Source organism: Aricia agestis, chromosome 4 (genome assembly GCF_905147365.1).
Source record: "Aricia agestis chromosome 4, ilAriAges1.1, whole genome shotgun sequence".
NCBI lineage: Eukaryota > Metazoa > Arthropoda > Insecta > Lepidoptera > Lycaenidae > Aricia > Aricia agestis.
Window position 1 is genome coordinate 13,164,240 of NC_056409.1, and position 144,179 is coordinate 13,308,418.

Sequence of the window (144,179 nt, forward strand, 5' to 3'; positions counted from 1 at the left end):
CGGGATGGCAGCTGCGGTGGCGCGGGAGCGGCGCGTTCCAAATGTATAAATTTATAGGAACTGCCCCCTACAATGAGCTCTTATACCATTATTACTTTAATATTACTTTCAGATTTGGCAAAAACAAAATACATAGTTTTGTTTATATAAATAGAGATCATGTTATCATGTATAAGAAATCCAAAAGTAATATTCTTACAGTTATTCCATTGTTATCACGGTCGGATTCGATCACTTGGGTCTTGAAAGTAATACTGCTATAAGAGCTCATGGAGCGGCGAGCGGCACGCGGCGTACTAGACGGCTTCCCGCGCCCGCGCCGCCGCCACCGCTCCCGCCCCGCTGCCCGCTGATTTCGAGACTGAAGCCATAGTTAAGCAGACCTATCAGATTGAACGTCGTACCTGGACAGCCAGTCTGGGTGGTCTCTCAAACCAGTCGCGCTGGCCCTCGATAATGGGCAGTTTGCCGAACACGACGAAACCGGTGGCGATGAGCTGGCCGGAGTGCACCAGCGGGAACCACGGGTACATGGTGCTGGCCGTGCAGGTGGTCTCCGCAGACATGTTGTAGTAGAAGTGACGACCTGCAAGAAGATCAATCATTTGTTAATTGTTTCAATATTCTTAGTACTCAAGTCTTACGCTTTTTGATCACAAGCTGTGATTTTAACTTCGAGTTCCTTATTTAGAAAGTACAAACCTAGTCGTTCGGATTTTCGTCTACATCTACCAGAGTAGTGATTTAGTGAAACTAGCCCTGCGAGAAGAGCCGGCGGAAGAACCCCTCAACATGCAAACAGTATTTTAATGCTCGTTCATTTCAAAACATCTTTTATTTGGTGAAAAAAAATCAGAGTTTGATGATTTTGTAAGTTTTATTTATCTGATGATCAAGCTCACCCATCCAAGGTAAGCAGGCCTGCCTGGTGTAGACGCTGTTCTCGATGTCGGTACGGCTGGTGGATATGCGGTCGATGGCGCGGTTGATGCCGGTCACCCACACCGCGTCCTCCTGCAGCAGCACGCCCTCCTTCCGCATCGCTTCACGGTCTGCTGCGCTTTGTAGGAGATATGCTGGGAGTTTTCAAGATATGTGATTAGTATGAACTTATATTATGATTGCTAAAGTGTCTGTTATGTGGCTAAACCGATTTTGATGGGTGCAGAGTTACATAGAGTCCCGGGAAATAATATGTTCAAAGGTTTTTTTTACCCTTTAGATCTAAGATTTTAGGCTTCGCTCCATAAGACAATGTCAACCACATAATTTTAAAGTTCCAAATGTACCTTCGGAAACGAAGTACTGTTGGATGGTCCAGTATTTCTTGATTTCCCCAGTGGGGGTGGCGGGCACCCACTCCGTGAACCCTTGTGTCTCCCAGTCGAAGATGGCATCAGTAAACTCGTCTTGGGCCAACTATAAATATGGAGAGCAACTGATTAGTGATTTCACAGAAATATACCGTGTAGTTTTAAAGGACCTAGGTAATAGGTATTAGCTCCGTGGTATGGCCCAATGAAAATTGAAATATTTTAAAATAAAGTTTTGTAAACCACCTTGTGGTTCAGCAATTATTATGGTTTGTTTACTAGAATTAACTAAGACTTTTATCAATTTGTATTTTTTTCCAGGAAATTGATTAAGTAAATAAACTTTGTATTGATGTAAGTGATAAATTGTATTTGTTGCATCCGGTCAAAAACTGAAACGGCACTTAAGTGCGCCATCTTTATGAAACTAGTAGCGCGCTTTGACAGAGACCCGGCGTGTCGGAGTGGGAGAGATGGAGAGGGAAACGTACCCTCCTGCACGGTCGCCACAAAGGGAGATCAGTCTCGTTTGGGCTTCCAACTAGCCAACACGTCCCAGAATTGTTCCTAGTTTCGTTTAATTGCTATTTGTGAGTAAAGTAATTAAAGTGTGTTCTGAAGTATTTGGTGAAAGTGTAAAGTGTTCCTGTGCGGTTTCATTGTAAAAGTGTTTGATGAAATGACTATGTTTGGCAGACGCCATAGTTTCAATTGGAAATTATTACGAATAATTGTCGTTGTTTCATAATCTCTATAAATAGTAGATACTCAATAAGAATTATAATAGACAGATTATAAGGTGGTATTGTTTAGTTCTATTCTCTCCTCGCCCGTCGTCCCACGCCACTGTCTTGAACCAGCACTTTACGATGAAGACCTATCTTGATAATAGCGAAGTTCCTTTATATTTATAATTATCATTTTATCAATTACATCGATAAAAAAATTATTTGATACAAATCGCTATATTATAAAATAGATACTTAATAAGCGAGTCTATAAATTATATAATAATCAACATGTGTTTTATGATTCACCGTTATTATTTAGATAGAATAACCCCATTCCACTGTATCTTTTGACACATTAAGTAAAAAAGATTTTTTAAATTTGAAACTGGAACTCACAGCAATTTGCAGTCCAGCGATATAGCCGAGGTCGTCAAAGTACGCGCAGAGGTCTCTGTCAGCCGGGCAGTATAGGACCAGCGAGGGGTAGGGCGCGGTGTTGATGCGTTGGGTCAGGGACCATCCCTCAGAGATGGCGGCGTCGACGGTCTTCGGTACGTCGAAGAAGAAGTCCGTGCCTGGGCGCAACCCGACGTTGAATTTAACTGAAAAGTATATTAGTCCGGTTAAGTAAGTCAAAGGAAGGAATAGAGTGCGTGAGCGGGAACCTAAGCGATTTCTGCTGGAACTTATTCAGGGTGATTAGGGACAAAACATACTAAAAGTCCTGACGTCTAGGAGGTGAGCCGGAGGGGGAAGGAGGGAGTCAAAGGTCTTGTACATACGGTACATGCCAAAATAGCACTTTTTACAATATTTGTCTGTATGTCTGTCTGTTTGTTCCGGCTAATCTTTGACACGGCTGGGGCGATTTTGACAGGACTTTTTTGGCAGATAGCCAATGAAATAAGGAGTAACTTAGGCAACTTTCTAACCGGATAACTTCGCCGTTTGTGGACCGATTTCCGATTTTTTTATTGTTGTATAGGATATAGTCCAAATTTGGTAATATGTTCACAAAAGTGGTAATCTGATAATGCAATCATTCTCATGATCCTTTACATGAAAACGGGGGCCTTTGATTATTACTATTCTACCGTTTGTTGACTGATTTCCAAAATTTTTTTGTTGTTGTATAGGATATAAATCGAATTTGGTACCACGCTTACGTTAATTGAGGGAATTCCTTGGTTTTTTTGGGACACACATAGTGATTATGAGTTATGACGTTATTGGTACACACATACAACGACGCAGCGGTGATTTAAAGTTATTTGCTAAGAAGTAGGGTAAAATGTTATTACATTTTACTTAAATGCATAATAAAACAAAACTAATTACGTACCTAAGCCTCCCGGAAGAATCATTATATCGATTGGTGAAAACTGCATGAAAATCCGTGCAGTGAATTTTGAGTTTACCGCGAACAGACTAATTATAGACGTGGCCGGGGACTTTGTTTTATACAGTGTGTAACAAAAACTAGTGATAATACTTTAGGGTGTGTACATGTTCCTTGTAGAGAGTTCACTGTTAAAGTAGCGTCTCTGAAAGACGAACATTTTTTTTCACTTTTGTATGGGCAAGGGCCCGAGCGTCACGAGTTTCCCCATACAAAAGTGAAAAAAAATTTTGGTCTTTCAGCGCTGCTACTTTCACAGTGAACTCTCTACCAGGAACACGTACACACCCTAAAGTATTATCACTTGTTTTTGTTACACCCTGTATAGTGATAATATGTAGTGGTTATTAAAGTATAATACACTAGCAACCCGCCCCGGCGTCGCACGGGCATAAAATATATAGCCACTGAAAAAATCGATAGTCTATGATTCTATAACATAAAAATTGCTTAGTTCGCGAGATAAACCCTTTCAAATAATTCCACATTTCCACCGTTTTTTCAACATTTTCCTCTATTTCTTTGCTACTATTAGTCTTAGCATGATAAAATATAGCCTATAGGCTTCCTCGATAAATGGGCTATCTAACACTGAAAGAATTATCAAAATCCGTTGCGTAGTTTTAAAGATTAAAGGGACATGAGGGAAAAAAGCGACTTTGTCTTATAATATTATATTGTATAGATTTGAGTATTTTGTGGTCATATTATCAATCGCCTACCTGTTACCATTATTGGTTTCGAGCAAAAAGGGCCAAAGTAATCGCGTTTTTGTATGGGAGCCCCCCTTAAATATTTGCTTTATTTTGTTTTTAGTCTTTGTTGTTATAGCGGCAACAGAAATACTTACATATTTTGTAATTTCAACTGTCTAGCAAGTGCGGTTCTTGAGATCTAACAGCTTGCAGACAAACTATTATATTGCCGCGAACGAAGTCGCTGGTAACAGCTAGTATTAAAATAATAAAATAAAAAATAAGGGGGGCTGCCATACAAAAAACACAATTTTTTGCCTAATTTTGCTCTAAAGGTACGGAACCCATTTTTCGTCAAAAGGGATCCATATTAATTGGAATCTCATGGATAATTGGATTTTCATGAAATTTAGTATATAGGGGGTTTCGGGGGCGATAAATCGATCTAGCTAGGAATCATTTTTAGAAAATGACATTTAATTCGTATTTTATGGAATACCGAGCAAAGCTCGGTCAAATAGCTAGTACTGTAGATACCTAATGGTTACGGCTTGGTTGTCCGATTTCTTTAACTAATTTGATAATTAATCAGCATTGATCAAAATTCGCACGCTACTTCTTATCTAAAATTAGAAGCGTGCGAATATTGATCGGTGCTGATTTTATTTGATACAAAACAAAATGATAAATTTTAGGGTGTGTATGTGTCTCTTTAAATATAGTTCATTGTGAAAGTAGCAGCGCAAAAAGAGCAAATATTTATTGTGATTTGTATGGTCAAGCAGAGTCAAGCACCCAAGCGCGTTGTTACTTTTACAGTGAACTCAGGCATACACATTACACACCCTAAATATATGAATATAAGTACTTAGTCAAATTGAGAAAAAATTGTTTTGAAAGTCGGTTAAAGATGCCTTAGGGCTAATGGTGTACGCTGTAAAAATAAGTTTGAAAAGTCATGGGTTCGAGCAATAATTGGAATTGTATCTGCCCCCGTAGACAAGTGGCAAAATGCTAGCGCTAACGCTAACGCTAGCGCTACAAAATGTATGGATTTGACATTGGTATTCGCTAGCGAAGCGATGACTTATGTCAAATCGCATACATTTTGTAGCGCTTGCGTTAGCGTTAGCGCTTTGCCACTTGTCTACAGGCCCTGACAAACAACGAAAATATTTATTTACTCACTCCTTAGGCCCGGCTCCCATGCTGCAGCTGAAAACAGAATTTTAATAAATAGTTTATTCGTAAGACATAATTCATATATATAATAATCAATCGTGTAATACCACGCGAATTTATGTTAATTCAAAGTTCATTTCTATGAATAAGTATTTGAACACACATTTACACAACAAAAACTCTTACAAAAATTTTCAATGGGAAGCGTACGTTCATTAAAGGATCAAATTCATCTTGGCTTTAAAATAGATTTTAATTTTAATATTTTGAGTGTTTTTTTTTTATTAATGAAAATAGTAAAAAACAGAATAATTAATATCTCGAAAACATATTGTACGAGACAAGTCAGAAGTCACAAATCTCTACTATCGATAATTACCTACTGATAACAATTGATAGTCATAATTGGCGACTCATGTTAAAAATAAATTATTATTATTAAATTATCTATTTCTTAAAATATCACGTTCTAAAAAAAGCTTACCGGAAACGGCTATGATAGACAACAAGACTATAAACTGCTTCATGGCTGTGGTGCTGTGCTCTGAATGTGGACGTTCCAGCTGTAACACTTATTATATACTCCTCGTAATTTACCGCCGAATAACAAACTCCAGTGACTAAACAAAAAACATTATCTAATTATCAATAGATAGAAGATTAATTATAAAATTGGAAAATCGCAGTAAAGCGTGTTGTACATCGTAGAGTGTAGAGTGTAGACGGAAAAATATTATTTTTTGCTATATGGCTTCTATGGTTTTATGTCATTAATTTTAATATACTTGCTGCCACACTCAGAGACAAATTAAATTCTCTATACAATAGTTAATAATATTGTTAATAGAGATTTAAAAAAAATCATTGTTTATATCTTTTTACGGTTCCGTATTTTATCTTAGCAAAAATAGACAAAAAATTGTGTTTTCCCCCTTCAACATTTACTTTATTTTAATTTACTAGACGTGTGATTGAATGGCGTTGTTCAGTCAAAGGGCTAGCTGTTTGATTGAACGGCTATTTAAACCAGTCGGCTGCGACATATACGTCCTCTTAGTCTTAGCGTGATAAAATATAGCCTTTCTCGATAAATGGGCTATCTAACACTGAAAGAATTTTTCAAATCGGATCAGTAGTTCCTGAGATTAGCGCGTTCGAACAAACAAACAAACAAACTCTTTCCAATTATAATATAATTATAATTATAATATTATAGTATAGATAATCATAGAGCTCGACAAGGCTATAAACGCACGTGGCGAAAAAGGAGCTAACGCTGTCATCATACAAAAACGCCATTTTTGACAGTTCTCCTTTACCAGCAGCGCCCCCGCCCACGTTCTTATCAAGAATTGTCAGACCAGCAACGTTTTCTGTCAAATTCTGTGGTCAAAATTAAGGTTAAAGTTAAATTAGTCTTAACTGTAACCATAACTTTGACCATAACTTTAACCATGCCTCTGGTGCAACCCAACCTTAGTTGTCTATGACTATCTATGACTTAATACTGTTTTATAGAAAGTATTCTTGAATTAAAAGACAAAATTTTGTAATAATAAGAAAGTGTAATATAGTGTATTGAATGCGACAAACATTATTGACAAATTGAGAACCCCTTGCCTTTTACAATAGAACAAAAATTTTGAAAATCGGTTCACAAACGGCGGAGTAATCGTTGAACATACATTATATAATATCCACAGCCGAGCATATTAATATTACCTCCGGCGCCGGATAATAAATTGGCGTGAAACAGCGCTTCCGCTGTGTTTCGCCGAGTGAGTGAGTTTACCGGAGGCCCAATCTCCTACCCTTTTCCCTTCCCTACCCTCCCCTATTTCCTTCCGTACCCTCCCCTATTCCCTTCTGTACCCTCCCCTATTCCCTTCCCTACCCTCCCCTATTACCCCTTAAAAGGCCGGCAACGCACCTGCAGCTCTTCTGATGCTGCAAGTGTCCATGGGCGACGGAAGTTGCTTTCCATCAGGTGACCCGTTAGCTCGATTGCCCCATTGAAAGGAGAAGTTTTTTTTTTTTTTATGAAATAAGTCATAAAAAAAAACTTCTCCTTTTTCGAAGTTGGTTAAAAATAGGTACTTTCATGATATACAGTGATAACAACGGAATCTGTAGAGCTTATTTGTACTGAGATTTGTACAGGGAAAGGTACAGCCTATACTTTTTCTCAGGTTGGGGCTGTGAAAGCTCGTAGAGTTTGTAATGCAAACATAATGTATCCATTATTTTGTTCCATTATTAAAAATGTTATTCAATGAGAAGTCATATAATTGTGTAACATGCCTTAAATGTCTTTAGTTTTTAATTCCTATAATATGTCATAAGTAGCAATGATAACAGTTACTAATCATTTTAAAATGGAACTATCTTTTTTGGATATCCCAGTCATGAATAATGATAAACTAGCTATTTGACCGAACTTTCCTCTTTCTAAAAATTATTCCTAGCTAGATCGATTTATCGCCCCCGAAACCCCCTATATACTAAATGTCATGAAAATCGTTGGAGCCGATTCCGAGATTCCAACTATAGTGACATTACTTATATTATACGCAGTCAGTTGTAGATCATTTTGTCTTTGTGTATATAACTACCACAAAAGTTAACTGTAGGTACCTAGGTGGATTTCAAAAAGTTACAAATTATCTAGGTATTTTTAAAAATGTGGGATTTTTTTCCATATCTACGATAATGTAAGCGAGATAGTAGTAGATACCTGCTTGCAATTATCTGCCACTATCTAATCAAAGCGATCATCAAATTTTTAAACTTATGTCTTTAAAGGCTCAGGAGTTGTGTTCAGTGCCTTTGGATTAAGGACCCACCTTCGTAGGGAATTCCACTTAGTGGTAAAATATTATGCTTGAGTTATTTGAAATAACGATTAACGTCCCAATTATTACTATACGTGTGTTCCATTAAATTTCATATCCCTTGATCGATTGCTATCGATCATGGATATGAAAATTATTATGACCTTCAGAAACATTACATCAAATTATTATTCATCACATCCTTTACAACAACAATATATTTATAATTTTCAAAATCAAATAAGAAACGGCGCGCCGGGCGGGATAATAATCAAAGTCGTCCGTTTTTATGTAAAAAACGACGAATACGAGGGCTGCTATTTATGTATCCGGAATTAAAAAAAGAAACAAACATATATCATTTAATATGGTTTTATTGCTTTTCAAAATATTCGCCGCGATGATCGACACACTTTTGCATACGCTGGAACCAATTTTCATAGCACTTTTTCCATTCTGATTGAGGTGTCTCCAAAACGTGCATTTTGAACGCATCAACAGCCTCTTCGCGGAGGTTCAATTACGTGGTTAACGTTTTTCCTCGAAAAACGTTAACCACGTAATTTGTTCTTCGCGTATGGAAATAAAAAGAAATCGTTAGGTGCCAAATCAGGGATGTACGGCGGATGACCAGTCAATTCGATCTTTTGACCCTCCAAAAACTGAGTTGTTTCAGGTGAGGTGTGGCAGCTAGCATTGTCGTGATGTAATATGACTCTCCGTTGTCGGTTGTCCTTTCTTATTTCTTCAAAGACTTCTGGTAAACAAATGGTCGTATACCATTTAGAATTAACCGTTTTACGATTCTCTAATGGCACTGTAGCCACATGTCCATTAATTCCAAAAAAACAGGCGACCATTTGCTTCAAAGTACTTTTTGCACGAGTAACTTTTGTTGGTTTCGGCTCATCTTGGAACACCCACACCGTTGACTGTTGTTTAGTTTCGGGGTCGTATGCGTAGATCCAAGATTCATCACCTGTGTAGATATTATAAACGGCTTTTGACGTACCACGGTTGTATTTTTTTATCATTTTTTTGCACCAATCGACACGAGCCCGTTTTTGATCGATTGTCAAGTTGTGCGGAATCCAACGCGAACATATTTTTTTACAGCCAAATGTTCGTGTAATATCTTATGTATGCTCGTCATACTTATGCCTAAGGACGCCTCTATCTCGCGATATGTAACATGACGATCACGCATTATTAGTTCCCGCACAGCATCTATATTTTGTGGGACAACAGCTGTTTTTGGGCGACCTTCTTTATTTTCATCCGTGAGCATAGACCGCCCACGATTAAACTCACTGTACCAGTGATAAACAGTGGTTTTTGATGGTGCTTCATCTCCAAAAGTTGCGGTGAGTTGAATAAAGCACTGTTGTTGATTTAGCCCACGCCGAAAATCGTAGTAAATCATTGCACGAAAATGTTCACGCGTTAAATCCATGGCAAATGAAGACACGCAATTTTCAAAATGACGCCACAATGGAAAAATAATTGACAGTCACATGAAACAAAATGTATTCTTCAACCAAAGAGTTCTATTTTCAAATGTTGTAATTACTTTTTAAATATTGTTCTTGTAAGTGGGCAGTTCCGGATACATAAATAGCAGCCCTCGTAAAGTACCAATAATAGGGTCATAATGTGATGGTGCGTGGCATAAATAAATAAATAAATAAAATAAAAATAAAAAATTATGGCGAATGTATTGGCATAATATGCTTAAATTAGTTGTTTAAATAACGCCGAAATCTCTGAATCTATAAGGATTCAAGAGTTCTATAATACAGCACCTTCGGAACCAGGGTCCAGGGTAATACCATTGTATCACCAATGTGCAAAATATTACTTTCTGGTAGCATAATATACTTGAAATCCTTCAGGAAAAGTCATAATCAGTATATGTTTCCATATAAATTTTAAGGAGTTCCCTCGATCCCTCATGGATCGCATCATAATATCACCACTTTTATGAAAGTGGTACCAAACTCCGACTATATCCATTACATAATATTATGATATTGATTACTAGATGTCCCGCGCGGCTTCACCCGCGTAAATTAGGAGTTTTATGGAAACCGTACATTTTCCCCTAAAAAATAGCTTATGTCCCTACTCCCTTCACTTGGTCTACTCTATATCTGTGCTTAATATTGCCATAAAAATTGCTCCAGTAGTTCGTAATTTCTAATATTTCCCCCGTTTTTCCCACATTTTTCTGAGTTTCTTCGGTCGTATTAGTCTTGGCGTGATAATATATGGATGCTGTTAAGCATTGGTGTGTCATCCCACATCGGACTAGTTTTGAGTAATCGGCGTTTTAAGTTTTTTTGGATAATCTTTATTCTCTGCTTATTTTAAAGGAAAAAAATGTTATTGTGCGGTATCATTTTTTTTTGTTGAAATGAGTAGATTATGATTATGAAAAAACAAATTAATTTTACATTCGGTTTTAAGAGAAAAAGTATAAAAATGGTTAATGCTATATTGCTATAGGTCTTATTACCTATAACATTAATATCCTATTATATAAAATTACCTCGTCACGCCCACACCGCTGAACCGATTTTTCCGAAATTTGGTATGGAGATACTTTGAGTCCCTGAAAAGGATATAGTATCCTTTTTATTCCGAAAAAATGCACGGTTCCCAGGCATTCAATAAAAATGATTTCTGCTTATACCGCTACATGCATTTCAATGATATTTGGTATGTAGGTACGTTATGTGTCGGGAAAGGACATAGGATACTTTACATCCGGTAAAAAGGTACGGTACCCGTATGATAAACAAAAATGATTTGCGCCTAAACCGCTGAACCGATTTTGATGAAAATTGGTGTGCAAATACTTTGACTCTCGTGAATGGACATAAGATAATTATTGTCTTGAAAAATGTACGGTTACCGCGTTATGGTTACCGCGTTAAAAAGTTTCCTATTTTGCGCCTAAGCCGCTGAACAGATTTTGATGAAACTTGGTATGGAGATACTTTAAGTCCCGGAAAAGGCCATAGGATCCTTTTTATCTCGGAAAAATGTACGGTTCCCAGGCGATAAATAAAATGATTTCTGCTTATACCGCTACAATGGATTTTGATCATTTGTTATGCAGATATACGTTATGTCTCGGGAAAAGACAGAGTTCCCGCTTCTTCTTCCCTTCCCGCACTTCCCGCAGATTGCTCTTATGTATTGCGCACACACTTGGACACTATGATATTACTCCTGCGTAACTGGCCTGGTTTTATTGAAACCGGCCACCGCCACCGAAACCGGTGTGGGAGTTTTTAGGGTTCCGTAGCCAAATAGCAAAAAACGAAACCCTTATAGATTCGCCATGTCTGTCTGTCACAGCGACTTTTATCCGAAACTATAAGAGCTATACTATTGAAACTTGATAAGTAGATGTAGTCTGTGAACTGCATTAAGATTTTTATACAAAAATTAAAAAATGATCAAAAATTTTAGGGATTCCCCTAGATACAACTGAAACAATTTTTTTTGTCTAACCTATTAGTGTGGTGTATCTATGGATAGGTCTTCAAAAATCATATTCAAGTTTCTAATATAATTTCTTTGTAACCTGAATAGTTTGCGAGAGAGACTATTCCAAAGTGGTAAAATGTGTGTCCCTCCCCCCTCTAACTTCTAAAAAAATATATTATGTATATTACTATAAAAACTACCAACGAAAATTGGGTTGAACGCGATCTAGCAAGTAGTTTTTTTTTTATAGATCATAAATGGTAAACCTTAATTTACCTTTCATTAAATCAACTGAACAAAAATAAATCAAAAACCTTTTTATTTCATAGAAATTAAGCTTATTGCTGCTGCGGAACCCTTCATGGGCGAGTCCAACTCGCACTTGGCCGGTTTTTTATTTATTATAATTACCAGCAGTGGACAAAATTAGAATACATTTTATACATATTATTAATTAATTAACTTACGGGTAATTTCAGATGCACAACAATTACTTCATCAATCGGATTAATTTGTGATCTGATTAAAATTACTAATTACTTTTTGCCCAACTCTGCACGTGATAAACTAATTATTTCTACATTACCTAAATTTAATCAAAATCGGTTCAGCAGTTTAAACGCAAATTAATAAAGTTTATTGCGTGAAAACCAAACATTTTCCATGGTAAAAAATATTATCCTATGTCCTTCTCCAAAACCTTACGTAATATCTACATGTACTCTATATCGATATCATAAGCCAAATTAATTTTTGTTGACTGCGTTTTATTGACCGTACATTTTCCGGAAAAAAGTAGATATGTCATTTTAGAAACATAGTACATAAATGCTATATACAAAACATCACTTACAGGAATAAGCATTAACAATTTTTGTACTCTAGAATATGCTACAGTTGGTTTTCAAAAAAATGGATTTCCTTATGTTATAAAGAACAAAACTGCATTATTAACTCAAAACCCGATTGTATGTGGGATGAAACACCAATGCTTAACAGCAGCCATATAGCCTTACTCGATTATATAGTCTTACTCGATAAATGAGCTATCTAACACTGAAATAAGTTTTTAAATCGGACCTGTAGTTCCTAAGATTAATGCGTTCAAGCAAACATACTCTTCAGATTTATTATATTAGGTAGGTATAGATTTTTTATCGCGATTAATTATCGCTTGACAAACTCGAGTCTCAATTGGTAGTGATGATGATGATGAATGTAATTTGCATAGTAGCATATGCTTTCCGTTCTTAAAACAACGCCGAAACTCCCAAACTTGTATCTACAGAGAATCAGGAGTTCTCTTCTTGTTGTTCTTCTCTCTTCTTATCTATCTTACTTGTTGTTAGCATATGCTTAGAATACTTTTTACGAAACCACGTGTTTCATTATAAATTTTGAGGAGTTCCCTCGATTACTTATGGATCCTTCATCAGATCACCACTTTTGTGAATATAATTACCAAATTGAGATGATACCCTATATACCAAAAGAAAAATTTTGAAAATCGGTTACCAAACGGCGAAGTAATCGTTGAACATAAGAAAACGAACATAACACCACTCCCATTTTGAAAGTCGGTTAAAATTGTAGCCTATGTGTTATTCTGATGTATAAGCTATATTATTGTAAAGTTTCATTAAAATTGTGATTTACGAACCTCTGCGTAATTACCTTGACTCGGAAAAAGCGGCAATGTTACTATTTATTAAATATAATGCTTCTATTTTTAACTTCGAGTAATAATAAAAAAGTTCGTGAAGTTAAAAACAGGGGGATTAATTTAATTTAATTTTCATTTACAAATAATTATAAGTAAGAGTAACACATATAAATAAAACTGATAGACATACTTTTTCATTGTATTAATTAGTGATCGAAGTATTAGTGCTTCATTTATCTTCACTACATAATATATAAAACAAAGTCGCTTTTTTCCCTTATGTCCCTTTGTTCCCTTTAATCTTTAAAACTACGCAACGGATTTTGATGCGGTTTTCTTTAATAGAAAGAGTGAATAAAGAGGAAGGTTCATAAGTATAATAACATTCATTAAATAGTGGAGAAATACTGTTGATTTTGGGGTTTCTAATATGATGTCGTAAATAATTACATTTTTTCCGTTTACATTGCAACCGCAGCCTAAGACACCTATCAAAATAATGTACTAAGTGGCTGAACCCTACGACATTTATCAAAATAATGTACTAAGTATAATTATTGTACACTATGAAAAGGTCTACAGAAAACTCCGCGATGGTAAGTATAATATGTCTATCTCTTATGGATATCCCACAATAATATTTTTTGTCATTTACTTCAAATAATAGCTACTTTTCGAAGCGATTTTAACCAATACGGCAGTAATCCTTATTCAATTAAATACTTTAAATACATTATTGATTTAATATAGATCTATAACTAATGTTTTGATTTTAATCATTTTTTCTGTGAGTTATATAGGTTATACTTAATATATTTTATACCCGTACGAAGCCGGGGCGGGTCGCTAGTAATATATATAAAAATCTTCTGTACGTGTGTTTGTAATTAACTCTTGCTAAACGGCTGGACCGATTCTGATGAAATTTTTTTGTTTTAAATAATAGGTTCGAGAATGTTTTAGATTCACAATACGGTTTAAAAAAATCGTGGATAATTAGGAAAAATAAGAATTCTTTACGTCGGGCCAGCTAGTATAGTATATTTATATAGGATCCGAAACATCCGCATCCGCATCCGCGGATGTGAGCCCATTAATATCCGCACCCCATTCACATCCGCGGATGTGAAAAAATCATTTCTTTTTTCTCACTCCCACATACACAAAACGTATCTCATCTCGCTCGCACGTATCCTATTTCACAATGATATTCTATGTTACTAACGTAACTAGATTGGAAGTTTACGGTAGCAACGCGTTGCCACTTCGAAGATGCCTGCAGGCATATCTCACATATATAATGACATAACGAATATATGACTTGACATTGTCTTTTGAACAAAAAAGTGGTTACGCATTTCTGAGAATCTTTTGTAAGACATTGCTACTCTAGTATTTTAGAAACTCATTGCTATTTCAAACAAGGACACATAACAAAAGAGCGGAATTTTTGCTACCTGCGTAGCTAGCACGGGGTTTCCCAGTCGATTCTTCGGAAGAAAGTAATGGCAGTTTCTTTCCCATGTCTACATATCTTATTCCCGAGTATGGCACCACCCATCGACTTGAGTTTCAGTGGACAAAGACAAGAAACTCTTTCCATAGCAACCATTAAAGCAACGGCAATTATTTTTTTTGACATTTAGTTTCTTGGTTCTTTTTTTAAATTATGGCACCTCGGCTATAAAACCATGGCCAGTGTCGAGTAAATGGCGGCAAATTCAAAAAATCGACGTGTAGCAACCTTGTCTATAGCCGGAATTATAGTTTTGATCTACGAAATGCGAATAATAAAAACTGAGGAAATTTATTATTCGTAGTTTGTAGATCAAAACTATAATTCCGGCTATAGACAGGGTTGCTATACATCGATTTTTTGAATTTGCCGCCATTTACTCGACACTGGCCATGGTTTTATAGCCAAGTGCCATAATAAAAATAAAAACAGATTCAAGAAACTAAATGTCAAAAGCGGATCGTCATGCTTGACATAAAGATTTCAAAAGCGAAAGATATCGAGATACGAAAGAAACTTTTACTCCAATGTTTTTCCGGTAAAACTGTCAAAATTTAGTTTCTTTCGTTTGTCTACGTGCTTGTGCTAGCTATGCTGGGGGCCTTATAACCATAGACTTAATATAATATACTGTCGTACATCTGTCGTATAACTAAGTTTTTTTTTAATGAGGTTTTGATGTTACCCTATAAGTCGTTATGTCTATTGTGCCTTTAATGTTAATATACTTTTTTGAATAGCTGACAAAATAGAGACGTTTTTTTGATGTTTTTTAAGTATCGCTTAAAGAAAGACACAATATCTTAGGTTCTATTTTTGTTTGATTTTTCACTTTTTACCATCTTTTACGACTCATTTTATTCTGAAATTGTATATTTTTTAATGTTATGGATAGAGCAATTCATCTTCTAAAAATGGACAGCGGGGCTAAAATGGTAACATTTGGCAATTCCTCTCAATCAATTCAGCAAATGAATTGTCAAAACTGTCAAACTGACAAATGTCAAATCAGTACAAAAATACAGAAATGAATTGCAAGCAGAGTTGCATTTTGCGATTTTAGAAAAAAAAAATCATATTATGATTCATATCATGATTCTTCAAAGCGACCATTTTAGCCCCGCTGTTCATGAAAAATACTTAAAATTAGATTATCTCGAAAACCATTGGATTTGGGATAGGGTGTTTCATAGTCAAATCAGTCAGAAATTATCTTAACTATAGCCCCTTAAAGGATGGTTGACTTACGAGGTAACCCTGTATACAATGTTTTGCTTTTTTCGGCCCATTTTTACTCCAAAACAATAATTACTATTATTTTTATTATTTCTCTATGCATTAAACTCCTAAAAATAAGTAAGCTCAAATCTCGCAAAAAAAAAAACTGGTGCTCGAAAGTCTGGTTGGGCTGCGAATGAGATTTGGTGCATGACGCATACCGCATACCTGATACCAGAAAATATCGTTATATTTACCGATATTTTTATGCTTATGTTACTAGATATCGATAAAAAATACCGTTATCTGGCTACCATTATGAAAATGCCGGTACGTAACGAAATTTTTTCGGGTATTCGATAACGTTATGAAGCCCTGCTGACTGGCCATGGTTATAGGCGAAGTGCCGTTATAAAAAGAAAAAAAAAGAAGAAAAATGTCAGTGTCTAATGCCAATGTCAGACTTGACAGTTTACTTGACATTATGAGAAGACTGGGTTTAACATAGAGTAAACATTATAGCAAGCATTATAGCTTGCTAATGTATACTCTCAAGGGGTTTAACTTTAACTGCAAAACAAAATGTCAAATCTTTAGTTAAAGTTAAAAATGGACGCCATCAAGACGCCATATTTAACCATAACCATAGAGCTCGACAAATTTAAATGCATGTGGCGAAAAAAGGAACTAACACTGTCATCATACAAAAACCGCCATTTTGACAGTTCTCCTTTACCAGCAGCGCCCCCGCCTACGCGCATTTATAACCTTGTTGGATCAGCTGTTATCTGGCAAAGTTAAGGATAAAGTTAAAGTTAAATTTATCTTAACTATAACCATAACTTTAAATTTAACTTTATCCACGCCTCTGGTGCAACCCAGTCTAAATAAAGTCTCCCCAAAATCACTCTGACATTAGCAACTCACTGAGGCCGCCATAATAAAAAGAGGAAGGAGTTTTTGAAAGAATGTGAAAGAGTGATGTTGTGTTTTTATATTATTTTCCTAAAATTGTGTTATCTGGGTTTTTAATGTGTGATATTGGTAGGATATTAACCATTAAATTCGTTATCGTGCACAAGTGTAGGAGAGTGACGGAATGACCAGAAACGTGCTCTTTTGTGTTCCCTCCAAAACTCCATCAAAAGTTTCAGTAAAGCGTCCTACCACTTTACTGAATCGACCAACTTGACTTCTTGACTGTATTGACTTTATACTTAGACTTTGACTAGACTCTAGACCTGACGATAATATAGAAAAAATTGTATAAAGAATATTATTTTCCCGCTATAATATTATACTCTACACTGGCCATGGTTATAGCCGAAGTGCCATTATATGAAAAAAAAAAAGAGGAAGAAGTTTGTTTTTCGTATAGGTACTTTTTGATTTTTTTGTCTGCCTAACCTAGAAATTTATCGAAACTATTTTTTTAATATACTGACCAAATTTAGTACTCTAAATCTTTTTCGTTCATTCAATTTGAGGACAAACTTTAAAACCAGTCTAGATCTCTATTCAATTTGAGGACAAACTTTAAAACCAGTTTAAATAGGATGAGTACTGGTGAAGTCTCTAGTGATCACGAAGATGATGAACGTGTAAGTATAAATTGTAACTTTAACTTTGGTTAAAAATGTTCTACATTTATAATTTGTATAAAAATATACTTCAATATTAATTTTTACACTTATTCAGCTTGCTATTAAAAGTGAGATATCTTCGTTATCATTTGAAGACCTTCAAAAACTGAAAGAGAAAATAGGTGCAAAAGTCTACAAGGAAGTGGTATTTGGAAAGAACTATAGTTCGCCTAAAGTAAAGACATTTAAAAGAGAAAATAAAAATAGACCTCGAGAAATGAGTTCAAAAAAACCAGTACCTTTCATGCGTGATGTACTACCAGCTATCAAAAGGAAAGAAATTCGTGATCCAAGGTTTGATACTGTTCTATTTTATGTTAGTACTTAACACCTCAATGGACCCACCATTGTGGGTATCGCAGACACAATAGATTTTCAATAATTATTGTTATGCAGCAGCCGGCTGGCGTTTGGGATTGATGGGTTGAGCATAGGGTTGCCATCCGTCCGGATTTCCCCAGATTTGTCCTAGTTTGTAAGGCGTCCGGCCGGGTTTCTGAAAAGTGTCCGGGTGAAATCCAGACACTTTTGATGAGAGAAATTTAACTTTTAAGTCATTCAGCAATAAACTAAAGATAAAAACTTGCTAAGCATACACACGGTTTCTTGCATAGACTTGAGTTAGTCAGATTTTCACAAATTCTTGTTGGAAAAGCAAAGATTGGCAAGACATTATCGTAAATACTGTTTAAGAGGTGGCCGGGGAAATAACTACATTTCGGCCAAATGTCCGGGAATTTTGTCGTGCCTGACTGGCGAAGGCAATTTGGGTGATGGCAGCCCTAGTTAAACAAATATTTAATGATCTACCTGATTTATAATATAAACATATGTTACGCTCAAAGACCAAAAACGCTCAGTGAGCGAAAAAACGGCTCACAACGCGTTGTGGTAATAGTGAAACCGCCACGACGCGTTCTGGTAATCACAGAAATACCACAAAGCGAAATTCGTGTCGTGGCTGACGTGCTATTTGACCACAACGCGTTGTGGTAATCGAGTAAAACCATGACGCGTTCTGAGCATTTAAAAACAGCCACGACGCGAATTCGTGTTGTGGCCCTAATGAAAACTGCCACGACGCGTTCTGAAACCAGGCCGTTACGCAGGAGTAATTTTATAGCGCCCAAGTGTGTGCGTAATACACAAGAGCACTCTGGTTTCAATGGCTATTTGACCACAACGCGTTGTGGTAATCGAGTAAAACCATGACGCGTTCTGAGCATTTAAAAACAGCCACGACGCGAATTCGTGTTGTGGCCCTAATGAAAACTGCCACGACGCGTTCTGAAACCAGGTCAGTTACGCAGGGGTAATTTTTATAGTGCCCAAGTGTGTGCGCAATACACAAGAGCACGTTACGCTGGAGTATTTTATAGTGCCTAAGTGTGTGCGCAATACACAAGAGTACTCTGGTTTCAAATGAAACCAGGCCAGTTACGCAGGAGTAATTTTATAGTGCCCAAGTGTGTGCGCAATACACAAGAGCATTCTGATGTAACCAGGCCAGTTACGCAGAAGTCATTTTATAGTACCCACGTGTTACTAATAATTATTATCAATGTAGATTTATACTTGAAATTTAGTACATACCTTTTTTTCTAGGTTTGACCCATTATGTGGCTCATTTGATAAAAAGGAATTCACAGAAAACTATAATTTCTTGTCTGAAATACGGTCTAATGATGTGAAAGCTATTAAAGCCGAATTGAAGGAGACTACAGATCCTGAGAAACAGCAAAAGTTGAAGAGATTATTACAAAGATTAAAGGAACAACAGAGAACTACAACTAAAGAAAAAATTGAGACTGATAAGAAAAGTAGCTATAGACACAGTGTAGAAGAAACTTATTCTCAAGGAAAACAACCACATTTCAAAAATAAATGTAAGTGTAATAAAGTTTTTGTTTTGTTTCGCATGAGTCCATATTTTTTAAGATATAAATTTTCATTAATACTTATCGGGTTTTAAGAAAAGTAACATTTTTTATTATCTATCACATTAACAAATTGTGTTCTTAACCCGTCGATCGTGAAAAAACGAGACACAATAGAATTTCTATTGTGTTAATTCATCAAGCCTCATGCGGTCACCGGTGAATTGAGTATTAAGTTTTTGTATAAGAAATTAATAATTGCAATAATTTCAGCTGAACGACGTGTGGAATCCTTGGTAGAGCAATATGAACAATTAAAAAAGGAAGGAACAGGACGAATTCAGAGACATTTAAAGAGGCGTCAACAAAAAATAAAAAAACGTTCTCAAAAAGCACCTACAGCCTTGTAATAAAATGAACTTTGCCATTACTAACCTCTTACTCCCCAAGCGGTCGCATGCGACCGCGCCAAATGTCAAAAGCTATGTTTGTTTTTTTAATATTTATTATGAAAATTTTGTTTTGTTGATCAAACAGTATACTTCATGCTCTTCATACACTTACATGCTCAGACCAAACTTATATGTATCAATATTCGAGAGCATCAAGCATCGAGATTCAAGGTGCTAAATTATATTTTACACTAGCTTGCAGTGTTGCCAAGTTTTTTTTTTTTTTTAAACCGCTAAAACCTAAATCGCCTCTCAAACCACCAGAATTCCACTAAATAACGTAAAGACAAAAACAACCTATCTGAATACAATTTGAAAATAATACAATATTATTATGAAACTAGCTGTTGCCCGCGACTTCGTCCGCGTCATAGTAGGTATAATAACAAAGATGGATAGTCTGCTAACAAATATGAAAAAAGTAAAATATAACCTCCTCCTTTTTGGAAGTCGGTTATAAAGTACCCTAAGTTACACCTTACTACATCAGCTATCTACCAAAAAGTCCCGGCAAAATAGCTCCAGCCGTTTCAGAGATTAGCCGGAACAAACAGACAGACATACAAAAATTGTAAAAAATGTTTTGGTGTATGTACCCTATATACATTCATATGCATGTTCGGCCTCATATTATGGAATATTGTTCTCATCTCTGGGCAGGGGCGCCAAAATACCAACTGCTCCCTCTGGATCGTATCCAACGAAGGGCTGCTCGAATTGTTGACTGCCATAGTGTTTCAAACAGCTTGGACCCCCTGGAATTACGCCGAGATGTAGCTTCACTCTGCATCCTCTATCGGTTGTATCACGGGGAGTGCTCTGAGGAATTGTTCGGAATCATACCACCTGCAACTTTTCGCTATCGTCCCACGCGAAAAACATACCATCCTCATCACCTTCCAAGAGGCAGTCTTCCACAGTGCGTTTTTCGCGTAACTTTCTGCCGCGCACTGTAAAACTCTGGAATGAACTGTCACCAGCAGTATTTCCGGACCGATACGACCTGCAAACCTTCAAGAAAAGAGCGTATTCCCTCTTAAAAGGCCGGCAACGCACCTGCAGCTCTTCTGATGTTGCGAGTGTCCATGGGCGACGGTAGTTGCTTACCATCAGGTGACCCGTTTGCTCGTTTGCCCCCTTATTTAATAAAAAAAATATGTAAAAAACGGTTCTTTCAATATTACAAACAGACACTCTAATTTTATTTATAATGTACTAGATGTCCCGCGCGGCTTCGCCCGCGTAAATTAGGAATTTTACGGAAACCGTACATTTTCCCATAAAAATAGCTCTTATGTCCCTACTCCCTTCACTTGGTCTACTCTATATCTGTGCCAAATATTGCCATAAAAATTGCTCCAGTAGTTCGTAATTTCTAATATTTCCCCCGTTTTTCCCACATTTTCCTGAGTTTCTTCGGTCGTATTAGTCTTAGCCTATAGTCTTAGTTCTTACTCGATAAATGAGCTATCTAACACTGAAATAAGTTTTTAAATCGGATCTGTAGTTCCTCCGATTCCGTTCAAGCAAACATACTCTTCAGGTTTATCATATTAGGTAGGTATAGATTTTTTTAAATTATCGCTTGACAAACTCGAGTCTCGATCTAAAAGACTATGAAAAGTACTTACCAATAACATGGTATAATATGGTAGTGATGATGATGACGATGTTGATGATGAATGTAATTTGCATAGAAGCATATGCTTTCCGTTCTTAAAACAACGCCGAAACTCCCAAACTTGTATCTATAAAGAATCAGGAGTTCTCTCAGCACCTTCCGAACCACGGTATACCAGGTATACCTCGGTTCAAAATCTTACTTGTTGGTAGCATATGCTTAGAATACTTCTCACGAAACCGAAGTCACCACATATTTCCCTATAATTTTTGAGGAGTTCCCTCGTTTACTTATGGATCCTTCATCAGATCACCACTTTTGTGAATATAATACCGAATTGGGATGATACCCTATATTTATGATGATACCCAAAAGAAAAATTTTGAAAATCGGTTAACAAACGACGGAGTAATCGTTGAACATAAGAAAACGAACATAACACCTCCCCCATTTTGAAAGTCGGTTAAAATTGTAGCCTATGTGTTATTATGATGTTTAAGCTATATTATTGTAAAGTTTCATTAAAATCCGTTCAGTAGTTTTTGCGTGAAAGAGTAACAAACATCCATACATCTTAATATATATATTTCTTGTGTGCGTGTGTATGTGACTGAACTCCTCCTAAACGACTGGACCAATTTTGATGAAATTTTTTGTGTGTGTTCGTGGAGATTCGAGAATGGTTTAGATTTACAGTTTGGTCTACTGGAAAATGTTTTTTCAATTAATTTCTTATTTATAAGGAGTTGTTGATTTTGGAATGTTTTACATTAGATCCGGCGGACGGCGCTATCATCGCATTCAATATTATTCTATTTCAATTTTAGTTTGTCCTGACAGATGGTGCTACGATTAATTTGAAAAAAATTTTGTTATTCAATTCATGTGCTGATTAAAATATTAAATAAATAACACATAGGCTACAATTTTAACCGACTTTCAAAATGGGGGAGGTGTTATGTTCGTTTTCTTATATTCAAAGATTACTCCGCCGTTTGTTAACCGATTTTCAAAATTTTTCTTTTGGTATATAGGGTATCATCCCAATTTGGTATTATATTCAGAAAAGTGGTGATCTGATGAAGGATCCATAAGTAATCGAGGGAACTCCTCAAAACTTATAGGGAAACATATGGTGACTTCGGTTTCGTGAGAAGTATTCTAAGCATATGCTACCAACAAGTAAGATTTTGCACCGAGATATACCTGGTATACCGTGGTTCGGAAGGTGCTGAGAGAATTCCTGATTCTTTATAGATACAAGTTTGGGAGTTTCGGCGTTGTTTTAAGAACAGAAAGCATATGCTACTATGCAAATTACATTCTTCATCATCATCATCATCATCATCATCATCATCATCATCATCATCATCATCACTACCATATTATACCATTTCATAGTCTTTTAGATAGAGACTCGAGTTTGTCAAGCGATAATTAAAAAACATCTATATCTACCTAATATTATAAACCTGAAGAGTATGTTTGCTTGAACGCGTCAATCTCAGAAACTACAGGTCCGATTTAAAAACTTATCTCAGTGTTAGATAGATCATTTATCGAGTAAGACTCATCATTTATCGAGAAGGTTATATTATATTATTACTCTAAGACTAATACGACAGAAGAAACTCAGGAAAATGTGGGGAAAAAGGGGGATATATTTTTTATGGGAAAATGTACCTACGGATTCTGTAAAATTTCTAATTTACGCGGGCGAAGCCGCGCGGGACATCTAGTCTACATATACATCCATGCATCTATACATCTGTGGGATAATGCGTGGCGACGCTAAAGGAAGATCTTCCGACCGAGCGAGGTGTTATGCTCGGTCAGGCCGAAGCCCACGTGATACATTTCAGCTGTCGTATATATACCGACGCGCTCAGAAAACTTCGATAGCGCGATGCAGGAATATTAGGCGATTTGTGGGTACCGCCACACATCCAAAATTTTTCTCACCTTTTAAACCTTCCCTAGACCTCCACGAATAATTCAAGACCAAGATAAGATAAATCCGTTCAGCCGTTCTCGAGTTTTAGCGAGACTAACGAACAGCAATTGATTTTTATATATATAGATGTATGTATAGATAATTATTTTTGTTACTACAAAAAATCGAGGAAGTTGATTCCTATGTAATTGACAGACCAAATTTATTTGGTCGAATATGTCAATTCAATGTTAATTGTCAGCTGGGTTTGACGTGGTCGTTTACTTATTCAGTTTGTGAAGAATAAATTTCTTTAGTTCTAATTTTTGTAATACGGTATTTGGTATTATGTTGTTATTACAGCATTTGCCTTCGCGTGCTAACCTTGCAGTTTGCACGAAAGAAAGGCGATCAAACTTCATCCGGTTTCTCTGTTAAGTCTTGACAACATTCATCATGCTAAACAATCGCTCCATAACAGCGTTAGAATGCGGCAAAACGAATAAAGATAATAATATAAAAATTAAGTTTCCAGTGTGCGTCTTCAAGGGTTAGAAACATAATAAAAAAAACTAGTGGTTTAACGTCGAAGCTACCACTAACCTAAGCCGAAATATTGTCCGAGATTTTGTTGTGTGCCGTGTGGCGACGCATTGATACTATGGCGCACATATACAAGCCGCGCGCGGTGCCTTTGTATGAAGATAACTTACTTCTCCTATTTTTACTATGCCATTAACTTTATGCTCTACACTGACCATGGTTAAATAGCCGAAGTGCCATATAAGAAAAAAAAAATAGAATTTGACAGTTTGAGCTGACATTTGACAGCTGTTGTCAAATCTTAATGTCATTTCAAAATAATCAAAAAATAATTTAGAGGTTTATTTTTCTCTGTTTTACAGCGCCAATCTAATTAAAATAAAACAAATGCAAATTAAATAAAAAATAAAGGAATCACAGTAATAAAATGGAGACTAAAAATAATTGTGACACGATTTTCACCAAACTAATTATTAATGAAAAACCGGTTTTCATTAAAGTCTTATGGGAAGACAGTGAGACCATTATGTTTTCTATTCAATTTTTTACTGAAGACAATAGCTGGCAAGGAAAATATACCACTGAAGCAGCTGCAAAGTTTATGCAAAGATTCAAACAAACAAAAGAAGAGTATGCTATGGATGTAAAAAGCTTTTTATTAAAAATGAATCCTATGTTTAAATACGATTTTAGAGATAATAATGAAAAAGCTACATTTTCATGGAAAAAGAAATTTGAAGGTTCTGCTGTTATTCTTCATGGATCATTAGAGATGGAACAAAGTACTGACACAAAGAGCTTACTTATAGACAGCCTAATAGAAGATAATCAGACTTTGAGAAATAATCTAGATATAAGTAGAAGTGAAATTAAACACGCTGAAACTGACTTAAAAAGATATCAAGATAAATTAGAGAAGTTAAATAATATAAATTCTTCATTAGAGGAAACCCTGTTAGGCAAATTTGTTCAATTATTAAACTCCAAGAAAAAAAGAATACAACTATTGGAAGATGCTTTAAATAATACTGATAACTAAGTCAGTTAAAATTTGTAAATCATAATACAGTAAGCAAATTATTTAAATGGCAAAGTTCATGAAGTGAAGTATTACTTTCAAAAATACTAATAAATTACATATTATTTTTAAATTTTTGTATTATTTTTAAATTAAAGGGGTATTCAAATCCATACTAATATTATAGATGTGAAAGTGTGTCTGTCTGTTTCTAACCTCTTCATGCCCAAACCGCTGAAATTTGCCATGGAGGTATTTTGAGTCCCCTGGAAAGAACATAGGATATCTACTTTTTATCCCAGAAAATGTATGGTTCCCGTGCAATAATCGTTTTTTTTTTTTAACACAAATGATGCTTCTTATTATTTTAATCTCTCAAATTCAGTTCAATATGTTTTGAAAACTCTTCCACATTAATTATGATTTTCTATTTATTCCGATAAAAATTATAGTTTCAGAAATCTGTTGTTTCATAATAAAATTATGATAATCAAATAAATTTTAATTGAAAAAAAAGCACATATAAATAAAATTTTATTTTACATAAAAAAGTTTGACTTATAAAAACAATTTTAATAACTTCTGCCAAACAAAGTAATAAACTTGGGTTTATCTTTGCATCCTGGATGGATACATTTGTCGTCCGCAGCAAGCTGTCTGGGTGGAACGAACGGAACACACAGTGACTTGGCTCCCATAGCAGGCCCTTTAACTTCATTTGTTGGATCATCTTCAGTTCTTTCGGAAAAAAAAAGTTAGTAACATAAAACTTGAAAGTGTTTATAATAGTCTATATAATATTACATAATAGGTTGTTAATGCTCCATATTCCTCTCACTAATAAAAATATTTAAACTGTATAAGCTAGACCAGGGCTTCCCAAACTGTGCGCCTGGGGTGTCGCGACATAGTCCCAGGGGCGTCGCATTTTAACACAATCAAATATTTAATATCATTTATACATCCCGGGCAGTCTATATCCCCGGTTTCTGATGCTATGCTTAGAAAAGCAAGCGCATCCTTCACATTAGCCAGTCTTGCTGGCTTTAATATCTTTCATAAATATTTATTTTAATTTTTATGCTTGTTTTGATTAGGTCACTATTTCCTAATAAAAATATAAGTGTCCAAAACAATGATGAAATACTCAAAGCAGATATGTTACTACCGCGCGCGTTGTGAAGATTCAAATACGGCCCAATTGGGCCGTCTGTTGTTTATAGTCTGCATCGAGCGCAGTCACGAACGTGCCGCGTCTTGTCTTACCTAAATAAATTGAAAATGACATCGTGCGCGTTTCGAAAATGTACCAATTATGACTCAAAAAAAAACAAAACACATAGAATCTCTTACCACATGTCTTGATTGCAATAAATACCTCGATTATTTACATTTTCAATTTGTTTCACTTATCTGTCAAATTTGTCAATGTTTGCAATTTAGAATTTGAAAATTGTTCGGAAGAGATTTAAGCCGGAAAATAGTATGGACGTAACAGATCTGTATAATGCCGGCTCTTGATATAGGCGAACGCGTTGGCCAACGCGTCTGCAGACGCGTTGGCAGTGCGCTTGCAACGGCGTTTGTGAGTAATCCACACATAGGAAGGTCGTTCAGTATGCTTTGGATCGCGCCAATGTGCGGACGGATTCAAAATGGATGTTTAGTCGCTAACAGCTGCAGCTGTTTATTTATTCACAGCTTATAATTACTTTGTAAATGTGGACAAGAAAAAGTTTTTAAAGAGTATTCTGGAAATAAATAAATAAAAGGCGAGAAAACGTAACAAACAAAGAAATAAACTCACTTTTACATAATATTTTATAATATTAAAATAATATAAGTAATTATTTTATTACCTACTTATTATTTATTAAATTATTACATACAAAAATTATTACATATTATAATAATTATCATAATTATAACTCCGGGCAAACTGATCGCGCGGCCTATGTGTGGATGGAGCGCGAAGCTTGCGACAAATGTCCTTTGATCTTTTGCCGACATTTCCGACCCGCGCGGCAAGCTCGCAGATGCGTCGGCCAACGTCTAAATACCTACGGCCAACGCGCGAACGCCCGTTCTACACATTGGGCCAACGCGTCTGCAGACGCGTTGGCCAACGCGTTCGCCTATATCAAGAGCCGGCATAAGTAGAATATCATTGGTCCAAATAGTGTTTTTATGATATTACCTATGCAATGTAGGCTGGTTCTAAAATTTGAAAGTATTTTTGGGGGCTGGGTTGACGGGCGTCGTAAAGAAATGGCAGTCTCAAGAGCATCACAGTACAAATAAGCTTGAGAAGCCCTAAGCTAGACAATGTTTTGTGCTTGTCTATTACAGTAAAAAAAATATTGATAAACAGGTACAAAATATTGTGTAGCGTGTTCATTGTGCAATTATTACTTTTATTAGAAAGAAGGTACCAATACTATTCAAATTGGCCTAGTGGGTTAATTGTAATTGACCAATCTTTGCTCCTGGCTTAGGGGGGGTATTATATTATCATTTATATTGGATCATTTCTATGATCATATATAGGATCCAATATGTATGATCATTTGATCATATCTGCATATTACATTATCATATTTCATTGATCCTATTTTACGTCATATGTGGTTTCAATAGCCAATGGAGAGCGCTAACGCTGACAGGTATTGCCGTCAGGGTTACTAGATCTCAGAGAATTCGATCTGTCAAAAGACATCGTCATTTTTAATATGGCTTGTTTTTTGTTATTTCAGCAAGATTATCCAAGTATATAATTAGAAAAATAATTACATTACATTATTTGAAACATATTAACGAACAAGAAATTAAAAACTCTTTTTTATATTAAATAACTGGCAACACCTATTTCTATGACTGTATTGGATCCAATCTCTCAGCAAATGTCAAAAATCTATGATCAAGGAAGAAATGAATCATATGTCTATATTACATAATATCCCCCTAAGGGGGATATTAGAATATCATATATATTGGATCCGAGATCATTGAGTCAATGATATTGGATCATAGAAATGATCATAATATATAAATGATAATGTAATACCCCCCTAATTTTTTTACTTGTAGGTAAGTATAAAATATATAACCAATAAAAACAAACCTTGCACTGTCATTCTTAATGTTGTCTTCACAGGGGATATTTCCACAGAAAGGCGCCATCAATATGTGTTTCCTCTCGAGAGCCTCTGTGAAGTCTTCCCATTTTGTGACCACCGACAGTCTCTCGTCACGCTCTTTGACTGCCCTATAAATATAAAGTTTCTTAAATGCAGGCCTAATATAAGACATAGTATGTAGAGTATGGCATTTGTGGTATTTTTGAATATAAAAACGGAAATTGTCGTGCACAATAAAGGCAAATGGATACAAACACGGAAGTGATTAAAAGATAAAGTGTGAGTAAATATTTGTTAAAGATAATGATTTTTCCCTTTTTGCTTTTCTTTCAGGCTGTCTGAGATTTGGATGTAACAAAGTGTAATTTTAGCGTCATAGTGATTGGACTCCGCTCTCTATACAATTATCCTTACCCTGAATGTCACGGTAATGACCCTTAGAACCATGAAATAAATCTAATCATGTATGTATATAGCAATTAACTCCACTAAAAATGTCCATAAAAAATACTACAAACTTGTTGAACATTTCTGTGTGTATCTCATCCAGCAGCGCGACGAGGCGGGCGGGCGCGGCGGTCCGCGCCAGCGTCAGCTTGTCTCCCGTCACTCGCTTCACCGCCACCACCTGGCCCTTCGCTATGTCCTTCGGCCCCAATTCCACGCGAATCGGTACACCCTGTTAAATTACAATTGATTAGCATTTAGCCGCAGCTGTCAGCTATAATACTGCTAATTGAAGTAAATAAGGGTGGAAAAACTATTCACAATCATTAGGTGCAAAAAATATAACAATTATTTATTTATATATTTAAGTATATTACGGACCCCAATTAATATTGACTCTACATAATATCTCATAAGGTAGGTCCGCAATGAACGAAGAATGGCCGATCTTAGGGGGGTATTACATTATCATTTATATATGATCATTTCTATGATCATATATAGGATCCAATATATATGATCATTTGATCATATCTGCATATTTCATTATCATATTTCATTGATCCTATTTTACGTCATATGTGGTTTCAATATCCAATGGAGAGCGCTAACGCTGACAGGTATTGACGTCAGGGTTACTAGATCTTAGAGAATTCAATTTGTCAAAAGACATCGTCATTTTTAATATGCCTTGTTTTTTGTTATTTCAGCAAGATTATCCAAGTATATAATTAGAAAAATAATTACATTACATTATTTGAAACATATTAAATGAACAAGAAATTAAAAACTCTTTTTTATATTAAATAACTGGCAACACCTATTTCTATGACCGTATTGGATCCAATCTCTCAGCAAATGTCAAAAATCTATGATCAAGGAAGAAATGAATCATATGTCTATATTACATTATCCAATATCATTGACTCAATGATCTCGGATCCAATATACAGGGTGTCAAAAGACCGCTTCCGATAACTTCGTGGGGTTATTATAGGGCATGAGATATATCCATTGGTGCAAGAAATTTTCATGTAATCGCCAGTTTTTAAAATAGTCAAAATTTTCAACACGCAATGTATAATGCGTACAGTTAATGCGCGATAATATCGCCCGCCGCCGATGAATGAAACCCCGGGCCGAGCCGGCCCCCCCGCGCCGCCCGCGCCGAATACCGCGCGCGCGGCTCTGCGCTAGTCATGAGTTAAGACAAAACAGCTGATCGTGGTGTGCCCTATACCCTAGCCCGTAGGTAGTGAATAAACCACCAATATTGTAATGATAAATTACAATAGTTTACACGATTTAACAAAATGTTACAATTTATTAATTACCGTTTCTCAGGTTTTTACTCAAAAATACTCAGTTTTTACTTCCGGCCAAAAAGGAAAAGAAATCATAATTCACATCCGATCATCATCCGATTTACACATCTGTAAAAATACATACACAGTTACCTACTGCACCTATCAATACCTATCAATGGAAAACATACGTGATAACATGTTCACTGACCTGTGATCAGCTGTCTGCTTTTATGAAATGCAGTTCGAACTGTGCTCCATGATCCATCTAACTCGATGTAGATTGCAGAGTTATTCAACACTTAACAAAAGTAATTACAGGAGACATTCCAATTCTTTAAACACTTTTTATTGCACTGTTTAAACCGCACTATCGTCTATCGACGACGATGTTCACCTGTTTCACATTCATCGGACGTATCTTGTCACGGCCCGTTATTAATTACAAACATAAAAAAAATAGTTAACAATACACAAAACAAGCAATAATATGACAACATCTAAACGTAAAATTACAAAACTTAAACAAAAACGTCACAGTACCTACACCAGCACGGCGCGTGTTAGACAGCCGACTGAACAAAATTGAAGAAAAAACTTTGTAAAATAATAGGGATGTATCCCTGTGCAATGTGAATATTTTGAGTAATCGATAATTTTTTTATCGATAAATCGTATTAATTGTTTTACATACGAGTACGTATTGATTACTGTCAAACTAAAAATAAACAAATACCTACTCAATATTAAGAAAAGCGACAATAATTAAAAGTTATTTAATTAATTAGGTATTAAAGTATTTTAGACGCGCATAACGCGTACCACGGTATAACAATCACTTTATCACGGTAATGTAGGTATCGAATTTAAAAAAATGAGATGAGATCTACTAAATAATAGTTATAATTTTTATTATTTAATGGTAATTTAAATATCGACTAAATAGTATTGAATTTATAGGGTACAACACTTAGATTGTCCTTGAAATGGATTAGCGACACGTGCGTCGGGCACCTGCACAGCGGCGCGCTTTGTCGGCGCCGCGATCAAAGCAAGCCGCCGCGTTCGGTGTCCTTTGACTACTTCCGAAAGTCGATACACGACGAACATTATTTCAAAAATTAAAATAGATTTTTTAATTTAGTAGCCATTTGAGCATTGAGGTAATAGGTTGTTAGAGTCGTTAGGAGATAAGTTTGATTTTTTAACAATTACTTCAAGTATCAAAACGTGGTAGTATTGTGTAAAGTGTTAATAATTGATTATTATTTCAGTTGTAATAAAATACTTTGTGGTGTGATACATTTCGTTAACGAGAAGTTTTTTTGACGTTCTTGGTGGTGACTGGTCTTATTGCTTGGTGTTAAGGACTATTTTCAAAATGCATAAAGAAGTAAGAACACTTGAACTCAACATTTTTCACGTAAGTTAATTGCCAGTTTTATGTATGAGGTTTTTTCGTGTATCATCTGTTATTTCGATTGATAAGTGACGATTGCGGATAAACAGTTCATCCGCATAGGTTTCGTTACTTACGATGAACTTTTTAACTAGTCTAATAATCTTAGAAGTTTACCATACTGTCGTAAGTTGTTACACATGCACAGACAGTTACTTACAGTTTTCTACATGAGCTACCATTAAACTCTTAACACTGCAAGTAGCTTAGATGAGAGGTCAGAGGTCAGAGTTCTAAGTTCCACGTCATGGTGACCTTCATGGGTTTGAAATTGAAAAGACATACATTAGGGTTTCTGTGTGTTCTGTCGTAAGTCGTAACTCGTAGTGTATCGTCATTCGTCGCATACGACCTTTCGACTTAGCGTGCGTAGGGCGGAGCTAACAGCTGATTAAGGCGCAGACAGCTGCCAATTTGACATCTTTGTGCAGTTTTCTAGACGTATGTATTTCATTGATTGGCACAAAAAAAATATATGTGATTTTTGATTATATTTGGAAAAGCTTCTCCGATTTAAATAATAAAATAATTTACTCCTACTGGATGAAAAAAAATACCAAAGTCACATCTTTCGGGAACTTTAAACAGTTCTAACTAAAGTAAGAATACAATCTATGCTTTAAAAATTTGTTTATTTGATACCTTTTACAAAAATCCAAAGATTGCCCGATTTAATTTTCGGCTCTGACATCTAGATTTCCCACAATATTTATTTTTCCTCTAACAAACGAAAAATATATCCACGCTTCTGAGTGAACATTTCACATCTCTCTCTCTCGCATGAAAACCGACAGTGTTCGCTGAGGCGCGGTGCTATGTGGACGTGTGACGGATTTCGCTCTGCCGATATTGTGATTTTAGTGTAATTGAAGCGTTTAGTTCTTAAAATTTGTATATAGGTATTTCTCATTGTTTTATAGTATATTAAGTTTATTCTGTAAATATTTTTCTGTAAATATTTGAAATTATATTGCGCGTCTGTAAAAATGGGTGACAAGAAAAAGAAAAGACGTCCAGCAAAAAAGCGACAGCTTCGTGAAAGCCACAAATACATGATGGAAGTAAAAGTAAGTTCAATTTTATCTACTTTCTAGTTGCGTACGTCTTTATTAAAAAAAAAACGAACAATTACGACCGCGAATCAAAATATTTCGTCACTCTCAATGTGTTTTAGGATAGCCAGGATCGTTGTGTCAAATAAAACATAAAAAAAACTGTATTACGATTGATTACGATTTACGAAAATCCTCTAAGATTCGAACCATAGACCTTGGAAATTGACATAATAATATTATCACAATCGTTGTGATAACATTATATCAATTTCCAATAGGCCTATGGTTCGAATCTTAGAGGATTTTCGTAAATTGTAATACAGTTTTTTATGTTTTATTTTATCACTGATAATAATTTTGCTTTGTATCTGAACATTTATGTTGGAGTTTTGCACTCCAAAATAAATGTTCAAAAAGTTAAAAAATCACCACTCATAAAGTTGATTATTTCGTTAGCCTAAATAAGTTTTAGCGTCGCGCGTCGGGGATCGCTCTGATAAATCAATATTCAATCGGTCTATGGATCGAGTTTCAGAGAATTTTCGTAATACTTTTTATGGTTTTTTTTAATCACTATTAGCACAGAATAAATAATAGTACAAGTACTATAATTAGGTACTATAAGTTCATTTTGCTTTGAATCTGAAGTTTTATTTAGGCCTTTATTATTTAAATTTTTATTTCAGGCGGCGGAAAACCATGGATAGTGCAATTATTGATAACCCAAACGAATCACCAAATTCCAATTCAGATCCAGCGGCAGGTAGTATGTTGGAAAGGTAATAGGTATAAGTTTATTTATCTACTTATTATAAGTTGTAACCAAACGTCCTTCACGACTACGAAACACAGCGCAAGGGCTGTTTCACGCCGGCTTTCCTGTGAGTCCGTGGTATTTCTCTGGTCGAGTCGGCCCATTCGTGCCAAAGCATGGCTCATTCATTGTATTTTTTATGATCCAGTTTATCTATTACAAGCTATTTTAGCCTTTTTATGATATTATTATGATTTAATTTTTTTCCAGTCGACCGAAAACGATGGAATTAGATAATAACACAGTGGAAAATGTAGCAAATGCCGATCGCAATATAACGACGGGTAGTATTTTAAAAAGGCAAGTATATTTTTACAATTACGATAGGCTAGGTAAATATAGATATAGGTAATAAATTTATTACTATTTGAGCGCGATGCGATTGCGCGATTCTTTCAGCTCTATTCAAGGACATGCTCCGTAAGGGCCGGGACACAAAATCACGGCACGACGACGCGACGTCGTACGGCGCCGGACCGTGTTTTTGTGCCCCGGCCCTATTAGGGTGCGGCTTCACTGCGGAGTAGGGGTGAGCGTTATTTCACGTCACTATAGTTACAATAACTAGCTACATACAGTAACCGAATAACTAGTTTCGAGTCGTATTTATATAGTAGAGTAGTGATTTTTGTAACGTTTTTATTGCATTGGGTGGTATGAAGTACCGTCGAGCGATCGTCGCGTTGTTTCGTTTGGAGTCGCAGCTAGCGCCCGCCGCCTACTGCACCGGTCGACCTAGCGAGCGACAGCGAGTTTGCTATAGTCCGCGCGGAACTAGTTGGCCGCGCCGCCGGTATGTGAGCATACCGGCGGCGCGGCCAACTAGTTCCGCGCAGATTACCTAGCAAAAATATTAATTAGTTTATATCAATACTAATATTATAATTGGGAAGAGTTTGTTTGTTTGTTTGAACGCGCTAATCTCAGGAACTACTGGTCCGATTTGAAAAAAGGCTATAGGCTATAGGCCCGCGCGCGCGCCTCATCCCGGCGTCACCCCCTTTCATTCCCCCGCGCCGCGAGTGACCTTTCTGCAACGATTTTAAATGGGATAAAATATTGTCATTTAAAAAAAAATAACACCCATTTTTTTGGTTAAATGGGCTCTCCTAATGAAACCTAAGCCGTGCGGGGCTAAAATGGTGATATTTAGCAATTCCTCTCAATCAATTCAGCAAATGTATTGTCAAAAGTGACAAATGTCAAATCAGTGCAAAAATACAAAAATGAATTGCAAGCAGAGTTGCATTTTGCGATATTAGAGAAATGAATCATATTATGATTCGTCTCATGATTCAACAAAGCGACCATTTTAGCCCCGCTGGAATAATTGGGCAGGAAGGTTTAATTGAGAATGTTACTAGGTATGCCAAATTGCTTGAAATTTTCTCACAGTAAAGCCTGTATGTATACAAATACACTAGTTTTTGTTGCAGTCAAAAATACCTTGTAGTTTTGATTTTATAGGCATTCAAAGTTTCGAAAAATATCGATTCCCGCTAACAGTCCCGCGACCGCTTGTGACGTCATATCACAATTTTTCCGCGCGGGTCCTATACAATAAACGTGATTTTTTGCTCTATCTCAATAACGGCAACAGGTAGGCACTTGAAATTTTCACCGAGGCCTTAATTATATGTGTACTTTAATAATTAATAATAATATTATATTATGTTACTAATCGGACTCACTTATGAATACACATACCGTTATAGTGCAAAATAGGCCAAAATTTGTGATTTTTGTATAGGAGCCCCCCTTAATTTTTTATTTTATTATAATATTATTATTGATTATTAAATTACATATATAATTTAGGCCTTGATGAAAATTTCAAGTGCCTACCTGTTGCAGTTATTGAGATAGAGAAAAAAATCACGTTTATTGTATGGGGCCCGCGCGGCGAAATTGTGATATGACGTCACACCGTTACCGGGCGCCCGCGTCGTACAGTTACAACTTGTTTCGTCGGTTAAAAATCACATAACGACCCACCCCTACTGCGGAGTGCAGCGTATTAACCTAATAAATTTTTTAGTATACCTTTTTAATGAAATTAGAAGGCAAACGAGCAAAAGGCTTTTTTAAATATTGAGTTCTGTATAATTTTATCCTAATTCCCATTTCCCAATAATCGAAAAGTTTAGTAACATAATATAATATTATTATTAATTATTAAAGTACATATATCATTAAGGCCTTGATGAAAATTTCAAGTGCCTACCTGTTGCAGTTATTGAGATAGAGCAAAAAATCACGTTTATTGTATGGGGCCCGCGCGGCGAAATTGTGATATGACGTCACACCGTTACCGGGCGCCCGCGTCGTACAGTTACAACTTGTTTCGTCGGTTAAAAATCACATAACGACCCACCCCTACTGCGGAGTGCAGCGTATTAGCCTAATAAAATTTTTAGTATACCTTTTTAATGAAATTAGAAGGCAAACGAGCAAAAGGCTTTTTTAAATATTGAGTTCTGTATAATTTTATCCTAATTCCTATTTCCCAATAATCTAAAAGTTAATCATTTTAATTTATGAAATTTTGTGGTGATCCAGTTTTTAAACTGTTGTTAAATGTCGATGTCTCAAAGTATAAACTTACTTACAGGCTGGAAGAAAAAAGTACCCATGACACTGGACTATGTAGTTTGGAGGCTGAATGTGATGCTGAAAAGCTTATTGTTGAAACTGCACTTCCTCAGAAGAAACCTGATGTCGGAAGAAGAATTATAAGTGTTTCATATTTTTATAAGAGGTTGCAAGAAATTTCTCATCATGGTCCTCTTGGATGTGATTTAACTGACATAGAACTAGTAGGTGAAAAGCAAGATGGCCTCAATTCAAAATTCACATTTCTATGCATACTTTGCAATCTAATATTGATAATTGATAGTGACTCAAATGAAGACCATTACATGCCTATCAATAATAATAAGGCAATATTCGTAACCTGAAATATGGAGCTGCCCTTGCACCTTATAAAACCAGGAGTGATTTTTGTCTATATTTAATTTGCCCTGTTTATCTATTTTCCAAAATGTAACTTTTTGTTGTGTTATAGCAGCGTCTACTCCAGTGTTATATGCTGTGATGGGACATTTAATTTCTAAAATAGTTTTGTCATCGCAAATTCCATCGGGCGTTGCTCCTAAAAATGGCAAGTCTGTATCTATAAATAGCCCGCAAGGCTTTACTTTAATTCCTTCTTGTAATTCTAAATCTCTTATTGCTTGTTTTTAATTTTCTTGGCCATGTTTGATAGAAGAAACGAAGCTTATTTTTTTTTAATATAAAATGTCTTTTACTAGGTTAGCACTTGCAGTGTTGGGTCTTCTTTTTATCACCCGGCCAAAGTTTTCTAATAATTTTGTAATAACTTCATCATGATCACGCTTTGGGTCAAATTTGTGTCTTTGATGGGATATTTCGTATCAGTTTGTAAATTTTTAGCCTATTACAGAAGTTCCGAAGTAGGTGATTTCGGCATTCAATTTTCTCGACACAGGGTTTGTACGTGTTCCTTGTTGAGAGTTCACTGTAAAAGTAGCAGCGCTGAAAGACCTAATTTTTTTTTCTTTTGTATGGGGAAACTCGTGACACTTGCCCTTGCTCATATATATATATATATATATATATATATATATATATATATATATACATAGCTGGGCATTAACTCGTTAATCCGTTAATCGTTAATTAACGAAGTTAACATTTTAATTAACGGATTAACTTTTAAGTTAACTTTTAAAAATATTAACGGACTGGTTAACTTCCGTTAATATGCAGAAGTCCGTTATTCGTTATTCCAATGCCTACTATTTACCGCACGGCACCGCGGCGCCGCGCGAAAACAGGTTCAGACGAAACAAAAATAATACTAGATATACATTTTCAGGCGCATGCGAGTGAGAAGATATTTGTTTCGTTTTATCATTTCATTATGTTGATAAAGAAGAGTGCAGTATAATTTAGTTACCTAACTAAATTATACTGCACTCTTCTTTATCAACATGCAAATTATTTATAATAACAATAAACTATATCTATAATAATTATTGTATTGTAATTTCTACCTAGAATACAATAATTATAGAAGTATTTTGTTTTGTCCCTAACCTGTTAACTTCCAAAACCTTAAACCAACAGGTTTTGTATGTACACTAAAGCAATGATATAAGTTACAACAAGGCCATATTACACATATTAACGGATTAACGATTAACGTTAACTTGCGCTTATTCGTCCGCAGTGTAACGCTTTAACGTTTAACGAAGCTAACATTTTTTTTAACGGATTAACGACGGCGACCATTAAGTTTGTGCGACGGGATAGCGATCAACGTTGCCATGGTGACATACTTACCTATTTACGGCCGTTCCCAATATTTGATCTATCTCTGGTTTTGCCCTACTAGAGATAGGAATAGCTCACAATTGACAAAATATATGTCTCTAATGTCTAATGTGAGCTATTCATATCTCTAGTAGGGCAAAACCAGAGATAGATCATATATTGGGAACGGCCGTTAGTCACTTAATTAAAATAATAATATTATCGTAAATATAATATTATAGCAAAGCAACGTTTGCCGGGACAGTATAAAACGATTCCTGAATTTTGTTTTATTTCTTGCTGTACTTATGTAATTGTAATTTTAATGTAAATTGTAATGTAACAGAAAAAATGTTTATGAAAAAAATTGAATGTTTTTACGCAGTTGGGTTTTGTCATTATTTTATAATATAATAGGTATATTATAAAAGAATAACTGTGTTTTATTTACCATAAGTAAGCCTTACACGTCTACCGGGGACGGGAGAGATCCACCTGTACAGCACGCAGGTATGCCTGCACATGTATACCGGTATGTGTGTGGGACCTGGTCGCCTGCGCAGGTCCAAAAAACTGCACAGGTATATTCCCTCACACATTCCGGTCTACCTGCGTAACGTGTATGGCTTACATTACTACCACAATAGACATAACGAATCAGTATAATATCGACTTCAAACTTTTAAAGATTCCCGCGTATCCTCGAGGACAAACGTGCATTTTTTGTAAGGTTCAAGCATTTATGCACTTTAGTTTAATGATTATAAAGTTTATTTTCAAGTGCGTTAATATTACCTCTCCGCTGTGCTCCGTTCTATCTGCATTCTGCACTAATCTTCCGCACTCTTATAGTTCGCTCACGGAAGTATAGTACATAGTATTTATTTATTACGCGCCATCTATTGAAATCTCTATGCGACAGCTCAATATTAATCAAACCTATCTTTTAGAAGTTCCCGGTTTAGCCGCTAGCAAAGCTGGCGCTGTCTTATCGGACAATTAGGGGGCGTGGCTTAGAAATGCGAATCCTCAAGGTCATTGGCAGTTGTCAGCGTCTTAACGCGGTCAACGTTCTCGGGTATGTACTCGGAACACGAGAACGTTGACCGCGCGCTTGCAAATGCTTATGGGGGTAAAAATAATAAAATTTAAAAAAATATTTTAAAATATTTTTCTATGTGGTTTATTATCATGTTTAAAGGGTTTTAATTATAAAAAAATAAAGAATAAAAAATTAAAAAAAATAAAAAAAAAATTAAAAAAAAATACATATTCGTAATCAGAAAATGTAGTATAATCATACCCCAAAGTTATCGGAAGTGGTCTTATTACACCCTGTATATGATAATCTATAATAAGCTACTAAGATGATGCGAATTAAGGGGGCTTAATTCGCATCATCTTAGTAGCTTATCAATAATTTTATTTTTATTTTATTTTCATTTATAATAGGGATGATGACAAGGTCAAAGATTAGAAAATTTTGTTAGTAATATAAAGAAATCACGGTAAAAAATAAGTGTTCCCAAAATTTCAGCTTGATAGCATTTGTTTTTTTTGTTAAGCGCCTTCAAAGTTGGAATTCAAGTCGATTTTTTTTTCTATTATTTAATATACCTATCGAACAAAATCCTGATACAAACTACGAAAGAGTGACGTCATACTTTCGTAGCACTTTGTATGGAGCGTTTCGGGCAGGTTTATTTTATGAGATATTTGAATTGTCATATCTTGGTGAAATTTAAGCTATCAGAGTCATTCTTTCAGCGACGTTTCTATTTTTTAAGGGTCTTTCAATTGCCAATAAGAAAAAAAAATAGTCATCATGCCTATTGTATTATTAATACTTTATAATATGCAATCACTAACATATCATTTTTCGTACCTTAAGCTCCCAGTGGTTGAACTTCCACCCGGGCGAGTAGTTTTCGCGGTAGTCGCCGTCCGCTCGTATTCCCGCCGCGAGCAGCTCGCCGACAAGCTGCTGGCACGCTTCCATCAAGCTCTTGCGCTCCTCGGGCGAGCTGGACGCTGTTATGCCACACGGAACCACGATCACCTGGATGTCTGCTACCCGCGGCGGCAGGACTAAGCCCTTGTTGTCGCCGTGCACGAGTACCATTACACCTAAAATTGATGATTAATTACTAATTTTTATAAATAGGTCTATAGTAGACAAAAAATATGATGTCATAAATGCGACCTACAGGCAAAACTTGATCAAAATAATATTTATAGCCTCGGATGGTATACAGCAGCCGAGGTTTCATATTATATATTTTGCGATTTTAAGGATACATCATGATAGCAACACGCTGAAACTGGAGGGTGATTAACAGGATGTAGGTCGTATATGATATTTTTTAACACTCAATATATTCTCATTTCGATGAACATTTTACGAACCACATTTTATCATTTTGCAATAAAAAAGTACGCGTGTGGTTTTAATAAAACCATAAAGTTTAATATACCTAGCGGAATAGAGCAACAATCCCGAGCTGTTAAACGAAACCGAAATTGGTTTCAGCTGTGTGTAAAAATATGTGTACGTATACACTATACACGTACACAAGCATGATTGAACATGAATTCTATGAGATTAAATTGTCAACGTGCGGCACGTGCCGACTGGACGTCAAAAAAAGAGTGCTACTGTCATGTATCACACGTCTCATTTTACCACGCTATGTTACTGATAGTGACATCTCGCTTGCTCAGGCCTTTGTTTCTCTATTCCGCTAGGTATATTAACTTTATGGGTTGACTTAACGCGACCAAATTATAGGTCCGCCATCTGTCTATTAAACTTAACTGATAGTACCATCGAGGAAATTGATTCCTAGGCAGTCGACAGACTAACGTCATTTGGTTGGATCATGTCAATTGAATGTTAATTATGATCTGTCGGCTGGGTTTGACTTAACGCTACCAAATTACTTAGGTCAGCCATCTGCCTAGAAATCAACTTCTCTGATAGTACATAATTAAATAAAAGCCAATATACCAATGGTCCTGGTGGTGAGTCCCCATGAGTTCTGGTAGACGTAGGCCTTCTCGTGCGTGTCGGGGTCGTCGTACACTATCTCGAACATCCGCGAGAAGTTCTGGCCGAGGTGGTGACTAGTCGCCCCCTGTTAAAAAATATAAGATTTTAATTCTAAATACCTGTGTCCCTAAAGGAAATGAATCCCTACTTCCCAGGTTCAGGCACCTGCGGGATTTTGTTTTGTACTAAAACGGGAACAACATGTAAAATAATAAAAGTACACACACACACACTTTATCATTCGATTTTTATAACTTGTGCGATATTATCCGGGCTACAAACAAAGATTATCCTATGTCCTTTCGCGTCTCTCAAAATATCTTCATCTTCATCCAAAATTTAATCTAAACCAGCATTTACATTAACAGTATTTAAAAAATACCTGTATTCCTCTGCCACTGGCCGGTATGAACGCCTCCACTGTGGTGGTGTAGTTGCCTCCCGCGAACTTCTCTTTCTCGGTCTTGCGGCCCTTGATCACGGGTATCGCCAGCAGCTCCTCGTAAACTCTCGCGTACAACTCTGACAAAATAAATTACATTTTAAATTGTTACTCGGTAAAGTCCCTGACAAACGCTATCAATTAAATTGATTCATAGACAAGCGGTCACGTAATGTGGTCGGTTTTTCTACACCACTGTGACATCGTAAAATAACTATTATTGTAAACATTATTGCGACACTTTAGGCGGCAAAAAACAGCAAAAAATGTGGATATACCTAATATCTGCAAAACCTCTTCGGCCGCTTCCTCGATAGTTCGGAAGGCGCTGTGGCCCTCCTGCCACAGGAACTCGCGGGTTCTCAAGAAGGGCTGCGGCTGTTTGAACTCCCATCTCTAAAATAATAAAATTATTACTGAAAAAAACTGTTATAAAATTTATTGATATCTAGAAAAATTCTCGATATCAATAAATGTTTCATGTTATGGTACTTTTGATTCGCTTTGGCCATTTTTTGGCTGATAAGAAAGTTGACCCCATGCGCCAGATGCATGTAAAAAGTCGGACCTGCGCTAATCTCTCGCCAGTCGTGTCGGTTATTCGTCTCACTGGGTTATGCGAACAAACTTAGGCACTATGAAAAACCGATTTCCGTCACCGAAATCGCTTTGGGAGGCATAAAACTCACCACGACGTTGTTCCACTGGTTGAGTTTGAGCGGCAGATCCCTGTGCGACTGTATCCAGCGCGCGTACGCGGGGTACATGACGGTCTCGGAGGTGGGCCGCACGGCGATGTGCTCGGCCAGCTCGCTGCTGCCGGAGTGCGTCACCCACGCCACCTCCGGCGCGAAGTCCGCTATGTGCTCCTTCTCGCGCTCCAGGGCCGCCTGGTCACAACGATTAATATTAATCATAAGAAATTTAAAAACAAGCTCCGATTCAAAACTCGTATAAATGTCAGGATTTTGGAATCATAATTAATATTGAACAGATCAAATAACTGGAAGTTGCTTACAACCCTTCATGAAATACCCCAATTTTTCAGCACACATCAAGGTCTGAGATAAACCTGATTAAACCTTGATTTTAATGCTACACGCTGAACGCTCGTTATCGTCATTAACTTCAAACTGTCAAAAAAATTATATAAATGCTTAAGCTGTCAATATATAAATACCTTAGAAACGAATATGGGGAAGTATCCGTCCTTGACGCCGAGCTTCTTGAACTCTGTGCTGAGGAAGTTGCGGATGACCTCCCAGATGCTGTACGACCACGGCCGCAGAATGTAGCACCCAGATATGTCGTAGTAGTCGATCATTTCCGCTGTAATTACATTTTAAATTGAAAATGTATACGCCGCGTGCAATTTTTTTAAAGATCGCTCAGGAAAAATGAAAGGCGTAGGCGCAATGTTTGAATTTTGGGTTTCTTTGGTAGGTAGAGGAGCGCTATGTTAGTTAACCGATTCCGTGCGGATGTCGCCGCAGAGGCACCATGGGTATCTTTTCTGTATGGCGTGTGACGCCCGAGAGGTGATAAAATGTTTACCTGTAAAACTATGATGAAATTACATTTTTCAGAGGTTTCCCCTCAATGAAAGTGGTTTTATTTGTCACGTATTTTACGTGTACAGTGTTAGTTTTAGGATATTGCATAAAAACTTACACTTCAGGAGTCTTAAACATTTTCAATTGGTGATTAATATGGCGGACGAATTATTTTATAAATATATAACGCCAACACCAGCAAAATCTCACATTTATTCTTATAATTAACTAGCAGCCCGCCCCTGCTTCACATCGGTATGAAAGAAACATATTTCATTCAAAAACGACAACTTACGCAATGTTTATTTGTTTATAAAATGCTATAAAAAGTAGATATACATTTTTTGGCGTTATACATGACTAGCAAGTAGCATGTAATAACCCGTTCTACAATAAAACGAAAATAAATTGATTAATATAGCCAAAGGTTTACAACACCTGATAAAAATAAGTCACTTACCGCCCATTTCTGTTTGTACACGTAAATAATCACTTCTGAATACTTGAAACGAACTATTAATCCGTTTACGTTCGCTTATGGGTCGCTACTAAAAGAAAAACAATTGGAAACAGACGAAACAGCGATAAATTACAATTCATGGCGGGTGGCGCTCTAGAGGAGCCATCAAAGTTCCTGGCACTAGGCGCCTCAGAGGATCCACGAAATATTTGTTAGCAGCCAGACGCAAAATATTGCAAAAAATGACACCGCACTGTATCGGTTAACCATCGGCTTCTGAAAGGCTAAGCCCCAATATCACCAACGACTGTTAAAGTTAACGCTAGAGTTAGTATCACGTTACCTCTTTCGTTTTTCTTATGAATGAAACAGAAGACACGATATTTTAACAAGCTGTTGACATGTACATACGTCGGTGACATTGGGGCTTATTGTTTTTCATAGAACGGGGGTAAGTTTATGACTCACATTTAGTAATAACTTGCGAGTACCACTCGGGCAGGTCGGTCTCCTTGCTGGCCTCCATACCCAGCCGCGTCACTTTCTTCACGCCGGAAGACGACTCCTCTTGACTGGGCTTGGGAGACTGCAATGAATTTATTTATTAAAGAGCGAGATAAAAGATAAATAGAGCTTGATGATAGTGTGAGATGCATCATAACCAATGAACAGTGCCGGATTTATATTTTTTATGAGTATATGCCACTTCATTTCCGCCGCCAAATGTACGAAATCTACCGACCCCCTATGGACGCTGCCGCCCCTAGGCCCCGGTCTATTTATTAGACCGGGACTGCCAAGTGCCAATGAACGTTTGACGTGAGAAACAAATCTCTGTTATGACTGGCAGCGTTAGTGTGTTAACGACATGTTCCCCGCGTTCCATTTAGCGTTAAAAACGATCAAAACGCTCAAAGTGCCTCCTATTTTGAGCGTTTTTAACGCTACGTGGAACGCGGGGAAAGATAGCGTCCGCGTCATTGGGATATATTACGTAAATTACGTCTGTTTGCATCAAACAGTAACATCTCAAGTCAAATAGACTATAAGTAGAGGACCATTATCTACGTACAGACTGGCAACAATTAATAGAGATATGTTTTTATTAATAGATATAATATATTTTACGAAGCGTATAACTTCAAGTTTCGCTGCCCAACTGTCTTTGTAATAATTATGTCATGTGACTTTTCAAATAATATGCCAGACCAAGACAACAAGACCTTATACAGTTGTTCGCTTTAGTAGTAGTGAAGTAATATTATAAGGGGGTCAGAGTGTATCTCACCTGCTCCTTCGGTTTCTGTTCCTTTTTCGGTTTAGGTGCCTCCTTGGGTTTGTCCTTCTTCTCCTTGGCGGCGCGGGGCGCGGCGGCCGGCGCTGCGTACGCCGTTCCTGTCTCCGCCTGGTATTTTGCCTTCAAGTCTAGAAGCTTCTTCACTTCCGCGTCTATCGTTGTCTGAAATCAAGTATCACTTTAGAGGACTCTTACCAAAAAAGGAAGTTTTTATTTAAACGCAAGTGTTAGACATACTGCTACAACGCGACGGCCTAAATGTCTCCTTAGGCCGTCGCGTTGTAGCTGCAGTATGTCTGACTCTTACTGTCGTTCGTATTACAAATGAAAGTTTGTCTCCTTAGGCCGTTGTAGCAGTATGTCTGACATCCATACTAATATTATACAAGTAACAAACAAAATCTTTCTTACTGTCTGTCTGTTACCTCTTCGTGTCCGAACCGCTGAACCGAATTTAATGAAATAAAGAGATACTTTGAGTTCCGGGAAAGGACATAGGAATCATAGGATACTTTAAAATCCCGAAAATATTTACGTTTTCCGCGCGATAAACGAATGTCTGCGTCTGTCATCTAGTTAACGATCCCCGAGTTCCATTTATAGTTAAAAACGATCAAAACGTTCAAAATGTCTCCTATTTTGAGCGTTTTGATCGTTTTTAACGCTAAGTGGAACGGGGGAAAATCGTACCTTATCAGCTTTCTTCCCTTTGAGTTCTCGCACCAAGTCGCCCTGGCGGGCCACCTCGGCCGCGAGCGCCGCCGCGTCGCCGCTAGCGCCGTTCATTGTGCTCTTAAATGTAGTAAATAATAATGTAAGTAATGTAGTAAATAACTAACTACCATATTATATTAATAATTTTATTAACAGTGCATGGAACGAATAGACAAATAATGAGTGTAAATACTTATACAAATGTGCGTTCGACATTTCTATAACGAATTAGCAGGCAAAATATATGGATTTTACAAAACGCGTCGCTACGCTATAATTTTTTACTTCGCTGTCGAAACTAGTAAATGCAATAGTTAGAGCTGGCTGATGAGTCCATACTCAAAAACCACAACTACAATAATAACCTGAATGAAATTAACTGAGCTAATAAACATTACATATTATTAGGGTTTTTTTTCTTTTTTATTTTTAGGGTTTCCCACAGTAATCTACATTAGATAATATTTCGTTAATTCTTATGATAACATTGGAAATTCTCAATATACCTGTGACGCTGTAGCTTGAGGAGTTGCCGCAGCAGTTGCTACAGGCGCAGCCGCCTTCGGTGTCCACTCGCTGCCCGTCAGAGCCTTGTACTGGGCTTTCAGGTTCAGCAGATTCTTGACCTGTAACAAACATTTTATTGAATGTTATTTTATGTAATGAATTCAAATTCAAACCAAAATTTCCAAAATTAGCCGTTAATGAATTCAAATTCATTTATTTTTGCGTATGTGTGTTGATGAATAACTAGTAAGTTCTTTAACAAAATTTGTATTAAAATTGTTGTATTATACAATAATATTCTCATGCTTTATTGATTTTAAATCATAATTAATTTTAAATTGTTACAAAACCGGACGTGAAAACCGATATTACTGTGAAAAATTTGGGTGTTAAAAAATGCGTTTAACTTTTTAGTCGCATGAAACTTGCCCTAGGTTTAAGAAATCAAATCGGTCAATTTATGTAACAAACAGTATATCAATTTAATTTATACTCAACACAACTATCACTTACCTCAACGTCAATAGTCGCTTTATCCGCCTTGTCCCCTTTGAGTTTTCTCACTTTGTCGCCCTGAGCGGCGATCTGCGACAACACTTTAGCGACGTCGTCGTTGCTTTGCGTCGTCGGCGCAGCTGCTGCAGGCGCCGCTCCGGGCTTCCACTCCTAAAGCAGAAAAACTTATTTGAATTCATATAGACGTGAGTGTTAAAAAATTGTCGAGTCGTATATTTATCGGAATAGCTGTCTCACGTCGCGTCGCGTTTAGGTACTTTTGTAGCGGAAAATATTTAAACTGAGATTCAAATATTCGCTCAAAAACTTAATTCTTACCCTCCTTTTAATGATAAAAAGATCCACAATGTTTTGGTCCTTGTCTGTCCAACCACTTTTCTAACGTATTGGATATGGACTATTTCCTCACCAGTGAAGTAATTACTTCATACAGCGAATTCGCTGTGTAAGTGTTTTATTAGTAAGGGGAAATATAACTTAAAACCTAAACACAGTGTGGATTATTTTATTTCTGACCAATTAAATTGGTAGCATAATAAAATTTCTAAATAACCAACAAACCTGTCCAGTAGCCGCCTTGTATTTGGCCTTCAACTCCAACAGTATCTTCACGGCTTCGTCCACCTTCGCCTTCTCAGCTTTAGCGGATTTGAGGGAGCGCACTAGATCTCCTTGTTTCGTGATCTCCTGGTTCAGACTGTCCGCATTTCCTGTCTCCTTCTTAGCGGCCGGCGCGGCGGGAGTTGCGCCTGGCTTCCAATCCTGATGACGAGGAAATAAAATAGAGTGTGCTACTAATAGTTTTACTAATAAATAAAGGTTATAATCTATACGATGTTTTGTCTTTGAATTTTGAGCGACTACGCCAATATAAAGAACAAATCATTGTTATAGCATATTAACCATTTTATGATAATATTACAGAGCTCTTACGAGCAAATAATCACAAAACCGTCATATCAATGTTGTTATAAAACATTATCTTAGAATAATTATTGCTTTATGGCTTTATGAGTTATTTTTGTCGTAGGATATGTACCATCGAGGAAGTTGATTCCTATGCAATTGACAGACCAACGTTATTTAGTCGAATATGTCAATTCAATGTTAATTGTGATCTGTCAGCTGGGTTTGACGTAACGCGACCAAACTACTTAGGCACAGTATAGCAATATATATGTCATATTGCTATACTGTGACTTAGGTCCCCGATTTGCATAGGAATCAACTTCTCTGATAGTACCATAGATATTTTGGATTCTTTAGCCTTTTCTTATTAAACTGACAACTATTATATAGAGTACACACCATGCCGAAGTTAGTCGACCGACTGGTGAATTTACTACACCAGTTAGTCGACCGAAGTTTCGCATACAATACGCGACGTAATTTATACGTGGGAGAGCCATGCTTCGGCACGAATGGGCCGGCTCGACCGGAGAATACTACGTTCTCACAGAAAACCGGCGTAAACAGCGCTTGCGCTGTGTTTCGCCGAGTGAGTGAGTTTACCGGAGGCCCAATCCCCTCCCCTATTCCCTTCCCATCCCTACCCTTTATTATCCTATTCCCTCTTAAAAGGCCGGCAACGCACCTGCAGCTCTTCTGATGCTGCGAGTGTCCATGGGCGACGGAAGTTGCTTTACATCAGGTGACCCGTTTGCTCGTTTCCCAACTTATTTCATTAAAAAAATCGGCGTGGTGTGTCATCGGTAATTTAAAATACGTTGCAATTTGCAGGCGTAATCATGCGAAACTTCGGCCGCATTTTCCCCTCCTAGTGTGTTTAGACACTAAATTATCGATTTAAATATCAACTTGACGTAGATACTTAACATAACATACCTGTCCTGTTTCAGCCTTATATTTGGCCTTCAAATCCAGCAACGTCTTAACCGCTTCGTCGATTTTTGCTTTCTCGGCCTTCGCTGCTTTGAGAGAACGAACAAGGTCTCCTTGTTTGGTGATCTCCTGGTTTAGACCTTCCGCTGAATTCGCCGACTCTTTCTTGGCGGCCGGCGCGGCTGGTGCGGCGCCCGGTTTCCAATCCTGATCGAAATTTAAAATAGAAATTTATATTTTTTAAAAAGACAAGTGAATGAAGAGACAGATGTGCAAATTAGTTAAGTGCCATTAATTAGAAACTCGTGACGCTCGGGCCCTTGCCCATACAAGGTTTTGTTTACGTGGTAGATCATCGACCGGAGAATACTACGTTCTCACAGAAAACCGGCGTAAACAGCGCTTGCGCTGTGTTTCGCCGAGTGAGTGAGTTTACCGGAGGCCCAATCCCCTCCCCTATTCCCTTCCCATCCCTACTCTTCTCAATTATCCTATTCCCTCTTAAAAGGCCGGCAACGCACCTGCAGCTCTTCTGATGCTGCGAGTGTCCATGGGCGACGGCAGTTGCTTACCATCAGGTGACCCGTTTGCTCGTTTGCCCCCTTATTTCATTAAAAAAAAATACAAAAGTGAAAAAAAAAATTGGTCTTTCAGCGCCGCCACTTTCACATTGAAATCAACTCTCTACAAGGAACACGTACACACCCTGAAGTATTATCACTTATTTTTGTTACACCCTGTATAGATGGCGGATCAACCTGACTCAGAATCAATTTATCTGATAGTACCATCGAAGATTCATAGACAGTCAACGTTCCTACGACGTTTGGTCGGATTATGTAAATTCAATGATAGATGTGATCTGTCGGATGAATTTGACACAACGCGACCAATTTACGTTGGTTAGCCATCTGCCTATGAATCAATTTTACTGACAGTACATACCTGTCCTGTGGCAGCTTTGTATTTGTTCTTCAGTTCTAGCAACACCTTTACGGCTTCGTCGACCTTGGCCTTCTCGGCCTTGGCAGCTTTGAGAGATCGCACCAGATCCCCGTGTTTCGTTATATCAGCGTTCAGCTTGTCAGCGTCATTGGACGTTGCCTTCTGCTTCGCTGGGGCAGCTTGAGTAGTAGGTTTGGGCTGAAAAAAAAAATACATTTTTAATTTTGTCTCGCTAAAACTCGAGAACGGCTGAACCGATTTGGCTGATTTGGGTCTTGAAATATTTGTCAAGGGTTGAAAGGAAGGTTGATATGTATTAGAAAATAAGTGACACGAAGTTCAGCGGGTAATGGTATTATAATGATTTCAGTTTGCGCGAATAGCTATGGTTCATAGTTTAATTAAGTCCCGCACCCGAGACAGGTTGACCGTGGAATGTAGCCGAAACGTCGGAAGAAAAGTGCTGTTCTATAAAACGCGTAAATGCTTTAATAGATTGTATATGTATAACATAACCGTGAAATGCAAATGTTTATACTTAAAATAACGTCATAACCATAATGTGGCCTTTTATAGCTTAATGTTGTAGAAAACCACAATATAGCTATCTTATCTTGGTGTACTTCTCGCGTTTTTCGAAAATCGTAATTATTTAGCAAGTAACTATAAAAGTGGTACATAGCATCGGTTGCTGTACAATGAAGTATTGGTTGGTGCTACTGCCTACTGCTATATTCATATTATTATAAGAAACTACCATATGCTTAAGGACTCCTTTTATTGTGACAAATCATTATAATTTACTTTCACTATCTTTTCAGACATAATCAACTATGTATTAGGTATTGTACACTTTTTATCACATTTTTACTCTCATACATACTTACTATAATATGCAATTAATTAGGTAATTATAAAATAATTTAGTTCAAAACTTTTTTATTAAGAACAACACGTGTGCCATGGTGTAAAGAAATGGTATACTGAATCATAGTGATTATATTCTCTTTGTACTGAATCTGATAATGTGACGTAGTTCGCCTTTCACTTTCGCTATACAAATTGTAAATTGCGGATGACGTTATATTATGTGAAGACAGACGAATTAAGGAAGTTCATCATACCGAGTGTCGGTAGCAGGAATCCAGCTTCGCCGTTGGAAGAAAAGGAAACTTATTTATCAAAAATCTACTGATCCTCTTTTAGTTCTTATCATAATCGCGAGCTCGCAAATCTTTGCAACATTTGCCGCTATCTCCTATAATTACGGGTTTTCCTACCATAACTTTTTTAACATTCATAACTCCAATTCTTAATTCAACCTGTATAGTTAGTTTATTCCCACAGCCGGCTTAGAATTTCCGGACTACTGGCCACCTTTCCTTCTATAAGGTAAAGGCTAAAGCTCAATTTTTTTATCTTCTTTAACTTCGGGATAACTGTAGAAATCTCGTATCCCACTGCCGGCAATTTGTGACAAGTTGTTTCCGACTGCCAGACCTCCTAAAGTGTCGAAAGTATTAAATGCCGCCGAAAGACTTTGAGGTGGTCTGGCAGTGAGAAGCAACTGTCATAATATATAAATGTCCGGCAGTGGGAGATGAGATTTCTAAAGTTATCAGAGCTTCTTATTTTATTTCAGAACTGGGTACCTTCTAAACTCTAAAGTAACCGCGGCCGAAACTCAATACTTGCTGCTCCATACCTACTAGGGGTCATAACTCATATTATGTAGGATAACTTTCAGCTTTTATAAAATGACGAAAGTCGAGCTGTGGCTGGCTCTTGGGCCTTAAACAAAGATCAATCATCAAAATAATTCGCTATTAAAGTGTTATTTAAGTAAATATAATTTTTCGTAAAATATTTAATTTGAGCAAACGGTATTTAATTATGAAAAACGGTCGAATTCCGAAAGTAGGTAAGTACAATACATAGTAACGTTACTGCGATATCAATATCAAATTACAATCATTGAAAGAAAGGAATTGAGCAGTCAGCATATTATTTTGACACCTTACTCCTCCTTAACTCATATTATAACATTTATTATTATTAATAAAGGTAAGTAGATAGGTACTGTTAGCAAACTCGTGTTTCTTTTAAAATAGGAAGCAATAATTAATGTGGCCTACTAGTCCTACTAGATATTATGGGTCCATAATTGCCCATAAACATCCGACAAGAATAGAGGACAAGGAATCACATAATATGTGATTCCTTGTCCTCTATTCTTGCATATTATGCGTTGTGAGTTGTGACCTCATGTGACCATGTTGTGACTTTGTGAGTTGTGACTTGTCATTTGAGAATACATGAAATAAATAAATTAAGTATTACTTTAAATAATAAGTAGTATATAACGAAATTAGGTAAGTATTCATTAAGCAAGTGCAAAAAAGTCGGTAATTTAGCTTTTATACAAAACATAACGAGTTCTCGCCTCTCGGTCGAGGGCCGGTGGCGGGGCAAGGCGTAAATTTTATGTGGGCGAGATACATTTTGCGAGGCCCCCCAATGAATAACGCAAGGGGACGGATTTTATGGTGATAAACAATTTTTTGACAATATTTTTTTATAGAACAGTATAAAGTAGTTAGTAGTTACTAGTTAGTAGTCAGTACTTATAGTATTATAAAACAACAGACAAACCTTAGTGGTTTATGGAGAGTAACTATAAAGAATTATAGTTACTCTCCTATCGTCAATCGGACGAGAATACCGCGTCCTGCTCTAACAACGTCATTTCACGTTTGTTAGAGTAGGATGCGGCATTCGCGTTCGATTGTTGGAGTCTCAAAACGGTTTCGTGGTACAAGTCCTTCATGGAAATTCCATCGAAAGTTTCAGTAAAGCGTCTACCACTTTACTGAATCGACCGACTTGACTTCTTGACTGTATTGACTTTTACTAAGACTTTGATTAGACTTTAAACCTGATGATATAGAAAAACGATGCTGAAAATTGTAATAATATATAGAATATTGTTTTCCCGCCATAATACACTCGACACTGCCCATGGTTAAATAGCCGAAGTGCCATAATAATAAAAAAAAAGATTTTGACAGATGACAAGTGACAACTGACAAGCGTGAAGAAGCTCGTACAGGGTAGCCAGATTGGGGGTTTTTTTCGCAATTCTGGGGAAAATTTTGACTCTAGGCGAAAATTTGAGGAAACAGTATCTTTGGGGAAATTTTTGGGGAAAATAAATACACTATGGGGATTTTTTGCGGTTAGCACTCCTAAAAAACATAACAAACAGATGAAACCAACGTCCTTTTCATTCGATTAACATCCTGGCAAATTTTTTGTTTGTTTGTTTTGGTTTGTTTGGTCGTGTGCGTACAATGATGAAAAAATCAAACCAGATATGTTACTACCGCATGCGTTGTGAAGATTCAAATACGGCCCAATTGGGCCGTCTGTTGTTTAGTCTGCATCGAGCGCAGTCACGAACGTGCCGCGTCTTGTTTTACCTAAATAAATTGAAAATGACGTCGTGCGTGTTTGTTTTTTGTGTGCGTCGTTGTTTGTTGTTGTTGAATGTACCCATTATGACTCGAAAGTAAATTAAATACATGTAATCTCTTACCACATGTCTTGATTGCAATAAATACCTCGATTATTTTACATTTTCAATTATTTTTTCGAACAATCTGGAAAAAATCGAATTTTCGTCATAGCTCAGGCGAAGAAAGAGACAGCGATACGATTCGACGTTTAAAAATAGAACTATCTCTTTTATGTAAATGGTTTTTCATATCTTTTGTTTCACTTATCTGTCAAATGTGTCAATGTTTGCAATTTTGAATTTGAAAATTGTTCGGAAGAGATAAGCCGGAAAATAGTATGGACGTAACATATATGTATAAGTAGAATATCATTGAGTGCGTATAAGGCCTGACAGACGTACGAACTTAAATTACGCGGTTCGCGAACTTACTCGGCTCGCGTCGGTGACACACGAGAATCGCTCACACTAGTCACACTGGATTACCATGCCCCCAGGCTCGTGGCTCTTTGCTGACACACAGGCGATTAAGGCTGGTGTAAATAGTCAGTACTCAAGATGCATCTCGGTCTCAAGACACGGTTCAGGCTCTGTGATTGGTTGGCTGTCAGGACCAATCACAGAGCCGAACCGAGTCTTGAGACCGGGTCGCATCTTAAGTACTGACTAAATAGTCAGTACCTACTTAAGATGCGACCCGGTCTCAAGACTCGGTTCGGCTCTGTGATTGGTCCTGACTATGGCTCGACGATCTTAGGAGTTAGGCTGGTATAAATATACCAGCCTAACTCCTAAGATCGTCGAGCCATAGTCCGCGTACTTACACGCACGTCTGTCAACTCACAGCGAGCGATCATGTGTTGTGTATCTGTTTAACTGTCGAGTGATTCAAACTACTAAATCGAATAAAAGTAGTTTTAATTTTATATTCGGTTTTTTTTCTGTAACAAAGCGATTGGGGATTTTTGTTTTGAAAACGTATCATTTTGGGGAAATATAAAAATCAGTTTGGGGGAAATCGTAAAATTGCATCTGGCAACCCTGATCGTATTTGCTGTGGTATTTTCAAACAAAATCTTAGATTCGAAAGCTGGTGTGCTGAATGTTTAAGAGTATTTTTAATTAATTTATTCAATTAGCTTTGTCGATATTATTTTGTAAGGTTTAGATCGCGGGTTTCTAACAAGTTACAAGCGGCACAGAGATATAGGTTGATACCTATTACTAAGTTTTACACGCTTGACGCCGGTCTGGAAACCGGGATAATATTAAACGCCGAGAAAAATGTCAGAAGTAAGTACGCTATAATATTAAAAAATACACAATTTACGTTAAAGATCGCTATAAGTTTTAATAAGAATCTCTCTGTACAACTTTAGTTAAAATACACTTGCCTATTATGGCAGAAATTATAAACAAATGCATACTTAGGCCGTAATGAAGCACTTACAAGTTACAAGTGCCACTTATAAATACTTCTCTAAACATTTTACCCCTTTATGAGCGACAAATAAAAAAAATGAGCGACCACTAGAGCTGCCGCTGTCCCGATAAAATTGTGCATTGTGAGGCTGTTGTTTTTTATGTGTGTTATTTTATCAAGCCAAAATAAATAGTGACTGTCCTATTAGGCTTGACACATTTTGCAAACAAGCCAGTCACCTTTCTAGGCCCAGTAGACCAATTTGGTACTTGTTTGTAAAATTTAAATGGAAAAATAATATTTTGACATGTTAGGATTCTATGATGCTATACTATACTCGGTGAAACATGGCAGTTATAGTGGTCATTGACTCCCTGTCAAAAACTTGTCATCTATATAATATTATTTAAAAATGGATTTCCAATTGTCTTAGTAACACTATAACTCGATAACAGCTAAACCGATTCTGAAAATTTTTTAGTTTTAAAATAATCCTTGAAGTTCAGGGAAGGTTTTAAAGTGACACGAAGTTCACCAGGACAGCTAGTTTTCTATATAAACCGCGATTGACAATGAAGTATCAGTCCATTGTCATTTGCAGTTTATAAATTATAATACATAGAAGAAGTATATACTATAGATGTAGTCTTAGCCCGTCATCGCGTGGCCATTTTGTGCTTATTTTCATACAAGTAGTGTGCGTATATTTCCTTGAATATTTCTATTTGTCAATTATTTCGAAGCACATTATGATACAGGAAAGAAAGTCAATTAGTTCATGATATCAATTAACTATAGTTCAAGTGATGAGAATCAGTAAACACATGTAAAAAGCTATGCAATTTTTATAGCCAAATTATTAATTGATGTGACATTTTTAGCACTAATGCCTTATATAGCACGAATAAAGGATGAATAAACTAGTAAATTATCTTTTTAGCTTACAAAAATACCGATTGTAAAGCCCAAAAAACGTCGTTCAAAACTTACGTATTTAATGTTAAATTCACGTGTTTGAGGCATTCTTTGACCATTCTTATGGTTTATTATTTAGCGGAACAACAAAACTCAACAATATCTAGCATTAAATGTTCACTAAAAACCTTTATTAACACTTTTATTACATGAAATATGCAGACCAACCCCTTTGTTATGTCCTAGTAAGTAGGACATAACATTATACGCTTTTGACGCTTATACACCGATAGAAGGCTCTCTCCAGTCTATAGTACCTCAATATTATAATAATTAGAAAATGACAAGTTTTTTGACAGAGAATCCATGACCGCTACCACCATGTTTCGCCGAGTACAGTATAGCTTATATTTTTCTTTCATAAGAAATAAATTTTGTGTAATAATTGTCTTTCATCTACTCATGGAGTATGGGGTTCAGGGGCCTAATTAGTGTTCCGTAGCCAAAGGGTAAAAATGGGACCCTATTACTGAGATTTACAAGGTCTACCTGTCTATCTCAAAACACATTTTGTTGCCTACTTTCGCTCTATAGTACAGAATCCTTCGTGTTTGAGTCTGACTCGCCGTTTTTTTACTTACAGAATGAAATATCGTAGAATTATATGCCTAAGTTAAAATAAATTTTAATATACCTTTTTTTTAGTTTCAGGAAAGTAATGATTTCATAGCAAATGATTTATCATTTCTTGAAGACATAGATATTGATGGAATTGTTGAATACCTGAGTGAAACCGATAATGCTGTTCACACTAAAAGAAAACAATCATCAATAATATTGCAAAGTGGTAGCCAAAATAAAAAAATAAAAGTAAGCCCATTTGAAAGCAAAAGGGAATTTGAGCAAATTGTTAATACTGAGGACTTTCCAGTTAAAACACAATTAACGAAAGTTGATATAGCTATCAACATAGTAAGTGCAGACTCCAAAACTAAAGAGAATAAACAAATATTTTTCAATATGGCAGTACCACATGACTTTAATTCTAAATTAAATAATAACAGCAATACCTTCTCACCAAAACTCAGAGATAAACTAGTTTTAGAAAATAATATAGAAAGTTCTCAAAACACAGAAAAACTATATTTTTCTTTAAGTGCTAGTGGTGCAAATACAAAAAATTATACCAAAATTAAAGATATTACAAGTATAAAACAACCTCTGTTATCAGAACCAGAAAATATTGAAGATATACTAGAAAAACCCAAAGACACCAATACTATAGAAAATATTAAAGCAGATAGTAATATTATCTCAACAGATGAAATATGTAATGTTTCAACTTGTAATGATGAAATCTATGAGAGCAATACAAAGCAAAATCGTATAGAAGAAATTAAAATAGATGCCCCAAAAAATTTAAAAGTTGCTAGAGAGAAAGAGTCAAAAATTATTTCAAATGAATCTAAACAAATTACGAAAGACAAAAACGACAAAAGACGATCAAAAGATAAAGAGAGTTTGAAAGAAAATAACTTGGACATTTCTAAAGTTACAAAACTTTCATCAGCAATAAGTATAGTAATACGAAAGGATGACTTATGTTTGGCAGATAAATTACAGAAAAGATTATATCAATTTTTAAAAGTAGATTTTTCAGATGTTAATATTTTCTATTATGGAAGATACTCCAAAATATTTGAATGTCACAACAAAGGAAAAAAATATGCCCTAAAAGTTATAAAGTAAGAAGATTTTTCTATTAAAAATTATAATTAACTAGCAGGCCCAATGGACGTCGTTATCCCGATATATAGCTGATATGATAAGCAAGTTTAAATTATTATCAATAGTGATGAGGTTTGACATTTGAAATATTTCCTACGTTTTCCACTTATATTTTTTAAATTTTGCTACCCAAAACAACCATACTTCGAGGAATATTGTAATAAAAGTATTTATAGCAAAATCAGTTCAGACGTTCTCGAGATAAGTGCTCATAATATTATATAAAATATTTTTTTACTACCCAATAGAGAATTTAATGTTAAATATATATTTTTATAATATTTATTACTTAGTAGTAATAAATCACTCATCGTTAAAAAAAATACTAATATGTATTAATTTTCAGTCCTGATTTAAATATTAAAACATTTGGCAAAGAAAAGGGGAAAATGTTGAACAAGCTACAACAAAGCATACTTAGGGATGAGTTGAACATTGTCTTTTTATTTGCATCATTTCAATTTGACATGACTTGGTGTTTAATGTTCGATTTTTATCCAAAAAACCTCAGAGAAGAGTTAGAAACAAATGGGCCTATACATATCAGCATTGTGGAAAATCTGGCAAGGCAATTGATTACAGTTTTACAAAGATTAAAATTTCATCATATTATACACTCAGGTAAATTAAATAAAACTTATAACATTACTGTATTTGATCACATCTTAGTTGCGCGGCAATTTAAACTCGCAAGAAAGATTTTTCTGTAATAAACACACATGCCTCTTTTGGACCTCAAGAATTTGCATAGTGCTTATGGACTAAGCCTCAAATTTTAAATACATATAAAATCATTTTTTTATTTTTTTTTCAGATATAAAACCTGAGCATATTCTGCTTAATGACTCTACTACAATATTAAAACTCTGCGGCTTCGATCGAGCATATCACATGGATCAAGCGACAATCATGCCAAATATAGGAACACCCAGTTACAGGGCTCCTGAGGTTATCCTAGGTTATTCAGCCTCATTCAGCATCGACTTGTGGGCATCTGGCATAGTCCTGTATGAAATGATGACAAATAAGAGACTTTTTCCAGGATGTTTCAATAATGATATCCTATTTAAGCAGATGTGTTTACTAGGTAACATGCCTATAGATATGATAGAAAACTCCGTTTATGGCGTCAAACATTTTATTAAAAGAAAATTTCTTAAAAGGGAGGGGTTTGATGGAAAGGTAATAATATTTCGCTTAGCATAACAAACCAAATAACTGTATTTTAAAAATATAATAAAACCGACTTCAAAATTGTATGTGATTGAGAATTAAAACTCTATCTCCAAAACTACTGAATAGATTTTGATGAAACTTTACTATTCCCTAAGTTGAACAATACCTAATATAACAAAAAAAAAATTACTAGAATCATACGCGTGGAATTGATAACCTCCTTTTTTTGAAGTCGGTTAAAAAACTGATAAGAAGGCAATATTGTTTGGATTTCATCTTCACAGATTTATTTACTGAACTTGATAATACTTACTTTAAAATTATTTAATTTCAGGATATAAGAGTAATATACAATTTCTTTAAAAATAATTCATTTAAGCATGTACCATACAAAATATACAATAAGTGTTGGAAATATACAACGAATGAAGATCAACAAGAGCATGAAATACACAAAATCACTGAGCTTCTGGGTATAATAGACAAAATGTTAGTGCTACACCCATACGACAGAATACCAATAGAGATTTTGTTTAATGATCCATTTATGTTGAATTCCTTTACTAATTCTGTAAGTTAAAACTGGTATTATAGTTATCTCTTGTTAATTTTTTGTTACTTTAAGAGAAGAGTTTATCTTTATTTTAAAATATCTTAGTTACTTTTGTAATAAAAATACTTTTTTACTTATTATGAGTCTTTTATTGCCATCTCAGAAAGTTTTAACAATAAATAAAGGATAGCAACACACTATTAACTTCGTTCAAAGAATATAATATGCAATGAGGACTTTTGATACGTATTAGGTCCTTACGAAATTGGCGTTTTGTTGTACCACTTTGATCTCAAACATCTCCTCTTTGGTTATGGACGCTATCACAAAAATTATTACAAAAATTTGCATGTTAGTACGAATATCGACGTTAAGGACATTAAAATAACATTCAATACCAAACAGCGATAAATTATAAGTTCCTGGCGCTTGGCGCCTCAGAGGAGACACGAAATATTTGTTCGCCGCCAAGCGCAAAAAATTACACCGCACTGAATCGGTTAAGGTCACTTAAAAGCCCTCATTTCAATAGTATTGATATTCAAATCCATTCATGAAAAACATGTGTACACACCTGTCCAGGCATTTCCTTGGTGTGTCCGTCCGGTATGTGGAACAGGACGAGGGGTGCGGCGCGGGCGGTGTGCAGGGAGGGGGAACCGGCCGCGACGTCCACGCGGAAGAACCCGCGCCGCTGCAGCTGAATTATGTCGCCCACTTTCAGATGAGCGAGTTCGGGTTCACCAAGCATTGGTATCTCCCACTGGAAAAAAAACAATTTTATACATACATCGAAAGCAATAAATATAAAGTGGAATATTTTGTATGTTTACATCGAAAAAAAAGTACTTGATCTACTGGGCCGATTTTTATGAAAATACAAAGGGGAAATACATAATATGTTTAATATTTCTTTCAATGGGAAAATTTATAATTCCCGTAAGTTTCTTTTCGTAACCAAATCGCGGAAAATACGAATTAGTACGATATAAACTTCATAAACTTACGTACAATATCAAATAGACCACAACACTCTGTACTAAAACTACTGTATGTACCATCGAAGAAATCGATTCCTACCTCAATAATAGGAAATGACCAACGTAATTTGTTCAGATCATGTCAATTCAATGTTATTTGTATAATAACGCGACCAACCTACGCGGTACCCCATCTCCATAGGAATCAACTTTTCAGAAAGTACTTAGTCTGTATGTAGTAGCAAAGTCATGACAGTAAATACGAGTACAACAAACACTTACTCTCGTTTTATGACCGATGTACTGTTTGAAATCTTCGTCCTTTCCTAGCAGAGCTTTAGATATAATGTGGTCGAAGTATACGCAGTAGGTTTCGACCATCGGGGACTGTGTGGTGTCGGCCAGCCACGTCAGTTTCAACGTCTTCTTATAGTCCTTATTGTCGAGGTTGGGTGTACCGTCAATGCTTGTGACTGTGCCATCTTTGTCTCTGTAAATAATACATAGTATTTAGGAAATCATTGCTAATAATAAATAATATGTTATCTGCTTGATATAATTAAAACTTTTGTGTAATCTAAATGCCCGTTTGATTATCAACCTACAGAATTAAGAATGAAGATGTTGAAAACTGAACACTATAAACAATGACTTAAAAACTAATATGATGCACTATTTACATGTCGTAACACTTATATCCATCCAAAAGCTTACCTGTGTATCTTGTGAATCATTATATTTCCGTAGTTAATGAAGGTGGCATTTTCTCCTTCCTTCAGAGTTTTAGCATCAACTTGATCAATGAGTAGTCTCTTGGACACCCAAACAGTCTTCGTTCCAATGTCAGGGTTTTTGGGGTGAAGTGCCACAGACAACTTGCTGTCTCCCGCCACACCCTTCAAATTGACTGGCACAGGTTTCAATTCGAGAGCTGTGTAGCGTGGGGCTATTGGATCAATAACCTGTAAGAAATATATAAAAGACTTGATTAGAATGTATAAAAGATACAGATTTCTTTAAAACTCATCTTGTAAACTCCATTTTTAGGGTTCCATACCCAAAGGATAAAAACGGGACCCTATTACTAAGACTTCGATGTTCTTCTGTCTCCAGGCTGTATCTTGAGAACCGCTGTAGCTAGACTTCTGAAATTTTCACAGACGTGTGTATTTCTGTTGCCGCTATAACAACAAATACTAAAAACAAAACAAATTTCATATTTAAGGGGGGCTCCCATACAATAAATGTGATTTTTTTGGATTTTTTTGCTCTACATCAATAATGGCAACAGGCAGGCACTTGAAATTTTCACAAAATCCTTAATCATATACGTACATAAATATTTAATAATAAAATTACAATAAAGCGCTTTGCCCTACCACATTTACTATTATATTTACGTACCTACTGCAGTACTCGGCGAAACATGGCGGTAGCGGTCATTGACTCCCTGTCAAAAACTTGTCATTTTCTATACGAAGCCGCGACTGATAATATCTGACACTTGTGTCAGATATATATAGATATATATAGAAAATGACAAGTTTTTGACAGGGAGTCAATGACCGCTACCGCCATGTTTCGCCGAGTACAGTATACTGTATAGCTCTCTTAACCTATATTAACTTTAAAACATTTCAATAACAAACCTTTTTATTGATAGCCCAAATTTTATCCCATTCCATGAAGACAACCGATCTGCTGGAGCCCTGCGCTTGGATGAACTGACGTAGCCCCTCCACCGTCATACCGCGGCGAAGCACCCCCCGAACAGTTGGCATGCGTGGGTCATCCCTATTTCAAAAAGATTTAGGTTCAAAAGATGTTTTTAAACTGGATAAACCATTTTTTTTTTTACCTGTTTCACAATTTTTGCAATCTCCAGATAGTCATTAATTTTGTTTCTGCATACTTTGTATCAAGTAGTAGACAAAATTTCTGGATAAGATATTAGTCACTTATTTGGCGATTGAAAAGTAGGTTATAGATAAGTTATTAAAGTTATTAAAAATATACTTATGTAGCTCATAGAAAATACATGTATCGATTATTACAAGTTGTAAGTAAAATTCAAACAAAACTTACCATCCATCTACATGTCCCTGTTCAACAAACCAAGTTAATTTTCTTTTAGAGAGCACTGTGTTGGTCATACTTAATCTGAAAAACAGAGAAATACACCCATAAAAACTTTTGTTGATACAAACTAAATTTTTATGTGGGGTATCTAATTTATTTAGCATAAAAAATATATAGTCTGTCAAAAAAGTGAATAAATTAAAAAGTGGCAACATAGTAGTGTCATCCCTTTTTTCTTAGATTGATTTGAAAGGAATGACACTAAAATGTTGCCACTTTTTAATTTCTTCACTTTTTTGGCAGACTATAATTCCACGAAATTCTAGTCACGCGAAAACAAAAATCCTTAATTATGACTTAAGTATGCTTTACTGGGACTCCACACAAAATTTCATCAAAATCGGTTTGGCGGTTTTAGCGAGAAGTAACAGTTGAGATAAACAAAATTGCATATTAGGATGGGTTTAGGTTTTCTGCAGTAACCATGCCTACCTGCTGTATTCCCAGATATAGGGCTTCCTGAGACCAAGGGCATCAATGAACCAGTAGAACTGTGGATCCCTGTCGTGATACTCCATAGTACGCAACGTGTGGGTGACGCCCTCTATAGCATCCACTATGGGACAGGCAAAATCGTAAGTTGGGTACACCCTGAAAAAAGCAAATAAATGAATTACCCCCTTACGTGTGTATAATATGGACATTATAGTTGTATGTATGATGTCTTGCCTTGTATGTCAAATTACTTTTTGACAAATAAGACAGGAACAAAACAGATACAAAACTAGAATGACTGCATACACATTGTAGATGTTTGTTTTAGTAAACTTTACGAGTTGCATATTATGTTTTATTCAAGGAAGTTATGTTGTCTATATAATGACTGAAATCTTACTTATATTGGGTTCCAGTGCGTGGGTGAACCTCTGGCTTACAACGGTAAATAGTTGGATCCCTCATACAACCGTTAGTAGACTGCATATCAATCTTAGCTCTCACACAGTTTTGGATACCAATATCACTGCCTATCTTCATTTCCTCCCACAGTTTTAGGTTCTTCTCGACAGCTACAAAAAAATAGTGTAGTTTTAGATTTTAATATTAATTTAAAAGAATGAGTTGCTAGAAATAACATTCTAAAAGGAGAAATATAATAAAATTTATTACAGTTATTCCTGTTTTTGCTCTCGATTTTTTGTTCCCTTTCAGACTTCATCTGCTCTGCTGGAGTGTCGTCCACAAATGCTTTTCCTTCTTTTATTAATTTCTCACAATATTGTAACATGAGGTCGAAGTATTGTGACGTATGAGTGAACATGTCGGGCTTGATCTCCAACATTTCAACATCTTCCAAAATCACCTATAATTCATATTTTAAATTAAACATCACTATAGCTTATGGTTTGAAAAAGTAAATTCAGTTATGTATTATTCTTAAGTCGATTTACATTGTAGGATTTAATTAAATAACAAATACAATAATTACATTTTTATAAAAGTTATGCTGGCTTCTCACGGCGCGTAATATCACGACCCTCGCTGCGGCAGCTCGAGCCACGCCCCATGTGAAGGGGGTGGCTCGAAGTGACGCGGGCTGGCTCGGGCAGGCGCGTCCGATCCGATTAAAGTCGGTAACTTCAAAGGCGCGGCTAGAGCGGCTCGTGATATACGCGCTGTGTGATGGGGTAGCGCAGACACTGTTGGCTCGTGCTTGCTCGCACAAATCAGCTCGGCGCGGCACAGCTCGTGAGAACTCGTGAGAACGCGCCGTGAGAAGCCAGCATTACATTTATGATATCCAATAGTTTAAAGTTTTATTCATAACTACTGTACTTATGTACCAAAAATAGAAAATAATTTAAATGGTTGAAGCTATGTTTACCTTCTCAAACTCAGCATTCTCCTTAGCTGGGTTGGTGTCATCAAATCTCATAATCAATTTGCCTTGAAAAGCTTGTTGATAGTACTGGTTGAGTAGAGCTGCCTTTGCATGACCAATATGCAGATAACTGTATGGCATACAAAATAATAAATTAAAATGTTTAATAACAAGCATCATTTATTAATGAAAGTACAATATGTTTTCTTGTGATTAGTTCCAAGTTATAAATAAACAAAACATACCCTGATGCCTCTGGCGGGAATCTAACAACCACTTTTCCCATTTCAGCATGAGGTAGATCAACAAACTTTCCTTCCTGTTGACGACCAGCTGACTCTTTTGTTGCTACAGGGGATCTTCTGGATTATGAAAAATATAAAATAAAAAATATCTACAGATAGAACCTTTGTAAAAGATATTTTTAAAAATACTTATTTTAATCTGTATATGCATACTTTAATCTATGTTGAGCTATAATTACTTTCATTTTAATCAGTCTTGTCTGTCTGTCTATCACCCTATTAGCGACCAACCTTGAAGAAGCCTTAGCCAGGGTTTCCATGACATCACTAGGGATTTCTTTCAGAGCTTTTGCTACAGGCTCCTGTGCTTGGATCAACTTCATCCATCTCTGGACATTGTTCAGAGAATTTGATTTCAACACTTCCTTGACTTTGTTAGAAACTGGAAAAAAATAATAACAAATATTTATGATTAATATAAAATTTTTGTCTTCAACATTACTTAATGAGCATAAATATAACTAAGTTTGACTGAAGTTGCATCAGACAGGTCTATTCACATTTAAAATGCAATCAGCCCATCAAATGATCACATAAAATATATTATGGCAAATAACACAATTTCTAAATATTAAATTACTACTCACCAAACAATATACTAAAAACTGCTAGATCAGACACTGATAAATTTTCTCCTACTAAAAATGTCAGTGGGCCCAAAATCTTATCTAGATATTCTAAGGATTTTGGAATTTCTTCCTCTAAAATAAGGCTAAATGATAGCCAATGGTTCATTGTGACTCTCTCCAGTGGGCTCGCCGGTTTATTAAATGCATTCTCCAGGATTCTAATCAAGTCGTTGCTAGTACCATATGGCACATTTTTTGATGAATTAGGTAGCTTTACTGAAGAATCACTACCCCATTCAATTTCCAAGCCTTTAGCAGCAGGCCTATACAACTCAGCAGCGAGCAAACCACCTGTAATTAAGACAAAATGCTATTTTAAGCAGCAAAGTAACAGGTTACACTGTAAAATACATTTTATTAGTTGCAAGTTACCTAAAGGTGGGTTTGATTTGGAACAAGTGATTTTCATTGCGCTTTATTTTCTACGTGTTGGTGTAAATAATGAGTTTCTTTTATTAAATTGATCTCATTGAATCGTTTAATAATTTTTAGAATTTCCTCTCCCCAGCAACTCCCCAGTATTACACGATGGAGAAATATGTCACTGTGACATTGACACTGACACTTGACAGTTTTTTTTTCATAAATGGCGCTCGGCTTTAAACCATGGCCAGTGTCAAATAAAATATGGTGGAAAAAAAAAGTCACAAAATTTAAAGTCGTTTTTCCAGATGATCGTCAAGTCGAAAGTCTAGTAAAAGTCAAAAAAAGTAGTCTATATATTTTCCTAAAATTGTGTTATTTCGGTTTTTAATGTGTAATGTTGATAAATGGCACGTTCCTTGAAGTTGTATCACTTGCAAACACTTGTGCACGACATCGAATGTTTAATGGTTAATATTATATCAACTTGATATAATAAATGTTCGGTGTCGTACACAAGTGTGGGCAAGTGATACAACTTCAAGAAACGTGCCATTTTGTGTTCCCTCCAAAACTCCATCGAAAGTTTTACTAAAACAACTAACTTGACTCGTTGACTTTACTGAGTACTTTTTTAAACTTTTAGGGAGATCGTGATTACATTCTTTTGCCCAGTTTTGTAGCAATTATTGATGGTATTCCCTGGTATTACCGATAGTTGTCTACCCATACGCCATCTAGTTACTAAAATGGAAACTGTTTGACAATCAAATTAAAAAAATAGGAAAATCCCTCATTGCTATAAAACTGGGCAAAAGAATGTAAAACTTGATACAATTTCAACTTAAAAAAGGCGCAATAATATTCCAATGAATAGGATAATAAAGTTATTATAACGATGTTTTAGCTAAAATTCACGGAATAAATAGCCCTATTTACCGATATTCACACCAAATGTCACAGGAATTATATATTTTGGTTTTAACAACATCTTACCTGCACTTGTGCAAGACAACGGATATTTAATGGCTAATATTTTACCAATAATGAATATCAAAAACCCAAAAACCACAATTTGGGAAAAAATAATAAAAACCACACTAACAATAAAAAGTAAAAGAAGTTTGAAAGTGACATGCCCGTCAAAACTCTTTCAGTTGTCAAGTTTCAGTTTGACAAGTTTTTATTATGTCAGCGTGTTCCTAAATATTTCCAGGGTACTGGCCTAATCGCTTAGGCCAAAGATCGCTTAGGTTTAAGATATTTTGATTTATGTCACACTTGACAGTACACTGATATTTTTTGGAAACACAACCCATATGTAGTCAGTGATGCCAACCTGCAGATAATTTCAGATCGGTGAGGAACCAATAGAAAATCTAGAAGTGTCTATCCTTACGCCATCTAGTTAAGATTGTTAAAATTAAAATTAAAAAATATAAATGAATATCCCTCATTGTATCTTTACCTTTACGTCTTTTCGACTCGACGATCATCTGAAAAAAACAATCCCGCCATATTTTACTTGATAGTTGATACTATGGTTGATACTGGCCTTCATAGATAAAGTATTATAGTATAGATATAGTCTTAGCCCGTCATCGCGTGGCCATTTTGTGCTTATTTTCATACAAGTAATGTACGTATATTTTCTTGAATATTTCTATTTGTCGATTATTTCGAAGCACATTATGATGCAGGAAAGAAAGTCAATTAGTTCATGATATCGATTAACTATAGTTCAAGTGATGAGAATCCGTAAACACACGTAAAAAGCTATGCAATTTTTATAGTCAAATTATTAATTGATGTGACATTTTTAGCACTAATGCCTTACATAACACGAATAAGGGATTAATATACTTATAAATTGTCTTTTTACCTAACAAAAATACCGATTGAAAAGCCCAAAAAACGTTGTTCAAAACTTACGTATTTAATGTTAAGTCCACGTGTTTGAGGCATTCTTTGACCATTCTTATGGTTTATTATTTAGCGGAACCACAAAACTCAACAATATCTAGCATTAAATGTTCACTAAAAACCTTTATTAACACTTTTATTGCATGATATATTATGCCGTCCGACTCCTTTGTTATGTCCTAGTAAGTAGGATATAACATTACACGCTTTTGACGCTTATTACACCAATATAAGGCTCTCTCCAGTATATAGTACCTCAACGCTGGCCTTAAGCTGGCCATGGTTAAAAAGCCGAGCGCGTATTATGAAAAAAAAAAAACATACAAAAACGTCATTTTGGACATATAATGGCTGCGTTCCAGAAGACGTTAATTTTGACCAAAACGCTCAAAACGTCCCCTTCTGCCGTTCCATTTGACGACCGCGGTCGTGTTGATCGCGACTATGACGTCACTCATGACGTCATCATTTTCGCTCAAAACGACCCTCGACGAAGATGGGTCAAAGTGGTCGTTCTAGTTTTTTTTTTAATTTTAACGTAACTATATCGCGAAAGCCATGTTCGGAAAGTTTTGATGAGAGAGTAGAGACAAAAAAAACTTCATATTATTTCATTACTAAAAATATTTTAATTGAAATATTATAATATTAAATAATATTTAAGTAATAAAATATTTTGATTGGAAAAGAAATTGTTTTAAATGAATGGTCAAATGATTTCTTATGAAATATATTAAGTACTAATTTTCGTCTCTCCTGAGTCGTACTTGACTTAGTATTACGCGGTATTGTTACTTAAAAACTTTATGTGACAATAGTCAATATGCAAAGTATGTGGTTTGTTATTGAAATATGATTCAATGTGAAAACTGAAATATAATAAAAGTTTAACTATATTAAAATATGATTACTTATGTAAAAAATGTAATACTAAAAACGAAACAAATATATTATTATGTATTTTATTTGTAAAATAAAATATGTAACTATAAACAATTACTTTTATTTACGACTTCAAGAAAAGGATCGTAATATCCAAGTTCTGTTCAATGTAAGTATGTATAAAAAAATATTATATGTTCTTTTTTTAAACTTTTCTCAAAACGCTCCATAATCCGTTCCACTTGGGTTTGTATCACTGACGCTCACATGCTAGTGGAACGGGAAAAACTACGGTTTTGAGCGTGAGCATTTTTAACGTCATCTGGAACGTGGGGTATGTTTGACAGTTCTCCTTCAGCAGCGTTCGGCGCTCCCTCAATGTCACACACGTTCATTTAGAGCCTTGTCGAACTGTACAATATTTTTAAATTAATTTTAGATATTATTTTTCATCTTTTCGTATGCAAAAATTCGTGTTTTAATAAAAAATTGAAGTTTATACTGAAAATGAAGCGTCAGAATGTTCGTACTTTGTCTCTAGTTGTTTGTACTTTTACATATTTGTTGGTGGGTGCTGCGGTTTTTGATGCACTTGAATCTGATACAGAGAGCAAGAGATGGGAAGTCTTATCAGGTAATAAACAATTTTTTTACTAACTATATACTTTAAATAAAGATCCCAAGTTAACAGCATAGTATATAGATGAGTAAGAATATATTACAATACACCTCTTTACTTCCCAGTTCTACCTTTCTTTGTTCTTTCTCTTACATTCTTTCATCGTGGGTCTGAACTCCAAGAAGATAGGTTGAGCATGTTTATCTAGCTCAGGGGCTCCCAATCTTTTTCAGCCTGCGGCTCACTCACACATTGCAATATTTTGTCACGGCGTCCTATTCTACCTAGCTATTAGAAAAAAGATACATAGATGCAGATAATTAACAAATATTTATTCATCTACCTGCTCTTGTGGTTTCGGATAGTAATGGAGGATCGAGTCACAGCGCCCCTCTTGCCTATCCTCAGTGCACCAGGGTGCCGCGGCGCACACTTAGGGAACCCCTGCTATAGCTCACTGGATTACATCAAACAGTTGTAATCTCAGTGAGCATTAGTGGTTGTCACTGTCAACCTTAACTTGTGTTGTAGTGGTGAGAACATAGTGGTGGGCTTGGGTGCTGTCTGTTACTCCCAAACTACTACCAAAACTCAGTGGTAGATTACAAACTTTACTTAATTATTTTATTTTACATTATTAATTATTTAATATTACAGTTGTTATTGTTCTTCTAATGTTATTTTTATACTAGTTTTATAACTTATTTCTTTATAATTATAAATAAACATTTTTATTTTTTTGTACTTTTATTTACAGATTTTTGTCATCTTTTTTCGTTGATTAGTTTTATTCCCGAATCCTGAATTAATTTTCATAAACTGTGAGTATTTGCATTTTTGAACTGTTAATACCTAATTAGCATAGTATAGTTTTAATAACAGTTTCAACTGTGCTTTTGCATTTACAGAGTTAAAGAATGGTTTGGTCCGCAAGTACAATATTTCAGCTGAGGATTATCTTATGATAGAGGTTGTGATAATAGAGAATAAGCCGCACAAAGCTGGACCACAGTGGAAATTTGCCGGAGCTTTCTATTTTGCTACTGTTGTGCTGGCAATGATTGGGTATGGACATTCCACACCTGTTACTGTCGGTGGGAAAGCATTTTGTATGGCCTATGCAATGGTAAATAGAAGTTTTATTTTTTATAAATCCGTTGCGCCAAAATTCGTTTATCTCGCGGGAACCGTACGTTTTTTCGGGATAAAAAGTACCCTATGTCCTTTCCTATGACTTAAAGTATCCCCACACCAAATTTCAACAAATTCGGTTTAGCTGTTTGGGCATGAAGAGGTAACAGACACACTTTCGCATTTATAATATTAGTATGGATACAATGTGTAAAAATTATAAAGTATGTATCTACAAAATTTTTTGTGTAATATAAATAAATAATTTTAGGATTAATACTTCGATCGCAGATTCCAGGAAATGCTTTTGTATTCTATTGTTGTCGCGATCACCGGTGCTCTTATGGGGCTTAAAGAATTAAGTACAGACAAATACCTTAAATGGGTGTGTGATTATTAAAATATTGTTATTGTTTTACAATGGTTATTCCATTGTAAAACAATAACAATATTTTAAATCTCAAGTTTGTTGTCTAGGTTAATAATAATAATAACATTTATTTAACATAATACATCACATTACACTACCATAAGACAATACACATTACAATACATAAAGAAAAATAAAAGAAAAATAATTACAAAAATAATAGCATAATAATATCATGAAGAACGGTAGTAAGAAGTAGTCATGTCTACTGCCAAAAAGGACACCACTCAGGCGTATCACTGTGACATACACCACAGTGCCTGGTATTATGTGGTTCCTAGTATTATAATGTGTTTATTAATTATTTAATGTTTTAGGTGGGCATTCCACTGGGCTTGGTTATGTTTCAAAGTATTGGTGAGCGTTTAAACAAGTTTGCATCAGTTGTGATCAGAAGAGCTAAGTGTTACTTGAGATGTGAAACCACTGAGGCCACAGAAATGAATTTGATGTTTGCTACTGGCATGCTGTCCTCGATCATTATAACTACAGGTAGAAAATACTGTAGATAAATAGTCTTTTTTTAGATTAAGTATAATGATTTTTTTAGTCTTAAGTATTATGTTTCTTTTATGATTTCTAAAATCTAATGTCATACATAGCTCATAATATTAGATTTTAATGAATAAGTAATGTATTCGCGTCGTTATCGCGGGCTGTAAGTCACACCCGAGAAGTATGGCATTACCCTACCGCCTACTTCCTTTTTTTCTATCTGAAAATACAAGCATTTGTGGAATAAATCGTTCGACACTCGTTATTTATCCGACGCATTCGACGCCCACGCGTTTGGGCCGTGCGAGCGCTATGACCATCATTTTCGTTTTTGCCGTAATTAGACCCCTGAAGAACCGCCATACTGGTACAAATGACCAAGAATTTTGTGTCACCATCTCCCGATCTAACAAACAGCTTTGTAGGTCCTATAGTCTCTGAGTAAAACCGCGGACAGACAGACATACGGACGGACAGACCGAAACTATAAGGGTTCCTTGTTGACTATGGAACCCTAAAAAGCACAGTAACTTTTGTTAGTGGGGTTGTAGTTTTAACTTTTGATTAACAAGTAAGATATTTTAAATATTAATTTTTAATATTCCAGGTGCAGCAGTATTTTCCAGGTATGAAGGATGGAGCTATTTTGACAGCTTCTACTACTGTTTCGTGACATTAACAACAATAGGGTTCGGAGATTATGTAGCATTACAGGCAAGTTCTAATACTATAACAATGTGAATTATTTTCATTGTAGTTAACATAATATAGACAAGCTTACTTTTAAAACTTCTACTACAATTAGCAGATCTGAAAGTGTTATAACAAATCTATTATATTATAATATAATATACGGTTTCAAAATTAGTCACTGCAATAATCAGCAAGCATTTGTTTAAAAGAATTCCTGTTCCTGGACAGTACAGTAATTATTGTCATACTTCTAGACTTAAAAATATTGTTTTATATGTTTTCAGAATGACCAAGCCTTAACCAGTAAGCCAGGCTATGTGGCCCTGAGTCTGGTATTCATTTTGTTTGGCCTGGCTGTTGTGGCTGCTAGCATTAACTTGCTGGTACTACGATTTATGACTATGTAAGTATATTCCTACTAAATGCCACTTATTAACCCGTCGATCGTGGAAAAACGAGACACAATAGAATTTCTATTGTGTCTCGGTCACCGGACCATATGGGGCTTGATAAATTCAGCTTATTAAAGTTTTTAAAAAAGTTTACAAAGTTTCATATCAGATTTAATTTTTGAGGGATCAAAATAAATTTATACTTACTATTATACAATATAGTACCATCAAAGAAATTAATTCATAGGCGATTGACGCCAATTGGTCGTTTTATATATTGAATGTTAGCTGTGATCTGTCGGATGGGTTTGACATAAAATTACGCGGGTCCACCATCTGCCTTATGAATCAACTTCTCTGTTAGTACATACATCTTGAAACTGCTTTTATTTTTATTTTAGGCAAGCAGAAGAAAATGCTCGTGAGGAGGACAAAGACAGTTCTGGCACTATATTACCACTCGATGGACACGTCATCACAACGCGACGACGCTCGCACGAAGACCAGGCCTCGGTAAATTTTTTTTAACCAACTGCTGTGTCGCAAAATAATAGCAATGAAATATATTGTTATAGATATAGTACATACAATAATGGGTGTTACAATCGGTATTATTAAACTTCCAAATATTTCGATTCGTGCTTTGCAAAAATTAACTTGTGTAAGAAGAAATCTTCCAGGTGTTTGTGACACCAAGCTTAATATAATATTCAGTATAAAGTTAAATATAATTTTTAACGAATGTAACCTCCTTTCCCCTAAAGATTCTAATCTAATTCTAATAATGATCTTATAGAAATATGATAATGTGTTGTGCAGGTGTGTTCGTGCAACTGCCTTGGCAATAAGCAGAGCGAGAGCGGCGCACTGCTGCCCTCCATGACGCTGCGCTACTGCAACTCCTACGACCCGGAGCTCGTCGAACGCGCTTCTATTTAATCTAGATCTTTCTACACATTTTATTTTATGGTCTTGCCCACATTACGTCCCTATTGTTACATTCTAGGATCTCGTCAACGTATCCTTTGGTCACCCCCTTGCGTTGTGACTTGTGGCAAAATGCAGAAGACCTCTTACATCAGTGGTACTCAACCTTTTTTCTATACAGGCCACAAACACGTTTTGGTCTTGGTGCCGCAGCCCACTTTTTTTATTCAAAATTAGCGACTTAAAAGTGAAAATGCGAATTTAAAAATGCATTAACTTCACGCGCGCCACTGATAAAGACTCGCGGGCCGCAGCTGTCTTAGATGATTAAAAAGAAATAGTTTAAGTATTTTTACAGATAAGTATTTTGGATAAGGAATAAGTATGAATCTCAATGTTCAACCTTACCTACGAATAATAAAAACTAAGGAAGAGTAACTCCGTCAAAAAAAGTGCACCAAAAGGCTACAAAATGTGACCCGAATACATGCATAGTTATGCATGTGTTCGGTACACATTTTTCGTGTACTTATGTATACTGGAGTGACATTCAACCAGGTTGACATGACAATTTTGTCAAACTCATTTTACAATTTGTTTACATAGGTTTGTTTACTTACTTTTTTACGTAGCTTTTTACAATATTTTTGTTGTTAAAATTCCTAAATGTCCTGAAATGGTGTAGAAGTCATACAAATACGACTTTTAATACAGGAATAACCACAAATAACCTTTTATCTGTAAGTAAATTGTTTAAAATTATGCTTAAATTTCTTGTATTTTTGTCGACCTAAAAAGGATGGTTTATTTAAGTTGCTATGCTATGGTATTTGCTAACTTTTAAATTAAGCTGGTCTCTTTGTGTTTGTCTTATTTAATTTACATGTTATTCTAAAAGTGCAATAATCAAAAAATAATATAATTACAAAATTTTTTCAAAGTAAATAGTACTTAAATACTTAATATAATTACAAAATTTTTTCAAAGTCGCCATGGACAGTGTTATGCAAGATGTAACAATTTAATCATAAACGAAATTTTAGGGTCTGGCTGACATTATACTAAATGCGTTATAAGATGATATGGGTATTCACATATTTCTTGCTACGGATTTTTTTACAACAAAACAAAAAAACATAATGTAATAAATTACGTTCAATCGACAAAAACATAATTATAATATGTACTTATTTCCTTTAATATTGTAAATGAATAAAAATAAAAACCTGCTAACAGTTATTAAAATATATTAATTGTGAGTTATAAACTTACAAAATTTACGTAAGTTTTTAATTTCAATTCTGTAATAATTTAGCACATAGATTTTTGCAATCTCAAAACGTCTTCTCTATAGCTTGTGCGTTTTATGATTATATGGGTGACGCATAATAATTGACAATAGTAGGGAAGTTACCTTAAAAAAATTAATCGATAATTTAAAAATATCGAATCACTTCGCAAAGGAATTGCAATCGAAATTATCGATTTCGTACTGACGTTTCAGAGTGGCGCCGGTGATTTAAAATGGCCGCCCTTTTTATCGATTTGATATCGATTCAACAGTGTCAATCTCTATTGGCATAAGTTCCGTTTCATGCATCTGACATTTTAAAAATATTTTTGTAACAATAATTGTTACTCCTGTTTTCACAGTTAATATTTATAATTTTATAATAATAAGTTAGCATTTAGCAACTTTTTATTTTTATTCATTTACAATAATAGGAAACATATTTTGTTTTTGTAGATGGAATATAATTTATTACATTTTAGTTTTTTTGTTTTCTTGTTAAAAAAACCCGTAGCAAGGAATATGAGAACTGTCACCCATATCATCTTAAAACGCACAAACTACAGGTGCTCGGACAGTTTTAGATTCGTCTGAGTCGTACAACATGGTGTGTTCATAATTATTACATGTATATTATTATAATCGATGTCTTAAGGATCAGAGAAAAATGTTTGATTTTGAAATAATAATTATGTGCTCGTTTCTTGGTGATAGTAGATGTGCTTGGTTCATACTGCATAATACTATCCGCTTTTGACAATTATTGTTTCATAACTATGACAATGACAATAACCGCGCAGGCTGTCGTCCGGCGCGCAATATTATGATACGTTACCTGCAATACGACCTTGGCAAAAATCTGAATTGTCATATTTTAGTGTTCGAAAAGGAGCCGAATTTAAAACGGTCGAAGTATGGGAGTTACGTTTCCTTCGTTAGTTTTTATTATTGGGTATATGGGTCGACAAAAATACAAGAAATTTAAGCATAATTCACTTACAGATGAAAGGTTATTCCTGTATTAAAAGTCGTATCTGTATGACTTCTACACCACTTCACAGGGCATTTAGGTATTTTAACAACAAAAATATTGAAAAAAGCTACGTAAAAAGTAAGTAAACAAACCTATGTAAACAAATTGTAAAATGAGTTTGACAAAATTGTCATGTCAACCTAGTTGAATGTCACTCGAGTATATATACCTACACGAAAAATGTGTACCGAACACATGCATAAATATGCATGTATTCGGGTCACATTTTTGGTGCACTTTTTTTGACGGAGTTACTCTTCCTTAGTTTTTATTATTCGTAGACTAGAATGTAATGTGGCTCCATGGTTAAGAGAGTGCGACAGCTCAAGCCGGGGGTCGCGGGTTTGAATCCCGCCGACGGAACAAAAATTTTTCGATGTTCCTGGGTCATGGATGTGTATTATATTAGATAATATAATAAAAATCTTAAATATATGTATAGTATAAAAGTATTAAATATATTTCCGTTGTCTTGGTACACAAGTCCTTCAGGTACTTAGCACGGGGCCAGACTGACGTGGTGAGAAACGTCCATACGTTTTAGTTTAGTGTGTCTCTTTGATCTCAGGGTATCTTACTCGCAGGCACATATTATGTTGTCTCACAGGCCCCAGCACAACTGGACATCTCTCTTAATGAATTCCACATAAAGTTTTACATACGATTTATATTAATATACGAGCTTTTGCCCGCAGCTTCGCTCGTTTTAGCAAGTATTATTAAGTACAAACTTTCAACCCCTATTTTGACCCCTTGGGGGTAGAATTGATTAAAATCCTTTCTTAGCGGATGCCTACGTCATAACGTCCAGTGGTTTTGGCTGTGCGTTGATAGATCACCATGTCAGTCTGTCACCTTTGGGTATTATTACAAAATAACATGACGAGGGTAATAAATAACAGCTAAGGAATGCAAAAAGATAGTCGTCAAATTATACCTATTACGAGAGACCATATTTATTACTCTATGCTATTACTTAACCATTTGCTGTTGAAAACGCTCAATAATAATAATTATTATACTGTTGTCTTCCTTATTCTCGAAGCTGTGTCAAGATAAAGTATTGTGATTTATCTTAGCATACTTAATTTAAATTATGATTTAACATGTTAAAATTTCCTTACCTAAGTAATTTTTGCAGTATTATTTTTACAAACCTGTGATATCATATTTTGATCTTATTTCGTAATTTATATTTTTTAAATTATTGTGCTGAAGTTACAAATAAGTGCCAAAAATGTATAATAAACCTGTTTCTTTGTCCACTTCTTGTTTTTATTTATAATGTATATAACATGCCAAACCATTAATTTTATATAAAAAATAACTACTCTTGAAACCAGTTTAGTATTCAAGTAGGTACTTCTATATTGATTTCACATGCAGCTCAAAGTTCAAGGTTTTGTTTTTAGGGTTCCGTACCCAAAGGGTAAAAATGGGACCCTATTACTAAGATTTTGTTGTCTGTCCATCTGTCTGTCTCCAGGCTGTAACTCAAGAACAGTAATAGGTAATAGCTAGAGAGTTAAAAATTTTGAATATCTGTTGCCGCTTTAACAAATACTAAAAATAAAATTAATATTTAAGGGGGTTCCCATACAATAAACGTGATTTTTTGGACCTTTTTTGCTCTATATCAATAATGGCAACAGGACTTGAATTTTTCTTAAAGTCCTTAGTTTAATAATAATATTAAAATAAAATATTAAGGGGGCTCCCATACAAAAACACAATTTTTGGGCTAATTAGTTTAATAATAATATTAAAATAAAATATTAAGGGGGCTCCCATACAAAAACACAATTTTTGGGCTAATTTTGCTCTATAATGGTACGGAACCCTTTGTGCGCGAGTCTGACTCGCATTTTGGTCACGAGATGGCTTTTCTTTAACCCCCGATGAAAATGTTATGATTGAATAATTGTAATTTGTATTAGTACCTTATTTTCCTGTTCTGAGATTAGTACAGTGTTTTATTTTTTGTTCCGAGAACATGACGATAGAGAATGTTACAATGTTTCATCATTTTCAGCTCATTGACTTGACATTTCGGGAGTTACTATTATTTTACTTTAAAAAAAATATATCAGTAAATGAGCAAACAGATAGCCTGATGGTGAGTGGTGACCGCTTGCTTAAAATATGGCAACAAACAAGAAAATTCTTTATGCATCTACTAAGTGTGAAGTGTTGATTCTTCTTTCCCATTAGTGCCTTATCTCATGGCAATGAACTTCAACTAATTAACGAAATGCCTTTAACATTATAGGTATGGGTATGTAGCTCTCATAACATACAGAACATTTTGAATGGGTGGAACAGCTGCCTATATAAGAGCCTCACATAAGACAGGCAGCTCAGTCAAAATGGCCCTAAAACACTGTTTATATTATACTTTAGTCGTATTAGTAACAGTGAGTTCGTCAGCGGCGTTATTTTTTCCATCTGATACTGCGATTGGTGTAAGGAAAGCCTCAAGATGTGAGTAGTACTTGTTACTGGTCTGTAAAACATATGAACACACAGGTTTTTTGTGGTCTATAAGTATAATCTTTAATTCACGCGGGCGCGGCTGCGGGCCGGGCCACTGTTAAAGTCCCGGCGGGCCGCAAGTTGAGTGTAGCTGGACCATATTATAATAGTGCACTTGGAACGGGAAAGCACAGAGACCAAAGCTTCAGAGATTTAGTTATCAACGCGTCACTATTACTTATTGTTACCGATCAACGTTTCTTCCAGGGAACATACCATGGCTCGGCATAGGAGTTTGGTGCAATGGCTGCCCCCCGAGGGGCTGTGAAGACGACGAGGCTATTATACACGGGTACTGCTGTGGATGTGCTTATAATTCAGGTAAAATATTTTGAATCTCTATTTCGTTCATTTTCAGTAATAGCTAATAAGTATTTGCTTTTGATGAAATTTCATAGTGACATAGAGAAATCATCGTATACAGTACTTAATTAATTTTAAGGCAACGAAAGTTTAGTCGTTAAGTTCATGACTGTCAAGTGGATGTAATAAAATATCTTTACTGTGCTGTGTGCAGTAAAACAGTAATTTGTTGGACCAATAAGTAGTTCACGTTTTATTGCAATAAAACTGTACTTACTAGTTACTTGTGTGTTTAAACATTCATGACAGTCGCAGTCTCCTTGTGAGTATAGTATTCATTGGTCGCAGTGGTGACAGTAGAATGTAGATAACCCAAACAACTAGTAATTGATAAGAGAAGCTTCTGTAAATAAACCAACTTGAACTACTAGAACACGAGCCCATACACAATAGGTATGCATGACTCGTTTAACATGATCGTTTTTCAATTAGTCTCAATGTTTATACTTTAGGTATACCTTCTTGAAGGGCCAGCAAATTCGTAGAAAAGATTGTGGTATAGACAAAAAGTGATTTTTAATACATGAAAATCAGGGGCGTAGCGTACCTTGGCGGGGCCCCGTATAAAAATTTGTTTGGGGGCCCTTAGGAAGGGTAAAGATTTCTCAAAAAAGAAAAAATATTTGCATAAAATTAAAATAAATATTTATTCATCATAATTATTATCTATCTGTCACATTTTTAAAAACAATTCAAATTAAATAATATATTAACACTCCAGTCTCCTTGCCTTTTTTCGGCAAACATTAATATCATTCATAGCTGATGATGACTTTAGTTTTCCTTAAGTTTCTGCCTCTATGGACATTAAACAATAGTGACAGGTCTGACAGGCCCATAGAAGTTCTTAAAATTTGAACGCACGCTTTACTCGGGAAAAAAGAAATTATTGCTTTTTTATTTTTCTCATTTCTGAAATTGAAAAAAAAAATATGAAGTTTTATTAATTTTTGCTTACGCACCTGGGGGGGGCCCGTAGGTCGGGGGCCCCGTATAATTGATACGGTTGATACGGCGGTAGCTACGCCCCTGATGAAAATGCCCACCAAGCATAAGCTTTAATTACAAAAATATTATGTTTATTTTCAGATAATCTCCCAGTTCTGTGTCCTGAATTTCTACAATGTCCACTAAATTTACATGGTCTGTGCCACGATTACGAGTACATGATGAGGTGTTGTTGCTGAGCTGTTTACTAAAATTAAAAGATTGAGAAATATTGACTGGTCCGCCAAATTTTATATCTGTTTTGTAGAAATAAAGTTTCAAAATACGAACTTTCTCAAAACCAAATTGTATGCATTTATTTTTAAGGAACATCTGAATTTACTGTTATTATAATATTAAAAATAAAACACCCTTTTATAGCATACTGTTTTAATTTCTAAGAAACCCTTAATACAGAATTACAGTGGGTTAGCAGTAAGTAAACTGAAAATTTCACATAATAACAAGTACAAAAATAATGATACTCGAGGAGTTAATCACGATCAAATTAATAAAATAAGTCCAATATTTTAAATAACAATCTCATAATAAACATTACTGGGAAAATTAAGTCCATATAATTTATATTTGTACAGGGACTGATATTTAAAACATTGTACTAAGTATATAAACTTCACTATCACATTATTGCAGTAATTTGATAATGTCTTTTAATTAATACTATGATCCCACTTGAAGTTAACCGATGGCTACGTACGTTTACAATACATATTATTATCTATGCTAAGGCCCATTTGCTTTATGAACAGTTTTGTGTTAAAGGTTAGTTAGAATAAACTCTAACACAAAACCCTAGTAAAGCACAACCTCAGTATGCATCACTATAAATAAATATTCTATATGGAATAACACCCAGTGCTTAGTACCTCAGTGAAAAATTTTTAAATTAAAAAAGCATGTGTCTACACTCCATAATGGACAACTTTGATAAAATCTTACTTCAGAAGTAACAAGGACTCTCAATTAAGGCTGCGCGGAGTTTTGTCTGGTGGAGTTTTGACTCACTCTGTAAATCATTGCCTTAGTTTGGAATACAGCACGAAATTAACCTACAATAATCATTATATATAAACATGTATAAACATACATCCATACATCTCACCTTTTTTCGTTTAACTAATAACATATGGACGATAGCAACTTAAGAAATGTTAGCTTAAGATGAAGAGTGTCTAGCACTCTGCTTATTTATAAAATTTATTTAAAAAAAGATGCGAACAATTTTTTGTGGAAATTGCATTTAAACTGTTTGATGTTAGCAGTCTGTCGAGCGACCACTTCAGTTCCTTCGTCTTACCGACAATCTGAAAAAAAGTTTGTCAAATGAAACTAAGATTTATTTCTAAGCAGAAGAGTGATTCATTGATAAGTGCTAACTGACATTTGCTAAGATGAAATTGAATCAGGGCCTATCCCATTACATAGGAGTATTTTAGTCAGAAATGGGATAATAAACAGCTGATATAACAAGATATTATTAGGCCATAATAAGTATGTTAGCTTACCATGAGCAGCTGTGTTCAGCAGCAGGAGGACTTGCCGGTGTCGATAGGGCGGCCCTGGTCGATCTTGACAGCGGCTCCCTGCGGTGCGGCGCCGGCTGACGGCGGGCCCACGCGCGTTTTAATCTCTGCCGCCATAGTCATGAAGGCTTGCTCTACGTTCGTTGAGTTTTTCGCCGACGTCTCCAAGAACGGTATACCCAGTTGTTCTGCATATTGCTAGAAATTTAAATAACATTTAAATTTCATTTTATATCAATAACAGTAAAATAAAATGTGAATGTAAAGCAATGATGACTATTGAGAAAGTGAAAACATTATTTGATTTAATAACAATAAAGTAATCTCACATATTTAATAGTACATGATTATTTTAAGCTGATTTCAAACAATGCATGTAACACGGCCACTTCCTGAGTTGTTAAGAAAAAAAAAACTTGAACATTTAATACCAATCAATAGAATCATGTGTGAGTTAAACAAGATTGTATAATTAAATCTTTACATTGAATTGTGTTATAAAAGTGGTTGTATGTTAACCTCAAAATTATATGAAAATCAAACTAGTAAATTGGTGAAGAGGAAATAATAATCGGCCAAGTGCGAGTCGAACTCGCGCACGAAGGGTTCCGTACGATTATAGAGCGAAAAAAGGAAAAAATTGTGTTTTTTGTATGGGATTAGTTATTGATTTTATTTTTAATTATTAAAATATAAATACAATTGTGTATTTTGTGAATATTTCAAGAGCCTATCTATTGTCATCAAAAAATGGCAAAAAAATCAAGTTTTTTGTATGGAATATTTAATTTATTTTGTTTTTAGTATTTGTTTTTATAGCGGCAACAGATATACATAATCTGTGAAAATTTCAACTCTCTAGCTATTACCGTTCTTGAGTTACAGCCTGGAGACAGACAGACAGACAGACATTGAAGTCTTAGTAATAGGGTCCAGTTTTTACCCTTTGGGGAATTTTTTCCTCTATAACGGTACAGAACCCTTTCGCGCGCGAGTCCGACTCGCACTTGGCCAGTTACTTCCTGATAATGTAATTAAATGTTTGAAAATTAATATTTCTACTTATATCAAAATAAAATGCATAATATTTTACATTTTTAAATATTTCTTCTAATTTTTATAGAAAGATTACATGGCTCTCCTGTATTTACTTCGATGATCAATGGATTTCAAACCAGTTTTGAATAATACTGCACTAGTCCAAAGCCTTAATTAAATATGGTGATGACTACAAAGTTTATGGGTATTTTCAAAAAAACGTGTACCCTAGCAAAAATATGTCTATATTTTTTAAGGTCATATTTGAATGTCATATACAAGGAAAAATAAACTAATGGAATAAGTTAAAAAGAACGCCGAAAACGTTATATTATTCTGATATTATTGAAACAAAATCGAATTTTCGACGAAACAGATTCCGTTGTGCGACTAAATGAAAAAATATAATTTAATACAAAAAAATACAGCAATAAATGGATTTCTTCGTTTATTTAATCTAGTGAAATGCATATTTAATTGTTTATTAAAAAAAATATAGATAATTTCAAGGATCAACAAGAGTAGCAATTATTTTTCATCCATAGTGTGACTGACTATGTGACCTACCCACTAGGTTATTTTTCATTTTTTTACATGAGTTAGTAATATTTAACACATTTAAAGAAGTTTTTATAACACAAAAACCTTTTATTTAAACATTTTTATTGTTGCACTACTTATAAAAGTAAAAAATTCTTTGATTTCATAGATTTAACTTCATTAATTAGAGGGACGAACATTTCATAATCATAAAGATGTGTTCACATGTCTACGAATTCCTAAGTTATTATTAGACATTGGATTATATGCACGAACAAAGTGCCGAAATATGCATGCAAAAATGCACTAGAAGTGGTCGAAGTATGTACAAAATATGCACAATCAAAAGTCACTTAATATTAAAATGTATTATTTTTTTGAAGACTTTTCCAGTAGTGACATTAATAAAAGCGCCAATTTTTATAATTTCATAAAATCCAGGATTTTTAATTTCTTGAAATAAAGACTGTTTTAGTTTTTATTTATTTATTATAAGCCAATAACAATTGTCTACCAACATTTTCCGATTGCCATCTTAATGCCCATGGAAGTTAAACTACCGAAATATGCAAAATTGCCAAAATATGCACTATCCAAAAGTGACATTATATGCATTTGCATATGCAAGTATGCAAATGCATATAATCCGATGTCTAGTTATTATAAATCTAAAAATATCAATGACACAAAATGATTTTCAACTTTACTGATAGAAAAGTAGTGGAAATAAAATCAAAATTATTTAAAAAATAAAACTTTTAGGTAATTAAATTTTAAATATTTGTTATTGTTAAGTAAAGGCGACGCCTTGATAATTTGGCTGTAGCGATATCGATTTTTCAACGACTAAAGCTAAGAAAGTTAAAGTTCATTGTCAGAATTTATCATGTCTTTGTCTTTGATTTAGCCATAGCATAACACGATTGGTCAACTTTTATTACACAGAATAATCAAATAGACCTGTGTAAAAAAAGGATTCCTATTTTTCCAACAGAGGAGAGTGATTTAAGCTTCCAAAAATGTACATGGGTTGGTTCAAGCATACACTTTAATTTGCCCATAGCTTATATGAAATGTATTTATGGTTTTTAAATTACGCGACAAAACTATTTTGTCGCTTACGCCCTTTCCATTTTTTGCTGTTAAATTGCTTGTTTTCTGTGAGAGGCCGGGCCGGCCTTTCATAGAAAACTAGCAATCTAAAACATATCCAAAACTGTTTTTTACTTTAACGCGGCGTCACCTTAACACATAAGTAATAAAAAATATATTTGTATGTTAATCTTGCCAGTTTAAATATCTCCCAATTTTTCATGATTATAATTTTAATTAATTTGTAATTATGTTACATTTTTCAATAACAAGACATTCAATTGATACATTAAGTATTTAGGAATCTAACATATGTTTTTTAAGTAACTTACTTTAAGAATAAAAATTGTTATTAAAGATTTTGTTACAACTTCTGGGAAGGGGAAAGGTGAATTTAATAGTTTTCGGTACTTAAAAACCCTTATAAATATCATACTAAATAAAATTTTATACAAACGTGAATGTATTTTAATAAAAGAAAACTTGTTTTTGCTCCTACATTAAAATTACAAAATGTTAGTATGTAATTTTTTACAAATAATCTGTAGCGAAGTCAAGGGACAAGGTAAAAACCAGGGGTACACATTTTTTTGAAAATGCCCTTATAAGCCTTGTGGGCTACTAAGACATACCTTTGCAGTTGTGTAATCAACAACTTTTTTCGTAGTTAAATCACACTTATTTCCAACAAGCAGCTTGTTCACATTGTCACATGCATAACGATCGATTTCTTCCAGCCACTGCTTAACATTGCTAAATGAATCCTGAAAGAAGTGAAGCCTGACATCAATATTTGAATACAGTCAACTGCTACACTACAGTTTAAATTGTAGTGTAAAAAATTATTTTATATTGAGAATTACAACACTGGCCAATGTAAGCTGTAAACAATAATTTCGAAAATATTACAAGTAATATTGATAAACATTAAGATTTTAATATTAAAGTTTAAATTGCAAGATAGTGCTGGGTTTGCTTTGTGTCTTTTCATAGTTGAAGATTAGTAAGTATAAAAAAATAATTTACCTGGTCTGTACAATCATACACAATAATAATTCCATGGGCACCTCGGTAGTATGAAGAGGTAATTGTTCTAAACCTCTCCTGTCCTGCTGTGTCCCAAATTTGTAACTTTATTGTCTTCCCATCTAACTCTAAAGTTCTTATTTTGAAGTCAACACCGATGGTGCTGATGTAGCTCTCTGTGTAGGTATCGTCCGCAAATCTGAGCAGGAGACATGACTTCCCCACACCGGAGTCTCCAATCAGCAGTAGTTTGAACAGATAGTCGCTGGAAACATTTATGTTATATACTTAATGCGTATTCGGCTTTAATACGTCACGTAGAATCACAATCATGATAAACATTCATAAAATGTATGAGCTCTAAAGGAGGCGTATCTTTGTTTGTTACAACAAAGGGAGTCATGCTGTAAAGAATTGTTAGTTTATTATTACAAGCTTCGACGATGTCGAACGCGGAAATTGAAGTCGAATTTACTTCGAACAGACGGACCAATATGATTTTACAATTACGTATGACACTGCCCTCGTAGGTACATTCTATGTTCAAATATGAGTCACCAGTTTATAAATTGTTATTTTATATCTAATGTTTTGGTCTAGCCTAGTGGTTGCAACGTATTATATATTACTATTTGTATTACACATAATTATTTTACGACAATTCAATAAAAAAATTTAGCAAACGTTTCACACACAGAAGACGAAAGTATACTCACTATTCTGGATTCATTTTACACTATAATCGAATTTGAGATGTAATGGTGACAAAAGATTGTAGAATCCGAAACTTGTGAACTTCTTTGTTTAAAATATAGTTCAGTGTAAAATATAAAATCCTAGTTTTATACGTAGAACAATGGCCGCCAACACCGAAACACCCACACTGACGTAAGTCAGAATTTCAGAAACTCATTTCATTTTTCATTTTTGCGACATCGACAGGAGTGCCACTTCACCACCTAGATGCACAGATTAAAATTCCTGAGATTAATAATACCTAATTATTCTTGTCTATTGTCTAATTAGGTATTCATATTTTAATTACGAGGCTGCAAAATAATAATGAAATTTATCTTTATTTAATCTTATATTACGAATAGATAGAAACTTGTAAAAATAATACTTATGCAAGGTGAACATGACTAGTGATTGGACAGTATTAGTCATTGGACAGGGCACAAAAACACTTTATTATTTATTAAGGTTGCCTTAAAAACTACCTATTTTTCTTTGAAATCAGGCAGTTTTTAAAGTAACCTTGATAAATTGTGTTGTCATCGCCTCATCGGACAAAGCACAAAGCTTTGTCCAATGACTGCTATTGTCCAATCACTAGTCATTTACCCTATGTACAAAATGAAGCCAAATAAAATAAAAATAATCGGTCAAGTGCAAGTCGGACTCGTGCACGAAGGGTTCCGTACCGTTATAGAGAAAAAATAGTCCAAAAATTGTATTTTTTGTATGGGAGCCACCTTAATTATTTATTTAAATATAATTATTTATTATTAAAGTACACATATATTTAAGGCCTTTGTGAAACTTTCAAGTGCCTACCTCTTATCATTATTGATTACGAGCAAAAATGGCCAACAAAATCACGTTTGTTGTATGGGAGAGCCCCCCTTAAATATTAATATTATTTTGTTTTTAGTATTTGTTTTTATAGCGGCAATGGGCGTTTTCACACTGCGAGGATAATGACACGACGCGATAGACATACCACAGAAATCAGAATTCAGAATAGATACCTTAGGGCCACCGCACATATACAATTTCAAGTTGGCCGACTATCTTACAAATTAAATTGCGTAGTGTCACAATTTAATTGGACAACTTCATCGTGTACGCTGCCAGCCGCAGACTTTTAGATTTAGTTGGAACGGTGTTGCTAGCCTAGCGACGTGCGTGTTAAAATGCGTAAAATGCACGCTTTTATTGTGGCACTAATAAAACGAAGGCGAAAAGAAAGGAGAATATTTTGGGTGCATTCAATACTACGTGACAGATTAGAATTAGGAAAATTATTGCATTTTAAACTTCGAGATAAATTTTAATGAAAAAATCCAGATAAAAAGATGATAATAATCCATATCCATTATCCATACTTCCATACTAATATTTTTTTATTATGTAATTCGGGGTCGTCTATGGGTTCTGTGTGTAAAAATATGTGTACGTACACACTTACTCAAGCATAATTGAACATAAATTCTAAGAGATTAAATTGTCAACGTGCCGATACGTGCCGACAGGATGTCAAAAAAAGAGTTCTGCTGCCATTTATCACACGTCTCTTTTTACCACGCAGTGTTATTGATAGTGACATCTCGCTTGCTCTTGCACAACTTGAAATTGTATATGTGCAGTGGCCAACATCGCCCATTAGATATACACAATCTGTGAAAACAGAAGTCTAGCTATAGCGGTTCTTGAGATACAGCCTGGCGACAGACAGACAGATAGACAGACAGACGGATGGACAGACAACGAAGTCTTAATATAATAGGGTCCCGTTTTTACCATTTGGGTACGGAACCCTAAAAATTAGCTGGCAGCACTACCATTTTGTTCGAAAATCTAAAAGGGCCCATTCACGGCAGTCCACCGTGCAGTTCGCAGCTTATGCAGGATAGTGAATGGGCCACTTAAGCAAAGAAACAAAATAGTAACGCGCTCGGCGCTCCCTAGACGGTGGTAATCACAGACTACTAACGGCCGTTCCCAATATTTGATCTATCTCTGCTTTTGCCCTACTAGAGATAGGAATAGCTCACATTAGACATTAGGGGGATATTAGATTATCATATATATTGGATCCGAGATCATTGAGTCAATGATATTGGATAATAAACAAACCGGGTACCTACCCCTTAAATCAAACCCTGTACAGTGTGCACACAATATTTCAATTTTTTTAATAAAACTTTATATTTTATGCCAAATTTTTAAGCTTATTTAGCCCCCCAATCACACAACTTTACCCAGAAACTATTTATCATTGATAGGTTTAAGGCATAGACTTTACATATACCGTCGGTTTAAGGTTACGTCACTGCATAGATAAAGTACTGATTTATTAAATAACGTAAAAAAGAAATAACAATCGAAATATATCGAAAATATGTATAATAATACCACCTCTTATAGAAAGACTTTTGGTCAAGCGTTAGCGCGATGTAGGAGACGCACGGCGCCACCTATTATGAATTTTTAGAACTAACTTAATTTGAAGAAATTTACGCATTTTCACCCCCTTACAACGCTTTTTTCCAGTAAAAAAGTAGCCGATGTCCTTTCTCAGGCTTTAGACTATCTGTATACAAAATTTCATTACAGTCAGTTCGGTAGTTTTGGCGTGAAAGCGAGACAGACAGACAGACAGACAGAGATACTTTCGCATTTATATTGCAATCCCTAATTCCCTACACACGACGCAACAAATTATTAAACATATTACTAATTAATATTATTATGCTTCTTACCTTTTACATTCTGTCGGATCGAAGTTTTATGTCGTGGCACTCGTGGCAATAGGGATGAAAAATAATAAAACAAGTATCAAAATTATGCATTCATTAAACCTGTTCAAACTTACTTTTTAACACTACTTAAATAAAAACTTTTAAGATATAATATATTCTGTATATTTCATACTAAAATAAAAGGGTAACATCTAAAATTAGTAAAGGTGAGAATTACAGCTACTTATAATATTATAACAAAAAAAACTTAAAGTATCATCTCTTGTAATATACAAAGTGGGATTTTCCATATGTACAAACTTCTGTCTTTGTAGCCTGCAATAATCTGTAACAAGGAAACCTTTTGAATAAACTCTTCACATAGGAAAAATACTTTTGCTCTATTAATGAGTGAGCACACTGAGACGGGCCGTGCCGGGGCTCAGCGTGCCGTGGCTCATCGCAAAATCCGCCAATACAATTTGTATGGAAGCGGAAATCCGCTGCGCCCAGACACAGTGTGCGTTACGCGCATCCGCTTCCATACAAATTGTATGGAGGCGGATTTTTGCGATGAGCCCCGGCACGGCCCGTCTCAGTGTGCTCACTCCTTTAGACTAGGTTTATGATATTGTAATCTAAGCAACAAAGCTATGTAATTTAAACAATAAAACTATTCTCGATTGTGTAGAAAGCGAGCGGGCCTGGCTGGAGGTCTATGCTCATAGACCACATGCTCATGCATTAAATATCCTTTGATCATAGGCTGTCACGCTCACACGCGCGACAGCATGTATACGCGCGAAAGAGACAGGTTGTAGCATCGCGAAGTACCTAGGATTAGTACCTAGAAGTTACACCGTTGACATTTTTTATTCGTGTTTGGTTGCGTGTACGGCACGATACGACTCACGATCGTAGTTAAATCGATATCGGATCATATTATCAACAAAATAATACCTTGGTTCCAACTACGGCCAAAGACAGCAGCATGAGGCTCGGTCCGACGATCTGCGCGCGCGGCTCGTTCTCACCCTCCCGGTATATGTAGACGCAGCCGTCGTAGCAGCCAGCGAACACTAGCCCGCCCGTCGCTCGCAGGCACACCGCGCCCTTGCCGCCAGAGTGCGTGCCGGCGTGCGACCCGCTCTGAGAACACAAATAAAATGTTTACTAATATAAATATACTATCTGTCCCGGAAAAAGTTTCTTTGCCATATAAATTATTTCACCCATATTATTTTATTGAAGTGACAAAATAAGTATGTCATCATAGCAACATCCATCGCTGATCGCTATCCCGTCGCACAAACAATCTCGAGAGTCTCGAGTTGCAATAATTTACTATTATTTATTCAACAAATGCACTTATCAATATAAAAAGTACCCAGTAGCCGATTCTCAAACCCACTGAATATGCATATAAAATTTGGTTAAAATCAGTAAAGCCGTTTCGGAGGAGTACGCGGCCTAACATTGTGACACGAGAATTTTATATATAGTAAAGTTTGTAAGTTTACGCTGCAGGAGGTAACTTGGTTTAGATTTCTGACTAAGGAAATAATATCTTTAGACTTTAACCAAGTCGTTACATTTTTGATAAATCAATATCAAAAATAGATATTGATTTTTATAACTCATGTAAATGTTGAAAGATATTCATTTTGCTCCTATAGTTTCGGATTTTGTCCAAAATGACGCCTTAAAACCCTGACCACAGACGACGGAATACATATTAGTACAAGTACCTGAAGGGTGGGTTGCACCAGAGGCGTGGTTAAAGTTAAAGTTACGGTCAAAGTTATGGTTATAGTTAAGGCTAAATTTAACCTTAACTTTGACCACAGAATTTGACAGATGACAGCTGGTCCCACAAGGCTATAAATGAACGTGGGCGGGGCGCTGCTGGTAAAGAAGAACTGTCAAAAATGGCGTTAGTTCCATTTTTCCACGTTCATTTAAAGCCTTGTCGAGCTCAAGGTTATGGTTAAATATGGCGTCCATTTTTGACTTTAACCAAAGATTTGACATTTTGCATTGTAGTTATAGTTAAAGTTACAGTTATAGTTAAAGTAAGTTGGCGCAACCCACCCTAAGTGTTAAGATCCATATTAATAAACGGGATATTATTAAATGCACATCAGAATAATTTTTCAGCACACTACCTTAACTCCGCTAATTAACTGAATGCATACCAGAAAAACTAATGCTGATCAAAAAAACAATTGATTAACTGGACATGTCCTTCAAAAAAAAACTTAAACATCATACAAAACGAGACGACCTTTATAACCGAATTCACACCAAAAATATGGTTCATACATCGGATATATTATTTGTAAAACTAAAATTTTAATTGTTTATCAAAAATACTAAGTTGCACTCTAAATTGGACAATCTTACAACGGAATTTCTAAAAACGATATTGAAAGGTGCACCACAATAAAATCAATTTCTATTATCAAAACAAGTCTACAAATTGACAAATCGTGCAATTTTTGTTTCTCTGTTTTACTGAAAAACATGTTGGGGCCTCCTCATCTAACGCCGCACTCACTCCTTTGCGCTCGCTCTTTACTCTTTAGCGACCACAGATATATCTTGATCTATTTCTGTATTAGCGACAAAGATTTTTGGTAATTATAATGAGATATGGTGAAAGATTTTATCATCCCAAAACTATATAATTCAAGGTTTCTTGATAAAAATTAAGAAAAATTATCAAAATTCACTACTGTATTGTAATTGTATGATTTAATAAATTTATTAATGATTCTTAAATAATTAATAGCAATGTTGGCCCAATACGACTTGATTGGGTTAGGTTAGATGTCTAAGGCGGGAGCGTAGCGCAGCGTAACTCCCGCCTTAGCCATCGTGGTTATTTTTTGTGAACCACCCAGAAGTAGGCTTCGCGGGGCTCCGTCGACTCATAATTGAAGCCAGTTGTTTTTTTTTTCTTTAGTAACTTGTCAACCCCTAGAGTGCAATTCCTAAGCCGGAGGCTTAATTATTTTGCAATATATCGGTTAGGAACCCTTTGTGCGCGAATCCGACTCGCTCTTTGCCGATTGTTTATTATTATTGTTTATAAACTGAGTTACCATTCACTGTGCCAAAGTTTAGTCCATGTTAAGTTAGCACTTGATGATTTTTATGTGTTCTTAATTATATGAACATAACAGATTAAATTTGGTTTTATTTAGAATAAATGATGTTCCTAAAAGTAATTTAGGTGATGGTTTTCCTTTAAAAAGTTGTAGTATGTTTATTGAACTAAGGAATTGTTAGATATACTATTTTAATAATAGTTATTCGTTCAGCAAAACAGTTTCGCAAATAACTTTAAATAGTATGCTGAATTCGCATTATTTAGGGTGCATAATTAGTATGCAAGTCAGTATATTTGGTGAAACTTTCAAATATTTTGATCGAGAAAAGGGAATTTACAGATATTGATTTAAATATATGCCTTAATAAACTACATACTCTTAAACTCAATAGTAATCATACACTCTCAGCGTCTTACATATATAATGTGCCCTAACACCGTCAGATAATTTAAACGATTAGATTTACATAAATTATATCAAGAACGTGTAGCACTTAAGTCAAGGTTTGACTACTTGAACCAACTTCTAAGTCTTCAGCAATAGTTTGACAGCACAAAAAAACTAGGCCTTTACATCCGTTGTGGATGATTTATACAGTATTTTTCAGAGCGAAGTAACCACTCCTCAAATATTGTAGTGCCTGGGACAATATTTTTAAATGTCCGTATGGTTGCCCAAGCGCATACGGCATTCTCGCATCATAGTCGGCCTAGTCCAGAGGAAAGAACTAGTCAATACGTCTGGGACCAACTATGTGCGGGTTTCCTCACGATGTTTTGACAGCACTTTTTGACAGCACAAAGAGTACTAGGTTTCATAATTATGAATAATGAAAATTATGTTTGCACTCAGTTAATGCGCCATACGCCATTAGTACTTTACTGAACATTCTAGTAATTAAAACAGTATTCTAAGAGTGACTTTAGTGGTAACAGTGGTTTATAAATACAGCCTTTAATGTTTATAAAGTTAAAGCAAAACTTACGGTGTAGTCAAAAACATGTATTTGATGACTACTTGTTCCACAATAAACTTTGCCATCTTCATAGAGAAGTGAGTAGACTGTCATTTTGGGTCCAACCAGAGTTCGTAGCAATAGGCCTGTTTGGGCATCCTTTATTGTCACATTTTCGGACCTGGCAGCCACAAGCAAAACTTTACGGGGACCTTCCTTCATTGCTTTCAGAGCCAAAATAGACTGGTCCGAAAACTTCACAGAACTTACTGGGATCAGCAAGTTATTCTGAAATTAATAAATATATTTTTAACAGTAAATTATTACTACAATGTTAACAAAAATCTTTTATAACACGCAAAAATGGCATAATGAAGCATAGTAATGGTTTACCTTATGTTCAAACTGCAAAACAAATCCTGTTCTGGTACCAACAAACAATGTGTCCCACGCTCGGTCCATTGTCTGTATAGGACTAAGCACATTTGTCTCTGCACCTACCGGACGTCCCGTCTAAAAAGGGAAATTATAAATTTAAATAGATATCTCGATTTAGCTAACAGACAAATATAAAAGTAATTTTACCTCCAAGTCATACAGTCTTAGTCTAGAGTCTAGGGAACCTGTGTAGACAGTAGTACCATACTTTTCTTTCACTATGGTAAGGCATGTTACTGCAAAGTTTGATCCATATAATGTAGAAAGCAGTTGACCATCAGAATTAAAGTAGTAAACATGTCCATCTAAGGATGCAGCTAAGAAATTGTTTTCAACACACTGAAAGAAATTTTTTTAATTCAAAACAAGTTTGTGATGAAACAGCTGCAAATTCCTCATAGAATTACCCATTACATAACATACCTCAATAGCTAGTATAGCATCACCATTGCCAGATACGAGAGTTGAGTCTCTCTTTAAATTCTCATCAGCTGAATAATCAAAAACTTTACACCCATCATTTTGTCCAAAAACTGTAGTTGCCACTTCTTCCATGGACGATTGGCTGTTATCTAATATTACTTCCTCATTAATTGACAAGGAAACATTTTCAACAGCGTCCTTGTCATTGTCAGCTTTAACAGCACAAACATCGCCAATAACAATGTCCTCGGATACATCAAGCATATCAAATTGGATCTCATTAACAACTGCTTCTTCTATAATTTTAGTTGGTACATCGTCAGCAGTTGCTCTTGGCTCAACATTACACATTAAGTTTTCATCTTTCCCCAGTGATGATGTCACAGTAGTGTCTTTCAAATACTCTTGTATATCTGTTCTCGTCAATACAACAGAGCACCCCTTAAGGCTGTATTTTTTATAGTAATCTATAGAGAGATTTCCCTTGTGAACTGGTTTTTTCCTAGATATTTGGCGAGGTTTTTTACTTTTACCTTTTTTCTTTACTGGTGTTAATTCATAATCATCAAGAGATATGATATCCTCTAATGGTCTTTCGTCTGTTATGATTTGTTCAATAAGTGATATGTTTGGTGTTTTGAATTTTTTATTGGGCTTTTTAATTGTCCTTGCTGATACGTCTGACAGTTGACTAGTTTGGGAAGTAACTTTCCGCGTATTTGTTTTTCTACCATCGTTTTCTGTACTTAATTCATGTGGATCACTGTTAAATACAATTTTTTCCAACTCGTCATCAGGGATGTTTACAAAGTTCTCCACAATGGCATCCTCTGTTAGTATTGGCTCATTTTGCTCTTCTTCAACCCCAACATTTAGAACCGTCATACCTAGACTATTTAAAGAATTTGTACTTGATTCTTTAGACTCAATTGAGCTGTATAATTTAAACTTCTCTTGAATTAAAGCCTGTATTTCTAAATCAATTTCTTTCATCCTTTCAAGTGGATCTGTGGTTTTTGAGCCTGGCTTATCACAAACTTTTATATCGGTTTGTGTAGCTTTAAACGCCATAGCTTTATTAATAGTTTGACTAAATCTTGTTTGCTTTTTTGGTTTTATGGTTTGTGTCTCTTTGGATGATATTTTTTTAGGAATTTGAATTGTAGCCTGTGATTTACTTACTTGCTTGGTTAATACTGTTTTATCTAATTTTTTGTCACTTTCAAGATCAAGTTTTGAAGTATTTCTATGGGCTTGATGAATACTTACTTTTTTAGGTTTTTCAGTAAACATGTCAATTGTTTTTAAAGTGGCTTTGGTGTCTGTTTTGGATGTTGAACTGATATTACATGAATTATTCAATTCTTTTGGACTTGTGGATAGGTTGGATGACATTGAGTTGCATTTTTTTCGTCTTCTATCAATTTTTGCGTCAGGTGTTTTTGAAACTTCTTTCTTAATAACAGGCTTCTCTGAAATAACGTTTATCTCTTTAGAAACTGTTTTATCTTTTTCTTTCGAAAAGAATAAATTAAATATCGATTTTGGTGCATCACACTTCTCGGATGTTTTATTTGCGCAATCATTTACGTTTATAATTATATTTTTATTCAAAATTTGTTTACTTGTCTCCAAAGTTTGACTGTTTTCGCTTTTTTTGCGTTTTTCTTTTCGATGAGATGGTTTTTGGTCATTGGTTCTTTTGCGTGAGTCTGGTGTAAACTTATTACTGGGAAAATCATCGATTGTTCTCCTTTTACTTTGACTTGTATTAGACTCTCTATTTTTCTGTTCACTAACTTTAGCATTTTCAACATCTGAAGTGAAAGAAAATTTTAAATTTTCAGGTTTTTCTTCAACCGTGTCATTTCGATTTGGATTTGTGCAAGATCTATCACAAATTTCTTCTCTTACTTCCTGTTTACATTCTATTTCCTTTTCAACCTTTTCACTTTTAACAAAGACTGAGTATGATGTACGATTCACTGCATTTTGTTCAGATATGCTATCTTCTTGTTCAATAAAATCATGATCTACTGCCACATGATACTGATTATCAAGTTCTGCAAAGGTGTCATCTTCTTCAGATAGTGGTTCGGTATTAGCATCAAAACCTTTTTGACTTTCAAATGAGTGATCAATTTTGTCATTAGAATTACGATATTGAGAAGTTGTTGTATCAGTACTAAAATGTTTACTTATTCTCTGCGGCCTTCTTTGAAATAGTGGCCAACGTTCAGTTTCATGAGAATGAGAGGACACCATATTATCAAGATTTTTGTGACAGTAATTGTTATCATAGTCTTCTTGAACATTACCATAATTGTCATAGCAATGCATTTGATCCGTTGGTATGTTTTGGTTTCTCGAGTTACTTTGTTGAAACTCATTGAAATGCATAATATGCTCATCTTGTATATATTGATTATCTTCTTCATCTACTTGCAATATACTACTCAGTTCTGCCATCACAATGGGTTTTATATCTTCTAGAAGTATAGTATCTTGTGGATCTAATATGCATTGCATTTGTTTCATGAATGTATCTTCATATATTGTGTTGTTGTCACTCTGAATAAAATCATCACTAGAACTGCACAACGACTTCTCTGCAACAGATCGTAAATGCCTATTAAAACTGTTTTGTGATTCAGTTATAAGACTATTGATTGCAAATTCAAATTTGGAAGAACAGTTGGGATTGTCCATAAGTTTGTGAATTTTTTCTTTGTCCATTTTAAACAGCTGATTCACTATTTTGTTTTTCATTTTAGCACAGTTTACTTTATCACTTTGTCTTTGTCTCTGAAGTCTCCTTTTTATTGGAGATTCTTGTGATCCATCTGATGTATTCACTTGATCATGCCCAAATGTTTGATCTTCTATACTTTGCCTGTTTTCATAATTATCAAAACTTGTTGATTCAGATCGATTTTGAAGACGTTTCCTTACAATATCAACAGTATCATCTACTGATCGGCTGAAAGAGTTTGACTTTTCAATCGTTGAAATTGAAGAGCTACAACCGTAGTGATCAGATGATGGAGGCCTGTGCCCGGAATATTCTGGTAAAGGGATTTTATTTGACTCAGGAAAATCATTTCGCTGTACAGGGTCATAATTTCTTGGTCTATATGGTCTGGCGTCATCATTCCAAGGATCAATATTACCACTTCTGTAATTTCTATTGTGACTTACTTGCCGATGATCAACATCTCCCATGCTATTTTTATGCAAGAAACTATTGTCATGTTTATTTTGCACAAAGTTTCTTTGATTATTGTATGAATCAGAAGGCTTTTCATATTCAGGCCTGTTTTTTGCAAAAAATTTTTGTCTTTCATTATACCGTGGTTTTTCTGAATTACTCTGATAAGAATTGTGAGGATCGGGCCTATAACTAGACTCTCCTGAATGTTTTTCACGTCCCCTTTCAATATTTTCAAATCTACCACCATATGCATGTGGCCTATTGGGATGGTTTGGTGGTGGAAAGCTGGAAAATTATGTAAAAATGATTTACAATTAGCTTTTTTTCTTTTTGTAGTTTGTGGCACAATATTATCATATTTGATTAATAATAATAAATCGTTTATTCATCTCCACAAATTACAAGAATAGAAGGTACTTAAAAACTAATTGTTTACACATATTATAGTTGCAACTTGTAGCTAGGCCAAGCCTGTAATATAGATCTCATAAAGTAAAAAAGAATCCTATTTATTTCATTGTGTGTATACTATGTGTGTTGTTTGTTGGTTGTGTGTGTGTAATATGATTATTAGATTACAATAACAAATATTATACCTTTTTTTATATGTAGATAAATAATATGTAGATAATAAATTGTACGTTCTTTTCTTTTCAGTTTCTTCATAATTAGACCGAGTAACCATTTATTAATTATATTCTTGCATTCAGTTTTGGTGCAGTTAGATATAAAAAGATGTTTGTTACATCTTCTTATATATAAAAATGGATTTTCAAATGTGTTAGTCGCGCTAAACCTCGAAAACGGCTGAACGGATTGGGCTGATTTTAGTCTTAAAATATTCGTAAAAGTCCAGGGAAGGTTTTAAGTGACACGAAGTTCACCGGGACAGCTAGTTTGTTATAGAGTGAGCTACCTAAATATTCAATAAATCTCTGAGCAAAAGATGTGTGGACGGCTGTCGGCTCACAGGTAGCGTAGCTGCGCCTTGTGTGGGCAATCAGTGTTCTACGGCCTTCTGTGGGTATATTATTATGTGTATGCAATAGAGATAACGAACAGAAAGGGCTTGGGCGTCGTCGTATAATTTAGTTGTAGGATATAGGCGAGGTTTTATAAGCTACCTTTCAGTAGCATTCTTTGGGCTCTCTAATTTAGATTTGGAAGCTCCGCCTCACGTAATGATACATCATACAATACGATATGATGGACTGTACTAATGCCTCGTATACTGACTTTATAATCTGTCTATCTGCCACTTTCCGTAGTGTTTTGAAAATGTAGAACAGTTTCCGAATTTATGTGGTTCTCAAAAGTTAGATTAGAGTCGATCTCAATACCCAGATATTTTATATTATATACACGGGAAATTTTGGGACAGTTACAATTTGAAGGTGGCGAAAATTACATTTGTACACATAAATTTGGTTCTTGAGATTCATTACTTCTTTACGATTTTGAATTGAAAACACAATGTATTTTGTTTTATCTTCATTTAGGGTAAGGGAGTGGGGACGATAACCAATGGCACACTTTGTTAAATCCTACTTGAGCAGAACTAAAAACTTCTTCAAATGAGTCTCCATAAAAGGTAAGAGCCGTGTCGTCTGCATAATATGCAGAGATACGGCAGTTTTGGAGGTTAAGTGCACAGAGCTGATTCACATAGCACAGAAAAAGAGTGGGACCCAATATGCTTCCCTGCGGTACCCCGTAAGTGATCGGCAGTTTTTCACTAATATTGTCGTAAATTTTTACGGTTTGAGTTCTGTTTCGCAGGTAATCAGATAACAGTGCCAGTGGAGTTCCTCTGATACCGTGAGCTTCTAGTTTATCTACAAGACAGGGGACAGAAACAGTGTCAAATGCCTTTGCAAGGTCCAGAAATATAGTAACGCATTTCTTTTTATTAACTTATTTGTGAACTATAAAATTAAAAAGATCTAGTACTGCATTGTTTGTTGAACGGCCTTGTCGGAAACCATATTGTGAGTTCGATAGTAGATTGTTTTCTTCTAAATATTTAACTAACCCAGTATTTATAAGACGCTCAAATAGTTTTGATATTGTAGGTAGGATCGGAATTGGTCTATAATTGTTGACACTGCTTCTGTCACCTGACTTGTAGATTGGATGAACTACAGCCTTCTTAAGTGCATCTGGGAAGACTCCGTCATCAAAGCAGCGATTTATTAGGTCAATCAGTACTGGTATTATAGTAGCAGACAGCTTTTTTCAGAATCTCAGCACTTATACCATCAACACCCGGCGAGCAGTCACTTTTTAATAGCTGAATTGTTCTAAATATTGCTTGATGGTCCGTAGGTAAAAGAACAAAATATTTGCATGAAGGATTCAAAGTTTTTTCAAATGGTGGGATGTTAACATGTTTCAATTTTTCAGATAGATTTTTTCCTATATTAGAGAAATATTTATTTATTTGGTTAACTGACTCTACCGGATTGCTATTTGTTTTTAAAAGTTGGATTGGTAATTCTGTATTATTATTATTGGTAGTTACTGATTTGATTTTATGCCACATCTTTTTAGAATTATTTTTAACATTGTTTTATCTGTTCACTGTCATATTAGTTTTTTAGCTATATATTATAGTGTTGCAATGATTTCGATATCTTAAGTAAGTTGTTTATGATATTTCATTATTAGGATTTGCTTTTAACTTTTTATGTAATTTATCTTTATTTTGTATGCACCTCAACATTCCAGCTGTCATCCACGGTTTAATTATATATTTGTTTCTAGGTATAAATTGTTTTGTTGCATTTTTACCTATTATTTTTTTGTATATTACAGTAGAATCTCGATAAGGTAAAGACCAAGGGAAACGTAAAAAAAATGTTGAGGTTTTTATTTACCTAAAGGCTTGAAGTTAGTAAGGTTTTATTGATTTATAGATTTAACTTGCGGAGGTCAATAATTTATGAGCTTTGTTTAGGAATTATAGAGATATATGCGAACTAGGTAACTAATACAAATGTTTTTATTTCTACACTGTTTAAACCATGTAAATAAGCATTGTTCTAAATTAGGAAATTTAGCTATTCTTCGTCTTTTACATAAAAGACTTTCTGCTGATTCTTGCTTCTTCAATAATTCAGCTTCTTTTTTAATATGATACATAATGTACTCTCGTGTATTTTAAACTGTACGGCAATATCTTTCCTTTTCAAACCACTTTTCACTGCTTTGATCGATTTCAACTTATCAGCATATGTTAGTGCTTAAAATTTACGCGTTGAATTCATTTTAACTCACAATGACCAAGGATGCTCCCGGTACGAAAGCTAAAATCTGATGATCAAAATGTACCTTAATAATTCTCTCTCTCAAAAGGTCTCAGTAGGTACAGTAACTTTTACTTTTAATGTGGAGTGTAAAGTGACTTTCCGATATTTAACGCGGCTAGCCGCGACCGATGAAACATCAATTAAAATGCCACTTTGTGACATAGACTATAGGTATCATTTTCTACTGACATGTGTGTGGCGACCAGCGTTGCCAGACGTCCCGATTTTTCCATCAAAATTCAATGTCCCGCGCGGGACAGCCTCAGTCCCGCTTATCGGGGAAAGCCCGAACGTACGCGCAGCGTGCTGAGAAACAAAGGTGCACCGTAATGAAGATATTTAAGAGTGTGGGAGGTAGAGGGGTGGATTTTATATGGCTACTTTAGCTATCTATTGTCACGTAAACGTTATTTTAACGCAAATAAAAAGATAAAAATTCAATACACTTTTGATTTAAAACTTTTTTACTTTGTCTTGCTTTTGACTGAAAAGTCCCGCTTTTTCACTCAAAAAGATCAAAAGTCCCGACTTGGCACAAATATATCTGGCAACGCTGGTGGCGACTGGCGACCCATGCTGCCGCTTGTAGTGTAAAAGCTACTTGGATAGAGTAAAATGAAACCTATAACCTAAGTCATAAAGTGGCATTTTATTTGAATTTTTGTTGGTTGCGGCAAAGATCCGAATTATACCTGAGTATTGTTTAGGTTCATTTGAAGCCATTTGGCAAACATGTGCAAACAATTACAATAGTCTATAGTCAACCTCTTTTGTTTGTGAGTTTACTTACAATGACTCATTAAGATAGTTGAAGTTACAAAGGTTGTTGTCGTTACAACTTTAAGTTACTGAGGTGCGATACTCAAATTATTCATTTAAGTTGTAGAGGCTTTGTACTTTAAGTAATTTAAGAGGTTTTGGTCTCATTAAATAGCACAGATTTGTGATCAGTGATAGTAGTTCCTAAGATAAGGGTAATGGCACTTTCATTAGTTTCTAGCAAAACATGATCTAAACAAGATTTTTCTTTAGTTGGTGTATTTAAGGCAGGAAGCAATCCATGAGAGCTCATGGTGTCTAAATAAGCACTTAATAAGGTTTAGGAGATCAATATTTATGTCGTCGACTAATATAACATTTTTATAAGACTTGAAGTTTTCCAACAGATAGTGTAACGAGACTATAAATTTACCTGTATGTAGGTAACTGTATGTATACAAAATATATAGGTATTAAAAATATAATAATTTTCTAGAATAATAAAAAGGAAATTATTGTTATTCAATAAAATAAGTGTGTAAAATGTACTTACAAATAAAATATTTATTTAACAGTAATGTCAATAATGGGCTTAGCTTTATTGCAACAAGAAAAATACTATTGCTACCTATATTATGTTCTCAGTACTTAGGATATCTTTGACATTTAAATATTCTTACAGGATTTAATAATATAATAATAAGTGCATTTATTAACATACCGTGGTGTATCTAATAGACCAAAAATTGGCCTTGGTGGTCGATAAAAAGGATTGCCGCCGTTTCGGGGCCTAAAATGTCTAGGATTTTCATTACGCCATCCACTTGATCTTGCATGACCTCGCCTCATGATTTTTGATTATTTCACTGCATTATATTTTGTATTACTTTTAACAACATCTAAATGTTGTGCAGTAGCTTAAGTTTTTATAAAATTAGATAATTGCGACGGATTATTTTGTATTTTGCAAAATAAACAAGTTTCAAGTTTGATCAATGTGTATGTTTGACAAATGACATCTGTCACTTGCCCGACAGTGTTTTTTTTTCTGAATATGGCTGTCGGCTATTTTAGCTAGTGACAAGTAAAATGAACGGGAAACAAAATTTCGTAAAAAGTTGTGTGGCGGACTACGTGTAGAAAGCAGGAGCGTGAATGAGGACTGCATTTTGACATTTTGTTGACACTTGACAGCAAAGATAATAATATTATTTATTTACTAGCGACCCGCCCCGGCTTCGCACGGGTATAAAATAAAATATTAACCACTGAAAAAATAATTAAAATCAATTTAGCAGTTTTGATTTATATTTATTATTACTACCCGTTGCCCGCATTGGTCGGTACTGCCGCAAAAGCTACGTCTCGCAATTTTTAAATCTATACAAATAAATAAAATTGGAGTGTCTGTTTGTAATATTGAAAGAACAGTTTTTTACTACATGCATATGAATTTACATGCGGGACATATACCCAAATAGCAATTTTTACAATTTTTGTCTGTCTGTATGTCTGTCTGTTTGTTCCGGCTAATCTCTGAAACGGCTAGACCGATTTTGACGGGACTTTTATTGGCCGATAGCTAATGTAATAAGAAGTAACTTAGGCTACTTTTTGATCGACTTGCAAAAATGAAAAGGATATTTTTTACTTTTTTTATGTATTACGTATTAGGGTTGTTGAGGAAGTGATTATGAGGAAGAGGAGGAGGAAGAGGAATTGTCACGCGCAAATTTAGAGGATGCGGATGAGGAAGAGGATATTTTTTTGAGGAAGAGGATGCGGATGAGGAAGCGGAAGAGGAAGTACGTCCATATAGTACAGCGTTTCCCAATGTGGGCGATTACGCCTCCTTGTGGGCGCTGAAGGTCTAAAGGGGGGCAGTGTGGGCCTCAGAATAAATTATAGAAATTATAGTAAGCAAATAAGAAATACGGCACTGCAAAATTTATTTCCGAACATTCAGTTCGACAAGGCTTTATTTGGACGTGGTGAGAAAAGGAACTAAACGCTTCTATCATAGAAAAACGTCATTTTTGACATGTGTTTGACAGTTCTCCTTTACCAGCAGCGCTACCGTCAACATCACCCACGTTCAAACAAAGCCTTGTCGAACTGTATACAGAATGATGTTTCTTATACAAATTATATTTTATTTTTGATTATAATTTATAGATATTCAGATTGAATTTTCAGGGTGCCACGGGGCTCGACGCGTTTGCGAGTGGCAAGTGGCAACTCGCAACGGCGGCGAGGTGCAAGAGGGGCAAACGCGCCGACTCCCGTAAGGCACCTTGAAAATACTTGCATAGGACTTCAATCTGTTTAAGTATGGAAATAAGGAGCAAAATCGTGTAAATAAAAAAATGCTTTAACTGATTTAGTGCGGATGACTCGGCAGCGGTGCCATATTATATGTTTTAAACGTGTGGCGTATGACACGTGAGCCGTGTCATTTAAAAACGATAATTGTTTCTCCCTCAAATTACACTTTAGAAGGTTCTACTCCGATTTCGGTTTTTGACATCCTTATTTCCGGAGGAAGAGCGTTCCGGAGGAGAATAGCCTGGATATTAAAAGAAGAGTGGACGGAACTTGACTTGTGGGAAGGGCAACTTAAGAGGATACACCAGGGGCTAGAGAAATGAAAAAAAAGTACGTATAATATCTATAGCTGTCTCCCTTACCTCAAGCCTATACCGCAGAACGCGATAGAGACAACTGCAGAAAATCCAGAAAATCAACGATTCGTTGTCCCCTGATTCCTTCTCCAAAACTTAACCGATTTAAGTACTTTTTCATTAAAGAATTAAAAAAGGCTTGAGCTGTGTTCCTATGTTTTGCTTTTTTTGTATAATCTAGCCAAATCTGTTTTCTGGACGTTTGAACACAGCGGAAAATCTGGCCATTTTTTTGGGTTTTTGAACGTTCATATCTTATTTAATAATTAAATTATGAAAAAAAAAAAGAAAACATAGGGACATTGTATAAGTGGCCGTAGATATTCAGGAAAAAAATTATAACTCTACTAGCATTATCCAGGGAGGAAACAGGGGACAACGTTTGTATGGAAAAAAGGGCGGTGTGGAATCCTCTTAAAAGCTGATATATACGAAGAAACATGGTCGTATTTTCTAAGGTTGAATATGAATCGGAGGCAATTATTAAACAATCGGTCGAGTTTATCGAGTTTGTCGGCATTAAGATCTAAATAGCACACGTCACCATAGTCAATTATAGGAAAGATAAGGGACTGGACCAGCAAGGTCTTGACCGGAGTGGGAAGGAAATTTTTGAGCCGGTAGAAGGATCGTAGTATGTTAGTGACTTTGCTGGACACATTAGAAACATGGGATTGCCAAGTCAAAGAGGAATCAATAGGTAAACCAAGATCTTTTACGCTTGTACTAAAAGCAATTACAGAACCATTGTAGATAACAGGTGGAAGAGCGCCTGTGTCCACTTTACACAAACATCTTGAACTACCCAACACCATTGCCATTTTGCGCATTTTGCGGGATTTACTGATAATCCAAAGTTATCACACCAGTCTTTTATTGCCTTTAAAACCTCGTTTAATTCTGCGATGGCTGATTAAGTGGCTCCAGCGCTATTGCGGTCTTTTGAGGTTTAGATAGTTATCCCATTGTTCACTTTTCCACAGCCTAGCCAAGACAGACGAGTTGATTTACGTGTAGATAGAGATTCAACTTTGTTGACCCAACCAAGGTGACCTCTGTTGGTGGTTGGAACCAATCGTGTACGGCCTTTAAAGTCCTTAGGTACACATTTCAATACATTTGCAATATTTAGGTGACCTTGAGCGGTACTAGGCTGACGTTACATGATAGATCAAAAGGAACCAAATTTAAAACGGTAATAGTATGGGAGTTACGATTCCTTAGTTTTTACCACACCGCCCTTTTTTCCATACAAACGTTGTCCCCTGTTTCCTCCCTGGATAATGCTAGTAGAGTTATAATTTTGTTCCTGAATATCTACGGCCACTAATACAATGTCCCTATGTTTTCTTTTTTTTTCATAATTTAATTATTAAATAAGATATGAACGTTCAAAAACCCCAAAAAATGGCCAGATTTTCCGCTGTGTTCAAACACCTAGAAAACAGATTTGGCTAGATTATCCAAAAAAAACTAAAACATTGGAACACAGTTCAGGCCTTTCTTTAATCTTTAATGAAAAGTACTTAAATCGATTAAGTTTTGGAGAAGGAATCAGGGGACAACGAATCGTTTATTTTCTGCAATTGTCTCTATCGCGTTCTGCGGTATAGGCTTGAGGTAAGGGAGACAGCTATAGATAGAGAATTAATAGAATAGATAGAGAAGAGAAAAGTACGTGTAATATGTACTTTTTTATCATTTCTCTAGCCCCTGGTGTATCCTCTTAAAGTTGTTTCGCGGGGGTTTTTTAAATTTCTGAATTTAATTTCATGAATTTTTATATTATAAATGCGAAGAAACTTTTCCCCCAACCTAATGTAACACAAAGGGATGAACTGACAAAGTGATCTAACAACGCACAGCCCGAACCACTGGACGGATCGGGCTGAAATTTGGCATGCAGGTAGATGTTATGATGTAGCTAGGCATCCGCTAAGAAAGTTTTTTGACCAATTCTACCCCCAAAGGGCTATGAAACTTTGTCAATTTTAAACCGATCGGGCTAATACTTTGCATTAAGCTACTGTGACGTAGGCATCCCCTAAGAAAGGATTTTGATAAATTCTACCTCTAAAGGAATAAAATAGGGGATGAAAGATTGTATATTACTTAAATAATACTTTATAACGCGAGCAAAGCGCGGGCTAAAGCTAGTATTATTATAGACTCGCTCATGATAATATTAATCTATGAAAACCGCAAGAAAACTTCAATAAATAGAAATGTACATACGTATCAGTTTTTCATACAATGGTAATTCGAAACATATGGTAATTAATACTAATTACCGTTACGGTAATTACAAAAAGTTAGATTTTCCTGAAAATTTTGAAAACCGACACACTTTGCAAAAACTAGATTACGGCAAAGTACGTAGGCCAAATTACTTTCTAGATTGAGATGAACAACATACAATCTATTTTAAAAATCAAGTAGCAAAATAAGATTACGGTAATTAGAAAATTTCTTAACCAAAGCTACGGTACTTAGATGCTCACGTCCTTCATCGGCAGCACAAGACGTGGGCGGTGGGACCGCTGATGGCCCGTGGCACACGCTATTAGGAGACGTGACACACACTTACCGCGAAGAATAAAGAGATATGAAATTGAGCTTTACTCTTTCTCGAAGGTCAGGTAGCCCTTCAGAACTGGATACCTCCTAAAGTAACCGCAACCGAAACGCCATAGCTGTTGCTGGTCGTTATTACCTCTGTAAAGGTCACAAACAGATAAACTATCAGCTTTTCTAAAATGAGGAAAGTCTGGCGGTCGCAGGCTCTTACTCTCTATAAGTCATTAATAATTATTATGTGTCATACTCACGTAAACTTAAGAAATAATTTTCTAAATGTACCTACCCTCAATGAAATTGATTCATAGGGCAGAAGTTGGCTTGATCCAGATGTTCAGTACGCATAGGGACTGCGAAAGCACGGCCTATCGATCCTTTAGTATAAAGAGTTTTTAGCAAGAGGTGCCAGAAAAGTTACCACAGGGATACTTCTCATTGGAGATTTCCAATCAGCATTATGGAAAAATAGCTATACGGCGCTGTTGCCGGGTAGGCGCAATTTGCCACACACACTATATTATATTAATTAAAGATAAAAATAACTGATACGGAGTTTGTACACACTGTGAACTTTTAGGAGGCAGTGGGAAAATATGCACTCCACTTTACGTATCTCGTATAGTAATTGTAACTAATCGAAGTCTCGGGTAAAGCTAGTATTGAAATAAATATTGATTTATTGATGATATTCAGTAGGCATAAATCGTTATGACAACATTTTCAATAGCTGCGTACACGAGGGCCCTTTGAGTGGAACGTTAGTAGTGTCCACTTAAGACGCAGACACGATTTCCTTGGCCTTTTCTATCAGGGTTGGCACTTCACTTTAAAATTAGCGTTTTAGTATTTTATTGAAATATGCAAAAATTAATAGCTTTCTCACTATCATACGTGTTTTTGTGCGTAGTAGAAAACTCCGTAGATGTATTTTATTATAATAAGAGTGCGCATTGACGGTACATCCATACATTTCTGACTTTCCAACTGTCATCGTCGATTTTTGCTACAGTAAAATTCGTATTTTAGCACAAGTGCACCGACGATGACAGTTAAAATAACAAAAATATCTGTATCAGGCTGCAAGCAATCTGATTGCTCGTTTGTTTATGATGTCCCTTTTCCTATGATGGACAAATATGGGCGATCACAAACATGTCGAGCAGCATATTCGTCTTTAATTGATCATGGTCGACGTCGATTAAGACAGCTGTACGATCGTAGGGGCGTTTGATAACAATGGTGTACCATACTGGCCTAATATTCAGAAGGTAGTAGTTTTTAAAAGTATCAATCAATTTGTTATCTGTTTCTAAATATATTAATCAATTTGTTATCTGTTTTTTATAAAACAGTTAGACAACTAAAAAGTATAAGGTACTTAAGTTATGAAAGTTACCAGCCCTAGTAACGAGAGGGCAACTCCCCTGCTAATTTGCTAAGATTCGTGCAGCCCGCATCTTTGATTAAGAGGATACCACAGCAGCTAGAGAAATGAAAAAAAAGTACGTGTAATATCTATAGCTGTCTCCCTTACCTCAAGCCTATACCGCAGAACGCGATAGAGACAACTGCAGAAAATCCAGAAAATCAACGATTCGTTGTCCCCTGATTCCTTCTCCAAAACTTAACCGATTTAAGTACTTTTTTCATTAAAGATTAAAAAAGGCTTGAGCTGTGTTCCTATGTTTTGCTTTTTTTGTATAATCTATCCAAATCTGTTTTCTGGACGTTTGAACACAGTGGAAAATCTGGCCATTTTTTTGGGTTTTTGAACGTTCATATCTTATTTAATAATTAAATTATGAAAAAAAGGAAAACATAGGGACATTGTATTAGTGGCCGTAGATATTCAGGAAAAAAATTATAACTCTACTAGCATTATCCAGGGAGGAAACAGGGGACAGCGTTTGTATGGGAAAAATGGCGGTGTGGAATCCTCTTAAGAATCTATAGCGTCCCTCCAAAGAACATACCTACCCACAGAAACTTGTACTTATTTCAATAATGAAGTAACGTTAGGTACCTAAATTCACAAGCAAGTAGCAACTTATAGGATTGATCAAGTTAGGACTGCGAAAAAGCATCTTGAATTTGTCATATATACAGTGGCAAATTATATCTCGTGTTTACACAGACAGACAAACACACTTTTGTTTTTAAATAAACTAAATTTTACCCGCAACTTTTTTATCAGACGATAACCGCACATCCTTGCGCAATGAGAACTACCCTGTGTTCTTTCTTTGGACTCAAAGTACTTGGATTGATACCAGCTTTTGTTGTAGCAAAAATTAAGCATAAAGAGGTAACAGACAGATATGCATATTTTCAGAGATTCTTATATTATTAGTTCTTATGGTATTAGTTAGGTACTTATTGCTCTGTTTCCGACGTCTTTTGATTGATTAGCGCCAAAACATTAATAATTGCTCAACGACGCAAATAGAATGTTGAATAGACTAACTACAGTCAAAAAACGCCAAAAACCGTACATAAAAGTACCCTATATAGATTTAACGGAAACGTTAAACTATTTATAGGACAAGTAAGTTATACCGATACCTTTGGAAGCCGTCGTAGTTTGCGAGGTTTATAATTAAGATACCGGAGCATTAAGTTATTATAAGTTTGGCGTATTGTAGGAAACTAACTTTTGCTCGAACGCTGCAGAACTGTAGGGTGGCAAGTGGAAAATAAACAAACTTAGATTTTGAATATTTTTTTTAAATTGAAATTATCTATAACGTGTAGGTACATTGCTTAGTGGCAATTAGTGGTTGATTGTTGACACAAGAAATGCGCCTTTGGACCGCCTTATCTGAAATGAATGAGAAAATAATAAATATAGTTACTATAATATTAAAGGAATAATAATATAGTTATCAGAAACGTAATACGTATTTTCGGATTTTATGAATTATTGTGGGAGAACATTGAAGGGAAGAACTTATTGTTTTTTAAAGATTTTTGCATGCATAGTTAGCAATATCATATAATAAGTTATATTTTACTAATTTTCAACAATCTGAGTAAAAATTACAGTTCATTGAAATTCTGGTTGAAGGCTTTAATTTTTCTCAACCCACCGACCTACTCGTTTCTTCGTTAAGTTTATATTTAAACATATTTCTATTTATCTTAGTTAAGCTGTGGTTCTAGTATAATAAAAAATATTATAATTTTAACGTTAATTCTATATTATTTATGTAGAGCATCATAGAGAAGATGGCGAGTAAGTTCCGCCATCTCGGGTACGAGGTAAGCCATTTTCAGCTTAAATGCCCAAACTTGGTCGCCAATTACTATACTGTTATAACGTAGTGATGTGCAAATATTTGACAGTATTAATTTGTATTTTTATCGAAAACAAAATTGACTGTTAAAATGTTTTTTGTAGTAACTACGAACTTAAACCGACTTTGATGAAGGCTCTAAATATATAGAGTACCTTAATAAAAGCTTATTTTCGCCGGGAAATGTAAGGTGTCCGTGAAAATTCATTTTCAACTAACGAATTGTTTTTATTTTTTTAAACAAACATGATAAAAGTGGAATTCTGAATTTTGAAAATTATGGTACCTACGTAACTAACAACGGGTATTTATAACATAATATAGTCTGTCAAAAAAATGAAGAAATTAAAAAGTGGCAACATCGTAGTGTCATCCCTTTCAAATCAATCTAAGAAAAACGGGATGACACTACTATGTTGCTATTTTTTTATTTCTTCACTATTTTGACAGACTATACTAAGTAAGTGCTTAAAAACTACTCTAACATTAGGCAGTTGGCATTTTTCTTAGTTGTAAGTAAATAAAACAGAGTTTCAAAATAAGAGTTACTTACATGTAAGTAACAAAAAAATAGAGTTTCAAGGTAAGTCGGGATAATTAAAGTTATTACTAAATGAGCAAGTAGAATATATTTGTAAGCACGTACCATGGTGATAGGCGAACAAAGTAAGTACTAGTTGATTTAACGTTAACCTGAATTTTACCCAAATTTTACTATAATTATAACAGAAAAAAATTTAACAATTAAATACTAATTATAAGAACGTTATCGGCAGTTGATCTCTATCGACTAGTACAGTAACACTAGTACAAGTTAATCGCTCAGTGAGCGTCCGGCGAAGTTTAATGCATTACTTTCTTAGTCTTTGCCAAGTTTGCCAATGGATTTATCAAACAAATAGTTCAGTATTTGCTGTGATTTGTAGTTTGTCTTGACATCCGAATTGCTATTGTTGAGAACTGAGAAGTTACCATTGAAATTTGAATTGTTCCCAACCGTGGTTTACGTTTAGGATAGTGTAGTCCTCTTTACATTATACAGTGTGTAACAAAAATAAGTGATAATACTTTAGGGTGTGTGCGTGTTCCTTGTAGAGAGTTCACTGTGAAAGTAGCAGCTCTGAAAGACGAAACATTTTTTTCACTTTTGTATGGGCAAGGGTCCGAGAGTCACGAGTTTCCCCATACAAAAGTGAAAAAAAATTTGGTCTTTCAGCGCTGCTACTTTCACAGTGAACTCTATACAAGGAACACGTACACACCCTAAACTTATTAACACTTATTTTTGTTACACCCTGTATACGGTACCATAGAGGTTAAAATACAGCGGTGAGAATGACGATTCTAGAGTAAGTTTTTTACTGCTGTAGTACGTCCATTATAATATTATGGCTGCAAGCGATCTTAGGGAACATTTATATCCGAATATTACGTTAAATACTTAATCATGTACGAACAAAAATCTTCTTCCGCTGTATGTAGCTTAAAACAAGCTTAAAATAGAAAAAATATGCAAGGAAATACCAATGCAGAATCCAAGACCCTAATCTGAGTACAGGAAAAAAACTCCCTAAATCAATGCAACGCAATACAAGTTGGACGCAATAAATACCGCCTATATCCACCCCAGCCTCCCCTCGCGAAACACAATGGCGTCTTGTCTTTATCTTTTCCTTATGTAAATGAAACGATGAAATATTGAAAATTTAATGAGGTTAAGAACTTTCCCGCCAACATCGGCGCCGGCGGTTCTTCTATTTTTGAATTTAAATGAGCCATTCAATAAAACTTAACTCCCTCCTTCGCGTTAAAGTGCTTTTATTTTATTTTATTGAGCATTTTTCTTTATAATGGTTTTCAAATATTTTACCTGTACAGTGTACCTACATTACTGCAGACTGCACATTAATTTAAGAACTTTGGCAAGTCGATGCATGTACCTAAGCCCTAGAGCCGAACATAATACCTAGTAATAAAATATGTACTAAGTATTTTTCAATCGAAAATGCAGAACACTTATATACATTTTTACAGATACGTATACTATATTTTACAACTTTAGTCGATTGATTTATTATTTTTATATTAGATAGAAGTAGTATAATCTCTCAACTATTGTTAGGAGTTTGGAGTTTGGAGGTGATCTGAAATGTGCAATGGACATACCCAGTATTTTAAGTAGTAACCTGAGGTAATATGAAAAAGAATCGAATTTGAGCAGGCCATTTTACAAATAATTTGAATTAATTGATCAAAATACCAAAAACAGAACGGTTGGGATTTGCGAAACGGAAGTCTTCTCTACTTCCGGCGTCACAATGGCGCAGGATCCGCTTCCGGCGCACACTTGAGCTCAATGTAAGAACTTCCTTTATCTTAATGAATTGTGCGAAACTGGAATGCTAATTCAAGTTTATGTTGAGGTTATGCGACTAGTTGGTGTTTGCACAGGAATAATATCAGGGTTTTCGCAGTGAAATATCAAAACTTTGGTTTAAAATAAAAGTAATATTATATATTCTTTGTTTGATAAAAATAATTGTTACGATCTGATTATAGGATGAAGGATCCTACCTCCCTCGTGTTATATCAGTTTTTTTTAAGTTATAGTACCAAAAAACTCCCACCTCCCTCGTCTTAAGTCAGTTCTTTGTAAAGTTATACTAAGTACTTATTAACACTTAGCAAATAGTTTGCATAATAGACACGCAGAATTTCTTAACCCTCACAGTTCTCACAGTTGAAGTGGAAAAAGACGTTTTGGCGTCTTCAGACAAAATAAACCTGAAAAGTCTTATATATTTACGTCAGCAAACTCCTCCTACTTAGGTATTCATAACTGGAATTGATTAGAACGAAATAGAAGTTATCTTATGAATATCTCCGCATGGTCGGCTCCAGATGCGTGCGGCCGACAGCTCTGCCCCATGCCCGGTTATATTACAGCCTACAGGTAAACGCAAGTCTTACCTTATTGACTACAGTCTGTTCGTATTTTATATCTACAGAACTTTAATTTTGGTGACGTATGTATATAACAAGGGTCCTTCAAACTTTAAGGGCTTCTTGTGCTTAATTGAGACACGTCAGTGACGTGTGACGTGACGTCACACGAGTCACGACAGTCTTAAGATAGTCTGCAGTATGGTATGTATTTCTCTATTTGTTTGTGTGTGTGTTAATCTTCATATCATATTTTGTATAACAATAATCTGTCTATTAGACTATCATCGTGTCTATGAGAGGGCGAGCCCTAAGGCTCTACAGTCGACTTAAGGGCGTGGACCCATGTCTATGGTGCGGCGCCGTTTGCCGTGCAACGGTACGGTTCTGGGTGAAACTTCGGCGATCCATATCCAGACAAGCACTCTCGTTCGACCGCAAATATCGAATGAATAGGGCACACCGTACGCAGCACCGTACCGTGTTACGGTGACGGTGCCGTACCGTTGTACGGCAAACGGCGCCGCACCGTAGACATGGGTCCACGCCCTTAGACTCCACTCTACGGTCTACTACGTAGGTAGTAATCTTATTCGGCTGTTCTGTACATTTTAAACATTTTTGGGTCATCTAATTTTAAGAAGTTACTGTTACCTAAGTACATTACTTTGTCGAATCGTAACATATTTTTTGAAGCTTTGTGTTCCTAATTTATACTTCTTTTTTAATATTTCTACGGCATCAGGAATAAATGACCAATCAATATATTATCTGAACGAAAGACGGTATAGTCAGACAAAGACTAATTTGTCTTACAAGTCCACTTGCTAGTTCAGATGAAAGGAACCCGGTATGGGGCGGCATGGGACATTTACTTTCGGATATTAATTAAATGCGATCCTCCAGTAAGATTTATTTTAGATGGGGAAATCGTCGGAATAATATCTATTATCTACGTTTATCTATATCGTCTATAATAATTAGAGTAAGGCTCTAATGAGTTTTGTCATTTAAAATACTCACTCAAGGGTTTGCATAATATTTATTTGGTAAACGAATAAAATACAAAAGATGTAGAATACAATTAATATAGTATCATTTTGTCAAATTAAAAAGATTTCAATTCTAAAATGTTTATGAGATTGAAGCTTTTTAGCCACTGCAGCTTTAAAGGAGCTGAAAAGCTTAAAGCTCTAATATTTTTACTTGATAGGTATGTCCTTGGTATGTATACTATTTAGTAAAACCAGTTTGCTGATTCGAGGCAATTTTGTTTTTCTATAAAAATAACAGTGTAAAAAGAACGAAAATATTGGATTTTTTTTAAGAAACATCGTCGAACATTGTAAATAGGTATATCACATACATTGATTATGTTACCCATTTCCGTATGCGTTTATTTTACTAAAATAAAGAATATTTTCTTTCTTAACTAGGGGACACTTAAAATCAGATCCTTAAAGTTAAACTATATTTATGTAGAGCGAATGTCACGTAGGGCTCGACTCGACCGAAAGGCGGGGCGCACTTCCGGCGGAAATGTTGCCTTACCTTCTCCCGTAATTGAAATACTCGGCATCCAACTCGATTGCAACACCTTCATTACTCATAGGAAATTTTCATCAAATATTGATATGGCGATAATTAATTATATCGTAATTTAAAGTAATAGATATGCATCATGTAGTGCTTATATTTGAAATTGTATCGTTTATATTATGATACTAAACAACAAAAGACAATACATAATCATGTGAAGCAACTATCTAACGCTCATTAGTAGAAACTTTACACGTTGGTATGAACCAGAAATTTTCTGGCAGAAAGTTAACTAATAAAGTAAAAAAATCCGGTCTCGAGTAACAGAGACTAACAAAATTGAAAATTCATTTTTATTGATGAATGTGTTTGTCCGTCTAGTTGTCCAAGCAGTTCTCAGCGGGTCGCCGGTTCAACAGTAGACTGGTTCAGATTCACCTCACCGTAAGAGGGGTAGATAATTACCACGTACGCATAAACGGTTTTCATTTGTGTCTTGTAGGGTTAATATCTACTATCACTATGTAATAACAATAACTTTAACCAGCATTAACTATGATTTTATTATTTTGAAGACTGCGTTATAAAATAGAGATAGAGTTTTATTAAATTTTAATATTATAAATCGAAGAAATTGAATCATAGGCAGATGAGCGACCTACGTATGTGATCTGTCGGTTGCGTTTGACATAAAGCAACCAAATTATGTTGGTCTGGCATCTGCTACACATAACATACGATTCATTACTTCTTGTCTGGATCAAGGTGAGATAGAGTTTGGTAGAATTTAGACCATGTTACTTTTTAAAAAGTGTAAAATCTTAACAAAATAGCCTTTGACCTATAAGTAATAAAACAGTCTAAACAATTGAATACATTAGAAGATAAGGTTACATAATATAATAGAAACTTGAGAGGACTTTTAAATTTATTTTGTCACTGTGTAAACTCCGAAAATATAGGGGCTTTCGACGTTGCATGTAAAAACACTTATAATTTACACAATAATTCTAAAGGTTTACTATAGAAATACAAAATTAACCTAAAATGTAAAAAAACTAAAATAAACGAAACAAAATAATACCTTATAGACTATTTTTATAACAATTCTACTTTGTGCGCATTAGATTCAGCGACGTTTTTCCCTATTCTCATCGATCATAACTCATGCAAATATGAAACGAATGTAGGTATGTACTATATGGAAAAATAACTCGTAAATCCACATTGTCATACCTTAGTACAGTAAAAACTCGATTATTCGGCCCTCGGTTATACGCACATATTTTAGAAGTAAGTTATACGGATTCGCGACTATCCGGACCGCCCACGAAAAATGTGCATCTATAGTCTGTGAACTGTCAAGAAAGTGAATAAATTAAAAAGTAGCAACATCGTAGTGTCATCCTTTTCAAATCAAAACAAATTTCTAAGAAAAAAGGGATGACACTACGATGTTGCCACTTTTTAATTTCTTCACTTTCTTGACAGACTACCTATGTAATTTTGTGCATGTGTAAATTTTTAATAAACACTTATTTCCAGCGTTTTAGACAAACACATAATATTATGTACTGTACTTAATATACAGCAAACCTGCCTTTTATTTTAAATAATTGAGTGTATAAAACATTCAATTAACTGGGTTTTTTAAAATTATATCCGAATGCCTACCGACAAAAATTGTCCGATTAATCGAGTTTCAACTGTACTTGCCTACTTCAAAATGCCTACAAAATATACCCCTTGTCATATTTATGTGCGTATATTCGGTAAGCAATAATTTGATTTATAGAAATTATCCGCGGCATTTCCTTCCCTACGAATTCCTTTCCGTCGGATTATCAAATTCTAATTCTCGAATCGATCACCCTTCACCCTAATATATTAAATAAGTAGATATGTTTGTTTGTGTGTTAGATGGCGACCCCTTGTGGTACGTACGTCGTCTGTGGTTTTGCCAAAGACTGGACAAAGTGTCTCAAGACTCGTTTTGATCATTTAATAACGTAAAGACCCTTCTAATTATCCTGCCGGCTTAGGAGCTAGGACACAAAGTCGGGGGTGAACTCGCAATAAAAACAAAAGTCTTCCTTAGAAATACGTAAAGCCAAGGTAGCCGCCTCAAAAAAGTTATTTTGTTACTGCTCTACATCTCCACACGTTAGAAATTAAGAAAATATAAAGTAATTGTAAACGTCGTTTGTATAGGTTTTCTTTACATAACAATTGATAATAATACTAAGTTATGCTTAAGTTAACAATAATTTCAAAATTCAATTTATTTATTCAGTTTATACCGAAGTATTTTTATTTTATTTTAATTTATTTATTTTCCTTGAGCAGCTTATTCTGTGTGTGAAACATGCAAGTATAAAAATTTATCCAACGATCAAGGATATTTTTTGAAAATCTGCCGGCAAAATTTGCCATCAGATCCTGCAGGTAGACCTATATAATATTTCATTTTAGAGATTAAATTAATGATTGAGATTTGATAATCTGAAACGAAAACATTTTAAATAATTTTATATCGTCACCTCATCGTCGTCGTCGCTTTTAAAAGTACTAAAAAAACAGACTTCAAACAAAAACATTTTTGGCCGTAAGGGGTAGGACTTAGGAGACGTTGAAATATTACAGTATCATTAATAAAACATATGATTCCTCGACATACAAGACGAACTTACATCAAACGAATCTCAGGGTTACTTCCATTTCGGGCCCTCGGAAAGGGGTGAAGAAAAAAACGCCAAAGACGTAATTACTTCTTAACAAATAATATTTTGCGGAGGGCTAAACTAAAAATATTCATTAGTGCAAGGAGATACAGGTTATTTTCGCGTGCCGAGTTTTTCGCAAGCGTAAGCCGCGTCTTGGTCGAGTTCGCTAAAAGCATGGGTTGTATCAAAGAAATGCGTCTAATGACTGTATTGATAGCTGTAGGTATATATGTATGTGTATATTATTTTTAAACGCGAGTGAACGCGTGTGCGTGCAAGGAGGGGAGATGCTAAGAGACGCTTTCTTCGGCTCCTTGTTTCTTATACAGCGACTCGTAGCTCTTGATACTTGAAAAACTTTTCATTATTTCCAATACAAGCAAGTGAAACGATTATTAATAAAATCTATACCCTTTTCCAGGTATAGTAATAGATCAAGTAATAAATTAATTAAGATTCTTAGTAAGCTCAATAAAAACCATCGTAATATTGAATCTAATATGAGCTTAAAAGTTCATGAGTTTCACAAATGACTTGAATGAACCAGTAATTAATGCACTGTATAGCTATCTAAATATGTAAGTACCTACTTAATTAGTTTGTTTAATTATATTTTCACAATCGCCTTTTTAGACAATGTTGACAATTATTCAAAAACAAGTGTATTATTCGATTTTCCATTACCGCTTAAAAATGGCATTCCAATTTCAAACGCCCAAACTTCATCAAACGTGAACTAAAACTTTTTTTTGCGAATATTAATCGTATTGAATAAAAAAAGTTGGATGAAGTGACGCTTTTATAAATATGAAAATGGCGAATTCCCCGTACAGATCGCCCCTTACGTCGATCGTCTCAAAGTTGTGCACACAGGCGCACCGCACTATCCGATAGGGCCCACACTCGCGAAAACGGAGGGGTCCACGCACCCCTAACTCCTCCTTTATATTTTCTTTGTTATGTAAAAAAATAATAATAGGAGAAAGGGGATCTCAAAATCGATACTCGAATCGCTGTGCCTATTTTTAGAATGGACTTCCTTAATTTTTTTTCGTGTTGCTGCCCGTTTATTAGCATAGACGGTAAACTTAAAAAAATCGGCCAAGTGTGAGTTGGACTCGCGCACGAAGGGTTCCATACCATTATAGAGCAAAAATAGGCAAACATTCTGTTTTTTGTATGGGAATAATTACTTATTTAGTTAATTACTTATTTTATTTTAATTTTATTATTAATTATTAAATTATAAATACAACTAAGTATTTTGTGAACGTTTCAAGCGCCTACCTGTTGCCATTATTGTTATGGAGAAAAAAATAGCAAAAAAAATCACGTGTGTTTCCCTTTCATATTTTGTTTTTAGTATTTGTTGTTATACGCAACAGGCAGTGCCGTAAATAGCCTTTTTTGCGCCCTGTGCGAGCTTCTATAACTGCGCCCTTGTTTTTTAGGGTTCCGTAGTCAACAAGGAACCCTTATAGTTTCGGTCTGTCCGTCCGTCTGTCCGTCTGTCTGTCTAACCGCGGTTTTGCTCAGAGACTCTATAGCCTCAGTTGACAGTTAATACATGCCAAAATGCCAATATGCCAAATTACAGCTTTGCAGGTCCTATGACCTGCAAAGCTGTAATTTGGCATGAATGCACATAATATTAGTGATGCCGACAAAATGGTACATGAAATCTCAATAATATATATTTTTTTTATGGATGGAAGGAGAATGAGAGAAGGAGATGGAATTTTTTTTTCGCGTCCACCCCATCGTGTGGGGTGTCGTTAGATAGGTTTAAGGTAAAAATATTACGAGTATTCATAGATCACTTTTCCGATTTAGGGTTCCGTTTGTGAAATATTAAATTTTAAAGTGGAAATAATCGTTAGAGTCCAGACTCTAGGATCTCCCTCTTCTACCAGCTAAACGGTTTTTCTGGAAATGTGAAAAAATTCACGGGAGTAGGCAATCTGTTGAATTTAATAGGAAAACTATGACGGCTAAGAAGACTTCTTAGATCGATCAACTAAAAAAATGTATTCAGCGAAGTATAAAGGAACTTTTCGTTCAAATTCCTTTGAAAGTAACTGTGATGATGTTATTAGTAGTGTAAAACACGTTATAAATATACATTCATTGACTATACAACAACGGAACCGTATATTGCGCATGGCCCGACACGCACTTGGCTGTTTTTTTTAGATATTATAGGTACCTAGAGCAATGCTTCTAGGGCCACAGGCCTCCCTGGTCTGGCCATTACTGCGCCCCCCCCAGAGTCTGCGCCCTGTGCCTGGGCACCGTTGGCACCGCCCTATTTACGGCACTGGCAACAGGTATACACAATCAGTGAAAATTTTTGACGTCTAGCTATAGAGCGATACAGCCTGGAGACAGACAGACGGACAGGCATTGATGTCTTAGTAATAGGGTCCCGTTTTTACCCTTTAGGTACGGAACCCTAATAGGAACGGAATAAAGTAATATTTTAGCTGTAGTATATCACCGTTTAAAGTACACGCAATATAAATCAAGTAATATATTTTTATTTCCGTCAACTTTAAAACTAGATTTTCCACAACTAGAGTAGTTGTGGAAAATCTAGTTTACGATAACTCTACAAATCTAAGGGCGGTATCACAGGACCACACAGTACCTACGTATTTTGGCAAAATGCTTAAAATTATGCCTAACTCTACCTTTAACAAAGTGATAAAAATTGCGAACATATTAGGAATGAATTTTTATACATATAGCTTTATGTAAAAATAAATTCCTGATGTTCGCAACTCTTTTCTTTATGAAATATGAAACCCACAGAAATACACTGGATACCTCGCTGACCGCTGTTAACTTTTTGAACATAATATTATAATTTCGATTTATTTAATTTATAAATAATATACATAATATAATACTGTATGCATACTGTAGTATGTACAGAAACAAGTTTATTACATGGGACATTTTCTGGGATGAAAAATCTTTTGGCCCTTCCCATACTCACATCATACCTCATTAAAATTGGTTCATATGCGTGAAAAGTATCAAACAAACAGACACTATCATATAGTTTATATATCTATAGTTTGGATTCCCAGTGGTGGGAATGTGTGGTTGGCCTTTTGCCCGTTAAAAAATAGTTTGGATGATTAAAATTGACGTATTATTAATAAATAATCGTATAATATGAATTTGAAAAATATAGAGAATTGTAGAGTACCTTGTATAACACCTGAACGTTTACTCTTAAGTCTTTTTAAAATCACCTTTTACAAATTTACACACACCACACATCTCGCGATGCTCTATAAAACTGACATAAAACTCGAAAATCATCCGTTGATGACCCAAATAGTCATTGTGAGGAACCGGTTAGGGCTAGCTCACACAAAAGTCCAGATGCCGCGGATGCTGCGTCCGCGCACAAAAAAAACCTGTTTGTTTTTGAATACACCATTGTCCTCTGATCGGTTATATTTTGATTTATTCGATTTTTAGAGAGCGGTATACGCCATAGGGATAAAAAGACGACACGCGTTCAACAGGTACCGTAGCACACACAACGGGTTACAATTATTTCTTTTAAATACAATATATTCGATTGAAACGAAAAAAAAATAATAGACTTTAGCAATGAATATTTCTTTATAGGCTGGGCCGGCCTCTCATAGAAAACAAGCAATGGAACAGCAAAAAATGAAAAGTGCGTAAGTAATTTAAAAACCACAAATACATTTCATGTGCGTGAAAAGTATCAAACAAACAGACACTATCATAATATAGACGACCTCTGTGGCTCAGTTGGTGGGCTGTTGGTAGCTCAAGCCGGAGGTCGCGGGTTCAAATCCCGCCGACGGAACAAAAAGTTTTCAAAGTTCCTGGGTCATGGATGTGTATTAATTAATATGTGTATCACATAATAAAAATCTTAAATATATGTATAGTATTAATATATTAAATATATTTCCGTTGTCTGGTACCCGTAACACAAGTCCGTCAGGTACTTACCGCGAGGCTAGACTGACGTGGTGTGAAGCGTCCATAGATTATATTATTGTATAAGCAATGGGCAAATAAAAGTGTATGCTTAAAATAATCTATGTACTTTTGGAAGCTTAAATCACTTTCCTCTGTTGACAAAATAGCAATCCCTTTTTTTTAAGATTCTTTTTGATTGATTATTCTATGTTATAAAAGTTGACCAATCGTCTTATGCTATGGGTAATTCAAAGACAAAGACATGATTAATAAGTACTGACAAAAATATTAATTTCTTAGCTTTAGTCATTGTTGGGAAAAATTGATATCGCTACAGCCAAATTATCAATGCGTCGCCCAGGTATGTATTTCGGTGGGATTATACTTACATAAATGTCTTATATTAATATTACTAAATAAAGGTTAATCTAATTACTAAACAATACAGATATAAACAATAGACAGAGTGAGGTTGTAACTGACTTGACATTTAAATTGTCGGAAAGCAGTTGTGTACGCGAGTGTATCCGTCTCATTTTTATTTGTTCCTTGGTGTCACACTCAATGTTTGGTCTTTTATAAAAACCGCGGAACGACAAACGTTTTCCCAGTTAACTGTTCATATTTAAATGGTTTAATTCCGACATTTATTTAAAGTTATTTATGACTCCTGTTGATTTAACATGCATTTTAAAGAGCACGCAATATTTATTTTTAAATGCTTTTCTTCAATACGCATTGCTTCAAGCTTTGGTATCGAAAAATATGAGTGAGATGTTGTTTTTTAGTTTTTTTTAATTAGTTAAGTAATAATAATAATATCTATGGACTCTTCACACCACGTCAGTCTGGCCCCGTGGTAAGTACCTGAAGGACTTGTGTTACAGGTAGGTTGGTACCTACCTGTAACACAAGTCCTTCAGTTGTCTAGTGACAACGGAAATATATTTGATGCTTTTATACTATACATAATAATATATTTAAGATTTTTATTATATGATTAATGATACACATATTTAATACACATCCATGACCCAGGAACTTTGAAAACTTTTTGTTCCGTCGGCGCGATTCGAACCCGCAACCCCCGGCTTGAACTACCAATAGCCCACCAACTGAGCCACAGAGGTCGTCAGTAGGTAAGTAGGTACATAGTACTTAAAAAAAATTACATATTATAAAATAGTAATATCCTCGTAATATATAAAAATAGTACAATATTACAACTTACAAGTTTTTTACAAATTTATTTTTTGTAAAAGTGCTACCTAGAACTAATAAATAAAAGCAACAATTTAATTTATACATAATGCAACTTTGTATTTGAATATAAACAGGGTGTAACAAAACTAAGTGATAATACTTTAGAGTTTAGCGTGTATGTGTCCCTTAAATATAGAGTTCTTTATGAAAGTAGCAGCGGTGAAAGAAGAAAAAAATTGTTGTGATTTTTATGACCAGGCGCCCCAGCTTCATGAGTTTGCCCATTACAAAAGTTTAAAAAAGTCACTCTTTTAGCGCTACTACTTTTATGGTGAAATCTATACAAGGTGTAACAAAACTAGTGATAATACTTTAGAGTGTATATGAGTCCCTTATATAGAGTTCACTGTGAAAGTAGCAGCACTGAACGAGCAAAATTTTTTTTGTGATTTGTATGGGCAAGCGCTCCCGCGTCATGAATTGTTCTATACAAAGATGAAAAAAAAAGATCCTCTTTCAGCGCTGCTAATTTCACAGCGAAATTTCTACAAGATACCCATACACACCCTCAAGTATTATGACTTAGTTTTGTTACATCCTGTAGATTATATTCTACAGAATGTAATAATAATTATTATTCTCACGGTCAACATTTTCTTTGGCATAACTTAATCTTGTGAACAATAAATTATAAACGGGACAAATGAGCAAACAACCACTTGTTGGAAAGTGACTAGATACCATCTCCCCATGGGTTGCCCATGCAATAGCTATGTCCACACTATGCGCTTTCGTCTTCAATTTTCGTCATCTTCTTTCATTCAACTTTCGTTTTGGCGCATTCAATAATTGAATGCGTCAACGAACGCAACGCCAACATTGTCATTTTTGTTTTTTGGATACGGTCAGAGGGCATGCGTCGCGGGCATGCCTGACGTTCGCTGTTGACTGCGCTATAACGCATGCCCTTGATGAATAGAAAAAGGCACAGTGTGGACAAAGCTAATATGGTCGCTGTTAAGCATTAGTGTCCTAACCCACATTTTTTTTGTCGTTGAATTTTGAATACAGTCTTGTTCTAAATCATCTAAAGAACATAATTGCATTCATAACTCAATACGTAATTTTTGTGTGGGTTAGTACACGAATGCTTAACAGCGTCCATATAAGAGCAGTTGCTTGCGTTTCGCGGGAAAACGCTTTTATCTTAATGTAAAATGAATAGAAATGTGCTTAATTAACTTGAATATTTTGAATGTATTTAAATAATGTCTTTTGTTGTACTAAATAGGCCTACTTAACTAATTTTCGCTGTCTTCTATAATAACTATTCGTGTAGTCGTTATAATAAACCAATTAATTAAATAAAAATAAGAGAATTGAATGCTCAAAACATAATATTAACGAAGTTATAATTAAAACATTACATTAAAAAAATGCATGGTTGACGATTTTTGGGTGCACTGTCACCCAAAAAACGTCGACCATATTGTGTTGCTTTTTTAAAAATCACATTTTTTTTAACACCAAATTGAATTGTGAAAGAAAATAGTGCGTGATACCCATGTAAGTCATAATTAATGTTGTCTGGTAATAGAATAATGGCTCTTAATTAACAAACAATTAACAAGACTAGAGATCGCCCAAATGGTCGAAATTTGACCTTAAATTTAATTATCTTCTTCTTTTGGCTCCTCGTTTAAAGTATTGACTATTTCAGATTTAATAATAAAAAAAAACCAATCCATTTTTAATTTGACAACAGACTTCAACCATAAACAAAAGAGTATAATTCTGTGATTCGTACATGCTTTTCATTCAAAAAGAAGGTAGTGCGCACATTGTAGTGAGTGTAATGTTTTATTTGTTAAAAAAATGTATGATAAAAGCTTAATTTTAAAATAATATTAGCTCAATGCACTCCTTCATCATAATTATTATAAACTAAAACTGTGCAAAAATTTCATTCACCTACGTTTCCGCATTTTTCGTCAAAAGGGATCCAAAGATTTTCGCTCGCGTATTAATAATAATTATAATATGATGATGATTAGACAAACTGGAATACTTAAGTTATTCGCTACTCATCACTAGATGACGCTGTTATTTAAATCATGCACCTAGCGCCACTAGCGGCCTAAGTCAATACTAAAATTTTAAAACTGCTACTAGCGCCACCTATATTTATAGATGTCGCTAGCAGTACTGTTGACCGGGTATTTTAGGGATATACTACTACTAGATAAAAGATGGCGCTACAGAGTAGTTTATTATAAAAAATATTAAAATCAGTATTGTTTATGATTATATTTTAAGTGCAAAAAACGTTACCAAAAACATCTCCACGAAAATCAAAATTACTATACAACAGTATAATAATAATTATAACTTTAGCGGCGATGCAATTTTTTTTGGTCATAACTATAGATGCTGGCGGGAAAGATTCCGAATTATTCCCGTCGAATACTTCGGAAGTATTCCGAAATATTCCGAAACTTTGGGAATATTTCAACTGTCAAAAAAAACGAGGAAAATTGCGCTCGGAAGTTGTAAACTTTTATCTTTAGTTGTGTATCTAAGAATATGTGATGCCGGTTTCTAACTTTATAAGTCAAGCGGCGAGAAACGGCTTTTTTGGCTTATTATCATTACTAGTGATAAATAGCGGCTGGTAACGGCTTGTTACTTTTCTTTGATAATACTTAATCATATAAGTTCGTTTATTTTTTATGGTTTTTATTCTGATTTACTTACAATAGGATATATTAGTATGGATAGTATGGATTTAAGTAATTTTTTTTTTTATGAAATAAGGGGGCAAACGAGCAAACGGGTCACCTGATGGAAAGCAACTTCCATCGCCCATGGACACTCGCAGCATCAGAAGAGCTGCAAGTGCGTTGCCGACCTTTTAAGAGGGAATAGGGTAATAGGGGAGGGTAGGGAAGGGAAGGGAATAGTTGAGGGTAGGGAAGGGAATAGGGTAGGGGTTAGGGGATATTTGGGCCTCCGGTAAACTCACTCACTCGGCGAAACACAGCGCAAGCGCTGTTTCACGCCGGTTTTCTGTGAGAACATGGTATTTATCCGGTCGAGCTGGCCCATTCGTGCCGAAGCATGGCTCTCCCACGTATAAAATAAGTAGGTAAGTATAGATTAATCAATCCCATTGGCCATTACTAATTTATAATAAAACTAGATGATGCCCGCAACTCCGTTGCGCCAAAATTCGTTTATCGCGCCGGAACCGTACATTTTTCCGGGATAAAAACTATCCTATGTCCTTTCTCGGAACTCAAAGTATTTCCATGTAAATTTTCAGCAAAATCGGTTCAGCGGTTCGAGCGTGAAGAGGTAACAGACAGACAGGCAAACAGACGCACTTTCGCATTTATAATATTAAACCTAGAAGTAGGTATATATAAACAATTTATATTTTACTTAAGTACGTAATTACGTTAATAAATTAATACGTAACACAAACAAACACGTATATTTCCATTGAATTATTCCGGCGAAATATTCGACGGAAACATTCGATTGCGGGGTACGAATCTTTCCGCGGGGTGAGGGAAAACTTCTCCGGGGAGCATCTCCCTTCCGCGCCGCCGCGCCGTCGCCCGCTCGCACGACTCGCTCGCCCGTACGAGCGGGCGACGGCGGTGCGGAAGGGAGATGCTCCCCGGAGAAGTTTTCCCTCACCCCGCGGAAAGATTCGTACCCCGCAATCGAATGTTTCCGTCGAATATTTCGCCGTGGCAGTCGGCGCGTGCGAAGCGGTGATAGCGGCTGGCGGGCGACGCTCTATGCGCGGCGGCGATCGATGATTGATGCAAAATACGATTTTTCAGCATAAATAAAAATTCATATTATTTTTTTATTAAATTCATTTTGAATAATTCAAATTTAAAGAAACTTTCCCAGAAGTATTCCGGAATTATTCGGAATTTTTCAGAAGTTTTGCAACTATAGTCATAACTCCGTAGTCCTAAAATACCTGGTCTACTACAGGTACTATATCAGGTAAATTAGAAAAATATACTCTGAGCATCGAGCAGCTCTTACTTACTTTTTATGATAAATGTGACTAATATTATTTCAAATTTATTAAAATAACTAGATGACCTAGTGCACTTCGTATCGCTTTGGAAAATAACATTCATTCTTTTAGTTTGGGTTGCACCAGAAGCGTGGTTAAAGTTAAAGTTGTGGTTATAGTTAAATATGGCGTCCTTTAGCTTTAACTTTAACCGGAGAAATTCACAGATGTCTGCTGCGTTTATTTTTTTTATTGAAGCTACAGGTAACGCGATCGAGGGTATAAAAAATTGAATTATCCGTAAAAATCGACAGGAAAAATATAACACTGTAAAACATAGTAAATTTTCAGATATACGTATGAGCGGCCATATTTAACTTTAACCAAAGATTTGACATTTTGCACTGTAGTTATAGTTAAAGTTACAGTTATAGTTAGTTGGTGCAACCCAACCTTAGAGTCCAGTGTCCCCCTTCTACCAGGTAAACGGTTGTTTCTGAAAATGTAAAAAAAAATCACGGGAGTAGGAAGTATGCTGATTTTAAAAGGGAAACTATCGCGATTCACTGCTAAGAAGACTTCAAAAGTTATTGAGTCGACCAACAAAAAAAAATGTATTCGGCGATACGTTTTTTAATAAAGGAATTTTTCGTACAATTTCCTTTGAACGGAACTGAGATGATTTGTAAGTAGTGTAAAACACGTTATAAATGTACATTCATTGGCCGTACAAAAATTATCAAAAACTAGCGCGAGCGGTACTACGTAACTTGGCCGGTTTTTTTTGCTTGATATCAATAGTAGCAACAGGTAGACACTTTAAATGGTCACAAAATTCTCAGTAGGATTTATTCCTTAATAATTGATAAAAAAATAAAATAATATTCATAAATTCAAAATTAATCTCTCACTCTCCTCCCATATAAAAAAATAAAATTGTTTGCCTTTTTCTCTTTAATGGTACACTTGGCTGTTTTTTTTATATAAACTATAATAATACCGTTAACTGTTGAAAAGTACATTGGTGGGCCCACTTTTTTTCTTTTTAGTTAAATATTCAGTGTGGCGGATACGTTTCAGCCTAGGCAATCTTCCTTTGTAAAATACAATTTTTCGCGTCATTGAAGCGTTCAAGACATTACTGAGTGTGGAGTCTGACCTAAATTGCTAGCCCCCATTTTTTAAGTCGCTAAAGCCTTATTCTATGGTCTTATGGTTCAATTTCCTTTGGCTTCGGTTTAGTGTTTTCTATTTGTAGAATATTAGACATTATCTGGCCGCTATGACCTGCTAAACACTAATACGGCTACCGATCCCTATTAGAGTTAATTTTCGCTTAGTTAGCCTTTAAAATGTTAACGATAACTATAAAGTCGAAATTAATTGCCTTTATTTGTTTGGATATATGATTATCGGGATGATAATTTTTAAGGCAAATGTGCATTCTTCTGTATGACATTTTTTAAGAAACTCATATAGTTTCTTCAAATTTCTTCTAAATTCGAAAAATCCTACTAGGTATATAATATTATAGTGTACTAAAATAGTGCAGAACGAATATCTAAACTGTTGGTATATTTTTTACATTATGTCAATAGCCATGGATTGTTATACAGGGTGTAACAAAAGTAAGTGATCATACTTTAGGGTGTGTACGTGTTCCTTGTGGAGAGTTTACTGTGAAAGTAGCAGCGCTGAAAGATCCACATTTTTTTTTCACTTTTGTATGGGTAAACTCGTGACGCTCGGGCCCTTGCCCATACAAAAGTGAAAAAAAATTTTCGTCTTTCAGAGCTGCTGCTTTCAAAGTGAACTCTCTACAAGGAACACGTCCACACCCTAAAGTATTATCACTTATTTTTGTTACACACTGTATATTATGATATACAAATTGTTATATATCATGATATATAACAATTGTAGAATCTAAAGTGACTATAATATATTATGATCACCATAGACTGTACAGTGACATATTTTGTAACTACAGCTATAATAACACATGTATTGCTGTCAGTAAGCGCCTACTTTTTTTGGAGCTCTTATTTTTTAATTTATATTGTTTATTCTTCTCACATTATCACATAATACATAGTTACTGCTATATACCCCGTCAGCAGCTTATATAGGAGTTATATTGAAAACGTTGAGGGGCTAGTGAAATGGTAATAATTATGTAAATATAAACAGCGGTGTGCGAATTTTGGCATGGGTCTTGGTCCTGATTAATGTCTCCTTCTTCCGCCGACCGGGTCATTATGTTAATCGCGGGCCAAAAAAATGCAATTCAAATTCTGTACTACACCTATGAAGGGGACCAATAATTATGTCCTAGCTACTTAAAAAAATACGTGTGGCACTCGGGGACTGCCGCGGTAAAGCTATTGCATAGCATTTTTTATCAACTTATGCAATTATAATTCGCATACGTCTAGTCGTACACAAACACCGTGCCGAAGTCTGCCGAACTAAAACGACGTTAGACGATGCACGACTTTCAACGACGCACCGCTGTGCCGGTCGAAGTGTGGTATTAGGTTTATTTTGGTTACGGAATTTATTTAAAAGAAAGCTATGTAAAAGTTTCAACGTTACGTAGAAAAGAATTCCTACATAATAATTTTTTCCGCTTCTGGGCTAAGACCTCCCAAGGTTTTCTACTCCTTTCGATCTTACCAACCAGGAGACCTACCACGAAACCGTTTTGAGACTCAAACGATCGAACGAGATAAAATAGATAAGATAATTTTTTATTGTTCAATTCTGTTACAATTTTTACAATGCGAGGAACGAATACATTTATACAAAGTTCACTGTTATTTGAAAACATTGGCAGCCGTACTAGTATGAACTGTGTCACAGCCGCCTTTGTAGTTTACATCTCAAGGTATTTCAATATATAGAGAATACCGCGTCTTACTCTAACAATCGTGAAATGACGTTGTTAGAGTAGAACGCGGCACTCTGGTTAGATTGTTTGAGTCTCAAAACGTCTTTGAGAGCGTATGCCGATTGCCGTCCTACTCCCTAGCAGCCCTAAAGGTTTTTCACTCCTCTCGATCCGGCAATACCGGTACGCTAATCCTCGTATATATATCCAACTCATTGCAGCCTTGTGTCACTGTCGAATTTAGATAAAATCGATGACAGACAATGTAAAGTTTGAGGCAGATGTCCTACATTTTACATTTCTTCACTGTTCCCGCGCATAAATCACGTCCTCAATTATATTCATTTACATTATTATCAAACAAATATGAAATAAAAAAAGGAATTAATACAATATCAAAAATAGCAGAGACAGTAAATAATTATGACGCTGAAAAATGAGCAAAGAAGTCTCGCAGAAATGGAAAGTTCAAATATTTTATGTTGAAATTTTTAATGTGACAGTAAAAGTTCTAAGTTATGCCGGGAACTCGTTTTTATATTATAATTAGCGACGTTTCACACTCGTCTAGACTTTTATGAAATTTTAATACTAGGTTTATATTAGGTTTCTTTCTTCCTGAGGTTGCTAATCTGGTATGGATGTGGCTAACTTAATATTTAGACTTATGTTGTAGTTATTTATAACTTTTATCAAAGAATAAAAGATGGCTAATAAAATATATATGTAACGAGCTTTTGCCCGCGGCTTCGCTCGCGTTAAGAAGTATTATTATATACAAACTTTCATCCCCTATTTGAACCCCTTGAGGTTAGAATTTATCAAAATCCTTTCTTAGCGGATGCCTACGTCATAATATCTACCTGCATGCCAAATTTCAGCCCGATCCGTCCAGTGGTTTGGGCTGTGCGTTGATAGATCACTATGTCAATCAGTCAGTCACCTTTGAGTTTTATATATATATAGATTAAATACTTGTATAAAAGAAGAATATGGTAAATGGTAATTTTTTACAATATTGTAAAGATTTTCCCCTCCCAATAATATTAATTCATATATATCTAAGATACAGTAAGGAAACTTACCTTATTTTACTAGACGGTTGTAACCTTAGGATCAGTTTTATCCTTAACAAGAAATTGAATTTAATCTTACAAGAAATAAAAATAAAGAATACATAAATCTCAGTAGTAAATAAAGCTTAGACTTTTCCTGCGATATGAATAACTGCAGCACTCTAATGTCACTTATCTGTCCGCGTAACAAAAAATGCAAAAAGAAAGCCGCATATTATAAAAGCGTTAAAATATTTACCGCAGCGGTGAGTAGCCGTTAATATAAAAATGTGCAAATAGGGGAACAATCGCATGCATGACTTGAGTCTGCAAGTTTTTTCCCAGTTCCCACTTTGCCACTTTCCCGCTCCCGCCGCAAAGTGGCGTCGCGCCAGCCTCGGTTTTTTCCCGCCAACATTAAGCGAGGTAATTACCATGCGAATTTCTTATTGGATACTTTAACTAATTAGAATATACTTTCATTTGAATTTAAATGGTTAACCTTTATTTTGTTCTAACTTCTAATATAAGTTAATTAAATCCATTTGTGGTTAAGTTTTAGAGCGTTTATTTTCTGGATCTTTCCAATGTGGTGTAATGTTTATAGATTGAGAATATATTATTATGCAGTTATTATTCTTCTTGGCGATAAGTAGCCAGTTTCTTCGGTAATGACTAATGACAGTTTAGGTATTTTGTGCTCTATAACTCTCTAAAAATGGCTCTACATTTTTTCTAACTTTACAAGTTGTCTTTTCATATTAATTATGAAAAGACAACTTGTAAAGTTCCCTGTCGAATCATCATAGGAAATAGCAATCAATTTATATTTAGGCCCGCTTTCTTCCATAATACGTGACAGGCTCCTGGAATCATAAAATATAAACGTCCAATCCTTTTACAAAAATATAATATAAACATGAATGAATTGCCTTATTTTAAAAACATTTAAAAAAATTCTTAGTTTACTTTTCTTTCTCTTGATCATCACTGATTGGTTGTTCATGATATATCACATATGGACACTGTAGGCACGTTGTTCCTGTAAATAAAAATTGTAAACTTTAGAAGCTTCTCGTATATTTCCCAAAATTAAGTTTCCCGTGTAGCTGTCTAGGAAAATTGGCAAAACGTGCGAAAAGCGTTAGAGCTTACTCGATGTACACCGACGTAGAATGCAAAATTTTTGTTAATATTTGGCATAAGTACGTTGAATAGGCACCATAGATTCTTTAGTAAACTTTGGTACCTTTCTACTACCTTTATAATATTATATGGTACATTTTGATACCACATCTAGGTACTACATTTTGTAAGCGGCTTCTCTCGTTTATATACATTATACGGTATCTTACAGGAATAGTTTTTGTAAGCAATAACAGCTTTATATTCTAAAATACTAGTAGTATTTTATCAAAATTCGTTTAGTCGCTTGCGTGTAGAGTCACAAACATGCACAAGAACGTTTATGCTTCTTCCTTAAATTAGTACTATATGATATATATATATCAAGATATTATACAAAACGTTTATTTTTTGACACGCGACATTATCTCATACAAATAAAGCGCGAAAATCATCCTATTTACCTTTCGATTACCAATCAAGCTCAGTTGAAAAACAATTAGTATCAAACGCATAAAGAAACGGCCTAATTTCTGGCGAAAAGCCAGGCTCGGCTCGTTTAGACATTCATTAAAAAGGTTATAAACGATAATGCTTTGATGATTTACAATTTAAGTGACGCTCGCTCGAGAATAACAAACAACGGTTTATTTGGGTCGCAGGTTCGAATCCCGTCAGATTAAGTTTGAAGCACGGAGTGTACCTATAGTATTATAATGTATTTGTGGAATATTCGAACCCACTAAATTGACAAAAACGGCGGACCTACATAGTTTGGTCACAATAGACATAACTACCAGTAGTTCGACTGCAAAGAAACGGACAGGTTTCAATATCTGTCAAATTCGTCGGGTTTCACTAGGATTATGAGCGGAATGTGCCTCGTGCTGCCTGATATAATTTATTTTTAAATATTTAAAATAAAGATTTCAAAATTGGATTCTGACAATTTTAATCGCATGTGCCAAAACACAAACAAAAATACGACCAAAGAGGAACACGTCCAGCGAATATGTCATATTTTTAAATTCGTAGGTAACAATTTGACAACCCTAGCGACGATTTTCGTCATAATACGTCAAATTTAAAAATTTCAACATCAGTTCTAAGTCGGCATACTCTATAATTCTGTCTACTCTGGTTTGGTCGCGTCATGTCAAACCCAGCCGCCGACTGATCACAGCTATGAAGTAATTAAATAAATGCTTAATTATTTACATAACCTGAACAAATGAGATAGGTCCGCCATCTGTAAATCAATTTCTTTTATAGTACATATTGTAGCATATTGTAGCGTATTATAATATCTGAAATTCTAGTAATAACAAATAATTATTATATAACATAAATATAATATCCGATTAAACAATACAAAACGTAACATTAGAGGACCATTAAGTTAAATTACGTCAATTCAAAACTTTGTCTATTAAAGATATCTCAACTCTACATAGGGCCTATCAAATATTTGGAGCACACATTGATACGAAACTAAACGCACACAGGGGCGCGCACACACACAGCGCATAAGAGGGGTGTCTTTGTTACATTAAGGAAGAAGGGAATAAAGATGGGGTCTGGGGTGGGAGGTGTTTTGTATTCAGGCCGCTGCCGCTCGGTCGTTGGCGATTTCGCGCGGGACACTTGGAGATTTCCATGGCGTTCGCAATGTTTGTGACGATACGGAATTTCTTTATTAGAGGGACCGCTTTATTGTCGGATTCCATTCTATTCGATTTGCGTGAGAATATTTAAAAGCTTTTGTCTCTGTTGTTTGGGTATATTATGTCGGTGTAGGTAGTTTGTATATTTTAGTATTGGTATCACAATATGATTTTATTTCGTACTGTATACGAATAAATATCTGAAAATAAAAATAAAATACTTCATGGATATGATGTTGATTAATATAATATTCGTAAATTCGTTTACTTTAAACGCACCAAAGTAAAAAAAAATATTGAGGTAGAGTTTATATGATTAATGCTTATTGCTTAGGTTATTATTATCAACGTTATATAACAATTTAGATTATTATTACAACATAACTTTAAATAATTAATTTAATTGTAGTTAATTATGTTATATTGTAAATAAACTAGAATAAAAATAACATCCGAATGAAAATCACAACATAAAATATAAAATTATCGTTTCAGAATTGAGCACGAACGATGACATAATTATATTAGGTTATGATTTCTTTTTTCTTTTTTATTGTTGTTAGATTAAGATGGTCAAAATTAAACTTGGTACTATTTAAAATAATTTTTCAAAACCCCTTAAAATCTTAGTAATGAAATAAATACCGATCACCTATCTATCTATTATTATTTTTCCAAACTGGTTAAATGTTTCGTTAAACTCACCACTAAATCTGTGCCTATAATTTTTACAACTACAGGTTTTCATGGAGCGTTAAATCTCAGGACGCTGAACGTTTAATTTTTTTTCATGCAGTCGCGTCTAACTGCACAGACGTCTGCCTTAAAGCCATTTTTCCAGTGAGTATGCGAGTCACGTGACGTTTTCCAGCGTTTATACAGCTTTTATCCAGCCAGACCGTGTTAAAGAAGTGCAGCGTCCCACTCGGAATGCTAATTCGTAGACTAAGTACCTATGTCTAAAAGCTTGAGAGAATTAAATATTTTATTCGCGAGTCAGGGTAGGTTCATATCGAAACTCGACGCGACGATAAAAGATGAACCTGGGAAATAAATAAATAAATTATAAACAAAAACCTTTTTGAAAAAAAGCTTTTATTTAAATAGTCTAAAAAAAGAAAATAAGATTCTCCTTAAAAATGTTAACTATTAAGTTATAATCCTCAATATATTATACAATTTGCATGATAATAAAGCGCGATTTGTAAGTAAACTAGTACCAATTGATATATAAGTTATATAACTGAGTAAATTGATATTATCTTTTTATTTTAATAAACTTATCAAGTACTGAATACTAATAGGTTATTAAGTCTCGCGACAATCTTTTATTATCATGCAAATTGTATAATATATTGAGGATTATAACTTAATAGTTAACATTTTTAAGGAGAATCTTATTTTCTTTTTTTAGACTATTTAAATAAAAGCTTTTTTTCAAAAAGGTATTTGTTTATAATTTATTTTTTGCTTTTTAGTTATCTCTGGCTAGATTTCTGCATGACTAAAAAGTTAAATTTCATTTAAAAAAAGTGAACGGGTTCAACTGGGCATTTTATGAAACACGGCTGTCAGTCACGCTATTTCACGTCACGTCACGTAACGTCACGTAAAGTCACGGCACGACACGTAACGTCACGTCACGACACGACACTTCACGTCACGACAAGACACGACTTGAATATTATTTTTCAATTTACTCTCAATGAGCCCTTTTATTTGATACCCATATTGCGGAAGTGCATTAAAAATAACTATGTATTCCCGTGTCTTGGATGAGCCGCCATATTGGATTTAGAATGCCAGTACATTCGTTTTCATGATACTCTCAATGAGCTCTTTCATTTGATACCTTGTCTTGGATGCGCCGCCATATTGGATGTAGAATGATATTACATTCGTTTTCGAGTTACTCTCAAAAAGCCCTTTCATTTAATATCCATATTGTGGTACTGCATAGAAAATAACTATTTCGCCATCACGGATGGTCGGCCATGTTGGATTTAGAGTGATGCCACATACCACATCGTGCATGGTCATCCAAACTAAACGAGTATGCAAAATTTCAGCTCAATCGGTTAAATACATCTTATTTACATACCTTAAAATTGAGTTCCAAAATTCCACCGTAACATACATACTTACATACATAAAGAGCAAGTTAAATAAAAGCTTTTAATAATAAATTATTTTTATTTATTTCCCAGTTTTATTTCTGTATAAATTTGAATCAAATATTTTCAGAACATTGTTACTACTGTACTGGTGTCTATCACCGGTTCGGGAAGTAAGCCAGTGAGAAAAACCGGCGTAAGAAACTAGTATGGGCCTCTTTTTTGTACGGGTAAAAAATAAACTTATAAAAATATAATTAACAGTGTTGTTACTTAATTATAAAATGTTAACATTAATATATAATTGTAAATCATATAATAATGTAGAAGTAGCCTTGCAAGCAGCCATCCTACTCCCCAGATGTGCGATCGTTTATGAAATCGTTGGGCTTTGGCACACCAACTCTTTTTAATAAATTTTTTAAAATTAACTGAAAGATTTTGAAAGATGAGGGTGGGTGAGGGGGGGGGGTAATGTATCTTCTCGTTGCGTTTCGCCGTGCTGCAGAAACACCGCGGATGGCATTATAAAATTGTTGATAATATGTCGGCAAAATTAAATAACATAACAACCTGGAATGCATAACGCAGTACTAGGTACGTATATAGTAACGTACTTTCATATAAATTGATTCACAGGCGAATGGTGAATCTACGTAATTCCGTCGGGATATGTCAAGTCCAATCCATTACCATTATTTTTGACGACATAAACAGACCATCTGCCTATGAACTAAATTCTCTGATGATCAATTTAATACAATCAATCAAAATTCGATTTTGGACGGCGAAATGAAAAATTCGTCGCGCGTTTACTGTAGTTTCAGTATGCACTGACGCTTAGCACGTGAGCAAATTAGCGTCTGGAAGAAGTACGTCTGGCGTTTAGATAATTTAAGTTATATTTTAGTAAAAGCAATTGGTGTATAATTTTGTAAAAAAAAACATTTATAAGCGTTTATGTTTTTACATGTCAAGATCGGTGCTACGTCGTAGCACCTTGCTACGAAAAAGAATTAGTTTTGTCGAGTACAGATTTTTTACACTGATTGCCATTTTTTATACTGGCCGAATACAACATCAATGAACAAGTATAACACATAAAAATATTTGAAATTTTAAGTCGGTCGTTGTAATTAATAGACTACTAAAATAATGGTTTACAGACTTAAAAATAGTTTACCAGTAATTGGAGTGTACTGTATACACGAAGTATTTGTGGCATAAAAATAGTACGAAAAACAGTTTAATATTTAGTTTCAAAACTTTTTATTCGGTAACACCTCATTTTATAGCAATACAACAGGGATTTATTTTTTAACATCTATATATATAAAACTCAAAGGTGACTGACTGATTGACATAGTGATCTATCAACGCACAGCCCAAACCACTGGACATTTGGCATGCAGTTCGATGTATATATGACGTAGGCATCCGCTAAGAAAGGATTTTGATAAATTCCAACCCCAAGGTTCAAATAGGGGATGAAAGTTTGTATATAATAATACTTTTTAACGCGAGCGAAGCCGCAGGAAAAAGCTCGTTGTAGTATAAATGTGATATTTATTAAAGATAAAAAGATATTTACATTTAAAATAAAAACGGTGATCGAATGTAAGTTGTAAACAATTAATAGGAAAGCAAATAAGAACGATATCAAAAAGGAAACTGAAAATACAAAGTGGGTCCGATATCATACAAATAGAACAATGTTAATGTGTGTCGTATCGATATGCTCTAATGGAATTGTAATTCCGCGCTGGAGCATTGTTATCCCAGTTCACTTGCTTAAAACTCCCGAACAAAGAGAACAAAACAAACAAACGAGCGTTTTCGTCAAACAAAACACGTACTACGGCGATAACCATCTCCTCTAATGAAAAGCAGTAGCTAGTTCTGATTGCGACCCCACTAACAATCTTAAAGTTGAGGAGCCTCACGCACACATGCACGCCGCTCCCGCCCCACCCCACCAAGGAATAGAAGAAGATATAAACCGGGCCAGTGTACGGTGACCTCCCCCGCCCCCCGCCGCGCGTAATAAATGAGGCGCGCGGCCAAAACGCAATGAGTTCCCGAAGTTCTCGTAGCGCTGGTCGTGCACGGGGAGGGGGCGGGCGAGGGGGCCAAGGAACGAAAGAAGAAACACCCCAGTGGAAACCGCAACGAAAACCGGACAGTCCGCCCCCGCAAGGAGCCTTAAAGTGTGGAGACGGTATCGATCTACGCCCCTTTTCAGTTCTTAATGCCCACTTTGTAGCGTGTCCATTAATTATGCCGGATGGCGTGAAATGGAACCTTTCGGCGACGATTGGAAGCCGGCCGCCGGGTGAAATTTGAAAACGGTTTTAAGGAAATTAGTTTGTTGTAAGCTGTTTAATTGAGCGCTCCTATCGATGTTTTATACATTCTATCAAACTTCATTTGCATTCTTTTAATATGCGAGTCACTTTTATTTACAGCTGGAAATGTTATGTAAAGATTGTTTTTAATGGCATTAACTTAATTTAAGTTACTTTATCGACCTCTGTGGCTCAGTGGTGAGTGCGTTGGTAGCTCAAGCCGGGGGTCGCGGGTTCGAATCCCGCCGACGGAACAAAAAGTTTTCAATATTCCCGGGTCTGGATGTGTATTAAATGTGTGTATGATATAATAAAAATCTTAAATATATGCATAGTATAAAAGTATTAAATATATTTCCGTTGTCTGGTACCTGTAACACAAGTCCTTTAGGTACTTAGCACGGGGCCAGACTGACGTGGTGTGATAATAATAATAATAAATGGACATAGATTATTATTATTATTATTATATTATATTTATGAAATTCGTTGTTAAATAATGAAATAAAAATAATCGTTGAAAAGGTTGAAAGTTGAAAGTTATGCTCAGTTTAGAAATGATGAAAAGTTTTATTTATTTTAATTTCTAGAAAAGTGAGAAAACGCTAAATAATTTTTGTTATTTAGCCTTTAAGCTCCTTTTGCGAAAAGTAGATAAGTATACGTTTTATAAATTAATGAAGAAAACTAAACGATGAAAACTAATATAATGGTAAAACAAAGGCATTCTTCTAAAATTAAATATTTGAAATTGTGTTTTGTAGAGAACTCCGTCGAGAAAGTTAATCGACCGATTTTTGGACACATAATGTCTAACATTATACTCCAAACCTCTTGACGAGCTAGAAAATTTTAGCCATAAAGTTTTGCTACTCGTCTCCTAGTTTAGAACGTATATGAGTATTTTCACGTCAATATCTTTTGAAAATTCCCCGTACGCTAGTGAATCGATAGCGGCCAGGCTAAGGGTTGTAACGGAATACTTTCGTCCGCTCTCGTCTTACCACTTGATTAATGTATGCCGACCAGCTAATCACCCACTCGAAATTGCACGGTGTACAACCCTGGTTTCCACTTATGAACCTAATCGCCATAGTAATAAGGGCGAAATGTGGCTTGTCAACCGTACATGTCACGTAGAGGTCGTTCATCTAATGCCCGGTTTTTGAGGTTTTAACAAAAGGTTATCTATTCATTAGTGATTAGCGCTTTAATAACGTCAAAATATTAACCAACCAGAAACGATATTAAAAAGATAAACTTCTTTTAGAAACCACAAAAACCGGGCATAACTCAGAGTTCCAATATTTTCTATCGCTATTACAAATTTGAGAGTTTGAGGAGATAAATAGTTTGATGCCTAGATCCGTTAAGTGTTGTATGAAATACATAGTAACAAAAATATACATCACGATCTTTTGCCCGCGGCTTCGCTCGCGTTAAGAAGTATACAAACTTTCATCCCTTATTTTAACCCCTTGGGGGTGGAATTGATTAAAATCCTTTCTTAGCGGATGCCTACGTCATAACATCTACCTGCATGCCAAAATTTCAGCCCGATCGGTCCAGTGGTTTAGGCTGTGCGTTGATAGATCACCATGTCAGTCAGTATATATATATATATATATATATATATATATATATATATATATATATATATATATATATATATATATATAATAATAGTAGTAGTATTTTTTTTCATTGCCATGAGAGGTTTGTTCAGATAATATGCTGTAGCGTCGCAAATCTCATAGCAGTAATACCAATTGTAAGCGCTACAGATTTCAAAACATTTTTTTCCTGTTGCTGTATTGCCGCAGCTCTTGTGGCCCGTTATAGAAATAACCTCGAAGAAAATACAAATAGGTATTTGTCAAAAATATTTGTATAGTTTGTTTACTTTCGTACTATTAGATATGAAACAAAATGATGAAATGAAATAACAGTCATACGGAGACAAGAGAAGTCATAAAAAGTATATGCCAGCGAATATACTTAAGAATTTCAACTTATTTTGAAATTAAATTAAAAAAGGTTTCTCTGCCACGTTAGAATATAAAATTGTCCAATTTGTCGGGAAGCGTATTCTATTATTGCTATGAATAAGTGATGTAATATGCGGCGCGGGCGGCATCACATACTTCAGTTCACTTCGCCGCGCCACGCACTTCCACACGTCCACGTTGTATTTTTATTGCATTTAAAAATATCACAACGCAGCTCAGCGCACATAGTTGACGTCCACGACAAAATGTTAACTAAGCAGGCATCGTTTATAAAAAAAAAGCTTTTACGCACGGCAGCAAAACTCTGCTATTACCTTCTATCGAAACAAGATGTTTTCGAGTTAAAAAATATTAATTAAAACCATAAATCAAAGCTCATAATATTTTACTAGAGCATATTCATATTATGATTTCAATTATTATTTACAGTTCTGCGATGCCTTTTACCAAACTTTGTTAAGTACTTACTTTTTTCATGTAGAAGTAACAAACATTATTACAAACATTCACCTGTATAACATTAGTTAAGTCTTCATCTTTTTCCGCGCCCCTGTCCATACTAAGATAATGCTGCTATAAAAAACTTTTTCTTTTTGTTTTTCATTACAGACAAATCTATTATATTTAACCGATTCGTTGCCACCTTCATTTTCACGAATTCTTACCACAGGCCAAGCAGTTTATTCGATGACGCGCCATAAGCGTCATCGGCCCTGCTAAACGATGACGCCCCACGTGCGGCATTGGCCACTGGTTGTGTTTTATGCACATTTAGACTAAGGAATTGTAATTACAGTATAATCAATTAGTTTTAACGTGTTTTTTTAACAATCCTTGTATGCCGCGCCTGGCGCGTCATCGGCCTCACTGAATCTTTTTAAATGACGCGCTGGGCGCGGCAGTGGCCACGAATCGGTTAAATGGATCCGTGTTATACGCGTACAAAGCATTCATCCTTTACATACAGGCAAGCATATACAGGAAAATTCATGTATATTATGTTATATTATAAATGAAGATAACCTTCCTCAGAATTGGGCGCTCCTTAGTTGGTGCGGTGGAGGCGGGGGCGGGGGGCAAGACACTCGATCAATACCGACCCGACTTTCAAACTGCTTTCACCCTCATGAAAGTCGCCCGGACTCTACCCGAACGGACCTAGGCGGATCTGTATAGAGCTTGGATAGTGTTAAAACAATTTTCTTGAATTAAAAAAAAACTCAAAGCACGCTGTTATCAAATGTCCACCTACCCATATATACGGCACCTACCCATGTATACAGAACATAATATACGGCATTATTTATGGACAAATTGGCTCTCATTTTTTTTTCTCTGTAACGGCTGTAAATTGGCAACAATTAATTAATAATATTTTACTCGGGCTCTCATACTATAGTATGAACATAAAAAAGGTCTCATTTGATAGCTAAACGCGTAGACTACAATTACACAGACATTACGTTTTAATTCTTGTGGAACATAGAAAAACAAAAGTAAAAGAAAAAAGTTTGAGTTTTTTGTGTATTTTTTTATTGACTTTAAGTAAAAAATTCGTGTGTTTATCCAAACGTTTTATATAGATATTCTACCTATAACTATAAGTACTACATAATATCTGGGTATTTATACAAAATTTTACAAATGAAATAAGAGTTACATGTTGCGAGAAAAGAAGAAGTAAGGGTCACAGAGTATTCCCCGACTAAAAGAGTCTTAACAGTAATTAGCGCCACAAAGCGTCAAAAATTAGCAACAAATAACAATACAGCTCCATATAGATACGAGCACGTCTTCGGTCCGCTGTCTTCACGTACGCCAACCCCCACGCCGCACGCCGCGGGTACATTTTGTTTCGACCCCACCCCCCTGTCTTATCGCCATGTACTTTACATTAATATAAACTTTATGTATGTACACTTGTACAGCATCAATAGTCTCTTCTGACATATTTCTTATTGTTTCATTTAATTTATGACGTTAATTGTTTCTCTTTGATATTATCAGAGAACAAACCATTGCGGAAACTGTTCGAATAAATTAAAAACATTTCTTACAACTCACAATCTAGTTATTATTATACTTAGTATTTTTTGTATTATTAGTAAATATTATAAACAAGTAACTATTGTAAATCATATCAAGATATTTCTCTAAAATATATCTTTATTTTATAAGAATTCACGTTTTGAAACTTGAATTTCAAACTGGTTATTTTATCTCAACCCTTTAAGGATGCTGCAGGTCTTCGTGAGAACCCACAGCAGAAGGGTTTCTCTGACCTCAGGTCACTAAGATACTTTAACGGTTACTATAACTGTTTCTGTTAAAATTAAATACTGACAAACAGTTAGTAATAATGTTTGTCAATATAATCTATTATTATTTAATCTGTTTTCAACTTCACAATTACAAATTAAAGATTAGAGATAAGTGACAAAATATTTAATTTATACAGCGTATTTTCTTTTTTCTACAATTTTAATTTAATTAGTCACATATTGCATCATTGAAATTAATGTTTATTATTATCATTACGAATTATCAAAAACAAAACAGTCCTCATGAGGCTGTACTCGCTTCACGCCGTGCACTGTGCAGTACTTATATAGTTATCACTTATCAGATCAGAGACCAGTCATACTGAAAATACAGGCTTATATCTTGTAGTGGCTGAGGTAACATGTGAGGTTGATAGTATTACATTTAACTAAAAAATAATGTATGGGTAGAAATCTATCGATAGAGATAGTTCAAATACCTACTAACCTCAGAGGTCATGGGAAGCGACACGGGGCCAGGGTAACGCCGGTTACAATACGATTGCAGGTCGCGGGGTCACCACGTTACCGGTTGGGTCATTTTATACACCTAGCAGCAGTGAAGGGTTAAAGCGCACTCAATAAATTTTGGTACTTATTTTTTTATCACAATAATCGATTTTATTGAAATAAGTACTTAAATTAAAATAAAAAAAGAAATAATATAAACGCTTCCTTTTTGTTATTGAAAATGTTACTATTCAACATTTAGTTGGAATGAAGTAATAGTTGATACAAAATACTATTTTATTACAAATACACGTCAAATTGTGCTACATAATATTTTAAACAAAAAAGACTAAAAGAAAAACCTCAAAAGTTTTTGAAATCCAAGTTTTACGTATCGAAGTATTTTTAAATTACAATATATTTGCATGTTTATTTATTCGTAACTTCTAAAAGTGTTTTAAATATATTATTACGTTGGTCGCAAAGTCAGTATAAATCAGTAATTTAACGCTAACCCACTGGGCGATAAATTTAGGACCAATTTGGACTTAATCGTAGAGCACGAGGCGTGTTTTGGGTCCTTTTGTGACTGCGATCGATATCTAACAACTATAATACTACGAATATGTTATTACGTAACATGTTTGAACACAAACGAGACAAAATAGTATAAACTTGTCTATACTGTAGGTACTATTACTATAAGTATACTCATTTCTACACAAAGAGGAAAAATATTTATTTGTATCGAGTAGGCTCTGAAACTACTAACCTATTTTGATGGCTATAGATATATAAAGTAAAAGTAGTAGAAGTAGGGAATGGCGTATCTAAGACAGGCGGTGAAATAAAAAAAAAACAGATTTTTATCGTCTGATACTAAAGAATGAATTGGTATTTAAAAGGCAGGCTAGAGATATTAATTATTTCAAATAAGCCTGAACATTTTACGTTCAAGCGTTCATTCGAAGCGCCCTTTTTGCATAAGACAAAACAACAAGCTTTTTATTTAAATCTCAGCCAATCACCTAATGCGTTTGGCATTAAAATTTACTGTCGTCCGTGAAATGTTTATAGTTTTTTTCGGAGTGTAGCAATCCGATTTGTTTCTTTTTATATTAAAAAATTACATAGATACTTAATTATGCATATTGTAGTAAAGCCAGTAACGCCAACAGCGAGACGAGTCATAACTTCTTTTTATTTTATGATATTTTATGAAACCTTCCCAATTTTTTTTTTGTATTCTTTAATCATTAGACCTTTACATGTCAACGTTAGACTACAACTTTAAATTATTGAATTAAAGAATAAATAATAATAATTTGAATAAATTAATGAAGAAGTACATTATAATGATAGTTGCGAAGGTTTCATGCGTACTGAAATTTTGTAGCTTCGATAGGGTTTCTATGCAGGCTACAACAATCCAACCTCTAAAGCACGGACTCATATAAATCTATTAGTTAACTAGACGTTCCGCGCGGCTTCGCCCGCATAAATAAGGAATTTTACGGAAACCGTAAATTTTCCTCAAAAAATAGCCTATGTCCCTTCACTTGGTCTACTCTACATCTGTGCCAAATAACTTAGGAATTCATCCAGTAGTTCGCGAGATGAGCGGCTTCAAATAATTTTCCCGGTTTTTTCCACATTTCCCTCTGTTTCTTCGCTTCTATTGGCCTTAGAGTGATAATTTATAGCCTTCCTCGATAAATTTTCTATCTAACACTGAAATAGTTTTTCAAATCGGACCAGTAGTTCCTGAGATTAGTGTATTCAAACAAACAACCAAACAGACATACAAACTCTTCCGCTTTATAATATTAGTATAGAACTGATAGCCTACCTCGATAAATTGTCTATCTAACACTGAATTATTTTTTCAAATCGGACCAGTAGTTCCTGAGATGAGCGCGTTCAAACAAACAAAGAAACACTTCCGGTTTATAATATTAGTATAGATTTAGGCTCGCCTAAAGTAAAAGAGAGTACTATAGTTTTCTGTTTGACACAATCCGAACTGGATCGAAGCTGCATTAACGCTATATTACATTTCAGAATCTGGGTAATGACTACCGAGCTCAACCGAGATGTAGTTACGATAGGGACTCTCTGTAGGTGCTTTGTAATAAAATCTTGCCGTCGACGGACATTTTATGAATATTGTTTTGGCGCTATAAAAGATAACGCGTGCCAAGCCACTCCGAGAAATATAACTTGCCTTCATATTCATATTATCTTTACTGCGATGCGGACTATCTAGTTTATTGGCTAAATTAAAGTACCTACATAATATTAATATGTAAATTGTCTTATTGTTAAGATGAATAGTAAAGCGCACTAACAAAGTAGTATAGATTTGCATTATGAAAAATGAATGCCTGCGCCTCGACTTAAAAAAACTTGGCTCTAACATAGCTCAATTTTTTATAAATATTTTTACTACTTACATCTATCTTTAACAGGAGTAAAATGTCATTTCATCAATTTATTAGTAAAATCATTACAATCACTAAAATATTCATATACTATTTATTTATTCCCATACTTAAAAAACAAGGAAGAAGTTAAAAATTGATACTGACAAAAGTGATAGTGATAATATCAAAATACGTAAATTGTGATAAATTGTTAGCATAAAAGCCTAAGAACAGTAATATAAATAAAACGTTTTCAGCGAAACTAAAACAACATTCACAGCAGCTCGGCCGGAAAAGCAGATTTATATTACGGCCCAACTAAGATCATAAAACTATACTATATCACCGACCCTAGTATTAATATCCCAACATTTATCATCGCCCACCCCCTCGTCTTTTGTGTAAGAACCCGCAACGTTCGCCCAAACAAGTTCTGACAACGAAAACTATTCAAACATTCGCGGCTAACATCGCAACTTGTACGGCGGCGTTCTTAACTCGGCCGCTTTGGCGTTGGCTCCACGAAAATTGGAAAATTTCATTTGGCACACGAAAAGCGACCCTATCTCTGGATATTTAAATAGTAATTTAAAACGACGTCGCCGGATGATCGCTTTACTGCGTCCCAGACGAAATTGAACTGTACGTTGAAGCGATAAAGTTACATTTCTAGGAAAGTTCGCCGGAGCAATTCTCCGGAAGGGTAGAGTCGTAAGGAAGTTCGACGATTATGTTTAGTCAGCGCTGGCTGTGTAATGGAAAGGAAGTAGAAATTGGGGCCTGTAAGATGTGGTCGTATAAGGCGGCCGTCCCCAGGGGGGCGGAGGGTGGGAGGTGAGGGGGGGAGGGTTATTTGTTTGTTTCTAAGGTCCGCTCTAGTCCGCAGCTGCGGGTTGGATTTAAATTTCGCACAGCTCTTTGTCCGTAATGTCCTTCGCAGTCGCCTGATGAGGTGACTCTTTACAACTTTAAATTGAGTTGGTGATAAATTATTTCGAGATCCGTTGTTTGTCTTGCTGAAATAATGTTTTTCCTTTGTTAACCAATGAATATATTTCCCATGACTAGACTAAATAGGTGTGAATATAACCATATTATGCGAATAAAAACAAGTTGGTATCTAAATAGTACAATTTTTAAAATTGAATTTGAACAAATACTGGAAACGCATCATATAACACTATCATAAGCAAAGGTCGCAATAAGGCGCTACTAGCACATGCAGTTAATAATAATAATCAGTTTGAAATCAGACATTTTGCACATGTCATGTCAGAATATTGACAAAAACATTGTCAAATGTCAAACTAAACTTATTCTTAACTGACTGTCTAATGTAAAAAAATTACAGTGATAACCGATAATATAAATATCATGTTGTATTTGATTTGTTATATTGGTTATAATTTGTAAAGTTAGGAATTGTTAGAGTTTTTAAAACGCTAGTCGCATAATAAAAGACATATTTTATTTGTATCTAGTAGGTTATATAACAAATAAACAACAACCATACAAGACAAGTAGTATGGAAGCCATGCAAGTTTTAATGAAAACGCCCCTACCGAACAGACACGTACAAATAATATAACTATAG

The 144,179-nt window shown here is 35.2% G+C and overlaps 9 protein-coding genes and 2 long non-coding RNA genes across 14 annotated transcripts in view; 7 read left to right on the forward strand and 4 right to left on the reverse strand.

Moving 5' to 3' along the window:
* Nucleotides 1-5,855, reverse strand: part of LOC121726008 — a 7,110-nt gene extending 1,255 nt beyond the window's left edge. Inside the window, exons 1-6 of the mRNA XM_042113224.1 lie at nucleotides 5,805-5,855; nucleotides 5,327-5,353; nucleotides 2,441-2,646; nucleotides 1,290-1,419; nucleotides 903-1,076; nucleotides 405-586 (exon numbers count right to left, since the gene is read on the reverse strand). Of these exons, the coding sequence (XP_041969158.1) occupies nucleotides 405-586; nucleotides 903-1,076; nucleotides 1,290-1,419; nucleotides 2,441-2,646; nucleotides 5,327-5,353; nucleotides 5,805-5,847 (762 nt within the window). The 5' untranslated portion in view covers nucleotides 5,848-5,855. The remainder of the gene's footprint in view (nucleotides 1-404; nucleotides 587-902; nucleotides 1,077-1,289; nucleotides 1,420-2,440; nucleotides 2,647-5,326; nucleotides 5,354-5,804) is intronic.
* An 11,577-nt stretch (nucleotides 5,856-17,432) lies between these two features.
* On the forward strand, nucleotides 17,433-20,221 carry LOC121726015 (ribosomal RNA processing protein 36 homolog). Of its 2 annotated transcripts, XM_042113229.1 has the most exons (5): nucleotides 17,433-17,520; nucleotides 17,554-17,644; nucleotides 17,742-17,980; nucleotides 19,292-19,572; nucleotides 19,837-20,221. In XM_042113229.1, the coding sequence occupies exons 2-5, from the start codon at nucleotides 17,600-17,602 to the stop codon at nucleotides 19,971-19,973; spliced, it is 702 nt and encodes a 233-aa protein (XP_041969163.1). In that variant the 5' UTR covers nucleotides 17,433-17,520; nucleotides 17,554-17,599; the 3' UTR covers nucleotides 19,974-20,221. The 2 variants fall into 2 exon arrangements, with proteins under 2 accessions (XP_041969163.1, XP_041969164.1); XM_042113230.1 differs by lacking the exon at nucleotides 17,433-17,520 and having other exon boundaries at nucleotides 17,549-17,644.
* A 4,227-nt stretch (nucleotides 20,222-24,448) lies between these two features.
* LOC121726213 lies at nucleotides 24,449-25,214 on the forward strand. Its single transcript, XM_042113450.1, has one exon. The coding sequence runs from the start codon at nucleotides 24,540-24,542 to the stop codon at nucleotides 25,149-25,151; it is 612 nt and encodes a 203-aa protein (XP_041969384.1). The 5' UTR covers nucleotides 24,449-24,539; the 3' UTR covers nucleotides 25,152-25,214.
* A 453-nt stretch (nucleotides 25,215-25,667) lies between these two features.
* LOC121726709 (bifunctional glutamate/proline--tRNA ligase) lies at nucleotides 25,668-64,770 on the reverse strand. Its single transcript, XM_042114199.1, has 30 exons — nucleotides 64,620-64,770; nucleotides 64,206-64,538; nucleotides 63,850-64,000; nucleotides 63,559-63,675; nucleotides 63,317-63,443; nucleotides 62,602-62,794; nucleotides 62,330-62,501; nucleotides 61,927-62,085; nucleotides 61,441-61,515; nucleotides 61,005-61,149; nucleotides 60,070-60,317; nucleotides 59,638-59,845; nucleotides 58,950-59,138; nucleotides 49,007-49,204; nucleotides 48,065-48,268; nucleotides 46,781-46,981; nucleotides 46,217-46,369; nucleotides 45,703-45,822; nucleotides 45,173-45,274; nucleotides 44,474-44,644; nucleotides 43,654-43,771; nucleotides 42,353-42,501; nucleotides 41,862-42,062; nucleotides 41,451-41,568; nucleotides 41,113-41,252; nucleotides 40,689-40,815; nucleotides 39,567-39,808; nucleotides 28,786-28,946; nucleotides 28,252-28,395; nucleotides 25,668-25,868 (listed from the first exon to the last, which is right to left on the reverse strand). The coding sequence occupies exons 1-30, from the start codon at nucleotides 64,654-64,656 to the stop codon at nucleotides 25,703-25,705; spliced, it is 4,869 nt and encodes a 1,622-aa protein (XP_041970133.1). The 5' UTR covers nucleotides 64,657-64,770; the 3' UTR covers nucleotides 25,668-25,702.
* LOC121726711 lies at nucleotides 32,516-33,661 on the forward strand. Its single transcript, XR_006035571.1, has 3 exons — nucleotides 32,516-32,544; nucleotides 33,219-33,311; nucleotides 33,557-33,661. It is a non-coding gene; the product is annotated as an uncharacterized LOC121726711 (long non-coding RNA).
* Nucleotides 53,603-58,448, forward strand: LOC121726710 (serine/threonine-protein kinase prp4-like). The gene is made up of 5 exons (XM_042114200.1): nucleotides 53,603-53,813; nucleotides 55,564-56,603; nucleotides 56,993-57,267; nucleotides 57,461-57,828; nucleotides 58,157-58,448. The coding sequence occupies exons 1-5, from the start codon at nucleotides 53,805-53,807 to the stop codon at nucleotides 58,400-58,402; spliced, it is 1,938 nt and encodes a 645-aa protein (XP_041970134.1). The 5' UTR covers nucleotides 53,603-53,804; the 3' UTR covers nucleotides 58,403-58,448.
* Nucleotides 64,771-67,851: 3,081 nt separating the features above from the next.
* On the forward strand, nucleotides 67,852-91,041 carry LOC121726678 (two pore potassium channel protein sup-9). 3 transcript variants are annotated; one of them, XM_042114147.1, is made up of 9 exons: nucleotides 67,852-68,049; nucleotides 68,943-69,160; nucleotides 69,913-70,087; nucleotides 70,698-70,804; nucleotides 71,068-71,186; nucleotides 71,577-71,688; nucleotides 71,995-72,144; nucleotides 76,916-76,927; nucleotides 91,032-91,041. In XM_042114147.1, the coding sequence occupies exons 1-7, from the start codon at nucleotides 67,923-67,925 to the stop codon at nucleotides 72,112-72,114; spliced, it is 978 nt and encodes a 325-aa protein (XP_041970081.1). In that variant the 5' UTR covers nucleotides 67,852-67,922; the 3' UTR covers nucleotides 72,115-72,144; nucleotides 76,916-76,927; nucleotides 91,032-91,041. The 3 variants fall into 3 exon arrangements, with proteins under 3 accessions (XP_041970081.1, XP_041970080.1, XP_041970082.1); XM_042114148.1 differs by lacking the exons at nucleotides 76,916-76,927; nucleotides 91,032-91,041 and adding an exon at nucleotides 68,792-68,855 and having other exon boundaries at nucleotides 67,939-68,049; nucleotides 71,995-72,304; XM_042114146.1 differs by lacking the exons at nucleotides 76,916-76,927; nucleotides 91,032-91,041 and having other exon boundaries at nucleotides 71,995-72,304.
* On the forward strand, nucleotides 76,787-79,194 carry LOC121726680. Its single transcript, XM_042114150.1, has 3 exons — nucleotides 76,787-76,907; nucleotides 77,166-77,279; nucleotides 78,411-79,194. Exons 1-3 carry the CDS (start codon nucleotides 76,793-76,795, stop codon nucleotides 78,506-78,508), a joined length of 327 nt encoding a protein of 108 aa, XP_041970084.1. The 5' UTR covers nucleotides 76,787-76,792; the 3' UTR covers nucleotides 78,509-79,194.
* On the reverse strand, nucleotides 78,682-84,455 carry LOC121726679 (ras-related protein Rab-1A). Its single transcript, XM_042114149.1, has 5 exons — nucleotides 84,265-84,455; nucleotides 83,549-83,813; nucleotides 83,155-83,286; nucleotides 79,835-80,050; nucleotides 78,682-79,633 (listed from the first exon to the last, which is right to left on the reverse strand). Exons 1-4 carry the CDS (start codon nucleotides 84,276-84,278, stop codon nucleotides 79,850-79,852), a joined length of 612 nt encoding a protein of 203 aa, XP_041970083.1. The 5' UTR covers nucleotides 84,279-84,455; the 3' UTR covers nucleotides 78,682-79,633; nucleotides 79,835-79,849.
* On the reverse strand, nucleotides 87,110-100,211 carry LOC121726677. Its single transcript, XM_042114144.1, has 7 exons — nucleotides 99,941-100,211; nucleotides 91,942-95,437; nucleotides 91,666-91,857; nucleotides 91,474-91,593; nucleotides 91,111-91,368; nucleotides 87,973-88,161; nucleotides 87,110-87,358 (listed from the first exon to the last, which is right to left on the reverse strand). Exons 1-7 carry the CDS (start codon nucleotides 100,066-100,068, stop codon nucleotides 87,281-87,283), a joined length of 4,461 nt encoding a protein of 1,486 aa, XP_041970078.1. The 5' UTR covers nucleotides 100,069-100,211; the 3' UTR covers nucleotides 87,110-87,280.
* A 37,865-nt stretch (nucleotides 100,212-138,076) lies between these two features.
* The window catches only part of LOC121726196, an 18,804-nt gene continuing 12,701 nt past the window's right edge, over nucleotides 138,077-144,179 (forward strand). The window contains exons 1-2 of the long non-coding RNA XR_006035501.1: nucleotides 138,077-138,319; nucleotides 144,001-144,009. This is a non-coding gene — a long non-coding RNA (uncharacterized LOC121726196). The remainder of the gene's footprint in view (nucleotides 138,320-144,000; nucleotides 144,010-144,179) is intronic.

What these genes read in the sequence shown, in the direction of transcription:
- LOC121726015 (XM_042113229.1), top strand. Translation starts at nt 17,600, where the DNA reads ATGAGTACTGGTGAAGTCTCTAGTGATCACGAAGATGATGAACGT. An exon ending in ATCACGAAGATGATGAACGT is followed by an intron (nt 17,645 to 17,741) that starts GTAAGTATAAAT and finishes ACACTTATTCAG; the next exon opens with CTTGCTATTAAAAGTGAGAT. An exon ending in ACCACATTTCAAAAATAAAT is followed by an intron (nt 19,573 to 19,836) that starts GTAAGTGTAATA and finishes CAATAATTTCAG; the next exon opens with CTGAACGACGTGTGGAATCC.
- LOC121726213 (XM_042113450.1), top strand. Translation starts at nt 24,540, where the DNA reads ATGGAGACTAAAAATAATTGTGACACGATTTTCACCAAACTAATTATT.
- LOC121726710 (XM_042114200.1), top strand. An exon ending in TATGCCCTAAAAGTTATAAA is followed by an intron (nt 56,604 to 56,992) that starts GTAAGAAGATTT and finishes ATTAATTTTCAG; the next exon opens with TCCTGATTTAAATATTAAAA. An exon ending in GGGAGGGGTTTGATGGAAAG is followed by an intron (nt 57,829 to 58,156) that starts GTAATAATATTT and finishes ATTTAATTTCAG; the next exon opens with GATATAAGAGTAATATACAA.
- LOC121726709 (XM_042114199.1), bottom strand. Translation starts at nt 64,656, where the DNA reads ATGAAAATCACTTGTTCCAAATCAAACCCACCTTTAG. An exon ending in ATAAGGCTGAAACAGGACAG is followed by an intron (nt 46,982 to 48,064) that starts GTATGTTATGTT and finishes CCTCGTCATCAG; the next exon opens with GATTGGAAGCCAGGCGCAAC. An exon ending in AAGGGAAGAAAGCTGATAAG is followed by an intron (nt 44,645 to 45,172) that starts GTACGATTTTCC and finishes ACTTGATTTCAG; the next exon opens with ACAACGATAGACGCGGAAGT.
- LOC121726678 (XM_042114147.1), top strand. Translation starts at nt 67,923, where the DNA reads ATGAAGCGTCAGAATGTTCGTACTTTGTCTCTAGTTGTTTGTACTTTT. An exon ending in TTTGTATGGCCTATGCAATG is followed by an intron (nt 69,161 to 69,912) that starts GTAAATAGAAGT and finishes TTAATGTTTTAG; the next exon opens with GTGGGCATTCCACTGGGCTT. An exon ending in GAGATTATGTAGCATTACAG is followed by an intron (nt 70,805 to 71,067) that starts GCAAGTTCTAAT and finishes ATATGTTTTCAG; the next exon opens with AATGACCAAGCCTTAACCAG.
- LOC121726680 (XM_042114150.1), top strand. Translation starts at nt 76,793, where the DNA reads ATGGCCCTAAAACACTGTTTATATTATACTTTAGTCGTATTAGTAACA. An exon ending in TGTAAGGAAAGCCTCAAGAT is followed by an intron (nt 76,908 to 77,165) that starts GTGAGTAGTACT and finishes CGTTTCTTCCAG; the next exon opens with GGAACATACCATGGCTCGGC. An exon ending in TGGATGTGCTTATAATTCAG is followed by an intron (nt 77,280 to 78,410) that starts GTAAAATATTTT and finishes GTTTATTTTCAG; the next exon opens with ATAATCTCCCAGTTCTGTGT.
- LOC121726679 (XM_042114149.1), bottom strand. An exon ending in TGTATGATTGTACAGACCAG is followed by an intron (nt 83,287 to 83,548) that starts GTAAATTATTTT and finishes CACTTCTTTCAG; the next exon opens with GATTCATTTAGCAATGTTAA. An exon ending in TTGATTACACAACTGCAAAG is followed by an intron (nt 80,051 to 83,154) that starts GTATGTCTTAGT and finishes TTAAATTTCTAG; the next exon opens with CAATATGCAGAACAACTGGG.
- LOC121726677 (XM_042114144.1), bottom strand. Translation starts at nt 100,068, where the DNA reads ATGAGGCGAGGTCATGCAAGATCAAGTGGATGGCGTAATGAAAATCCT. An exon ending in ATGCTATACTAGCTATTGAG is followed by an intron (nt 91,858 to 91,941) that starts GTATGTTATGTA and finishes AATTTCTTTCAG; the next exon opens with TGTGTTGAAAACAATTTCTT. An exon ending in TAAGACTGTATGACTTGGAG is followed by an intron (nt 91,594 to 91,665) that starts GTAAAATTACTT and finishes TTCCCTTTTTAG; the next exon opens with ACGGGACGTCCGGTAGGTGC.